This window comes from Leuciscus leuciscus, assembly GCF_965113295.1.
Source record: "Leuciscus leuciscus genome assembly, chromosome: 20".
NCBI classification, from domain to species: Eukaryota; Metazoa; Chordata; class Actinopteri; order Cypriniformes; family Leuciscidae; genus Leuciscus; species Leuciscus leuciscus.
In genome coordinates, this window is record NC_138744.1 from 35,745,394 (window position 1) to 35,885,220 (window position 139,827).

Sequence of the window (139,827 nt, forward strand, 5' to 3'; positions counted from 1 at the left end):
GAACCAAAGACACACAGATTACACCAGCTCTACTGTATGATGGTGAAAGCATGTTTTCACAATTACATTCCCAAACCTCATGCAGTCACACCCAAGATGACTCAGTTCTGACATACCTTTATTTTAACCAGTAAGTATAGCCTACCTTCACAACTGTTCTAATGAACAACACTGGCCTGACTGGCAGATATATGCCTGTAGGATATATGAATAAGAACATATATGAATATTGCCACATTTTATGTCTCAATGTAATGGGAAAATATTTCATAGAAAACATGTCACTAGGGCTTGTATGAAAATGACATCATTCGCAGAAATTATTACAGCAAGTAAAAAAAAAAATTAAAAAAGTATATCATACAACAATTTTAGGAACAATAATAATCAGATTCAGTTACAAATGCAGTCCAACTTGCTCTCCCCCATGGGAAATGGCATGATGAGGACACAGATTAACCCTCCTTGGCTTATATCAAATTCTATTAAGTAAGATTGTAGAATATTACTGTCAAGTCAAGTCACCTTCATTTATATAGCGCTTTTAACAATATAGATTGATCTATAGAAATATATAAAATCATTAAATATTCTAAAAATGTTTAATTTATTTTATTTATTTTTTGACTGAGAAGTAAGAACCCCCAATGCATTTCAGCATTATTCCATCCAGCTAACAAAAATATTCTCTTAGAATGTTTTGCTAACGTTCCCATTAAAGGAACACTCCACCGTTTTTTTAAATAGGGCTTATTCACCTTCTTTCCTACATTTAGATAGGTGGCCAAATGCATTTTTGTCTCAGTGCATGCATTGTTTTAGTTTGACAGGGTTGGCGCTAGCTTAGCTTAGCATAATGAATGGAATCCTTTGTTGCCAGCTAGCATGTCATGAGTAAAAGTGATATAAAAAAAAAAAAAAAACCCTACCTAATTACTTCTTGTGGCCTGCGTATTCACAACGAGTACAAATAGTGATGCAGATTAACACTAGGCGATTTCCTATGCAGATATTGATTTGGGACTATATTAGGGGGAAGCACAGGTGAAGCACTGCTACTTGGGCGCAGAGATATCACGCCCAAGTAGCAGTGCTTCGCTTGTGCTTCCCCCTAATATAGTCCTTAATATATAAGTCAATATCTGCCTAGGAAATCGCCTAGTGTTAATCTGCATCGCTATTTGTACTTGTTGTGAATACGCAGGCCACAAGAAGTAATTAGGTAAGGTTTTTTTTTATTTTTTATATCACTTTTATTCAGGACATGCTAGCTGGCAACGAAGGATTCCATTCATTATGCTAAGCTAAGCTCACGCCGACCCTGTCAAACTAAAACAATGCATGCACTGAGACAAAAATGCATTTGCCCACCTATCTAAATGTAGGAAAGAAGGTGAATAAGCCCTATTTCAAAAAACGGTGGAGTGTTCCTTTAAGATATTAACATGTTATTTTTGAATGATCTCTGGGAGCTCAAAACGTCCAGTATTTAAATGTTTAAAAAAATAAAATAAAATTTCGTTTTTTTCTTGTTCAAGCAAACATTTAAGAAACGTTTTATTTTATAATTTTGTAAACATTCCCGGAACATTACTTTGGAATGTTCACTGAACTTTCTGAAACACGTAAAAATAATAATAATAATAAAAATAATAATAATAATAATAATAATAATAATAATGTCCAAAACGTTCCATGAATGATGTTTTAAGTAATGTTTTTGTGGAACTTTTTGGGAATATTATTAACTTTGTACAATTCGATTAACCTTACCTAAAGAATATTTTTGTTTATAACTTTAAGAGAAATTTGGTCAAAGAACATTCTCTAGTAGCCTACACTCTGAAAGGCTTGATATCTGTATAAAATATGACTATTACAGAACAAAAATTTAAAGGAAATTAGGCCTACAGATGTTGCATCCATGTCAATAGCAACAATTAGGGAACGCCAGTATTTGCTTTTGTTTCTGTGGATCGCGGATCTACTGCAGATGAAACATCTGTCCTGACAGCAGTTTCCACTCCTCTCCTTGAGTAAAGACGCCTACATTCCTTTCGACATTCAAAGCAACGAGTTTCACCTTTCAAACAAGCCTTTAGTTTTTCAGAAGGGCTGGATTAGTTTAGAGGATGGGCTCTTCAGGGCGAGGCAACGTTTATAAGAATGACACTCAGCAGATCATTCATTCATTCAACTCCGACACACGGGGAAAATTCATCGTTCCTGCTGAATACTCTAGGTAATGCTTTTTATTTAACTTTCTCTGTTTGTTTGAAGAATGATGCAAACTGTTAAACTACTGTTCTGATTTTAAGAAAACTGATGTCATTTGAGAGATAAAGCATTGATTGACTGTTTCTTACTTTGCATATAATGACAACTGAACTGAGCAATGCTGTGTTTGGGATTTAATTATTTTCACTTTGTTATGCTGATCATATCTCTCTCTCTCTTACTTTCTAGCTTGTGAAAATGGAGCCTTTGACTGCAGCAAACACACAGTTCTCCCTCAACCTGTTCAAGAAGATCAGCGAAGGAAACGCATCAGGAAATGTGTTCTACTCTCCTGTCAGCATCTCCTCGGCTCTGGCCATGGTGTCGCTCGGTGCAAGAGGAAACACAGCAGATCAGATGATTAAGGTGATCTCACACAATATACTTTTAAAAGAGGGTGACGAAAAATTAAAAGTAGACTGACAGAGGGACCAGGAAGTGATGCAAGCCTTTGCACAACGAGCGCAAGCTTTCCAACCGATTCCAACTCTATTTTAAAGCAACAGCACACTCAAAAATTAACATCTTTAAAATATTTACTCGTCCTCAACGCGCTGTGAAAGAATCCCATACAGCTTGTGTACTTCACTCTTAGAAAAAATGGTTCGTTCGGTGGGGTTCAGTATCTAGAATTCTGGCTCAATTTTAAAGAAGCCCTTTAATGGCAAAAAGTTTCTATATAAAGAGAAATGCCTTAAAAATGATTGCATAACACTTTCATGTTTAAAGAGTTATGTTTTTTTCCCCTAGTAATAAACATTTTGCAAGCTGTTTAATTCATAGATTTTAATCAAATTTTAAAAAACTAGATCCATAAAATGATCTCATGATGGGAAAGTTCTATTTGAAGCACATGATAGAACCCTTTAAGATTCTATAGAACCTTTTCTTCTAGGAGTGATTATAATCTATATTTCCAAGAACTGAACATTCAGAGAAATGCAACATTAAACTGTAAGCAACAGTACAAGTAAAAGTTCATTCACAAATGCGAAATTGTGTTTCTAGAATGAGACCCAATATGTGTAATTTGAGTTCCAACATTGTATAAACAGTAAAGTGCCAGTTATTAATCACTCTTTCCACTTTTTTCTTGTGCATTTTTTTATTCTAATGGGTATTTGAGTAGTGATTTCACAATATTGAAGTTATCAAAATAGTGAGGTTATCTTCATTAATTCTACCACAATAATGCTTTATAGGTCCTGGGCTTTAACAATCCTCCACCTGCACAAGCAATGATGCAACAAGCTCAGAAGCCCCAGATTCCATGTGGCGTCAAGGTTCAGCATGGACCATCAATGATGCAGCAAACCCAGAAACCTCAGTTACCTGCTGAAGTTTTGGTATGGACATTTACATCATGGCTTTATGATTATTCTAACAGATGGGTTTTTTTTTTTTTTTTGAAGTGGTGCATGTATCCTTTAAGTTCGTCTGATTCATCTGATTAAATCTGATATTGTTGATGCAAACAGAAATGTCCTGCTCAGCCGGTACCCGGACAAAAACCTGAGGACCAAATTCATTCCAGCTTCAAAAAGTTCATGAGTGAGCTGAACAAACCAGGAGTCCCGTATGTGTTGAGTCTTGCCAACCGCCTCTATGGAGAGCAATCCTACCAGTTTGTTGAGGTAAGACTCAGTTTATTCACTGGAGGTTCTGGAAATGTTCTCAACTCTAAAATCACTTCCACCTCAATCGGTTTGCTGTATTACAGAAATTCCTCAATGACGCAAAAAGCTACTATGAAGCCGGACTGGAGAAGGTGGACTTCAAGAACCAATCAGAGGCTGCTCGTCTCAACATCAACAAATGGGTGGAGAAAAAAACACAAGGTGAAATCCAGCATAAACTTATTCTCAGTTTTAAACTTACTCTAAACTCTTACAAATAAAAGTTATTTCATGTTTTTTGCAGCACTTTAGTTTCAGCGAAAATGTCTTTTCAAGGGCCATGTTTGGCTTCATGGGATCTTGAGTTGAGCTTTATAGTAAAATTATCAAACCAGACAGTTCAAATCACTGCTCAAAGTGAACCATGTCCATTTGTATTTTAGAGAAGATCAAGGACTTGGTGCCAAAGGGAGCCATCGATGGGATGACGAAACTGGTTTTGGTGAACGCCATCTACTTCAAGGGAAACTGGGAGAAGAAATTCCCAAAGGAAGCCACCAGAGATGGGCAGTTTAAGCTGAACAAGGTGAGATTTCATGCTATTTTTAAAAATATTTTTAGCAGTCATGATGAAATCTGAGGGGTTATAATGTGTTTCTATTGATGCTTGGCAGAATCAAAATAAACCAGTGAAGATGATGCATCAAAAGACGCACTTTCCTCTGGGCTTCATCCCAGAGTTGGACAGTCAGGTTCTGGAGCTGCCGTATGTCGGGAAGAATCTCAGTATGTTGATCATCCTTCCTAACGAGATTGAAGACGACACCACTGGCCTTCAGAAGGTGATTTGAAAGCTTAACAGGGTCATGAACTGGATTATTTTATTCTTTTATAATGTTTCCTGGGGTGCCCTTATAATGCAAGTATGATTTTTACTTTTTTTTTTCATAATTTAGAAATAAAAGGCATTTTTCCAAGCCTGATTTTAGCCTCTGGTTTGAACATTCTGTTTGAAGGGGCGTGTCTGTTGTGAGACTTCAGTGTAAACGCCCACTGTTGTGATTGGCTGACATGTTTGCATATGAAATAGCTAGTATTACATGTGGAACTCTCTCAAAATCTTTTACTATGTTTTTACTATTACAGCTATCGAGATTAAAGAAAGTTTGTGAAAAGGATTGATAATATATTTAGATCTATTCCCATCACATGAAAGATTGCAGTGATGAAGTGATTCTCATCATTGCAACTCTCACGAATGCTTTCACCAAATAACAATGCAAACACAATGTAAATACAGTAAAAGCTTCGTTATGCAGTGTAACAGCGTCATTGATTTCATAATGAGTTTTGGCAAGTGTCCAGATAAACTTGTGCTGTGTAATGACAGCTTGGGTGATTGGAAAGGGAGCGTTCTTTGATCGCTTTCTGTATACAATTTAATCATAGTTTAAATAAGATTATTTTCATCCTACCAAGAGAAACGATGTGAAGTTGATAGTTTAGTCACTGGCTTGATTTACTGATGCATAAACAGTTTTAAATGATTTTGAGAGATAATCTGTCTGAACTTGAATAATTGTACATCAGAAATCACTGATCACAGATCAGACATTAAAATAAACATGATTACTTACATGTTTGTGGCGTTGCTGGCAGATCCATATGGTAAAAGTCTGTTTGCACAGCCTGTGCCGAAATTGACCAAATAATCCACAGTGAAATGCACCGAATACAAACAAATAATGCACTGCTGAGACATTCGCATTGTTGAAAAAAGAAACCCCATATCCTAGCATTAGGATTGTTTGGAAGGTAATGGCATTGATCCTGTGTTGATCTTTTCTAGTTCTCATCATACCTGTCAACATTTGGGTACCAAAACCTGGGGGGGTTTCAGTTCAACCACATGCGATTTCATGTCATCTATACATTACACACCCCATCGCCAAATCATAGAAAAATTCATTTAAGACAGTTAATTGTATTCATCTTAACAATACACAAACAAATCAATATACAGAAAAACTGATTTCTAAAATAAGGTATAGACCACAAATCTGTGAGTAGGCTACAGTTTGCAAAACTGAACAGGTGATGTTGTGTGATATTTAGTTACTGTAAGAAACTGTTCCAGCGGGTGGAGTTTACTGGTACTGAATATTACACATCACCTGTAGGCCTACTCCCATTAACTGAAACAGATTTTCACAGGAACTGAATATTACAAACAACTATTGCGAAAGAACGATTTAAAAAACAACGACTGCGAAAGCGTGCACGGATGTTCACTGCTACCTTGTACGTAGTTTTTTTTGTTAATACATTTTCCATTCTATTTTGGCTTTCTTGTGTGTCCCTATTTTTGTTGTGTCCCTTTTGAGCCACGGGGCGAAACGGGTACGGATTGAAAAACCAAAGCAACTGTACGGTTTACAAATCTGAGCACAGCTGAGACTTTTTCTCAGGTACTTTTGGCGTAGGATATTTATTTCCGTCAAGGTCAGGCTGCGATGTCAAATGTATTCCCAGGAATGAGTGAAGCGCTTTTCTGCTTTTAAAGTTTTATAAAACAAGTAAGATATGGCTTGAATGGTTTAAAAGCATTAGCAAGAATAAAAGCACATCATATAATGTAACGCTATGCAGCCAAAGGATGACAGAAAAAAACGGATGCTGCGTTAATTGCGTTAAATATTTACTTACCACTGAGACTTTTCCTATGTCTACCAGTAACTTATTCAACTTCCGGCGTCTACTACCAGCGCAGATATCGACGGCACAACTGGGTTGTAGGTTGCCAGGTTGAGCTCACAAATGGGTTGAAATTTGTATGATGTGTTGACTGCGCAAGTAGGATAGGTTTCATACAAGATCTGGCAACTGGACAACCTTGGAATAATATATTGATGTGATTATTCATATAACGACGTTTGGGCCATACAAATTACTGGAGTTTTACGGGAGAAATAACAAAATGGGAGGGGGAAAACTGGTGTGTTGACAGGTATGGTTCTCATGTCACTATTCACTAACGCTCCTGTAGGCGGCACCAAAGACACGGTGATGTAGACATGGGCGTTGATATTCTTCTGCAAAGTCAGTCTTTCGCTGCCCTGTGACGTCATACGTCTCCACTTTTTAGATCCTGTCGTTTTCTAGCCTTGGTTTCAATAAAAGCATTTTTTGGAATAACAAGGAAGTTTTGAGTTTTGAAACTTACAGTACAGGGTATTTTTATAGTATAACGAACTCTTGACTGTCAAAAGATCAAGAAAAATTGTAATTCTCAGTTCATGACCCCTTTAATTAGCCAGCCGTGACCAGTCAGATGTTTACTGTACTTGTGGAGCAGTTTTCATTTTGACTGAACTATTCATCTGACATGTCTCTCTTATTATCCAGCTTGAAAAGGCACTGACCTACGAGAAGCTCATGGAATGGACCAAACCAGAAGTCATGCGTCAACAAGAGGTTCAAATATCTCTGCCCAGATTCAAGATGGAGGAAAAATACGACATGAAGAGTCTTCTGATCAGCATGGGAATGGAGGATGTTTTCGACATGCAGAAGGTGAATCTTTCAGGCATGTCCTCCAACAACGACCTGGTGGTGTCGAAGGTGATCCATAAAGCCTTTGTTGAAGTCAACGAGGAAGGAACCGAAGCGGCTGCAGCCACCGGTGCCGTCGTAATGACACGGTGTTTGATCATCCCGCAGGTCTTCAATGCAGACCATCCTTTCCTTTTCTTCATCCGACACAATCCAACCAAGACCATTTTGTTTTACGGACGCTTCTGCTCTCCATGAGTGAGTCCTGCTGCATGAGACGCTTCCAGCTAGTTTAGGTGGTGATTTGGTTAAAATGAGTAGGAGAGACTCGGGACAACTATTGCAATTTACAGGATACAGTTTTGGACGGGTCTCTTTATGCTACTGTATATCCAATCAAATCTATCAGTTTACATAAACATTTGTGTTGTTTATTGCACTACATGAGGCTCTGTTATACTAGTCAAATAATGTGTGCATTAACTATAACTGTATATTAAACAGAAATTAAACAAATCTTCAATAAAACCTGCTTTGTTTGAGTTTTTATTGTAATTTAATAGAAACCGCTGTCACAAATAACCTGTAGTCAAACTGGTGCCAATGAAACTTAAAGTAAACTGGTTTCTGAAAAGGTGTTGAGGGGGAAACACAGAAAGGTGTAGGGTGTATACAGGGTGTATACTGTATGTTGTTATATATATATATATATATATATATATATATTAGGGATGTTTATCGATCATCGATTAAGCAGGTTCATGCGCATGCGTGCTACTCAACCGCAAAACATGTATAGCGAGCAAGCCGGAGATGTTGGGAATTGGGACCATTTTACACCATCATGACTTTGCGTGTGCATTCGCAGCTTTTTGTTTTGTGCAAATGTAAGTTGTAATGTTGTGTTTATTTTGTGTAGGCCTATCTATATCTGATTTATCTCATCAGGGCTCTCAAGTTTTACCAAAAGCTTGGAGTGAGATCACATGCGGTTAGGGGAGGAGCCCTAATGGAGCCCCGCCCCCATATGTCCCCGCCCCCCAATTTTACCCATTGTTCATAATTAACCAGCCCAAATTGAAATTATAACAATTGGTAAATCTGATAAATGACAGAGCAATTCATCACATCAAATATACTCTTTAATGTTATATTTCAAAATTACAAATAAGTTATACAAAAATTACAAAAATATAACAAATTGCTCCAAACAGTTTGGAAAAACAAATCTTTTTGCATTTTGAATGTGTCTAGTCAAAATGATATAATTATTTATTGTGTGGTGCATGGGACATTGTGAACAAATGACATATTAGAGTATTATTAAGGTGTGTGTGTGTGTGTGTGTGTGTGTGTGTGTGTGTGTGTGTGTGTGTGTGTGTGTGTGTGTGTGTGTGTGTGTGTGTGTGTGTGTGTGTGTGTGTACACAAGAGTACACACTCCAGCTTATGAAATGTGTTTTGTGTTTGAAAAATACAAATGCAATGGCAATGATTAATGTATGTTTTGACAGGATATAAAATATTACCCAGAGCACTCTGCTTTAATACATGTAGCCTTAATGTAACTAGAAAGACTATTAATACAGTATAATATATAATTTAAAATAAAATAAACAAATTTAAATGTATTTAAAATAAAATGAAGAAATACATCTTCATTCCTTCCCATACCCACTAACATTCCCTTAGTTTAAGAAAACGTAAGCTAGCCAAACTGAGCCAAAGCTTCTGGCCTGGTTGCAGAGTAGTTGTAGAGTTTTTGACTGCATCAATAATAATGTAAACGATGGGCTATATATTAAATGTTCTAGCCTAAAAATGTTAGACGAGCTTTCTTCCAACTTACCTTCTCCATCACGACGTGTGTTCGCGCGATGTTGTTGGTTACCTAGTAACGAACGTACGGTGACCGAGAATGTTCCGTCAACTTCCGTGTGTTCGCGCATCTGTGTTGCCTTGTAATGAACGCAATCTGGCCGAGATACGTGCTGGCGGCAGGAAACTTCACTTGTGTGCCTGCGCCTCGTATACAACGTTATATATAAAGCTCGCAGGACAACTTGGTTGGCATTGCCTTTTCAGCGTGAGAAATACACGGTGTGGCGTGTGAGCGTGTGAACTGGTTGAATTGCGTGTGTATCACGGCCAATGCGTGAGACTTGAGAACCCTGTCTCATATAGGATGCATTTGGTTAAGAATTAATGTAGTAAAGCTTACGGTGATCCTCTTCAGTTTCAGCGCGCGCAGCTCAAACAGCAATGCACGACTAATAATGACTATTGTCGACTGTCATATTACATAACATTATAAAGAGAACAATATTGTAATAAAATATTGTGAATTATTTGGGTTTAGTTGCCATAGTCGCGTTGCTCCAGAAATAGCGCGTCCACAACATGAGTCATTCTGAATGGCACGTAACTTAGTTCAAGTTCACTTTTGCATTCGCTTCATTTTGTGCAGATATCATTTGTAATATTATGTTTATTTTGTATATATCTGATTAATCTCATATAGGATGCGTTTCTTTGAGTTAAATAACGTGCTAGCAAAGTGCTCCATTTTACCGGTATTCATTCAGCGCGCCGCTCAAACAGCAATGCACGGTTAATAACTATGATTAGGACTGTCATATCACTTAACATGAGAACACTGTTTTATTAAATCGTTGTGAATTCATTGGGTTTAGTTGCCATTTTCAGCGCGTTGTTCCAGGAAGAGCACGTCCACAACAGTCACATATTCCAAGCACGCATCTAAGGCGTTGGTGACACTTTTCATTAGTCGTTATATTTGATTATTAAATAATTAATTTAATTAAATGATCAATCACATTGAAACATTTTACAATCCTACTAGCCCTTTATTTAGATTAAAAACCATTCTCATTCATTTGGTGAGGAACATAGCCTTTTGTGCAGTATTTTCCACACCCTGTCATGCTGTTGGCCATATGCCATGCACTGCATCAGACTCATAATGCAGTGTAACAGCTAACGATTAATCGATTAATTGATCTAATTATCTATTAATTGATTTTAACGACGATTGATCATGGGAATTTGTTAAAATTGACATCCCTAATATATATATATGTATATATAAATCATTCAATTAAATTGGCTAAAATGTTGTCTTTTATATTTTTAACATTTGCGATTTCTGTTATATTACTGTATAAAAGTTGCAAAAAAAACAACCATAGGCAGTTTAATGATGGTAGGGTATCAGTCAGTGAAAAACCCTCAGTCAGTCACATTCGACGTTACATCAGACTGAACTAACATAGGTGTAATTTACGGGTAGGACATGCCCCCACCACTTTTTGCCAGGGTCGATATTGTCCCCACCACTTTTTAAAACATCTCGCGGCACGAATGTACCAATTCTACAAATAAATAAAACATCTCCAGTTAACTGGCAGAGCATTCATTTCTTTTGTTTTTTAAATAAGAGACGATCTAGCGCTGAAATGTGTTTTTTGAATCAAGTGATCAAAGTGTTAGGCTACATCTCATTAAATGACTAATTAAATCCCATGTAGCCTACTATTTAAATCGATTGCTGGACATCGTAATGTGATTGTACATATATCTGATTTAGCATTGTATTAGCAACCCCCACCCCACCTGTCCCACCCACTTTTTAAAACAAAGTTACGCCATTGCATATTGGGATCTCACCTGAGAGCCCAGTTACCTTCGAGTGGTACAAAACAAGCCAATGCACATTGGCGAGTGAGATTTTGGAGCCGAGTGGACAAGTTTGACTCTGCTACAATCATTCGTTCAAGTATCTGCAGAACAAGAGGGAAGCTGTTTTTTTTAAGACACCTCTCCGTCCGTGCATTTCTGGATGCGGTCGCTTTCACCAACGGGATACCACGTAGCAGCAACGTCTAGACCTCTGGAACCTCCATGTGTGGTCTCTGGACGGGACGCGGAGGACTTAAGTAGCCAACCTCCAGTGCTTGACACTATCACTGAGCTAAAGCCCCCTCTACAAATTGCTTACGCTTTGACGTGGCACCTCTTCATTGATTGGTGTTCTTCCTGTCAATGTCATGCTTTCTTTCTTGCAAGGCGTGTTGGAGCGAAGGTTGTCTCCCTCCACCCCGAAAGTGTGTGTTGCAACTATCCATGATGCAGTACACGGTAAGTATCTGGGGAAACTTGACTTGATCATCAGGTTCCTGAGAAGTGCCAGGAGATTGAATCCTCCTCGGCCACGCCTCATCCCCTCTTGGGACCCTTCTCTGGTCTTAACGGCCCTACTGAGAGCACACTTTGAGCCCTTGCAGTCAGTAGAGATTAAGATCGTGTCTCTTAAGACAGCGCTCCTGACTGCGCTCACATCCATTAAGAGGGTGCGGGACCTGCAGGCATTTTTGGTCAACGAAGCATTCCTGGAATTCAGGCCGGCCAACTCTCACGTCATCCTGAGACCCTGGCCTGAATACGTGCCCAAAGTTCCAACCACTCCTTTCAGGGACCAGGTGGTGAACCTGCATGCACTGCCCGCGGAGGAGGCAGACCCAGCCCTTGCATTGCAGTGTCCTGTTCGAGGGCGCGAGGTGCTAGCGCATTGCCATATTGAAATAGATTTCTTATCCATTAATGCAGGCAAAAGCACACAACAATGAATGGGTTAAAATCTAAACCATCAAGAGTGTAACAGACACAAATACACTGAGGCAGAGTGAGATCAGAGGATAAGTTGGAGACAGATTACCAGTTAGTTGAGCCAGAACATTCAACAACGATTACAAACAATTTTAAGTCAAAACTGTGACAGAACATAGTCTTCAGGGTTCCCGCGGGGTCTTAAAAAGTCTACAATTCTGAACTTTAAATTTAAGGCCTTAAAATGTCTTAAAAACGGCCAGATTTTCATCCGTGGTCTTAAATTTCATTTAGTCAGGTCTAAAAAAGGTCTCGCCAACCTTTGCGCGCATTCACATATCGCATCTTTTGCGCGCTCAAGTTCGTTCAAATGTAGGCGCGCGCTCATAATTGAAGCGACGTACTCGTTTTTTTCCAGGCGCAGCGCGATAAAAAAAAATCGCAACTCTTCAGAATGCCGCAAGCGCACCACAGGTCATGTGACAAGAACCAACCAATCAGCTTCGCCCCTTTCCGTAACAACGTTGAAAGCTCACTCAACTGGAAGGATGCGGGTGCACCCAAACACTACGGTGTTTTTCTCTTCTCCGTAAATAAATCTTGAAGCAGAGCTACAGCAAGCGTTTCTCGACGGTGGAAATCCATTAGCCACTAAAACTTCTTTGTCATTGTGGAGAGCGCAGTGCATGGTTGCATAGCAACGACAGACGCCACGGGAAAATCCGACCGAATTTTACTATTAATAATAAAAGATAAGCTAAAGTGCATTGTAAATGTCAGTAATTGATTTTTCAGTAAAATCAACTAATTATGTGTTTTTTACAGTATAATATGCATAGTACAATTTTCTATAAAAAATATATATATATCTGATTCTGATTCTGACACACGTTGTTGGGTGTGGAAGGTTACTAATGTGATTGTTTTATCTGTAAATTAAATTAATGTTTTTTCAATTACTTAATTCATTGAAATAAAATTAGTTCTTTGATTTGAATTTTTATTTTTTTTGGCAATGCGTCGTGTAGGTCTTACATTTCAACCTTTATGGTCTTAAAATGTCTTAAAAAGGTCTTAAATTTGACTTGCTGAAACCTGCAAGAACCCTGGTCTTTGATTATGTCTATATAAATATACAAATGAAATAGCTAATAAAAGTAATACATTATGTCTGAAAACACTGTTATCAGTATTAGTATTATTTCTTTTGTATATGAAGATGTAATGCCCCTCCCACCCTCTGCTGGCGCTGCGCTGTATGTTCGGCTCCTCCAACTTCCACTCTTTCCCCTCCTCCTCCAGGATGGGCAGAAGCATCACGATTCCCATACATTATATCCTATGCTCTAATCCTGTATTCTTTAAAAAGGTTAAAACAGCCCTATATGACTGAAAAGTGCACACATCCTTCACTCAAGCAAAAGTACAGATACTCATGTTTAAAAAAACTGGTAAAAGTTGAAGTACACTACACTTTTTCACTCAAGGTAAAGTAAAAAAAATATGGGCTCTACTTAAGTAAAAAGTAGCCATTGCTACTACCTGTTTTAGTGTCGCGTTGGTAACTGGACCTCACATCCTATTCATGGATTTCATCTGGTCCCTTTCCACAGGTGTATTAATCAAGCACAATGCAGTCTGCATTCATAATCTAGGTGCTTGATTTTATACACCTGTGGAAAGGGACCGGATGAAACCCATGAATTAAAGCCACACTAAGTAGAAATTGTGTTTTTGCCCCTAGAGTCGCTGTGGAATACTTGCACTGTCGTAAATTATATTATAACATTTTTACATGATTGCAGCTAAATCACAAGTAAATAGTCTATAGTCTAGGCCTACTGTATAATTTAATTTGTGTTGTTTTTATTGGAATTTAAACATTACAAAATGCCAGATAACATCAATTAAGTTAAATGTACGTCGCATTATTTCATAACATTGGCCGTTATGGTGTCATTAGACATGATTATTGCAATTTATCATAATAGTTTGCAAATTGTGCTCGTTTACACTATTTACAACCTCTACGTTAGGCTTATTTATGATAATTATGTGAGATATTGAAAGCTGTTCTCATGATAATCGCAGGAATCAACGTCAACAATGTCGTCTGATATCCCTCAGGGCGTGATAAATACACCTCACAACACCTGAGTTCAGCTGGCAAACTAATTCGTGAGGCATAGCTATCTGATTTATCAAAACGATTCCATTTACACCTGGTCACATAAATGTATTTTTGCGAAACGGATTTAAATTCGATCTTCAATTCTTGCGCTTTATGCAGATTTAATGGAGTGCACGTCACCGAGATATGAGCTGCATTTTATAGATCATCAGCTAAAATTTCAAAAACAAAGACCGCAATAAGAGAGAGCAGTAACAGCCCTGGTAAGATCATTTCGTTTCTTTACTTTTAATGATGAAGATTGTGTGTTAAGCGTCTGCGACTTACTTTCACTTTGATTTGCGATAGTTTGCACGTTGGCTTGATGCAGTTGCTCATCTGCGGTGATGCGTGTTCCAGCGCGTCGTCATATCTGGATATAACATATAGACTATAACACGCTCTCACACGTTTTTTTATTTATTTATTTATTTTTAGCATTTTTGGGAGGAGTACAATTTACATATGTGGTTTCAAAAACTATATGCATTTACACTTGTCCAGTTTCGTCTGGAATGCGTCTCAGATCTCCTCCTGAAGTGGTTTGAGGGATCGGATTCAAATCCGTCTCAAATGCGTTTCGGAGGGCATTTAAACCTGGACTTTTCACGATCGGATAGCTATCCGATCTGAGAAAATGCATGAAGTGGCCAGGTGTAAACAGCCCCCATGACAAAAACGTACGCACGAAAGCCGAAAACAAACGCTGGTTGGCCTCTCACGTCCAAATTTGACGAAGTGACGTATGCCGTAAAGCAGTCGAATTTTGTAGTTCTTTTTGTGTTCTTGTTACTACCCGAACACTGAAGTTACATTGTGCCGGTAAAAGCGATACAGACCCTGTCAGGCTATGGCAGACGTGTCATTCAACCTATTGTAAGTCGATGTACCATCACAAGGATCTTGGAAATATATTATGAAGGTTGAAAAGTTACATAGTGTTGCTTTAATGCTTTAATACAAAAGAACTTACAAATCTAATTTTGTTAGCTAATGAATGTATCCAGGCTGAGCAACTACCATATAATACACAAGCAGAGAAAAGACTAAGCTGATGGAGTTATACTGTAAATTCTATTTAAGTACAAACAGAAAGAAAATTATAATCCAAGCATAATTTACACTTCACCTGATTTACCGGTTCTACAGCATATGGAAACTATCTGACTAAACCTGTCAGGTTTCAGATGACCGCTTAATACTGGAGAAATTAACAGCAGAGTACACATTTCCATAATAAAAAAGAAAAAGTATTTCTTTAAATCAGTAGAATAGAATAGAATAGAATGAGGCATTTATATAGCGCTTTCATATGTACTACTGTACACCCAAAGCGCTTTACAATCATATCAGGGGATCTCTCCTCAACCACCACCAGTGTTGTAGCATCCACTTGGATGATGTGCAGTACATGCTCAAATTGGCGACATTACTGGCAACATCCCTTATACAAACACAGAAATAAAATTGTTGGGAAAAATCCTTAGCCGCTCCTAAATCTGAACCCCTGCGAATCACTTCAAAAACTGGGCATTATCTGTCATACACAACCTTTAAGTGCTTTCTTAAATTCAACAGCGAATTCTTGAAAGCCAGCATTTTGTGCTTTTTAGGTTTGCACAATTAGCAATGCATTCGCCAGGAATCCCTTTTAACACAGACAATTACATAATCTCTTTCATATATGCGTGCGTGATCAGGAATGTCTCTCTTCTCAGTCATGTCGACATCTTTAACTCCCTCTGTCTCATCCATAACGTTTTTCTTCTTGTTGTCTTCTGCCCGTGGGAGCTTATAGCCTACACCTGTGGTGCGTGATAGTCAAGAAAATTATACACCAATGGGGGAGTCATGTTTTCTGTTGAAAAAGGCTCGCAATGACAAGAAATAGTATTGATCATGCCAGCAAATACAGATTAGAATTAAAGAAATGAGCCAGGTTTGAAAATATAAGTAGAAAGTACAGATACAGTATTTGTGTAAAAAATAAGAGTGAAAGTAAAAAGTTGTGAAGTACTGAAAAATCGACTTATGTACAGTAACAGAGTATTTGTACTTCGTTACTTCCCACCTCTGTCTATAGCATTTACATATTATACATTCAAAATTGCTTTCACAAACAGAAAAATTGTGTTTCCTGAATGAGATCTAATCTGTAGCTGCGTCTGAAATCACATACTGTCTGAGTATGGACTACATTTGAATTTGAATTTGCTTCGTGGGCATTAAAAAGCGTGTTATATGAAGTATGAATGTGCAGTATCATATGAATGAAATGCAGACGTACTACATCCGCCGTGTTGATACTGTCATGTGACTAATCAGCATCAGTTGGCCATTCATAAATCCTCTCCCGTGGCCTCATGGGATAGTAAAGTGTCCATCGAATGCGCACTTCAGAACCTTGGAAGTAGTAGTAGGTCATCCGGGGACTTTTCGCTTACTGTGTTTCAAATACAGTGCATACTAATCCAGACTCAAAACACATCTGTTTAGCTGAGCATTTACTGAATGAGCACTGTGCCACTGTTCGTCCGACTATTTGTACTGTATTTTATTTTATTTTTTATAAAAAACTGTTTCAATTATTCATTTCTTTTGATTATTTTATTTTCTTCTATGTAAAGCACTTTGAATTACCATTGTGTATGAAATGTGCTATATAAATAAACTTGCCTTGCCTTGCCTTACTCTTTTGGCGTAGGGAAGTATTCGATTCTGGACGCACCACATGTAAATTGAGTTCCAGGCATGGCATAAACAGTAAAGTGCCAGCAATTAATCACTCTTTCCACTCATTTAATTATCAAAGGCCTGAGGGCCAAAATCAACAAAGAATGTGTTTGACATCATCAGTTCTTCATTGTCTTTTCAAGCACATTTGAAACTATTCTAATGAGCATTTGAGAAGTGCATCCACAATATATATATTGAAGTTATCTTTATTAACTCTACCATAACAATGTTGTGTAGGTCCTGGGCTTTAACAATGAACCACCAATGATGCAGCAAACCCAGAATCCTCAGACACCTGCTGAACTCAAGGTTTCGTATGAATATTTACATCAAACACTAACCCAGTTAACAGGGAACGTTCTCAGAACTTTAGCTAACATTCTGTCAAGGTTCTGTTGCATGAACAGCTGTATTTACTGTAGAGATTTACTGTTTTTAAAGTGTTTTTTTCTTTCTTTCTTTTTTCTTGGTAGAGCAAACATTTAAGAAACGTTCTATCTTATAATTTTGTAAACATTACCGGAACATTAGGCTACTTTGGAATGTTCACCGAACTTTCTGAAACACGTAGAAACATAATAATAATAATAATGTCCAAAACCGTTTCAGAAAAAAACGTTCTATGAATGATGTTTTAAGTAATGTTTTTGTGACTTTGGTCTTTTGGGAATATTATTAAAGACCATATAGCCTTGAACAATTCGATTAACCCCACTTAAAGAATGTTTTTGTTAATAACTTTAAGAGAAACCTGGTCAAAGAACGTTCTCTGTTGGTATAGCTTACACTCTGACAGCTTGATATATGTATAAGACATGACTATTACAAAACTAAAAATGAAAGGAAATTACAGATGTTGCATCCATGTTATTGGCAACAATTAGCCTGGAACGCCAATATTTGCTTTTGTTTCTGTGAATCGCGGATCTAAATTCCTTTCGACATTCAAAGCGACGAGTTTCACCTGTCAAACAAGCCTTTAGTTTTTCAGAAGGGCTGGATTAGTTTAGAGGATGGGCTCTTCAGGGCGAGGCAACGTTTATAAGAATGACACTCAGCAGATCATTCATTCATTCAACTCCGACACACGGGGAAACTTCATCGTTCCTGCTGAATACTCTAGGTAATGCTTTTTATTTAACTTTCTCTGTTTGTTAGAAGAATGATGCAAACTGTTAAACTACTGTTCTGATTTTAAGAAAACTGATGTCATTTGAGAGATAGAGCATTGATTGACTGTTTCTTACTTTGCATATAATGACAACTGAACTGAGCAATGCTGTGTTTAGGATTTAATTATTTTCACATTGTTATGCTGATCATATCTCTCTCTCTCTTACTTTCTAGCTTGTGAAAATGGAGCCTTTGACTGCAGCAAACACACAGTTCTCCCTCAACCTGTTCAAGGAGATCAGCAGAGGAAACGCATCAGGAAATGTGTTCTACTCTCCTGTCAGCATCTCCTCGGCTCTGGCCATGGTGTCGCTCGGTGCAAGAGGAAACACAGCAGATCAGATGATTAAGGTGATCTCACACAATATACTTTTAAAAGAGGGCGACGAGAGAGTAGACTGAGACAGAGGGAGCAGAGCATTATAATTTAATGTTTAACAAGTTATTTTTTTCCCTAGAAATAAAATGTTTGTAAGCTGTTTAATTGAAATTTTTTTATCAGATTTTAAAAGTGATCCATAAAACGATCCCATGATAGGAAGGTTCTGTATATGAAGCACTTGATGGAACCCTTTAAGATTCTATATAGAACCTTTTCTTCTAAGAGTGATTACGTTTCTATATTTCCAAGAACTTAAATTCAGAGAAATGTAATATTAAACAGTTAGCAACAGTACATTTAAAAGTTCATTCACAAACAAGAAATTGAGTTTCCAAACTGAGACCCAATATGTGTCATTTGAGTTCCAACATTGTATAAACAGTAAAGTGCCAACTATTATAATCACTCTTTTCTAGTGCATTTTTATTTATTTATTTATTCTAATGGGTATTTAAGTAGTGCATTCACACTATTGAAGTTATCAAAATAGTGAGGTTATCTTTATTAATTCTACCATAATAATGCTGTGTAGGTCCTGGGCTTTAACAATCCTCCAGTAACCGGACAAAAACCTGAGGACCAAATTCATTCCAGCTTCAAAAAGTTCATGAGTGATCTGAACAAACCAGGAGTCCCGTATGTGTTGAGTCTTGCCAACCGCCTCTACGGAGAGCAATCCTACCAGTTTGTTGAGGTAAGACTCGGTTTATTCACTGGAGGTTCTGGAAATGTTCTCAACTCTAATATCACTTCCACCTCAATCGATTTGCTGTATTACAGAAATTCCTCGATGACGCAAAAAGCTACTATGAAGCCGGACTGGAGAAGGTGGACTTCATGAACCAATCAGAGGCTGCTCGTGTCAACATCAACCAATGGGTGGAGACAAAAACACAAGGTGAAATCCAGCATAAACTTATTCTCAATTTGAAACTTATTCTAAATAAAAAGTTATATGTTTTTTGCAGCACTTTAGTGTCAGCGAAAATGTCTTTCTAAGGGCCTTGTTTGGCTTCATGGGTTCTTGAGTTGAGCTTTATAGTAGCAATATCAAACCAACCAGTTCAAATCACTGCTCAAAGTGAACAATGTCCATTTGTATTTTAGAGAAGATCAAGGACTTGGTGCCACAGGGAGCCATCGATGGGATGACGAAACTGGTTTTGGTGAACGCCATCTATTTCAAAGGAAACTGGGAGAAGAAATTCCCAAAGGAAGCCACCAGAGATGGGCAGTTTAAGCTGAGCAAGGTGAGATTTAATGCTCTTTTTAAAAATATTTTTAGCAGTCATGATGAAATATGAGAGGTTATAATGTGTTTACATTGATGCTTGGCAGAATCAAACTAAACCAGTGAAGATGATGCATCAAAAGGAGGACTTTCCTCTGGCCTTCATCCCAGAGATCAACAGTCAGGTTCTGGAGCTGCCGTATGACGGGAAGAATCTCAGTATGTTGATCATCCTTCCTAACGAGATGGAAGACGACACCACTGGCCTTCAGAAGGTGATTTGAATGCTTAATTAGCCAGCCGTGACCAGTCAGATGTTTACTTGTGGAGTAGTTTTTATTTTAACTATTTGAACTATTTCTTTGACATGTCTCTCTCATTATCCAGCTTGAAAAGGCACTGACCTACGAGAAGCTCATGGAATGGACCAAACCAGAAATCATGAGTCAAGAAGAGGTTGAAGTGTCGCTGCCCAGGTTCAAGATGGAGGAAACCTACAACATGAAGAGTCTTCTGATCAGCATGGGAATGGAGGATGTTTTTGATAAGAAAAAGATTAATGTTTCAGGCATGTCCTCCAACAACGACCTGGTGGTGTCGAAGGTGATCCATAAAGCCTTTGTTGAAGTCAACGAGGAAGGAACTGAAGCGGCTGCAGCCACCGGCGTCGTCATGAGGGTAGAGTGTTTTATCATCCCGCAGGTCTTCAATGCAGACCATCCTTTCCTATTCTTCATCCGACACAATCCAACCAAGACCATTTTGTTTTACGGACGCTTCTGCTCTCCATGAGTGAGTCCTGCTGCATGAGACGCTTCCAGCTAGTTTAGGTGGTGATTTGGTTAAAATGAGTAGGAGAGACTCGGGACGACTATTGCAATTTACAGGATACAGTTTTGGACGGGTCTCTTCGTTCTACTGTATATCCAATCAAATCTATCAGTTTACATAAACATTTGTGTTTCTTGCACTACATGAGGCTCTGTTATACAAGTCAAATAATGTGTGTGCATCAACTGTAACTGTATATTAAACATAAATTAAACAAATCTTCAATAAAACCTGCTTTGTTTGAGTTTTTATTGTAATTTAATAGAAGCCTCTGTCTCAAATAACCTGTTGTCAAACTGGTGCCTTAAAATAAACTGGTTACTTAAAGTAAACTGGTTTCTGAAAAGGTGTTGAGGGGGAAACATGGAAAGAGGAAAGTAAACTAACACTTTAATTAGTCAAATAAGTTATTTTTATGAATGTCACATCAGGATGTATACTGTATGTTGTTATATATATATATATATATATATATATATATATATATATATATATATATATATATATAATCATTCAATTAAATCTTTTATTGGCTAAAATGTTGTCTTTTATATTTTTACCATTTGAGATTCCTGTTTCATAATATTACTGTATAAAAGTTGCTAAAAAAAAACAACCATAGGCAGTTTAATGATGGTAGGGTATCAGTCAGTGAAAAACCCTCAGTCAGTCACGTTCGACGTTACGTCAGACTGAACTAACATATTGGGATCTCATCTGAGAGCCCAGTTACCTTCGAGTGGTACAAAACAAGCCAATGCACAATGGCAAATGAGATTTCGGAGCCGAGTGGACAACTTTGACTCTGCTACAATCATTCGTTCGAATATCTGCAAAACAAGAGGGAAGCTGTTTCAGTGTTGGATTGACGGCGCGTTCCAGTGGAGGTTGCACATCTGAAAGAGTATTCCTTTGCACAGATAAGTGCAGCAACTGTCCCCCTAGATGGTTTGACAGTGAAAGTGCACTTTTCCCTAAAAGAGCAAGCGTACGGCGAGCATCTTTTTTTAGGACGCCTCGCCGTCCGTGCATTTCTGGATGCGGTCGCTTCTCAGGAACGGGATACCACGTGGCACGGCTGGCACCAATGTCCAGACCTCTGGAACCTCCACGTGTGGTCTCTGGACGGGACACGGAGGACTTAAGTGGCCAACCTCCAGTGGTTGACACTATCACTGAGCTAAAGCCCCCTCTACAAAGCGGCTACACTTTGACGTTGCACCTCTTCATTGATTGGTGTTCTTCCTGTCAATGTCATGCTTTCTTTCTTGCAAGGCGGGTTAGAGCGCTCCCTCCACCCTGAAAGTGTATGTTGCAACTATCCATGATGCAGTGCACTGTAAGTCTCTGGCGAACTTGACTTGATCATCAGGTTCCTGAGAAGTGCCAATATTATGAAGCCTCGGAGCCTGCAGCTAAAGTCCCGCACCCAGAGTCCCGCATTCTCAGACCCCTCGTTTTTCTTGCATTAAAAAAAACTCCTCATTTATAAGTCACTTTGGATAAAAGCTTCTGTTAAATGAATAAATGTAAAATGTAATGTAAATGCATAAGGTAAAATAATTACTTTCTGGTAGGCGAATGTTCCTTCTTTTTTCATTCTTTTTGCAATCGCTCTGTCAAATTCCTCGACTTCACTAAAATAAAAGATGAATGCCATTGTCAAAAATATTGTGTAATAATAAATAATATTTTTTTTTGCAAATGCAAATTACAAGCATACCTAGGGTGATAAGTAGGGCCACGGAGGAACAGGTAAAAAAAAAAAAAGGTAAAACGGTAAATCTGATTAAATAATTAATGATGACATTCTTTGATATTAACACACTTAATGTGTTTAATTGGTCTACTTTAATGGCAACTAATTTTAATCAATTTTTTTACAATGGCTTGTCTACAAAAAGTCCAAGGTTAAAGGCTAACGTTAGCTATCAAAATATTTTCGGGGAAAAAAGGCAAATTTTGTTACAAACTATCTTTACAAATATTAAATGGACTATTCATATGTTGGCGTATCGATGAGCTATAAAGTAGTTTGATTAAAAAAAAATCGGTTGAGTATGATTCGCTAAATAAAATTGATGATACTCACATTTCGGCTTAAGTTCTTCACATGTTTATCCAATCCAATTTGATAGGAGGCGCTGTCTCGAAAAACGAAGGGTCTGAGAATGCGGAACTCTGGGTGCGGGACTGTAGCTGCAGACTCATACTACTCGAGAGCACACTTTGAGCCCTTGCTGTCAGTAGAGATTAAGATCGTGTCTTTTAAGACAGCGCTCCTGACTGCGGGGGCGGGGCACTCGCGCATTGCCGTATTGATAGATTAATAGATTTCTTATCCATTAATGCAGGCTAAAGCACACAACAATGAATGGGTTAAAGCAGGACTCACATTTATACTTTGCGTTACTTTTTATTTTATTTATTTATTATGACTAGAAAGCATGAAATCTGCATATTCTTAACTCACACATAATGCATTAAAGGGTTAGTTAGCTACCCCAGATAGTCGCGCAGTGCGAAAAGAACATTGATCTGATGACTTCGAAAATCGTGCAATGTGAACTTGGCATAACTGTGACCTGACTGTAATTCTGGCTTTCTTACAGGAGCGGCTGCACACTGGCAGCTCGTCCTCTACACTGAAGGTTTATGTGGCCGCTATTGCTGCTTCTCATAACACTTTGGGTTAAACTTTAACCCAAGTTAGGGTGCTGCTGACAATCGAATAACCCGCCCCAACCACTAACCCTACTATTCACAACAACTATAATGAGTGCGAACCCCACCCAACCATTAAAACAACTCTGAATGACGCTATTAGCTCCACCCCAACACCGGACTGATACTGCTGGCCTTGCACTGTTGTCCTCAGACTGCTATTACGTATGGCTCTGCAGTTCATGATTATTGACTGCATATGCAAAACGAATTTATTCATATCGCAACCATCTGTGTTCTGTGTTATTACAGTGGTATTTATGTGCTCCAGCTGTAGCTGTCTGCTATTGTGCTTGTGAACTTGGCCTCAGAATCAGATCGTCAAGGATCAACTCTAAAACTATGTGCCATATTACTAAAGAGAAGACGGCACCATCCCAGGAGAGATGAATACCATTTCAGCAGGTCAGGTCTGCCTCAAAAACGTTTCCAATTGTCTATGAACCCTATGTTATCTTGCGGACACCACTTAGACAACCAGCCTTTGAATGAGGACAGTCTACTTAGTATCTCATTACTCCTTCGAACGGGAAGGGGTCCAGAGCATATTACAGTGCCTGCCATCGTACTTGCTAGTTCACACATTTTTTCAATGTTAATTTTAGTGATCATCGACTGGCGAAGTCGAACATCATTAGTGCCGCCGACGTGAATAATAATCTTAAAGAATTTACGATTAACATTAGTCAGCACTTTTAAATTTGCTTTGATTTCAGGCGCTCTGGCTCCCGGCAAACATGTGACTACACTGTAAAAAGTTTAACTATTATTTACAAAAAAAATTTTGGTGAAACATTTTTACACTAAAAAAAAATTGTGTACATTTTAAAGCTGTGAAATCAATGAAATATACTGTATGAATTGAGTAAATGCAAGTAAAAAAAAAAAGTAAATCTGAATAACTGCATCTGGTACATTAACAAATAAAACGGAGTAGAAATAATTTAACATTTAAACATTTAAAAAACAATATTTATGAGTAATATTAACTGTTTTTATTTATGAGTAATATTAACTTTTTTTATTTCCTCTAAACCTCTGTAAAATAGTAGCCTATTCCATACAACCACCAGTATACGTTGCATGACATTGGCCTTTATTGTCGATATGTACAGCAATACAGCACATTTTACACTGTTTTTAACACGTATACAATATTGCCTACATTTAAACTCATTTAACAAACAGTTTAGAAGTAAAAATGAAACATTTAAACATTCAAACATTCAGGTAGCCTAATTCAAGTGTAATCAACCAGTCTGTTATCCAATTTCCACCGGATCAGCGCAGGTTCTCGTGCCGGAGACGGACTTCGAACTTCATACCGCCGTCCTGCATTTCACTCATAGCTGAAAGATACTGCGAACGACTGACTCCATAACCTGCCAATAAACAAACAGTGACAGTTCTGAGGACATTTTATCATCCAAATTAATTATATTCATTATCATTAGGAATAAAGTCGTGTGTTTATGCAAAGCGTTTCAATCACGCGAAAAGACAGGCGCGACTCTCGTTTAGGTGTCGAATTACGCCTCTGTATGTTGTTTTGCATTAAATAAAATGATTTAAAGCACAGTAATGATTTTATAGATGAAATAAAATATACACAAACCTGAATTTCACAGAGGAAATGCACCAAATCTGCGACGCTGAGAAGAGAACTGTTGTTTGGAGACTGGAGAGAGTACAAACAGCCCGCGCTCACTCAACCAACCGTCGAGTTGTCGTCACGTCAGAGGGTGGAGGAGGGGTGCATTGTTTTAATTGAGTAAACTTACTCAATATCTTAAGATTGTGTTAAATATATTAATAATATTGATTTGAATTAAGTAATATTTTTGTTTCTTGAAACAGATCAGTTTAATTCAACATTCTCAAATATTTTGATAGAAATTTCACAAATACACTCACCTAAAGGATTATTAGGAACACCATACTAATACTGTGTTTGACCCCCTTTCGCCTTCAGAACTGCCTTAATTTTACGTGGCATTGATTCAACAAGGTGCTGAAACCCTTCTTTAGAAATGTTGGCCCATATTGATAGGATAGCATCTTGCAGTTGATGGAGATTTGTGGAATGCACATCCAGGGCACGAAGCTCCCGTTCCACCACATCCCAAAGATGCTCTATTGGGTTGAGATCTGGTGACTGTGGGGGCCATTTTAGTACAGTGAACTCATTGTCATGTTCAAGAAACCAATTTGAAATGATTCGAGCTTTGTGACATGGTGCATTATCCTGCTGGAAGTAGCCATCAGAGGATGGGTACATGGTGGTCATAAAGGGATGGACATGGTCAGAAACAATGCTCAGGTAGGCCGTGGCATTTAAACAATGCCCAATTGGCATTAAGGGGCCTAAAGTGTGCCAAGAAAACATCCCCCACACCATTACACCACCAGCCTGCACAGTGGTAACAAGGCATGATGGATCCATGTTCTCATTCTGTTTACGCCAAATTCTGACTCTACCATCTGAATGTCTCAACAGAAATCGAGACTCATCAGACCAGGCAACATTTTTCCAGTCTTCGACAGTCCAATTTTGGTGAGCTCGTGCAAATTGTAGCCTCTTTTTCCTATTTGTAGTGGAGATGAGTGGTACCCGGTGGGGTCTTCTGCTGTTGTAGCCCATCCGCCTCAAGGTTGTGCGTGTTGTGGCTTCACAAATGCTTTGCTGCATACCTCGGTTGTAACGAGTGGTTATTTCAGTCAAAGTTGCTCTTCTATCAGCTTGAATCAGTCGGCCCATTCTCCTCTGACCTCTAGCATCAACAAGGCATTTTCACCCACAGGACTGCCGCATACTGGATGTTTTTCCCTTTTCACACCATTCTTTGTGAACCCTAGAAATGGTTGTGCGTGAAAATCCCAGTAACTGAGCAGATTGTGAAATACTCAGACCGGCCCGTCTGGCACCAACAACCATGCCACGCTCAAAATTGCTTAAATCACCTTTCTTTCCCATTCTGACATTCAGTTTGGAGTTCAGGAGATTGTCTTGACCAGGACCACACCCCTAAATGCATTGAAGCAACTGCCATGTGATTGGTTGATTAGATAATTGAAATTGAACAGGTGTTCCTAATAATCCTTTAGGTGAGTGTATATTATGTGTAATATAGAGAAATAATTGGTTAGTCAAATACTAAATAATAATATTGAAAAAAAACGTAAATATATCTGTACATTTTTGATAAAATTAACTGTTGGATTTTTACTCAATTATTTTGGTATGTTTAACTCAAACAATCAAGTAAACGATATTCAGAGATTTTATTAAGTTAATAAAGTTAAATATTTCTGTAATATTTACTAAGCCACAGAATGATTTTTTAGAGTGTATGGTGGCTGGTGTCTCTATTTTCACGTTCCGTGTAATAAAATCACCAATAACTAGGGCACTTTTCAGTAGGATTCTCAGTGGGTCACTGAGTGGGGAGAACATGTTTGATGTTCTAATCTAAAGTTTGGATGCGTGTCTCTAGTTCTGAAATCTTCTCCGTCAGCCTGACTATCTCCCTGCATTTATTACATGTGTAGGCCTCTGTGCTGACAGAGAAGGCTATACTATACATGTGACACGCAGTGCGAGTGGCAATATCAGGAGTATTAGCTGAGGTGACGGCTAACAGACAGCAGACAAACGGCTAGTAGTGACAGTAGCGGCAATCCACCTGTCACTCAAGTGGCCACGCCCTTAAATATGCAGAACTTTAAGGCCTAATATAATTTAAATGGATGAGAGTTATAAAAAATAAAAATAAAAAAAATCACCCCCCTCACAGTTGTCATGAAGGGGAAAATTAGCTATATAGACCAAAACCACTTTTTGTTACAGGCTGTAAAAAAATTAATATATATGGGGGGGTATATGGGATTGACTCTCTTTTGCAGCCTGTCTCTAGCGGCAGTTATAAGTCAATGAATTGCAGTTTAAGTCACTTCCGTGTTGGTTTCAAGAGAGAGACAGGAAGGTTGCTGTTTCCTCCAACACACAGAGAAACTTCATCGTTCCTGCTGAATACTCTAGGTAATGCTTTTTATTTAACTTCTCTGTTTATTAGAAGTACTTTAATACAATGTACTGAGTAAACAGGTCTAATAGAACAGATTTGTACACTTCAGTTATGTATGTGTAATGGAGAAAATGATGCAAACAGTTAAACTTCTCTTCTGACTTTGACAAAACTGATGTCATTTGAGAGATAAAGCACTAATTGACTGTTTCTTTCTTTATATGAAATGACAACTGAACTGAGCAATGCTGTGTTTAGGATTTAATTATTTTCACATTGTTATGCTGATCATATCTCTCTCTCTCTTACTTTCTAGCTTGTGAAAATGGAGCCTTTGACTGCAGCAAACACACAGTTCTCCCTCAACCTGTTCAAGGAGATCAGCGAAGGAAACGCATCAGGAAATGTGTTCTACTCTCCTGTCAGCATCTCCTCGGCTCTGGCCATGGTGTCGCTCGGTGCAAGAGGAAACACAGCAGATCAGATGATTAAGGTGATCTCAAACACTCACACAAAAGTAAAAGTAGACTGAGACAGAGGAACCAGGAAGCAAGTTGACACAACAAGTGCATGCGTTTCAGATTTTAAAGGGGTCATGAACTGCATTGTTTTATTATTTTTTTATGTTTCCTGGGGTGTACTTATAATGTTAGTATGATTTTTACACCAAGAATTGTCAAAATGTATAAATAAAAAGCATTTTGCCGCTCACTCCTTAGGAGTATTACCACCACCTACTGGATAGCTTACATGCATGCATCTGTATTTATTTATTTGTTTTGTATATGAAGATGTAATGCCCCACCCACCCTCTGCTGGCGCTGTATGTTCAGCTCCTCCAGCTTCCACTCTTTCCCCTCCTCTTCCAGGATGGGCAGAAGCATCATGATTCCCATACATTATATCCTATGCTCTAATCCTGTATTCTTTAAAAAGGTTAAAACAGCCCTATATGACTGAGAATCTCTCAAACCGTGAGATTTACTGGTCGTTGATCATCATATTTGTTACATTTAAAAAATACATGCTCTACTGTTTCTAAAACATCACATTCATCACACAGACCATTTTCATGCTTCCCCATTATTGCAAGTGTTGAGTTCAATCCTGTGTGCTTTTTTCTACCCTGATTTTAGCCTCTGATTTGAACGCTGTGTTTGAAGGGCGTGTGTGAGACTTCAGTGTAAACGCCCACAGCTGAGTATTACATGTGGGACTCTATCGTAAACGTTTAGCACGTTTTTACTATTACAGCTCTCAAGGTTAATTAATCGTGTTGATTGTTGGTTATTGGTTATAGCATTATATTTAGATAGCCTATATAGCCAGAGATAGCAAAAGTACACACATCCTTCACTCAAGCAAAAGTACAGATGCATGTTTAAAAAGACTAGTTCAAAAAGTTTAGTAAAAGGTAAAAGTTGAAGAACACTACACTTTTTCACTCAAGGTAAAGTAAAAAAATATGGGCTCTACTTGAGTAAAAAGTAGCCATTACTACTACCTGTTTTAGTGTCGCGCTGGTAACTGGACCTCACCTCCTATTAATGCTTTAATACAAAAGAACTTACAAATCTAATTTTGTTAGCTAATGAATGTATCCAGGCTGAACAACCACCATGTAATACACAAGCAGAGAAAAGACTAAGCTGATGGAGTGATACTGTTAATTCTATTTAAGTACAAACAGAAAGAAAATTATAATGCAAGCATAATTTACACTTCACCTGGTTTACCGGTTTTACAGCATATGGAAACTATCTGACTAAACCTGTCAGGTTTCAGATGACCGCTTAATACTGGAGAAATTAACAGCAGAGTAGGCCTACACATTTCCATAATAAAAAAGAAAAAGTATTTCTTTAAATCAGTACATGCTCAAATTGGCGACATTACTGGCAACATCCCTTATACAAACACTGAGAAATAAAATTGTTGGGAAAAATCCTTAGCCGCTCCTAAATCTGAACCCCTGCGAATCACTTCAAAAACTGGGCATTATCTGTCATACACAACCTTTAAGTGCTTTCTTAAATTCAACAGCGAATTCTTGAAAGCCAGCATTTTGTGCTTTTTAGGTTTGCACAATTAGCAATGCATTCGCCAGGAATCCTTTTTAACGCAGACAATTACATAATCTCTTTCATATATGCGTGCGTGATCAGGAATGTCTCTATTCTCAGTCATGTCGACATCTTTAACTCCCTCTGTCTCATCCATAACGTTATTCTTCTTGTTGTCTTCTGCCCGTGGGAGCTTATAGCCTACACCTGTGGTGCGTGATAGTCAAGAAAATTATACACCAATGGGGGAGTCATGTTTTCTGTTGAAAAAGGCGCGCAATGACAAGAAATAGTATTGATCATGCCAGCAAATACAGATTAGAATTAAAGTAATGAGCCAGGTTTGAAACTTTAAGTAGAAATACAGTATTTGTGTCAAAAATAATAATGAAAATAAAAAATGTTGTGAAGTACTGAAAAATCGACTTATGTACATTGACGGAGTATTTGTACTTTGTTACTTCCTACCTCTGTCTATAGCATTTACATATTATACATTCAAAATTGCTTTCACAAACAGAAAAATTGTGTTTCCTGAATGAGATCTAATCTGTAGCTGCGTCTGAAATCACATACTGTCTGAGTATGTACTACATTTGAATTTGAATTTACTTCGTGAGCATTAAAAAGCGTGTTATATGAAGTATGAATGTGTATTATGAATGTAATCCGGACATACTACATCCGCCGTGGCCTCATGGGATAGTAAAGTGTCCATCGAATGTGCACTTCAGAATCTTGGAAGTAGTAGTAGGTCATCCAGGGACTTTTCGCCAACCCCGGTGTACTGACTAAGTCCTAAACGAAGTCTAGTACTGGTTGCTAATACAGCGGATTAAGTTTAGACGTGTGCCCGTGCGACCTCACACAAAACAAACGGAAAGTTCAGTAATGTTACTATTATCTAGCAAGTTTATTTTCCTCCATATATCATACAGCGGCAATATCTTAACTCATAATACATGTAACCAAAACAACAAACCGAATTGCTCACCACAAAGGCAAGGCACTGGGCTCGAAAACTGTTTGCTTCCCAAATCAGCAACACCTGCTGAGTTAAATGACCTACCCGGGCTGATCCGAGATCAGCTGAGCAACAAAGCACATACAGCCCCCTAGTGGCACAGGACAAAATTACATAAAATAATACAAAATTAATAGGGCTCATACACCCGGAGTATTCGATTCTGGACGCACCACATGTAAATTGAGTTCCAGGCATGGCATAAAAGTGCCAGCAATTAATCACTCTTTCCACTGATTTAATTATCAAAGGCCTGAGGGCCAAAATCAACAAAGAATGTGTTTGACATCATCAGTTCTTCATTGTCTTTTCTAGTACATTTGAGAAGTGCACTCACAATATATGTTTAAGTTATCTTTATTAACTCTACCATAACAATGCTGTGTAGGTCCTGGGCTTTAACAATGAACCACCAATGATGGAGCAAACCCAGAATCCTCAGACACCTGCTGAACTCAAGGTTTCGTATGAATATTTACATCAAACACTAACCCAGTTAACAGGGAACGTTCTCAGAACTTTAGCTAACATTCTGTCAAGGTTATGTTGTATGAACAGCTGTATTTACTGTAGAGATGCATGTATCCTTTGGGTTCGTTTGATTTAACTGATTAAATCTGATATTGTTGATGCAAACAGAAATGTCCAGAGGAAAAACCTGAGGACCAAATTCATTCCAGCTTCAGCAAGTTCATGAGTGATCTGAACAAACCAGGAGTCCCGTATGTGTTGAGTCTTGCCAACCGCCTCTACGGAGAGCAATCCTACCAGTTTGTTGAGGTAAGACTCGGTTTATTCACTGGAGGTTCTGGAAATGTTCTCATCTCGTTTACACCTCAATCGGTTTGCTATGTAACAGAAATTCCTCAATGACGCAAAAAGCTACTATGAAGCCGGACTGGAGAAGGTGGAATTCAAGAACCAATCAGAGGCTGCTCGTGTCAACATCAACCAATGGGTGGAGAAAAAAACACAAGGTGAAATCCAGCATAAACTTATTCTCAATTTGAAAAAGTTATTTCATGTTTTTTGCAGCACTTTAGGTTAAGCAAAAATGTATTTTCAAGGGCCATGTTTGGCTTCATGGGTTATTGAGTTGAGCTTTATAGTAACAATATCAAACCAACCAGTTCAAATCACTGCTCAAAGTGAACAATGTCCATTTGTATTTTAGAGAAGATCAAGGACTTGGTGCCACAGGGAGCCATCGATGGGATGACGAAACTGGTCTTGGTGAACGCCATCTACTTCAAGGGAAACTGGGAGAAGAAATTCCCAAAGGAAGCCACCAGAGATGAGCAGTTTAAACTGAACAAGGTGAGATTTCATGCTTTTTTATATATATTATTTTAATAATATTTGTAACAGTCATGATGAAATATGAGGGGTTATAATGTGTTTCCATTAATGTTTGGCAGAATCAAACTGAACCAGTGAAGATGATGTATCAAAAGGAGGACTTTCCTCTGGCCTTCATCCCAGAGATCAACAGTCAGGTTCTGGAGCTGCCGTATGTCGGGAAGAATCTCAGTATGTTGATCATCCTTCCTAACGAGATGGAAGACGACACCACTGGCCTTCAGAAGGTGATTTGAATGCTTAATTAGCCAGCCGTGACCAGTCAGATGTTTACTTGTGGAGCAGTTTTTATTTTGACTATTTCAACTATTCATCTGACATGTCTCTTTCATTATCCAGCTTGAAAAGGCACTGACCTACGAGAAGCTCATGGAATGGACCAAACCAGAAGTCATGCGTCAACAAGAGGTTGAAGTATCTCTGCCCAGATTCAAGATGGAGGAAACCTACGACATGAAGAGTCTTCTGATCAGCATGGGAATGGAGGATGTTTTCGACCCGCAGAAGGTGAATCTTTCAGGCATGTCCTCCAACAACGACCTGGTGGTGTCGAAGGTGATCCATAAAGCCTTTGTTGAAGTCAATGAGGAAGGAACCGAAGCGGCTGCAGCCACCGGTGCTGTCATGATGTTTTTGAGTTATATCAAACCACAGTTCTTCAACGCAGACCATCCTTTCCTTTTCTTCATCCGACACAATCCATCGAAGAGCATTTTGTTTTACGGACGCTTCTGCTCTCCATGAGTGAGTCCTGCTGCATGAGACGCTTCCAGCTAGTTTAGGTGATGATCTGGGAGTAGAGGAGACTCGGGACAACTTCTACAAATCAAAACAGTTTAAAGCTACACTGTGTAGGATTTTCTCCCATCTAGCGGTGAAATTGTTTATGACTACCAACTGAATATTACTTTCTAGCGCCTCCCATTCCGAGGGCGTTTTAACTCCTACGGTGCCCGTATTATTTCAAATCTGCTGGCAGTCGCGAGTAATCTCCCCCTCATATTTGTCACGGTGCCACTGAGTGTAAAAAGGCGAAAGGCGAAGCTTGAATTTCCAGGTATGTCCCTCTTTGGCACATGTATTTTCAAGATGGAGGCGCAACATGGCTGCCGCCATTCGAGCGACTCGCTCGTATATATTCTAAATGGCAGATTCTACGCTTACTTTTGAAAGAACAAAGTGTTTTTTTGCTAAGAATCAACTTAAAAAATTATTTGACAGCATCAGGGATAATGAGTCCGGGAGAGTTCTAGGAAACATGTGTTTATGATTGAAGAAATTAAACGCATTGCAGTTGTCCTGAGTCTCATTCAGGTTGTGGTTTTGGACGGGTCTCTTCATGCTACTATACATGTAATCAAATCTATCAGTTTACAGAATCATTTATGAGGCTACATTTTATGTGTATGCATTCACTGTAACAGTATATTCAACATAAATGAAATAAATCTTTACAATTCTTCAATTAAACCTGATTTTGAGTCATTTTTAACTGTAAACCGCTGTGACAAATAAACTGTGGTCAAACTCTGGTACCAATGAAACTCAAAGAAAACTGGTTTCTGAAAAGAGTGTTGAGGGTGAAAACATGGAAAGAGAGGAAATTAATCTACCATTTTAATTAGTAAAATAAGTTTATTTTTATGAATGGGTCAACATCAGGGTGTATATGTTGTAATATCCATATGTAAGGGATATGAGCGAGGCAGTTGTTATAGCGACAGGCTGATCAGGACCCTGACGTGAAGCGGAGAATGAGCCTGAAGGGGTTGTATTCGCTATAACAACCGCCTCGCTCTACATTATCCCGCTTATTACATGGCTACCCACCAAATAAATCAATAATTTGACTCAAAATATTGATTTAAAAAGGAGTTTATTGATTTAAAAACGATTGTATTGCTTCCGCTAAAGAAAATAGTCCGTTCCGTCTCTACGGTTAAAATCCTGCGTCCATAGCAACGCTCTGTTTTTCATGGCAACAGTGTGTTATACTCATAGACTGTAAAAATATGGACGTAGTGTCCGTGACGTCACCCGTTTCTGAAGACCGGTTTTGAAGCCTAAAGTGGACGTGGCTGACCGTCGCCATCTTGGCAGCGCGTCACTCCTGAATTTATTTATTTTTACAGTCAGACAATTAGCTGAGGTAACGTGACAGCTAACAGACAGCAGACAAACGGCTAATGATGACTAATGACCACAGCAGCGGGAATCTACCTGTCACTCAAAAGTGGACACACCCTTAACTATGCAGAAATTTAAAGCTTAATATAATTTAAAAAGATGAGTTATAAAAAAATGCACCCCCCTCACAGTTGTCATCAAGGGCAAAATTAGCTATATAGACCAAAGCCACTTTTTGCTCCAGGCTGTAAACATGTTTTTTTCTGCTGTAAAGTTGGGTATTTTAAACATGGGGGAGATACAGATTTGACTCACTTCTGCAGCCAGCCTCAAGCGGCCAGTCGATGAATTGCCGTTTAATTCACTTCCGTGTTGGTTTCAAAAGAGAGAGACAGGGAGGTTGCCGCTTGGTTATACTTAGCAGCGGTCTGTTATTACATATGTAATATCTGTTATTACAGACCGCATTCTACATTAGAATTCAACCAAGCCATGTAATAAAATATATATATATATATATATATATATATATATATATATATATATCACAAACTGATCTGTGGTTACAAAAAGATCAGTAAATATGGCAATTAAATATAAACCAAATTCAAAGATCAAGACTTCAGACGACCTTAACAAAAGCCTATATAGTCCATATAATGTGACAATATGGGTAATAATGTTCAAGACTAGTGTTGTTTTATAATTAATATTATCATTATTAATATATTTCAAATTATAGTCTATTATATAATTAAAATAAAGCTTAATTTTAGTTTAAGTTTAGTTATTTTGTTTTGAGCTTTTATCGATTTTATTCGGGTGGGTTTTTCCATATATATATATCACTGATTCTTGAGAGTCGGGACAAAACATGTCCCACATAGAAAAGTCTAATTTATAGCAAAAATTAAGAAATTCATCATGATTGACATACTTACAAAGTTAAATCTAAAGGAATTCTATATACCTATCTAATTTTTAGAATAACCCTTTTTATCTTTTTGGGGAAAATGTCTGTGGTTAGAAGGTCCATGTTATTGCACTTGTCCTCAGCAAGAGGTCACAATATTAACCATCCCAAAAAACTTTTAAAAAGCTCTACAATTATGAAAACATATATATCAAATAAAAAATAAGGGGTATAAATATAAAAAACAATGCATGGAGTGAACATCAAACAATATTTTCTATACAAATCTGCCTATTAAAGTTGTGTCCTCAGTTTCTGTCAACTCCGTCAGATTTTTTCATAAAGCTCTTTAAATCAGGAAATAGCACGGTCAGCTATATCCCTGAGGACCCCTTTTCATCTCCCTGCCTGTGGTGAATGCAGCACTACCACACATGCTCTGGTACATTTTACATTTTTTTTATATTTTAGACAAACAATGTCAATATTCCTATGGTCACAGCTGCACCATGTCAATACCATCTTTCTGTTAAGATACTTTTTTTTAAACCATAGTGGATTGAATTTAAGCATTTTAGTGAGGTCATTGGGACATCTAGCAACTGAGGATAAACTACCTAGCTGCAGTGTACAATACATGTTTTGGCAGGAAAATACATGCCCTTACGTCAACTCCGTCAGGTTCTATGTCTGACGGAGTTGACCTGTAAGCTGACGGAGTTGACAAATCCACCAATAACCTCTTAATGTGCGAATATAATATTATTTGTGAATATAGTGAAGGTGAACTGTTATTTCAGGGTTTTATTTACACATAAATGCACATACATAGCATGCATTACATTATTTAACCATACACATCTGACTTGTAGAGAATGGGCAGGCAGTGGTCTGCTTATTATTGTGAAACGTGTAACTTTGCCAGCACTTTAATATATATATTTATATATGTAGAGACAGAGATAGAGAAATGAGAAGCCAGTGTAGGGCTGGGCGATATGACCAAAAAAAATTATCACGATCTTTTTTTTATATCAGTCGATATCGATAATTATCACGATAAATGTCTTTCAAGTTTAAAGGCAGATTTTTGCTCCTAAGTGAAAGTTGTAGAAAACAGAGCGTTAATTGTGGTTTTAAACTACTCTTTATTGTCAGAACATATCATGACAAACAGGTGAACACTTCACAAATCTGAGGTAAAACATTCAAACATTTTCCGTCAACACTGTCAGTTTTTCCGTCAACACCGTCAGATCTTCGTCAACAGCGTCAGTTTTTCCGTCAACACCGTCAGATCTTCGTCAACAGCGTTGGATGTTTGTATGTTTTTGTTAATTTTTTTGGGGAAAAAAATATTCTTCCTTCAGTTTATGTTGTTTTTGTAATAAAGGACCATCTGATCTACATCCTCTTATGTTTTATTTATTTAAGGAATTTGTTTTTACAATATTGAAATTAAAATCAAAGTTTGAAAATGCAAATATTTAGAAATCTGAGTTTTCAGAATAGTGTGAAATCACAACTTAAGTTTATATATTGTATTTTTTTTACATATCAGAGTAATTAAACACTATTACAATATACTTCAGAACTTTAGATTCTTGTTGGATTTGAAGAATTAAATTTGTATACTTTTTAGTGTGTCTGACGGAGTTGACACAAATCCAGTTCTGAAGGGAAACATGTTTATTTGTTAAAAATTTGTTTTTATTTAGAACCTGTTCCTTTACATGGTTAAATAGCTAAGACCTTTCTCTGCAGAAACATATAACTCTAATTGATATAGTGTGTATTTTAAAAAAAAGTTTTTTAAAACGTGTTTTGTCCTGACTCTCAAGAATCAGTGATATATATAATTTCATCTTTATTTTAACGACCCAAAGTAATACAATTTTTAGTTTTAGTTAAGAATAACAACACTTGTCAAGAGTTTAGAGTTTGTGCCTACACACACACAGATTTTTAAACAGAAATGATCACTGGAGAAAAAAACAAAAACAACTGGCACATGCCAGTAATGTCAGTGACACATGCTCCACTGGCACATGCCAGTAATGTCAGTGACACATGCTCCACTGGCACATGCCAGTAATGTCAGTTGCTGTGCATTATCGCGACACACTGACATAAAAGTGGACACAGGCTGGAACGAATGGGTCAATTGTGGGATCCTGAGTGACGCTTATTCAACTAAACAAAACAAAAAATAAAGACGCATTTGTGGTTCTCAGACATTAGTGGGTTTTTTTTATTTTTTTTTACATCTATGCAGTGACTTAAAGCTACATGCTACTTAAAGCTACAAGCTACGAGCTACGAGCTACTTAAAGCTACACTTCCTGCTCAGCTCAGCTACCGTTCGGACGCTCTTGCTTACTGCTCCGCGCTTTGCTCTATCGCTTTTATATTTTATCTTCTATATTTTTATATTTTAGCTCCTTTTATCACCTAATTTTAACTTCAGCAAATCAGCACAGTGCTCAAACGACAAAGTTTGGATTACCACAAAAACGCAAAATTCTTCTACCCGACCAGCTTACATTCCGGGGAAAGGAAAACACAACTGCCTACAAGGATAAGAGAGAAAATGCCTCTTCTGGAATCTACTTGCTGCACTAACTGCCACAGACTTTTACAAAGGATTGCAGTTCTTGAAACAAAGTTATTTACGGGACCACCAAACCAGACGGAACACACAACAGAGCTTCGTCATGGACGCCCTCAGCATATAGCCGGTGAGTCCCATGAAACTAGTGCTCCTCGACAGGTACAGAAACAAGCCGATCGACTTACAAATCGATGGCACAAACAGGGAGCGAGACCCAAAGGCACTCGAGACATCAGATTGTCACGAGCCTCACATATTACCGCAGTAGCATCCTCTACCCCAGATACAGCTCTGACAAGGACTGCAAACACTGGTCTCCTACCAACACCTATACATCTTGAGAACAGATTTGAAGTACTAATGAATGTAAATGAGGAATCCCCAAACATGATGAATATGATCGAACACAGACTGTATCAGCCAGTAGCTAACACTGATGCTAACTGGCGCTCAAGGTCGAGCAGACAGCGGCACTCAGCTCAGAGCACAGCCGAGCCAAGGACTCTGATAGTGGGGGACTCCATAATCAGAAACATTAGCTGCAGGGATACAACTACATGCTGCCTTCCACAAGCTACAACTTCTGATATAAACAGGGAACTTCAAAACATTCTGATGAAACATAAGACTGCAAATCGACTCATAATTCATGTGGGGAAGAATGATATTCATAAAGAGCAGTCAGAACTCCTTAAGAAGGATTTCAATGAACTTCTTGAAACACTTAAAAGACTGAAAGTTCAAACATTCATCAGTGGACCACTCCCAGCAAGAGGAACAAACAGGTTTTCACGGCTGCTTGGGCTAAATACATGGCTGCAAAAAACCTGCAATATAAAAGGAGTAAACTTCATTGACAACTTCAATCTTTTCTGGAGTCAGAGACAACTATTTCATCGGGATGGCCATCACCCAAACAAACTTGGTTCAAGAGTGTTAAAGGACAAAATCGACTTCTCCCTCAATCATCCTTCTGCAGTGTGTGTCAATCTGAACGACACACACACACCTGGAAACAGTATGAATGACCACAGGACTTCACTTCAGAATGGACATGATGTTGACATATCACACAAGGACAATGATAACACCACTGAGCCACAACAACCTCTGCTCACGGACACAATCTCAGCTGAGCCCTGCCCACAGAGCTCACCACAGACAGTCATATCAGAACTGCTCCAAGATTCAGCACCCAAGGACGACTTCCTGGAAAACAGCCAGGGAAGCCAGGACAGCATATCCCAGCCTCCGATAACACCTGAGCAACAGCCCCTTTCACCAGATACTTTCTCACTCTCGCCAGCAACTCCACTTTTGTGCTTCTCACAGAAAATGGAAGAACTCGTGCATGCTGGAACCAGACTATCCCACTCTTTTGCTGCAAGCCCCCAGATACCAACCAAAAAACGTCAGGCACCTCAAACACCGAAGCCTGCGCGCCGAGCTCGCCCGCCCCCTGCCTCTGTGAGAGCTCTTCGGCCTCTGCCACAACGCCAGGGCCCACACCCTCCTCCATCTGCTCGAGGTGAACCAAAAACAACTGATACCAGCTCTCAGTGATGTGTTTTGGGTTCCTGTTATGATAACAGTAACCTTCTCAAATGTTTACAGAACAAGCGGGAACCCAGTGTGCCTGTATCTTTCTCTATTGCTGTTCTATTACAAGATAGAAAGTCTAAGGCCTTCAATAGCCGTACAGCAAACCCAACTAATCTGGTGCCTATTACATGTCAAACTAAGATTGCTGTGGGGACAAAAAGTAAGACTGTTAAGTTAGCACTTTTAAACATTCGCTCACTTAAAAATAAATCACTTCTAGTCAACGACTTAATAACCACAAACAACCTGGACTTTATGTTTCTAAATGAAACCTGGCTAGAAGACAGCTGCAGTGCAACAATCCTCAATGAAACATCCCCTCCTAACTTTACTTTTATGAGTGTCTGCAGAGCTGTTAAGAGAGGTGGGGGTCTAGCTATGGAGGTATTTTTTGTGCAAAACTACTGAACGCCTGTGACAGTGGAATTTGTAGTTGTAGAGAATAGCCACACATGTGTATCAGTAAATTTGAAGTCACAGAGAGAAATGTTTTAAGAGTTGCAAACTTGTAGACTTTTTTTTATCTTCCACAAACACAACACAACAGTTACACCTTCTCAAATTCTTCATTGCAGGTGCACAAATCCTATTCTACAAATCACAAATTAAGAAACTCATACGCTCACATGTTTGCTTCAGTTGCTGCAGTGAATATGGTGCAAAACGCATTTACACACCCGCATCAAGAAATGTGAAGTCACGGAGAGATTTTGCTCATCTGCAAATCAGTATGTGAATTCATCCAATGAGAGTTGCACACTTGTAGAATATTTTCTCATAAATGTCTTGTATATTTTTCTAGCACAAACACAAGTACATAACCACAGCTGCTTGAATCTGCTGCGACGAATCTCAAACACTGTTTTTCGCTTAAGTGACAAGTTTCGCGCGCTCTCCCTTTTGCACCAAGTGCACCGTGAAATGTGGGGCAAAAGTGAGTTGTGCATCTGTAGAGCCAGTGGGCGGAGCCTACATGAATATTCATGAGTTTCCCGGCCGGGCATGCGCGTGGAACTGCTCATTGTAGTTCACGCTCCTCGTTTCTCAGCAGGTTTAATGGATTATTTAAAAAAAGGTAAATATAGTTTCAGCGCGAACTTAAACTACAATTGTGTATCGTTTTGTTAAACTCATAATGTTTTTATTAGTTTGCACGTTTTGTGCATTCGTTAATGACTAAATGATTGCTGGCATTCACTTCGTGTAGGCCTATATAAAGCACAGCAAACTTCAACTCGTTCATTTCGTTGTGCTTTTCCTCTGTACATTGCAATGCTTTAAACTGTCTTTTGTTATCATTTGTTGAATGTCACTGCAATAAAAAAAAAAATAAAAAAAAATAACGTTCCACTTTTACCGTAAAACCAAAAAATTCCAGAACACCTGAATGATTACAGCAACACTTATTTCCAACAGAAGAGCAGAATATTCCTAAATACATGAACCATTACCATTTAATTTATTTATTGCTAAGCTCTTCTGATACCTTACCTTATGAAGCTTTACAACTGTGTCATCTCTGGCAATAATCTCTGGGAAATAACTCCACAACCATATCCATGTCCAAATAAACATTTTGCACCCTACACTGATGTTTCTCTTTGTCATGTTCTTTCTTTGACCTTATGTGTTGCTCTGTGTGCCTGGATGATACACAATGATGACCATTGATACAAATGCATGATCTACTTCCGACTTGAACTCTTGAAAATGAAACCTTTAAACTTTGTTGGATCAATGTTAAAACATGACATTCTGGTATTTAAGATTTGCATGACAAAAGTTTGGAATCACTATGATTTAAGAAATGTTATACATTTATAGCAGGCAAGGTCAATTTCCACACTTCATTAAGCAGCACAACCATTTTCAACTGTGATAATAATCAGAAATGTTTCTTGAGCAGCAAATCAGTATTAGAATGATTTCTGAAGGGTCATGTGACAGAGCTGAATCCTGGAAATGGTGCCATGGACGAGACCCTCCATCTCTCCACCTGCCCTTACGAGACCCTCCATCACTCCACCTGCTCTTATGAGACCCTCCATCACTCCACCTGCTCTTATGAGACCCTCCATCACTCCACCTGCTCTTATGAGACCCTCCATCACTCCACCTGCCCTTACGAGACCCTCCATCACTCCACCTGCTCTTATGAGACCCTCCATCTCTCCACCTGCTCTTATGAGACCCTCCATCTCTCCACCTGCTCTTATGAGACCCTCCATCACTCCACCTGCCCTTACGAGACCCTCCATCACTCCACCTGCTCTTATGAGACCCTCCATCTCTCCACCTGCTCTTATGAGACCCTCCATCTCTCCACCTGCACTTATGAGACCCTCCCATCACTCCACCTGCTCTTATGAGACCCTCCATCTCTCCACCTGCTCTTATGAGACCCTCCATCACTCCACCTGCCCTTACGAGACCCTCCATCACTCCACCTGCTCTTACGAGACCCTCCATCACTCCACCTGCTCTTATGAGACCCTCCATCTCTCCACCTGCTCTTATGAGACCCTCCATCACTCCACCTGCCCTTACGAGACCCTCCATCACTCCACCTGCTCTTATGAGACCCTCCATCACTCCACCTGCTCTTATGAGACCCTCCATCACTCCACCTGCTCTTATGAGACCCTCCATCACTCCACCCGCTCTTATGAGACCCTCCATCACTCCACCTGCCCTTATTGCCTCAGATTGTGAAGCACAACACACCTGCCCTTATTGCCTCAGATTGTGAAGCACAACACATCACGCAACAACCTCAGGCACGAAGGAACGGCTCACCTCTGGCGGTCAGCTGATTAATCAGAATAAAGCTGCAGAATGGGAACCGCTGTGTTGAGATGGCAGAAGGATGTGGGGTTCAGCGCCTGTAGCCTACATACATGAATGTAGTTTGAATAAAGCTTTATTTCATGTGTTGACTTGTATATGCATTTGTTTATTGTGTGATGGTGACTTTCATTCATTCTTTTACTAATTTATTAATATTTCTCATTGTTGTCAGTAAATAAAATAAAATAATTTAATTAATTAATGCTTTAATTAATTGTTTGAATGAAAATGTAGATATGTTCACTATATACACATCTAGAGTGTATTCATGCATAGCTATGTCATATGACATACATTACATTTTGTTTGTTTTATTGAATTATATCATTTTCAGTAAAAAGTAATATAATTAAGTATTGGTCAGCATTTATCGTTGTTATTATTGTATGTTTTGGGGTGGGATAGCAATGCAATTCATTCTGGGGTAATATAAATTTTTTATATTAATGATACTTACATTTTTCGAGTATAAAATCAACAGTTTTCTCCAAAGACGAATCTTCGCACAGCTGCCCTTTGTGCAGACATTACAAACGCTGAGGAAAACCGTTCTAGGTAGGGCTGTAGAGTTACTGATGTTATGAGGTGTATGTATATATATATATATATATATATATATATATATATATATATATATATATATATATATATATATGTCATGGGTTCGCATATATACATAATATGAGATTTTATACACAGGAAAAAAGAACCTACAAGGTTGAATATCTTAATATATATTTTCTTAAATAATTCATTATAATACATTTAAAAAATGATTTTTTTGTTATTTATAGGTCTAGGCCTGAGGGATGAAACGAGTTAAATTCAACAAGAAAAAGAGGAAAACATAAAGAAGATTTAAGCTACTTTTGCTTGTGGATGAAAATGTTTGGATATAAAATAAAGAAATTAACAACATATTCAAGAGATGACCATTTTTGGATTTCGTAATAAAAATAAATAATATCGTTAAGAATAAAACGGTGGGTCACATTAGTAGGGTTAAATATAAGAACATAAATGTATTCACAAAATAAATGGGCAGCAGTTTCTTCAAAAAGACCACAAAATGAGCAAGTTTAATCAATATCAAGATATTTACAGACAGATGAATTAAACGTGTTAACGCTTGTTAACGCTGGTGATAACGCATCGTAGGTCACATGATAACGTCAACATGGCAGATGTCCGGTTCGCATTCATACTTAACGAGATCAGGCTATAAAGTACCTACTCTTTTAGCGCTTTCGAAGTAAGTACTTATTGAAATTAAGTACCTACTCATTGAATATGCGGTTTCGAACGCAGCCCTTGTCTTGCTGTGTCTCAATTCACCTACTTATACTATACCCTAACAGTATGTACTGTTTTTGTGAAGACTCTCTTCTTGACCATCGGTCGCACACATCAGCCATGTTTTGTAGTTTTCTGAACACTTTTTACTTGTGTTTGTAGTTCTGAACTGAATCCTCCTCCAAAGCGCAATGGGTTGTGGGCAATATTAGCCGTTATAGTGAGCACGGATCCACACTTCGAAAATCGACCAGAAATAGTAGACCATCTGGGGACTTCTGGCATACTCTTTTCAACATACTATGTTTTGGGACACACTTATTTTAATCTCACATACTGTTTAGGATGGATAGTATGGACATTGAGACACAGGGTCAGTCTCTCTTATTTGATAAAAGGGCTGTATCCAAAATCGCATAGTTCCCTACTATATAGTTGGCGAAAAACAGTATATGACAAAAGTACGTTCGAATTTACAGAACTCATAAAAGAGTAGGCAAAAAGTACCCAGATGATCTACTACTTCCGGCTAGATTCGAAAGTGTTCATACGATGGACACTTTACTACCCCATGAGGCCTCAGGAGAAGATTTGTGAATGGCAGTGAAGCGACAACTGATGCTGGAAGGTCACATGACAATGATAACATGGTGAATGTAGTATATATGAATTTCATTCATACTACACATAACATACTTTTTAGAGGTTGTGAAATAATTACTTATTCAAAATAAATACCTACTCAAGAGTATGTGATTTCAGATGCAGCCATTGAGCGGACATTTACAAGACACCATTTTCAAATAAAAACAGACAACTTATGCATTTTGGCCATTTATTTTCATCACCACAGAGTTTTGGAGGCCTAAAAACACAAACATTTAAAAAAGGGTTTCAAAGTGCAAGTTTAGCAAACGAGCATTAGCAAACGAGAACAGCCTGGAAAGTCACTAGAAGATTTTACATTATCTACATTCATTCACAATTTTACAAACAAGCTTGTCTATGACAGAAACTTACTGTAATCTAAAAAGAACCTGAGTTCAAATGATAGACTAGAGATTCATAAATACAGATCCCAGAGAGAGAGGGTGTTTTTAGTTTTGTATGACCTCTAGGGCTTAGTGATCAAACGTCAGATGAAGTTTATTATAAACTATTAAGCATCACAATATTCATATACAAACTGTGAGAGCACAGGAATACAATAGGGAGAACAACACCATCACATCAGCAGTGCTTCATGGTACAAGGTGTTCCCGCACAGCAGTTTTGGAATCATTTGCTTGCCAAATTCTTAAGAGAATCATAGATATGTTTTTCGTTAGGAAATTCTGCTGTTAAACGAAAAACATGTAATGTAAACTGATGGCTTCAAAAGCATATACCAATTAACCTTGGAGCTTACAGTAGCTGCATTTAAAATGCTCAATTTAAGATTACCCATTTATAAACTTCTGGAACCCTATGGTTGGATGGTATTTGATGCAAAATGACAAGTCAGAAACAAGCAAGGATTGGTTTGTCAGTTTTATTAAGAACCTCTCTTTTGCCCTTGAACCATTACAGGACCAAGTGAGGCCTTGCCTTCCCACTGAATGCCTAGACAGAAGAGAGCCAAGTTAGAGCACTTGAATAAAAGCAACCTTAGAAAGAGCAAATGCTACCAACCTCCATAGGGAGAAGCAGCAAATTCATCAGGACCACATGTTGAGTCACAGCAACCACAAACTTGGTCGTTTCCATCAGCAGCAATCCACCTGCAAAAAGACAAGACACGGAACCTTCAAAATGAACAAAGTCCATACATTTTTTTTTTTTTATTTAATAAAATAAAGTACCCATTGGCAAAGGAACAGGATTTGCGCTGAGCATCACTGGGTGCAGAAGCAATAGTTGCCTTCAGAATACATGTTATGTAGATCTGCAAGGGATGTCATACAAATCACAAAACCAAAGCAGACCAGAAGAGAAAACAAATTAACGCATGATATTCGTAATACATACAGAAAGACTGTTGCCCTCATGGAACATAAACGCCTCCAGCTGGAAGTGGATCTTGTCAACCTGAGACCGAGGCATGAAGCGGGAGCTGGAAGCTGTAGTTTTGGCATCCACAAAGCACCTGATGACAAAACAATCACAAAAAGTAACTCATGAATGTCAATTGTAGAGCATCAAGCAACTAGACTTTACCCATGACTCTGTGACAGTGATTACAAACAACTTAAAACAGTCCTACCGCATCAAGGGCCATGACCTTACCCATGATTCTCAATGAAGGAATATCTTGGAAGGGAGTTCACATCAGGTACTTGAGTGGCCACACAGCGGTCCACAAACACACGCAGAGGCACATGATTGTACTGATACACAGATGCCTCGATGTTAATAACGTCACCCAGGAAATAGGAGTATGAAGGCCTCTGATAGGACCAATCATCTACACAAATAAAAATGTATAATTATTTTTAAGTACACAGCCACAATAGCAAGGGTAAAGGTGTATTTTATTGAAAGAAACAACCTGTACCAACCCATCATGATCTTCAGGGAGAACAGCAAGACCTCTTCACCAGCCTTGGTTGAGGCATAAGGGAACCATGTTGGCCTCAAGGCATCACTGCTTACATTTTGAAGCCTGCGGTTCATGAAAGTACCCATTAAATGGTCTCCCAGTTGCTCGAGAAAGTACAGAAAGTCACAGAGATCATTTACCTTTGATAATGGCATTGAACACCAACAATTGCACCATCGGCCCGGGTAATCGGAATACCTGCAAGCGCCTCAGGGGTGTAGGTAAGAGAGAAGGTGTAGACAAGCTCATCCTCATTCATCTGGAAAAAGACTGTGGTTACCAAGAGGGTCATCCCAGAGACTTCACGTATACCAAGACAGTGCCCTCATATTACTATGAATGGGAAAGTGCTCGGTGCAATAGTGGAATGACTCCACAATAAGAGCATCAAAATGTTGTTGATTATTTAAAGGCAAGTAGTTTGAAAATTCAGGATTTTCAAACAGCTAAGACCAAGTAAACTGACTTTCCTTGAAAGATTTTGGCTATCTTCTGCCACACCAAAATAACCCATTAAGATTTATGAGTTCTTACCATCAGCAAGCTGATGCAGTTCTGTAACTCATAGTCAAAGATGAGCACTCTTGACTCAGGATCCTGACCAACAACAGGACATCCACCTAGAGACAGACCAGTTGGCTGGATCAACTGACCATTGCTGAAAAAGTCCTGCTGGACCTCTACAAGAACCCGATTCTCGCCGCATTGAACCGCTACGCTGCTGGGAGTCACGGGTTGCCTCAACTGGAAGTCCACCGCCAACTCACGCTGCACCTCGGGAACAACGGGATACCTCCAATCCAAAGGCTTCACTGGACCCTGCAACAGCTGCTTTTCCTGAAGGCCAAAAGGCTCCTGTGCAAGGCTTTTGAAGTCGGGACCCAAAGGACTCTGAAACTGAGAAGCCACTTGCAAAGGGTTCCAGAGCCTTAGAGGAGAAAGGGCAGGACTTCTGGAAGCTGGATCTGATTTTGGCCCTATGCTTCTTGGACTGTGACTGTACCTTAAACTTCCCCAGACATCAGGCAGATCAAATGCAACAATCACAACCATCACTAAGACAACTTTCAGAAACCCCATCCTAACAAACTTTGATTCAAACACCACAACACACACCAGTACTTGGCTTTGCCTGTTTGTATACCTTTGAATTAAGGTGGCTCCACCCCTTTTACCTTAATTGATTACCTTTGATTTTCCTCTGGACCTGTAGAGTTTATGCATTAGCCAATGAGAGCGTGCTATAATGTCACTAGCCGGATATGTCATTATCAAACATCGCAGAGATCAGTGATGCGGGTGCTTTCAAATGTGAGTAAACACGGTTCCTTGTGTTAAAATTGCATGTGTTGAACTAATGTAGAGTAAACTATTGAATTAATATTATTATTATTATTATTATTAATTGTTGAAGGTGTAAAGACGTTACACAGTATAGTATAGTTGTGATGTTGCTGTAAAAAGACGTTTTATTATGTATAGCTAACAGGGGAGCTCCAGTAAGGACACGTAAGTTACGTCTCTAAAGTGGATTTACATAAACCATATACATCTTAAAGACGCTTATTTTAAATGTCTATTTACATCTGGCAGGAAAATCTTCAATAAGTATTGCAGAAGAGCACATCACAACATGAAATAGACATCTGAGTGATGTATGTGTGCTATTATGTAGAACAAATCTATAAAGTAACTAAACATAAGTTATCTATTTTATTTGTCCATTAGTACTGTTGATAAATTGAAGAACATTTATGTTGGATAAAAAGTTAAAACAAACTCAACATGTAAATGTAGTGTTGAGCTCATAAATCACAGAAGTAATGTGAATCTCATCTGGATGTTACAGGGTCAGATGAACAGATGTGTGTTTATCCAGTGGAGAGTGGCTCATGAAGCTGAATGCTGCCATCAAAGGCTTTGAGTGAGTATACTACAGAAGTGAATAACAACAACTATTTAAATATTAAGTTGTAGTTTATTTTAATTATTGTAATTTTAAACAGAGCTATTACAGCACTTTTCTGATTCTTGATTTCTGTGCATTTGCTGCACAGCTTTTGTGGTAGAGCAGGACCTGCAAGGAAAGGTGATGGCGGCGTTTGTGAAAAAAAGCGTTTTTGTCTTCTAAATAATAATGAAATCAAATGACATTGTGCTGTTAAAATGACTGCAGTTATGTATGTGCATTTTTGTAGGATCTGAAATGTCAGCAGACCGGTGTGAGCACTGAGGATGAAGAGCACAGTGACACTGAAATCTAGAGTAAAATGAGCTCTGCCATCACAATATTTTTTTTTTTAACATTAAAATAGAAAACAGTTGATAAAAATATTTCACAATATTACTGTTTTTCAGATAAATGTAGTCTTGGTACCTTAGAGGTGCCTTACCTTAGAACCTTACTAATACCATACTTTTGAACAGTGTATATATTATTATATCAAAACCAGCACAAGCACACCTTGCAATCAAAACATTAAAAATAATATAGTTATATAGAACATCAAATTTGTGGCTTATTATATTCCGTAAAATAATGTTAAGTGTTTTTTGTTTCTCATTTACAGTAACCTAGTTGTATCAAATGTAATTTATCCACTTTTGTCCATACAATTTTGTTTAATCCAAATTGTACGTATATGTATTAAAGCAACACATTCATGCTTGAGTTTGGTCTTAAATGATTTGGCTTATTTAAACGAACAAGAATTTAAGAACAATCACACCAGGATATATTATATATATTTTAAAAAGTGTTAGCCCACAGATACATTTATGAGGGTTTATTTAATTTATTGCAATCAACAAATGATAACAATTAGTAAAAGCCACAGTTTTAAAGCTTCGCAAGGTGCAATTTAAGTTGTATACTGGCCTACACGAAGTGAATGCCAGCAATCATTCAGTCAGTGACGAATTAATAAAAACATTATGAGTTTAACAAAACGATACACAATTGTAGTTTAAGTTCGCGCTGAAACTATATTTACCTTTTTTTAAATAATCCATTAAACCTGCTGAGAAACGAGGAGCGTGAACTACAATGAGCAGTTCCACGCGCATGCCCGGCCGGGAAACTCATGAATATTCATGTAGGCTCCGCCCACTGGCTCTACAGATGCACAACTCACTTTTGCCCCACATTTCACGGTGCACTTGGTGCAAAAGGGAGAGCGCGCGAAACTTGTCACTTAAGCGAAAAACAGTGTTTGAGATTCGTCGCAGCAGATTCAAGCAGCTGTGGTTATGTACTTGTGTTTGTGCTAGAAAAATATACAAGACATTTATGAGAAAATATTCTACAAGTGTGCAACTCTCATTGGATGAATTCACATACTGATTTGCAGATGAGCAAAATTTCTCCGTGACTTCACATTTTTTGATGCAGGTGTGTAAATGCGTTTTGCACCATATTCACTGCAGCAACTGTAGCAAACATGTGAGCGTATGAGTTTCTTAATTTGTGATTTGTAGAATAGGATTTGTGCACCTGCAATGAAGAATTTGAGAAGGTGTAACTGTTGTGTTGTGTTTGTGGAAGATAAAAAAAAGTCTACAAGTTTGCAACTCTTAAAACATTTCTCTCTGTGACTTCAAATTTACTGATACACATGTGTGGCTATTCTCTACAACTACAAATTCCACTGTCACAGGCGTTCAGTAGTTTTGCACCAAAAATACCTCCATATCTAGCTGCTCTTTTTAAAGATATCTATCAATGTAAGCAAATATCATTTGGGAATTACCCGTCTTTCGAACATCTGGGTACTGTGTTAAAAGGTGCTCCTCGCATTTTACTTATCATTATTTACAGGCCTCCAAAATATTCTCCAGCCTTTGCTGAGGACTTTACAGAACTGTTATCAACAATTACCTCAGAGTTTGACTGTTTTGCCATTGCTGGAGATTTTAACATTCACATAGATAATGCAGAAAACAATATGGCAAAAGAAATCAAAACTGTTTTAAAAACTTTTGATCTGACTCAGCATGTACATGGACCCACACACAATCATGGACACACTCTAGATTTACTTATCAGTAAGGGTCTAAACATTTCATCGATTGTTATTAAGGATGTAGCACTGTCTGATCATTTCTGTATTTTCTTTGATATATTGATCTCTCCTGCCACTGAAGCTAGATCTGTGTCTGTCAAGAAGAGATGCTTAAATGAGAACACTAGTGTACTATTTATGAAGGCTATATCTTTAACACCAAGCATATCTGCTGACTCTGTTGATTTTCTCCTTGATTCTTTTAACTCAAAAGTTAAAAATATAATTGATGATATTGCTCCTGTTAAAGTCAGGAAGAAGAGTGGCAGACAAAAAGCACCTTGGAGAAACTCAACAGCAGTGCAACATATGAAAAGACAATGCAGAAAAGCAGAGCGCATGTGGCGGAAGACAAAACTTGTAGTCCATTATAACATCTACAAAGACAGCCTGCATGCTTTCAATATGGAACTAGGCAAAGCTAGACAGACTTTCTTCTCAAATATTATAAACAGCAATTTAAACAACACACGCACTCTTTTTGCTACTGTAGAGAGACTGACAAACCCCCCAAGCCAGATTCCTAGTGAAATGCTCTCAAACAGCAAGTGCAGTGAGTTTGCTTCTTTCTTCTCTGAGAAAATCAATAATATCAGAAAGGTGATCAGCGCATCCTTGAGTTGCACTGAGGTCAGACAGATCAGACCACCTGAGAAAGTAGTTACTATGTCTGACTTCAAAGAAATTGATGGCAAAATTTTGGAAGAAACCGTACAACACCTTAAAACATCAACATGCGCTCTTGACACACTTCCCACATCTTTTTTCAAAAGTGTGCTAAACAGTTTAGAAGCAGATCTTCTAGAAGTGGTAAATGCCTCACTTCTCTCTGGGAGTTTTCCAAACTCCCTGAAAACTGCAGTTGTCAAGCCCCTCCTGAAAAAGAGCAATCTGGATAAGACCATATTAAGCAACTATAGACCGATCTCAAATCTTCCTTTCATAGGCAAGCTCATTGAAAAAGTTATCTTCAATCAGCTGAACAAATTCTTAAGCTCAAATGGTTACTTTGACAATTTTCAATCTGGTTTCCGACCGCATCACAGCACAGAGACAGCGCTCATAAAGATAATAAACGATATTCGCTTAAATACTGATTCAGGAAAATTATCAGTGCTGGTACTACTCGACCTCAGTGCTGCATTTGACACTGTCGATCATAACATACTTCTTGACAGGCTGGAAAACTGGGTGGGGCTTTCTGGGATAGTCCTAAAATGGTTCAGGTCATACTTAGATGGGAGAGGTTATTATGTTAGTATAGGAGACCATAAGTCTGAGTGGACATCCATGACATGCGGAGTCCCTCAAGGCTCAATCCTTGCGCCACTCCTGTTCAACCTGTATATGCTCCCAATGAGCCAAATAATGAGAAATAACCAAATTGCTTACCACAGCTATGCAGACGACACACAGCTGTACTTAGCCCTATCGCCTAACGATTACAGCCCCATTGACTCCTTGTGCCGATGCATTGACGAAGTCAACAGTTGGATGTGTCAAAACTTTCTTCAATTAAACAAAGACAAAACTGAAGTTATTGCGTTTGGAAACAAAGATGAAGTTCTCAAGGTGAACACATACCTTCACTCTAGGGGTCAAACAACTAAACATCAAGTCAGGAATCTTGGTGTGACACTAGAGTCAGACCTTAGTTTCAGTAGTCATGTCAAAGCAATAACTAAATCAGCATACTATCATCTGAAAAATATTGCAAGAATTAGATGCTTTGTTTCCAGGCAAGACTTAGAGAAACTTGTTCATGCTTTCATCACCAGCAGGGTGGATTATTGTAATGGACTCCTCACTGGCCTTCCCAAAAAGACCATAAGACAGTTGCAACTCATACAGAACGCTGCCGCTAGGATTCTGAGCAGAACCAGAAAATATGAACATATCACACCAGTCCTCAGGTCTTTACACTGGCTCCCAGTTAAATTTAGGATTGATTTTAAAGTACTATTACTGGTATATAAATCATTCAATGGCCTAGGACCTCAATACATTGCAGATATGCTCACTGAATATAAACCCAACAGATCACTCAGATCATTAGGATCATATCAGCTAGAAATACCAAGGGTTCACTCTAAACATGGTGAGTCTGCTTTTAGCTATTATGCCAGCCGCAGCTGGAACCAGCTTCCAGAAGAGATCAGATGTGCTCCTACAGTGGTCACATTCAAATCCAGACTCAAAACACTTCTGTTTAGCTATGCATTTACTGAATGAGCACTGTGCCGCTGTTCGTCCGACTGTTTGTACTGTACTGTATTTTATTTTATTTTTCTAAACTGTTTTAATTATCCTTATTTCTTTTAATTATTTTAATTTCTCCTATGTCAGCAGGGCATTTAGCCCGAAACTGTAAATGCCCACTCAGAAGGTAAAATAAAGTGATAATGTGAAAGTGACGTGTATTAATGTGGGTTTGAAAGTAGAACAGTGTTTAAATGACGATATTAAAGTTTTCGTCTGAGAAAGAATGTGAACGCAGTGCTAAAGAAAGTGAAAAGAACGTGTGAGTAAATGAGGGAGAAAAGAAAGTTAAAGGAAAGTTGATAGATGGAAGTCGAGAAAGAATGTGAACGCAGTGCTAAAGAAAGTGAAAAGAACGTGTGAGTAAATGAGGGAGAAAAGAAAGTTAAAGGAAAGTTGATAGATGGAAGTCGTAAGAAGATTGAAGGTTAAAAGAAGGAAAGATTTAAGTCTTAAGGGAATCCTTTGAAGGAAAGATCTATAATAATATTATTTTTTATTTTTAAAAGTACTGTATTTAATTTAATTTTTCTAAACTGTTTTAATTATTCTTATTTCTTTTTATTATTTTAATTTCTTCTATGTAAAGCACTTTGAATTGCCATTGTGTATGAAATGTGCTATATAAATAAACTTGCCTTGCCTTGCCTTGCCTACACTGTGTGATATTTTCCCCCATCTAGCGGTGAAATTGTATATGACTACCCAGTGAATATTAGTTTCTGTTCCTTTCAATTTCGAGGGCGTTTTAACTCCTACGGTGGCCGTATTATTCCAAGATTAACATGGCTTCCAGTTCGACTTCGTCCAATTGCGCCTTTAAAACTATCACCTGTGATCCGTCGCAGCACAGATTTATGTTACAAGGTAAACAATACTTTTTCACCATTGACGTGAGGAAAAGTAACGCAAGTTATACTAGAGGTCGTTCTGGCGTTATGCACAACCATGCTATGGTTAGACAAGCAACTATAAAACTTCGAATTTACACAAATAGGCTGGATTACCTGCCGAGAAGAAAGCAGGCAACTCCGGAGTCCGTTTTAAAATCTTTGCTCCTCATGAGCTCTTTCCATCTGGGAAAAGTTACTCCAGTATTGACTTTGGTCTTGCTGATTTGCCTGTCGCGTTGACGTTTTAATTCTCTCTTTCGCTTCCTTGGCGACTCTGCTACATGTCCTCGAAAATAGATCCTCCATCAGCAATCTTTCAAATCTGCCGGCAGTCGCGAGTAATCTCCCCCTCGCATTCGTCTCTGTGTCACTGAGTGTAAAGCGCGAAAGGCGAAGCTTGAATTTACAGGTATGTCCCTCTTTGGCTAATGTAGTTTCAAGATGGAGGGGCAACATGGCAACCGGCATTCGAACCCCTCACCCGTATGTACTGTACTTTCAATGGCTGATTATAAACTTACGAGAATACTTCATTACTTGAAAGAAGTAAATATACATTAATGAGCACATATATTTTTGAAAGAACTAAGTGTTTTTTGCTAAGAATCAACAAAAATCACACAGTGTAGCTTTAAGTAAGATATTTTAAATGACCTTCTGGAACCACGGTGTAGAGGACACTGGGGCTAGTTGTCACACTTCAATTTTTTTACTCCAGTGTGTGTGTGTGTGTGTGTGTGTGTGTGTGTGTGTGTGTGTGTGTGTGTGTGTGTGTGTGTGTAGACACAAACTCTAAACTCTTGACAAGTGCTGTTATTCTCAACTTAAACTAAAAATTATTACTTTGGGTAGTTAAAATAAAGATGAAATAAAATATAAATATTAGATGGAAAAACTTAAAAATAAGAAATGTTTATTAATACATTTATTTTGAAAAGCAAATCAATGACTAAAAATGAAATAAAAATAAAGGCTAAATTGAATGGAAAAACCCACCTGAATAAAATCGACAAAAGCTCATAACCAAATAACTCAACTTAAACTAAAATTAAGCTTTATTTTACATGAAATGCAGTTCAATTGCAACAACAATCTAAAGTATTCCCTAACTTCATTAAACTTCCTAAGTTTTTCAGCAACTTTTATACAGTAATATTATGAAACAGAATTCTCTTAATGGTAAAAATATATAATTTTAGTCAAACATTTTTTTTTATTAATATATATATATATATAAAACAACGTATACACCCTGATGTTCCATTCATAAAAATAAACGTATTTTAATAATTAAAATGGTAGTTTAATTTCCTCTCTTTCCATGTTTTCACCTCAACACTCTTTTCAGACACCAGTTTTCTTTGAGCTTCATTGGTACCAGAGTTTGACCACAGTTAATTTGTCACAGCGGTTTACAGTAAAAAATGACTCAAAATCAGGTTTTATTGAAGAATTGTAAAGATTTATTGGTAACACTTTATTTTACGGTGCCCTTGATACAGAGTAATTACTTAATTAGGTACTTAGTAATAGACGTTGTAATAACATGTAACAAAATGTACTTAACATGTAACTAAGTTATGGAACAGCCTGTACTTACAGATTGTAATTACACACATGTAATAGGCAGCTACTGTTACACATGTGTAACAAGCCGAGTTGGATGAGGTTTATAGATACACATGAAGTACACTTAAGTACATTCTTGATACACTTTATTTTACGTAGCTTATACCTGTGTAATATTATGTAATTACAATGTAATAAGGAAACTACTGCATGCATTTAAGCTGTGAACTAGTGAGTTAAATCAAACTAAGGCAGAGATGGATAAGGTATGTATACACAAAGTACACTTAAGTACATTCTTGATACACTTTATTTTACGTAGCTCATCCCTGTGTAACATTATGTAATTACAATGTAATTAGGAAACGACTGCATGCATTTAAGCTGTGAACTAGTGAGTTAAATCCAAGTAAGGCAGAGATGGATAAGGTATGTATACACAAAGTACACTTAAGTACATTCTTGATACACTTTATTTTACGTAGCTTATACCTGTGTAATATTATGTAATTACAATGTAATTAGGAAACTACTGCATGCTAGAGTTCTCAACGGGCCTGAAAATTACAACCCGACCCGACCCGGCCCGTGGTTTTTAAAGCCCGGACCCGATGTAACCCGACACATCAACTTGAATTATCTGCCCGAACCCGCGTTTTTTTTTTTTTTTTTTTTTTCATACACCTATTATCATGACCAGCAGACGGGAATTCAAATCAACCTTTAATGTTCACGCCTTTTAACAATACAAACAATAAACACTTTCCAGACCTCTGATTTTCCCACTCCTGTAGTAGCGACGGTGAATTCACCTGCGGCAAGTTTACTTTTCACCAACTCCATCTTCTCCAGGCTAAAGGCTTGCACGCAGCGGCGTCAGGTCTGCCCCCACCCCTCTCCATGATGCACGTTGCACGCAGCAGCCAGACTTTCTTTACGGTGAACAGCAGCGATGATTAATAAAAAATTGTTTGTTGTTGTTGTTTTTTTCACTGAGCGGAAAAGATTAAGCCCGAGGTCCGACCCGACCCGAGTCATTTGCTTATATTTCCGACCCGAACCCGGACCGAACCCGCGGGTCCCGTCGGGTTTGTCGGGCCGACCCGACCCGTTGAGAACTCTACTGCATGCATTTAAGTTGTGAACTAGTGAGTAAAATCAAACTAAGGCAGAGATGGATAAGGTATGTATACACAAAGTACACTTAAGTACATTCTTGATACACTTTATTTTACGTAGCTCATCCCTGTGTAATATTATGTAATTACAATGTAATTAGGAAACTACTGCATGCATTTAAGCTGTGAACTAGTGAGTTAAATCAAACTAAGGCAGATAAAGATAGGGTATGTATACACAAAGTACACTTAAGTACATTCTTGATACACTTTATTTTACGTAGCTTATCCCTGTGTAATATTATGTAATTACAATGTAATTAGGAAACTACTGCATGCATTTAAGCTGTGAACTAGTGAGTTAAATCAAAGTAAGGCAGAGATGGATAAGGTATGTATACACAAAGTACACTTAAGTACATTCTTGATACACTTTATTTTACGTAGCTTATACCTGTGTAATATTTTGTAATTGCAATGTAATTAGGAAGCTAATGCATGTATTTAAGCTATGATCTAGTGGGTTAATTCAGATGGATACCATTTGTAGATACACAGGAAGTGCACTTTAGTACAATCTTGATACACTTTACTTTATGTTACATACAAGTAATGTGTATGTAATATGTAACAGACTCGGCTTGTTACACATGTGTAACAGTAGCTGCCTATTACATGTGCGTAATTACAATCTGTAAGTATAGGCTGTTCCATAACTTAGTTACATGTTAAGTACATTTTGTTACATGTTATTACAAAGTCTATTACTAAGTAATTAATTAAGTAATTACTCTGTATCAAGGGCACCGTAAAATAAAGTGTTACCGATTTGGTTCATTTATGTTGCATATACTGTTACAGTGAATGCATACACATAATATGTAGCCAAATGATACTTTGGATTACCCTTTAATAAACTACTGCCTTTGGATCCTCAGCCTTTGCGTATCCGAGCAGTTTGTAACATTTATCATTGATACTATTATAGTTTTTGGTAATATTTTCAATTAGATTTCCTTTTTATTATAGGCCATTTTGTTTTCATTTGAACGTTTTCGTAATTTTGTTGTGTATATTGTCATTTTTTATTATTTGAGTACTTCAACTTAAACTAAATGTGTTTTTTTTTTTTCAAGTAACATTTATGGTTTTAGTTAATGATAATAACCCTGATCTAAAATGATTAGGAATTAATGTATTTCAAATAATTGTAATGCAGGTCCCACTTACCCTTGTAGGATTAATTTGTGTTTGAAGCAAAATCATTTTTGTAAAATGTTATACTATTAATTAAATAAGTCTTTCTCCTGTAAATTGCAAAAGATCTGTTGGCACATATACATTTTTCTTAAACTGTTTTGATTTGTAGAAGTTGTCCCGAGTCTCCTCTACTCATTTTAACCAGATCATCACCTAAACTAGCTGGAAGCGTCTCATGCAGCAGGACTCACTCATGGAGAGCAGAAGCGTCCGTAAAACAAAATGCTCTTGGTTGGATTGTGTCGGATAAAGAAAAGGAAAGGATGGTCTGTGTTGAAGACCTGCGGTTTGATATAACAATTTGCCATCATGACGGCACCGGTGGCTGCAGCCGCTTCGGTTCCTTCCTCGTTGACTTCAACAAAGGCTTTATTGGATCACCTTCGACATCACCAGGTCGTTGTTGGAGGACATGCCTGAAAGATTCACCTTCTGCACGTCGAAAACATCCTCCATTCCCATGCTGATCAGAAGACTCTTCATGTCGCAGGTTTCCTCCATCTTGAATCTGGACAGAGATACTTCAACCTCTTGTTTACACATGACTTCTGGTTTGGTCCATTCCATGAGCTTCTCGTAGGTCAGTGCCTTTTCACACTGGATAATTAGAGAGACATGTCAGATGAATAGTTGAAATAGTCAAAATGAAAACTGCTCCACAAGTAAACATCTGACTGGTCACGGCTGGCTAATTAACCATTCAAATCACCTTCTGAAGGCCAGTGGTCTTTCATCTCCATCTTCCATCTTCCATCTTGTTAGGAAGGATGATCAACATACTGAGATTATTCCCGACATACGGCAGCTCCAGAACCTGACTGTTGATCTCTGGGATGAATGCCAGAGGAAAGTGTGCCTTTTGATACATCATCTTCACTGGTTTAGTTTTAATCTGCCAAACATAAATGGAAACACATTATAACCCCTCAAATTTCATCATTACTGTTAAAAATATTTTTAAAAAGAGTATGAAATCTCACCTTGTTCAGCTTAAACTTTCCATCTCTGGTGGCTTCCTTTGTGAATATCTTCTCCCAGTTTCCTTTGAAGTAGATGGCGTTCACCAAAACCAGTTTTGTCATCCCATCGATGGCTCCCTTTGGCACCAAGTCCTTGATCTTCTCTAAAATACACAAATGGACATTGTTCACTTTGAGCAGTGATTTCAACTGGTTGGTTTGATATTTTTACTATATAGCTCAACTCTAGAACCCATGAAGCCAAACATGGCCCTTGAAAATACATTTCTGCTGCATCTAAAGTGCTGCAAAAAACATTAAAAAAAAACTTTTGTAAGAGTTTAGAGTAAGTTTCAAAGTTTATGCTGGATTTCACCATGTGTTTTTTTCTCCAACCATTGGTTGATGTTGACACGAGCAGCCTCTGATTGGTTCTTGAAGTCCACCTTCTCCAGTCTGGCTTCATAGTAGCTTTTTGTGTCATTGAGGAATTTCTGTTACATAGCAAACCAATTTAGGTGGAAGTGATATTAGAGTTGAGAACATTTCCAGAACCTCCAGTGAATAAACCGAGTCTTACCTCAACAAACTGGTAGGATTGCTCTCCGTAGAGGCGGTTGGCAAGACTCAACTCATACGGGACTCCTGGTTTGTTCAGATCACTCATGAACTTGCAGAAGCTGGAATGAATTTGGTCCTCAGGTTTTTCCTCTGGACATTTCTGTTTGCATCAACAATATCAGATTTAATCAGTTGAATCAGACGAACCCAAAGGATACATGCATCTCTAGATTCTCTACAGTAAATACAGCTGTTCATGCAACAGAACCATGACAGAATGTTAGCTAAAGTTCTGAGAACGTTCCCTGTTAACTGGGTTAGTGTTTGATGTAAATATTCATACGAAACCTTGAGTTCAGCAGGTGTCTGAGGATTCTGGGTTTGCTGCATCATTGGTGGTTCATTGTTAAAGCCCAGGACCTACACAGCATTGTTATGGTAGAGTTAATAAAGATAAGTTCAATATATATATTGTGAATGCACAACTCAAATGCTCATTAGAATAGTTTCAAATGTGCTAGAAAAGACAATGAAGAACTGATGATGTCAAACACATTCTTTGTTGATTTTGGCCCTCAGGCCTTTGATAATTAAATGAGTGGAAAGAGTGATTAATTGCTGGCACTTTACTGTTTATGCCATGCCTGGAACTCATTTACATGTGGTGCGTCCAGAATCGAATACTTCCCTATGCCAAAAGAGTAAGGCAAGGCAAGTTTATTTATATAGCACATTTCATACACAATGGTAATTCAAAGTGCTTTACATAGAAGAAAATAAAATAATCAAAAGAAATAAGAATAATTAAAACAGTTTTGAATAAAAAATAAAAGTACAAATAGTCGGACGAACAGTGGCACAGTGCTCATTCAGTAAATGCTCAGCTAAACAGATGTGTTTTGAGCAGTGGGGATTTCTTTAAGACTGCAAGGGAAGCTCGGCTTCCCCTATAATGTCAAAAAAATTAATGGTCAAATATGTACTTGTGTTAACATTTTATTGACTTAAAATGCGTTAGAAAACGTTAATCTCAAAGACGAGTTCGTTCAGAATCAGCTACATACAGCAGGTCGGCTGACTCGATTTCCTTCTCATACATTCCCGTAGCGTCACAGACAGTGCATTTCCCTGTTGAAGTCCAGCGTCCATTGACTTCAATGGGGCTGCTCTGAACAGTTTTTTTCAGCGCTTCGAAACTAGACGGTCATTGGATAAATGCTGCGATTATGTCCCGCCCACGGACGCTCAGCGTGGGGGTGAATGAGGAGTGGGCTGGCCCGGACTCCGGGCTTCCGCGTGATGATTGGAGGGGCTGCATCTCCTTTTGATTGACAGCGATTTCATACAATAAAAAGTCGCTGCCGCTGAAGCTATTGGAGCTCAGTCCCATCGCGGATTTTTCAAGTGATAGTCAAAAGACAAACTGCTGCTACCTCTTTCTTGGTATTTGCTTGTCGAAATTGCTAGCCATTTTTCATAATACATTTCACACAATTATACATTTATACCTTTATTATATTATTACTTATCCTATTATATTTTTTATAATATTATTAGTAATAATTAAAACAATAATTATTAAAATAATTTAAAATAGCCTATATATTATTAGTAGTATTATTATTATACTTTATTATATTATTATTTATACCTTTATTATATTATTACATTTATACAATTATACCTAACTCTGCTGGCCATTGAGAGGACACTGGTCAAGTCACTGGAAAAGACGCCTAGTTGGAACGATATAGGGTCACAGAGCATTTTCTTGAAAAGGAACGTTGGGCAGAATTTACGTATAAATAAATGGACAATTTTTATGATGTAGGCCGAAAATGAGCTTCCCCTCTTTGAAAGACCAGCAGCCGCCACTGGTTTTGAGTCTGGATTAGTATGCACTGTATTTGAAACACAGTTGGCGAAAAGTCCCCGGATGACCTACTACTACTTCCAAGATTCTGAAGTGCGCATTCGATGGACACTTTACTATCCCATGAGGCCATGGGAGAGGATTTATGAATGGCAGTGAAGCGACGCAACTGACGCTGGTTGGTCACGTGACAGTAACAACATGGTGGATGTAGTACGTCCGGATTACATTCAATAATACACATTCATACTTCATATAACATGCTTTTTAATGCCCGCAAAGTAAATTCAAATTCAAATGTAGTACATACTCAGACATTATGTGATTTCAGATGCAGCTACAGATTAGATCTCGTTCAGGAAACAATTTCCCGTTAGTGAAAGCCTTTTTACATATATAAAATGCAAATGCTATATACAGAGATGAGAAGTAATGAAGAACAAATACTGTGTTACTTTACTTAAGTAGATTTTTCTGGTATCAGTTTCATACCTGTCAAGTATCCCGTTTTGGCCGGGAAAGTCCCGTATTTTACCCTTCTTTCCCGCCGTCCTCCCGTATTAGTATTTTCCCGTAAATCTCCCGGTTTTTAACCTGCGTTATTAAAAATTAAAAATAGGCTACCCCGGGCCCGGGCAGAGTAAAAAAAAAAAAAACATTCCTAATCTGAGTCTGTTAGTAGCCTCGCGATAACTGCCACCTGCAGTAGCCTACTACAGGTACTGTAGGTGGCAGTTGTCGCGAGGTTAGTGTGTGAGGTCAAATGATGAGTGACAACCCTTACAGTCTATGGTGACAACGCAGAAAAAAAAAAAAAAAACAGAGACGGATGATGGACGCTACTACAGAGACGGAAGGCACGCACAGTATTTGTAATGTTCTCTGTACCTATTGTCCTGTGCATTGTTCATAATAAAGTTCGTAAAAAAAAAAAACGGAATTGGGCACTCCTGCCAAAAAACTAAACCCCTCATGTATATACCGCGAATGCAAAGTCTGCAACCAATTTGTACAATAACTCACTAAAAGAGTAAAGAAAAGTTATGTGAAATGAAAAGAAAAACTGTAAAAGAAAAGCAACATGAAATGAAAAGAACGTGTGGAATGAAAATAAAATGTAAATGTAAAGACAAGCAATGATAAATGAACAGAAAATATGCAAATAAGCCTTTAAATAAATGCTCTTCATATACACCCTTTTGTGTTTTCATTTAGGCTATAATGAATGTTCACAGCATATGGGGGGGGTTTGCTCGCGGAAAAATAAATTTCCCTTATTTTCAAATCCAAAACTTGACAGGTATGATCAGTTTACTTCACTATTTATTTTTCTGACAACTTTTTACTTTCACTCACATTTTTTACACAAATATGTACTTTCTACTTATATTTTCAAACCTGGCTCATTACTTTAATTCTAATCTGTATTTGCTGGCATGATCAATACTATTTCTTGTCATTGCACGCCTTTTTCAACAGAAAACATGACTCCCCCATTGGTGTATAATTTTCTTGACTATCACACACCACAGGCGTAGGCTATAAGATCCCACGGAGCAAGGCAGAAGACAACAAGAAGAATGATTAACGTTATGGATGAGACAGAGGGAGTTAAAGATGTCGACATGACTGAGAATAGAGACATTCCTGATCACGCATGGCCATATATGAGGGAGATGTTCGAAATTGTCTTTGATAAAAAGGATTCCTGGCAAATGCGCTACAAATTGTGCGAACCTAAAAAACCAAAAAATGCTGGCTTTCAAGAATTCGCTGTTGAATTTAAGAAAGCACTTAAAGGTTGTGTTTGACAGATAATGCCCAGTTTTTGAAGCGATTCGCAGGGGTTCAGATTTAGGAGCGGCTAAGGATTTTTCCCTAAAATTGTATTTCTCAGTGTTTGTATAAGGGATGTTGCCACATGTTGCTGGTGCTGATGGCACACACATTAATATTCAGTCTTTAGGACAAATTGTTTAGGCCAGTGAATAGTCCATGTCGCCAATTTGAGCATGTACTGATCTAAAGAAATACTTTTTCTATTATGGAAATGTGTACTCTGCTGTTCATTTCTCCAGTATTAAGCGGTCATCTGAAACCTGACAGGTTTAGTCAGATAGTTTCCATATGCTGTAGAACCGGTAAACCAGGTGAAGTGTAAATTATGCTTGTATTATAATTTTCTTTCTGTTTGTACTTAAATAGAATTTACAGTATAACTCGCCTCAATTTTGTCATTTTTAACGCTTCCAAAGACAAGAGGCAGAATCACCCTACAATCTGTGATGTGGCCTATAGGGGACGGCAAATAGTTTTTTTCATCAGCTTAGTCTTTTCTCTGCTTGTGTATTACATGGTGGTTGTTCAGCCTGGATACATTCATTTGCTAAGAAAATTTGAAATGTAAGTTCTTTTGTATTAAAGCATCAATAGGATGGGAGGTCCAGTTACCAGCGCAACACTAAAACAGGTAGTAGTAATGGCTACTTTTTAGTAGCCATCACTACCCATAATTTTTTACTTTACCTTGAGTGAAAGGTTTGAGTCCTTGAGTCCTTTTAAACATGAGTATCTGTACTTCTGCTTGAGTGAAGGATGTGTGCACTTTTGCCATCTCTGGCTATATAGGCTATCTAAGTATATTGTGTGAGATCACCTTAATCATCTGATCTGCTGTGTTTCCTCTTGCACCGAGCGACACCATGGCCAGAGCCGAGGAGATGCTGAGAGGAGAGTAGAACACATTTCCTGATGCGTTTCCTCCGCTGATCTTCTTGAACAGGTTGAGGGAGAACTGTGTGTTTGCTGCAGTCAAAGGCTCCATTTTCACAAGCTAGAAAGAAAGAGAGAGAGAGAGAGAGAGAGAGAGAGAGAGAGAGAGAGAGAGAGAGAGAGAGAGAGAGAGAGAGAGAGAGAGAGAGAGAGAGATGATCAGCATAACAAAGTGAAAATCCCAAACAGAGCATTGCTCAGTTCAGTGGTCATTTCCTGTGTAAACAACATCACATGCTTGTCTAAGAAAAACATAAATCCATGCATTATCTTTCATATGACAGTACAGTACTAGAACAGCAGTTTTTGCATCATTTTCATCATTACACATACAGAAGTGTACTGTAAAAAAATCTGTTCTATTCAAGCACTACCAAGAGTTTTTTTTAGCAGGAACGATGATGTTTCCCCATGTGTCAGAGGTGAAAGAATGATCAGCTGAGTCACTAAGTTTCATTCTTATAAACATTGTCTCGCCTTGAAGAGCCCATCCTCTACTCCAGACCTTTTGTAAAACGTCTCAGGTTACTCAACCATGGGAGGAGGGAATGAGAGGATATGTGTGTGACGTCACTGTCGGCCGGAGTGACTGCGGTTACGCCCACTGATTGGCAAAAGACTAAGTAGTAGCACTGGTTCTCTTACGATAGGTTCTCTCGTATTGCGTAAGTTAGCTTACGCTACGGGTAAAGTCATCTTTTCTCGAGATATGAAGCCAAAAAATTGGCGCAAACTGCGCCGCTCATAAGGGATGTCAGAAGCGGACGGTCACGGGGCTAGTTTTTCTTTACGTTACAAGAAAGCTACCCCGCCCTCGCGCCCCGTTCGCGCGCGTCACTCACCAGCGAAAGGAGAAAAGAGAGTGCTTTAGTCCCGCCGAGGCCGGACCAACCTCCATTTCTTACATATTTCTCAGTCCCCTCCTGAGTTCAGGCGACTGGAAATATCAATACTGCAGTAAACGAGCCTGTTATAGTACATGCACGCCTGCAAACTAACGCCGACGCAAAACATGATGACGCTCTCTGGCTACTCGCCCCTCTTCCCGCGCTCTCTCCCTTTGCTTGTGCTGCGCAAACTGCGCCGTTCACAAGGGATGTCAGAGGCGCACGGTCACGTGGCTAGCTTTCTTTACGTTACAGGAAATCTACCCCGCCCCTCGCGCCCCCTTTTGCACGTCACTCACCGGCGAAAGGAGAAAAGAGAGTGTTTTTAGTCCCGCCGAGGCCGGACCAACCTCCAATTCTCACACATTTCTCAGTCCCCTCTAAGTTCAGGCGGCTGGAAATATTAATATTGCAGTAAACGAGCCTGTTATAATACACGCACACCTGCAAACAAACGCCGACACAAAACATGACGACGCTCTCGGCATCCAGCAGCGAGGTTGAGAGTAACCTCCTCTGCCTTGTCAGAGCACTGAGAAATTACATCACACGCTCCGCCGCTATCAGGCGCTTGGAGCAGCTTTTCGTTTCGTTTGGAAGGCGCACCAAAGGTCTTGCCGCCTCGAAACACAGCCTGTCCAGATGGATAGTGGATGCTATTGCGGCAGCTTATGCGTCTAAAAACCTGCAGTGCCCTTTGGTCATCAGGGCTCATTCCACCAGAGGCATGGCCTCATCATGGGCTTGGTCCAGCGGGATTTCCATTCATGACATTTGTACGGCGGCAGGCTGGGCCTCCCCCTCTACATTTGTTAGGTTTTAAGTAGTGTGTGTGCCCTGCCCAGATTCATTGTGCGTGGGCCACTTTACTCGATTTAGCTCTCCTGGTTGAGCTGCACTATAAAGGGTTGTGTTAAGTCAGTATAGACCGGCCGAGCCGCTCTACACTCCCTACTGTGTGCTTATGAACTCTGTTGGCCACCTGATTCCCACTTTTCTGTGTTCCCCGGGTTTCCCCTGGGACTCATGTAGTGGATGCTAGGCGCGCACGGGGTTGACAAGGGGTTCCCGTAGCGTAAGCTAACTTACGCAATACGAGAGAACCTCTCGTAAGAGAACGATACTCGGTTACTAACGTAACCTCGGTTCTCTCTAGAAGAGGGAACGAGTATTGCGTAACCCGCCGTGCTCGCGCCACAAGCTCACTTCACTTCAGTCGACAAAAACCAGGTTAGCAGCCCCCGAGCCCTTCCTTATATACGCTAAGCCACTCCCATTTTGGCGGGCTATAACGTGTCGCGCGCGCCCTCATTGGGCGTGACGTCACGCCAGGCTCAGTGGTAGGCTGCTGCAGTTGCCGCGGAGCAGCCAATGAGCGCGCTAGATAGCCCGCTCTAGGTCTGCTAGCTGCTGCACTGCGTTGACTATTGATACAAAATTAAGGATCATTTTTTGGCTTCATATCTCGAGAAAAGTTGACTTTACCCGTAGCGTAAGCTAACTTACGCAATACCCGTTCCCTCTTCTAGATAGAACCGAGGTTACGTTAGTAACCGAGTATCGTTTTCAGCGTGAATGCCGCGAAAAACACACACAACACATCTAAAATGGGAAAGAGCTTTGAGATTGACTGTACAAATAGATTTGATAAAGAAATCTGAGATATATTTATACAGACTGTCGAAAGCTACAGCAAAGAGAAGCAAATTAATCGCTGCAATTCACAGAAATAGCGACTCCAGGCAGTGAAACGTGGATTTGCAGATGTCATTTTGTGTCAATATGTTGACTTTTGGGTTAAAATCATAGCCTATATATTGTATTGTTATATATTGTATTGACAAATCATCAATTAAATATTTACCATCTTATATTTTGCATTATTTTATGTTTTTAAATAAACACTGTAAACTCTAAAAAAATTTAGGGCTGGACGATATGATGACAATATATATAATATTGATATAAGTGATCACTATATTGTGATCCTATATTGTCTTTATATAAAGCGTTCACAGGAAAATTTGCTTTTTGTATTTCCCTGGAGTCGAAATCAGCAGTAGCAGTATTAGGCTAACATTAACATGATGCACAGAAGCACATGTCACTATGCGTATTGGCAGATCCGGTGGCACATCCGGTCTTCATTGGCATGAGCCAGTGGATATGTGTCACTGACATTATTGGCATGTGCCAGAATGTCAGTTTGCTGTGCATTATCTCGACACACTGACACTGACATGACACCTGACTGACACCGAGTCGCAGAACATGTCTCCGTATGGACACCTCCAGTAGTGACAATCCAACCGTTTTGACTTTGCATTGCGAGAAGCTGGCTGCATCCTTGTCATTTATGACTTATAACAAAAAACAAAACAATGTCTAAAAGATGCTATGTGACAAGGTGTACAGCAAACAAGCTAAAAAAGTTTTTATAAGCTGTCGAACCCAAAAAACGAGCATTTAAGGACATAAAAGTGGACACAGGCTGGAATGAATGGGTAAATTGTGGGATCCTGAGTGACGCTTATTCAACTTCAAATAAAAGCGTTTATACTTTTCATTTAAACAAAAACAAAAAAATAAAGACGCATTTGTGGTTCTCAGACATTAGTGTTTTTTTTTTGTGTGTTTTTTAATCTATGCAGTGACTTTTTAAGTCCTAAGACATTTTAAATGACTTTCTGTGTAGGGGACACTGGGGCTAGTTGTCACACTTTTTTTTTTTTTACTCCAGTGATCATTTCTGTTTAAAAATCTTTGTGTGTGTGTGTGTGTGTGTGTGTGTGTGTGTGTGTGTGTGTGTGTGTGTGTGTGTGTGTGTGTGTGTGTGTGTGTGTTTGTGTTTGTGTGTGTGTGTGTGTGTGTGTGTGTGTGTGTGTGTGTGTGTGTGTGTGTGTGTGTGTTACGCCTCTGTAAAAGAGGAAATGGACAATAAAACACGGACACGATGCAGCTTCTGTCCAGTCCAATGTTATAATGGACGAACGTCAGCCGCGCGCTCCGTACACAGGCTGAACGAGGCATTATTAATCATTAACAGATCCTCACTGAACAAGGCATTAGCGATCAATCACAAACTGGTACTTAAACTTAAAGTGAAACTTATGTAAACAAGCAAACATATTGTAATTTAAATGTTATACAATAAAACAGCATTTTAAACACAGATTGTCTAGTCTTTTTATCGTATTAATCTCTTTAGCCTCTTTTACCCAAAGAGCAATGGATTACTGATCAATGGATTACTGATCTACAACTTATAAGTGTATTTTAACTTTCTCCTTTTTATGGACCATTTTAAGTATATTTTAACTTGTATCAACTCATTCAATGACATGCAATGTATGAGTATGACATCATTTTTATCATCCTTACATACTCCCCTTCAACACAGATGTCGTCCTCGACATCCCAACCAACAGATGAGTAATGATGAATGCAGTTAAACAGTACATATGTCACCAGATCACCTTTGCAACAGTTCGTATACAAACACTCAGCTTATTCAAAAGTCCAGGAGTGTGTGTAGTGTATATGTTAGCACTCGGCTTGTCTATCTGTCCATCATTGAGTGAAGTATGTATGTGTGTGTATTGATAACACTCAAATTGTTCAACAGTCCATCAATGAGTGTGTGATGTATGTTCAAATGGTTAAGTGTGTTAACACTCAAATTGTTCAACAGTCCATCAATGAGTGTATGATGTATGTTCAAATGGGTAAGTGTGTTAACACTCAGATTGTTCCACAGTCCATCCATGAGTGTGTGATGTATGGGCAAATGTGTAAGTATTAACACTCAGATTGTTCCACAGTCCATCCATGAGTGTGTGATGTATGGGCAAATGGGTAAGTGTGTTTCACATTCAGTACCCTGGTACCACAACAGACGGGTAGCCAAAGTGCTGTACTGGAGTCATCCATGCATTTGCTGCTTGCATGGCTCTATAAGGTGCTGGTGAGTACCACTGCATGATGTTACTTGTAGGTTCGGTGCTGTAACAACCAGGATTGCCCAACTGGTCATATGTGAAGACTCTTGGAGGCCGTCTCTCCCTGACTGGTCGCTGATATCGCTGTTCATGTCCACAGTGAGTTCCACTTTGAACAGGTGACTGCACTACGGACGTTCCCTCCTCCAGGGCAGTGTCCTTTTGAGCAATAATCTCCTGTTGTCCTGATGTGTCTCTCTCTGTCAGTGTATCTCCACTATCTTGCTCCAGCTGGCAAAGGTCCTGTTGCTGAGGCTCAGCATCTTGCGAAAGTTGTTCAACTTCCTTGTCAGCATCCTGACTGTCTGTGTCTACTTCGGGCTGTATCACAGGGAGAGGCTGATCCATGGGCGGATAGTATCCATAGTCATCTTCATCACTATCCTCAACGTCTACTCCTTGGTGTTGTTGCTCCCTTCCTTTGCGGGTCCATGCTGTGATTTGTCTTTTTGCTTTAGCTGGTTTCAATTGTATTTCCAGTGGCAAATGGTCACACGGCAACAGCAGGTTACGATGCAGTATCCTACGTCCTCTCGCTTTGCCTTGTTCTGATATTATTTCATATATGGGCATGTCTTTTCCCACCTGACGGATAACTTTGTGAATGCAATCCTCCCAGTGATTTCGGAGCTTCCCTGTTCCGCCCCTGGGTGTCAAATTCCTGACGAGAACCCGGTCACCCTCGTGCAATACAGAACTCCTCACTTTGCTGTCATAATTTCTCTTACTCTTTTCAGCACATTTTTTTGCATTTGCCGTTGTGATCTCATAAGCCTCTTGCATCTGTTCTTTCCACCTTCTCATATACTCCTGATGATCAGCAGTCCCAGCCTCTGGTGTCAAGCCAAATAATAAGTCCACAGGTAATCTCGGTGATCTTCCAAACAGGAGGTAGAAGGGGGAGAAACCTGTGACTTCACATCGAGTGCTGTTGTATGCGTAGATAAGCTTGGGCAATGACTCTCTCCAATCTGACTTCTGCCTCTCTGTGAGCGTTCTCAGCATTTGCAGTAGTGTTCTGTTCAGGCGCTCCACCTGCCCATTACCTTGTGGGTGGTACGGTGTTGTTCTTGAGCCCATCACACCACAGTTCCTCTTCAGCCGTGCAAACAACTGATTTTCGAATTCCCCTCCCTGATCATGATGGATCCTCAGGGGGAACCCAAACTTCAGCGCATAATCATTAAATATCTTGTCAGCTACAGTTTTGGCAGATTTCGATGTGGTGGGGTAGGCTTGTGCAAAGCGTGTGTAATGATCTACGATTACCAATATGTATTCATATCCACCTTTACACTTGTCTAGATGCAGAAAGTCAATAGATACAACTTCGAATGGCTGAGTGGTGACAATCGGTGTGAGTGGAGCTCTTGTTTCTCGACAGGGTTTTTTCTGTTTAAGGCAGGTACAGTTTTGAGTGACATAGTGTTCAATTTCTCTCTGCATGTGTGGCCAGAAGAAGCGATCCCGAACAAGTGATGTTGTGCGTTCCACACCTTGGTGTCCCATATCATTGTGGAGCTGTCTCATAACTGTTGACTTGTATATTTCAGGGAGAACAAGTTGTGTCCTGGTTGCAGTCTTTCTATGAAGTATCCCATCTCCATCAAAGCTGAGCTTCTCCCAGTCTCGGAGGAGACACCTGCTCCCTGCACCGAATGACTTTAACTGCTTTCCTACAGGTCTTTCATTTGACTGTTTACAGGCGATAATGGGGCCAATATCTTTATCATCTTTTTGAGCTTGACAGAGAGCTGCTCTTGAAAGGGGCGTAGTCATGTCTTCATCCGTTTCCGCACACCCAGTAGCCGTAATGGACCAAACAGTGTGTGAAACACTCATTTCCACAGCTTGTACTGTAGTTTGCACAGAAGGGGAGGACATTTCCTCTGAACATTCTTCAATCATTGTCTCTATGTCACAGGGCATTCTTGAAAGGCCATCAGCATCACAGTTCTCTCTGCCCGGGCGATATTTTATTGTTATGTCGAAGTCTGCTAATTCAGCAACCCACCTCTGTCCTGTTGCGTTCAGCTTGGCCGTCGATAACACGTAGGTTAGTGGGTTGTTGTCCGTATACACAGTGCAAGATGAGCTGATTAGGTAGTCTCGGAAACGCTCTGTAACGGCCCACTTCAAAGCCAGAAATTCAAGTTTCCCTGAATGCAGATGGTAGTTTTTTTCTGCTTTGGTCAGTGTGCGAGATGCATAGGCTATTACACAAAGCTTCCCCTCCTGCTCTTGATATAGCACTGCACCCAGGCCTTGCTGTGAAGCGTCTGTGTGCAGGATGAACGATTTGTTGAAGTCTGGAAACCCAAGTATTGGCGGCTCAACCAGACAGTCAATCAATCCCTCCAATATGTGTTGATGTTTTTCAGTCCATGTGATTGGCTTGTGTGATGGTGTCCCTTTAAACTTTCCTTTCACTCTTTTTGTCCTGGTGTTCCGGTCTTTCTGCTTATCTGGGCCAGGGTCTAATTCCATTAGGGCGTAAAGAGGGTTGGCGATCCGGGAGAAGTCCCTAATATACTGTCTGTAATAGCTCAGTAGCCCCATGACTGCTCTCAATTCTCCGATAGTCCGTGGCCTCTTTTCCTTTAAAGCCCTAACAGCCGCAGTATCAGCTGGATCCATCTTACTGCCCTCAGCAGACACAATGCGCCCCAAGTAGCGGACCTCACGCTTGAACACTTCACACTTACTTGGTTTTAACTTTATCCCGTGCTGCCGTAGCCGCTGTAGCACTGTCCTCACATTCTCAACGTGATCCTCGAAGGTTCTACTGAAGACCAGAGTGTCGTCTAAATATGGGATACAGATCTCATCCCTCAGCCCCTCCAAGCATTCTTCCATACAGCGCTGAAACGCGGCTGGAGCATTCATCAGGCCAAAGGGGATTCTGATCCATTCATAGAGACCCCATGGTGTGACGAAAGCGGTTATGGGTCTGCTCTCCTTCGCCATAAAGCCCTGATGGTACGCTTTCCCTTGATCCAAAAGAGAGAACCACGAGTTTCCTCCTAAGCCATCCATTATGTCTTGCACTCTGGGGATAGGCTGGCGGTCAGGGAGGGTCTTTCTGTTCACTTCACGAAAATCTATACACAGTCGGAGACTCCCATCCTTTTTTCGAACGCACACGACTGGTGATGCGTACGGTGAGTTAGACTTCTCCACCCAACCCTGAGCGATGAGGTCACTCAAGTAGTCCTTCATTTCCCGGTAAAGTGGCTTAGGCACAGAGAGGTATGCTTTTGCGACAGGCTCGGTGTCTTTCAGGGAGATGCTGAGTTGAAGTTTTTCTATACAACCGATATCATCCTCTGTTCTTGAAAAGGAGGCACACTCCTCTCGTAACAATTTTTTAACTACCTCACGTTCTGGCTCACTGAGGTGGCCCAGATCCACAGGTGGATCCCAAACATTGCCTGTAGTCTGATCCTTTTCAGCTCTGATGTGATTTGTTGTAGCTGAAGGTGGAAGGTGGGACCCCTCTAGTATGGAGGCGGGGTAGACTGCTTGGACCTGCTGGACAACCCCTATTACCGTTTTCCCTGCTAACATCATGTCATGATCTGTAGTATTCTGCACACTTAAAGTAATAGAGGGTTTTTTGCTGCCCTTATTCACCTTCACGAGCATGTCACATAGTTCGAGTCCCTCTGTCCAGCGGGGGTTCACATCCGGCTCGAAGAGAAAAACGTTGTCTTCATGTGGGGAATTCATGTTTACATGACACTCAACTCTGACTGTTGTGCGTTTGGGTATGTTAATCCTCTCCCTTTTTGTCTTAACTATATACTCATCCCCTGGTGTGGTGCTAACTTGCTCTACAACTGCAGTTACCTGCTCTACAAAAGCCGCTGCTCGACCTGGAAAGGCTGCCCTTACTGTTCTACTTAACCCTTCCCTGTCAGTGGTGTTTGACTGTTTCAGTTCACTGTCTATAATAATCCTAATCACATTAGACCCAATGATAGGTTGAACAAGCTTACCACCCTTCATTACAAGTGTGGGGACAATAACTTCTGTGTTGGATGCAGCCCCTGAAGCTAATCTAAAAGTTACCTCGACCCAACCTGTGTATGGCATGCTCTCCCCATTTGCTGCCTGTATGTCAAAAGTCTGTGTTATATCCAGAATTTCTGTTATGTCTCTTAATCTTGTGTCTGGCAGGTGCGTTTCTTTCCATCGCTCATCAATTATGGTCACTTGGGAGCCTGAGTCCCACAAAGCCTGAACACTTTGGCCTTGGATGAAGCAATCAACCATGTGCTTTCCCCCTACCAATGGCGCCCTTTTAGCCCTTTTGTCCTTCTTCGAAGTGGTGTTTGTAGTCATACATGCGAGTGCTTGACATTCTCTTTTGTGTGCTGTCCAATTATCAACTTGACATGGCGTAGAACAGTAAAGCATTTTCTTACAGGATGCACCTTGCTTCAGAATTAGTCCTTTACCCCCCTGTCCCGAATTCGCACATTGCTGGGACATTGCTGCGTTACTGGTCACTCCCTGTCCCGTGCGAGTGACCTTCCCCCATTTAAAGACTCATCTCCAAACTGTCTCTGTCCCCTTGCTCGACAACCAGCCAGAAAGTGCTCGCTACTGCCACACCTGTAACAGTGCATGCAATAATCTTCGGCTCCACTCTGTTGACAACCAAAACATTTTCTCCTTTGACCACGATTTGATTGGGGGAAGCTGGGCTGTGGGGCAAACCTTTGCTGATACTGAGCAGTTGCTCCTCGGTGTCTTGGGCCCACATTAAACCAGTATCCCTGTCCCGGGTCCTGCACCTGCTGACCTGAGAATGGTAGTCCTGATGCGCCATCGCCCCCCCCCTGCTGGCGGTGGTTGTCTAGGCATGTGCTGGGGCTGTTGCATGGACTCTCTAATGTGAGACACTTCAGCTTTAAGGTCTTTCAACAGAGCCATTTCAGATTGAATTTCCGCAAGCTGGGAGAGAAAAGCTGGAGGAACTTTAGACTTTTGTTGAGTTGGTGGGTTTTCATTCTTTTCAGCAGGAGCATCGCTGGACTGAACTGAATGGATGGTAACAGGTCTTTGTTGTCCTGACAGTTTTTTCTTGTTCTGCCTCTCGGTTTCATAAGCACATGCTGTATTCACTCGTTCAAGCAACAGTTCATCAGAGATGTCAGCTTGCTCCAAATAAGGCTGAAGATCCCGCCTGATGTTGTCATTCTGCAGGCCAGTCAACACAGTGTGAAGAAACATCTTCTGCACTAACCCAGGGTCATATTGGAGACCTGACTCAGATTCCTGCGAAGCGAACAAAATTTTTTGTCTCAGGTCGAAAGTGCGAATGAAGAAGTTCTGTGGGGTTTCTTTGATGCCCTGCACTTCTGAGGTCAACTGCTTATAAAGGTCGGTTGCGCTTTTCTCTTGATAATGACATCACAGTATTCGCCTCAGTGTGGGTAAGGTCAGGTTGGTTTTGCCTTCTAAATAGCTGCGGAGTTGCATGCCTGGAGATATCGCTCTTATCACTGCATGGCTCACCCATGGCACAAGGACTTTAAGATAGCTGGCCAAATCGGTGAGCCCGGTCAGAAAGACAAGCTGACTTTTTCAAGCTTAGCACGTCAAATTGAACATGGCTTAAGCAAGGGGTTTCCCGAACTTGCAGGACTGTGGACTACACTCTGTGGTGACTGTCTGGGAGGGGTAACGCTTTTAATTCCTTTTGTCTCTGGCTTATTGTTCTCATTTTGTTTCTGTGCGCTTGCTAACTGAAGCTGCAAGGCCTTAATTCCTTCCAATATTTTTTCTTGCTCCCCGTCCTGTTGCTCGCCTACTTGTTTTGATGTGCCAGCTTTACCAGCTATCTGGAGCTCAGAAATTTTGTCTTGAAGATGGAGTAAGTCAGCCATACCTTTATCCTCAAGCTCTTCTAGCTCTTCCCTCTGTATATGGTTTGAAATTAGTGTGATGAGAGCAGTTCGGCCCTTGTTGGTAACGTATTCAAACTCTGCTCCGGCAATGATTAGATAGTCACACAGCTCCACCAAACTTTCTCGGGGCAACAGACACAATGCCCTTATTACTTCAAGCTGTAACTCCTCTAACCCTGTCGACTCCATCTTCCCAGCTGAGTGTGTGTGCTAGCAGTGAAGTGGTACCTTTCAATCTTTGGGTAGTAATAGCAGCTCTCCTGGTATGCAGAAATACCTCAGATTACATGCAAGCTGCCCCAGACAATCGGAATCCCACTGTCGCTGATTCGCCACCTGCTTTCTGATGTTCTGGGTTGTTTAAAAGGGATGTGTGACGGCGGGGGGACATCTGTTGTAGACGCTGAACCACACTGCACACTATCCCAGCGGTGCCTCCAAATGTTACGCCTCTGTAAAAGAGGAAATGGACAATAAAACACGGACACGATGCAGCTTCTGTCCAGTCCAATGTTATAATGGACGAACGTCAGCCGCGCGCTCCGTACACAGGCTGAACGAGGCATTATTAATCGTTAACAGATCCTCACTGAACAAGGCATTAGAGATCAATCACAAACTGGTACTTAAACTTAAAGTGAAACTTATGTAAACAAGCAAACATATTGTAATTTAAATGTTATACAATAAAACAGCATTTTAAACACAGATTGTCTAGTCTTTTTATCGTATTAATCTCTTTAGCCTCTTTTACCCAAAGAGCAATGGATTACTGATCAATGGATTACTGATCTACAACTTATAAGTGTATTTTAACTTTCTCCTTTTTATGGACCATTTTAAGTATATTTTAACTTGTATCAACTCATTCAATGACATGCAATGTATGAGTATGACATCATTTTTATCATCCTTACATGTGTGTGTGTGTGTGTGTGTGGACACAAACTCTAAACTCTTGACAAGTGTTGTTATTCTCAACTAAAACAAAACATTGAATTACTTTGGTTAGTTAAAATATAGATGAAATAATAAATATATATTAGATGGAAAAACTTAAAAATAAGAAATGTTTATTGATACATTTATTTTGATAAGCTAATCAATTACTAAAAATGAAATAAAAAAAGGCTAAATTGAATGGAAAAACCCACCCGAATAAAATCAACAAAAGCTCATAACAAAATAACTAAACAAACGAATACGCTATATCTACTCAATAAAATTGTGGCAACAGATTACAAGCAATATTATTAATTAAATTTAACAAATTAGAATTGAGTAATAATTAATCAAATTAATTCCATTAATTAACCATTTAAAATTAGTAAAATTTACAATTTTTTAAAAACAAAAATATCTGAATAACAGACAGACGTCAAAGATGAATTAAGAACTCTTTATTTTTTATTGACCAACATTGAAGACACCTGATGTTAACAAGCAGAATCACTGAAGGAGAAAAACGTAATTTTAAAGGGATACTTCAGCATTTAGCATTAAGCTTTGTATCAGTAGAAAACCTGTAGTATTTTCGAATTACCGTGCTTCCCACCCTCATGTCCCCCTGAGATGAGAGATTTATGTATTTTTTGTCTGGAAAAAATCCTCCGATGACGCAAAAATCGTCATTTTGCCTCATCGGAGGATTTTTTGGCCAGAGACTAGAAACTACAGCCAGTAGTAGGAGCTCGTTCCGCATGTGTTCAACCCGCCCATAGAGGATGGGATCTCAATCACAGAATGTACAAATAGTGTCAGCCATCTTTTTTTGGAAGGTAAGCCAACAGGCTCTTGCTCTGTGGAGAAAGCTGAGTAGTAGGGTTTACCATCCTCTTTTTCCCGGACATGTCCGGCCGTCGAGATCATCCAAAATGTCCGGGATTCGGCTTTTGCTTTCTACAGTCGCCATTCATTGTTTAAATGCACACCTTTTGTTTCAATCTAACTGAATTCATTCCGATTGGTGAATCTGAATGTAGTGTTTACATGAACGCTAAACAAGTGACCGGTTGATGTGCGTTATAGCATTGCTAAGAAAATTCCCGCTCCTCCGTGAGAGATAGCCCACGAGACCGGTGCGTCTCACAGGTGTCGCTCCTCTGTAATCACGCCACCGGCCTCGCGCCGTTCTCCCGCGGCCCTCAGCCTCGTCCTGCTCGCCACAGTAAACATGATGAATGGCGAGTGTAGAACGCAAAAGCCGAATCCCGGACATTTTGGGTGATCTCGAAATCCCAGGCAGACTCGTCAGTCGTCACGGAGACTCACGATAAAACGGCGTCTTTTCAGTTTTGAGTCAACTAGTAGCTGCCCTCTGTAACCGGTAGGCGTGGTTTGGGAGTGGCCTCGTAGGGCAGCGAAGTAAGTGCATTCTGGGAGTTGTTGTCTACACATTCATCTTTCCAGAGGTGAAGTATCCCTTTAAGTCACCATTATGGTGATCGGTGTTTGTTTTAGTTGGGCTCATGACCCTTAAATCATTAACTTTAGATTTTGTTTGGCTGCTGTACCTGAGTTATAACAGCCAGATGAACAAATAGAAAAGGTGATCTGATGGTGTTGATTGTGTTTTAACATAAGCATTATTTCACAATCATTTGACCTGAATCACTTAACTCATATAGAGCCCAATTTCTGAGTTAGGTTTACTTAATTATAGCAGCACTGTCCTTGTACAGCATTATATTTCTAACTTTTACAATGTAATCCAAAGAATTTCTTAAAAGTTTCTCATATACAAAAAAACTATTTTTTTGTTTTGTTTAGTTTTTAGACACACAGACATCAAGAATCAGCCTGTGAATCTCAACAATGGTGACAATTATAAAGCATGTTGCAGTGCATTCTGGGTCCATCAATCAAAACTCATTCATGGCTCCCATCATGCATTGCTGCATGAATAAATAATGAGCTTATGATCAGAGGTGATCTGTTTGTCACCATTGCTGAGATTCATACGCTAATTCTTGATGTCTGTGTGTGCCTACATAAAAAATATTTAAAAAAAATTTAATTGATTTGATCATTTGGATTTCAATGAAATGGCTAAAAATATTATGCTGTACAAGGACAGTGCTGCTATAATTAATAAAGTAAACCTATCTCAGAAATTGTGCTCTATATGAGTTCAGTGATGCAGGTCAAATGATTGTGAAATAATGATTATGTTAAAACACAACCTTCAGATCACCTTTTCTGGCTGTTATAACTCAGGTACAGCAGCCAAACAAAATCTAAAGTTAATAATTTAAGGGTCAAGAGCCCAACTAAAACACACAATAATCACCATAATGGTGACTTAAAATTACGTTTTTCTCCTTCAGTGATTCTGCTTGTTAACATCAGGGGCCCTATCTTGCACCCAGCGCAATTGACTTTGTACACCGACGCATGTATCATTCCTATTTTGCACCCACGCACAGCGGACTTTTCCCTCCACAGACGCACGTCGGTAAACTCCCGGGGGCGGTTCAGCGCAAAGAGGAGGCGTGTTTCGGTGCAAACGTATTTTGCAGGTTTAGAAAACAATTCTACGGAAGCCCTGAACCGCAACGTAAAAAAAAAAAATATTATCTGTAAAAAAAAAAAAAATTACAAAAAAAAAAAAATAATTATGTAAAAAAAAAAAAAATGCTATCATTTCGAGATTAAAGTCGAAATGTTTCGAGATTAAAGTCGAAATGTTTCGAGATTAAAGTCGAAATGTTTCGAGATTAAAGTCGAAATGTTTCGAGATTAAAGTCGAAATGTTTCGAGATTAAAGTCGAAATGTTTCGAGATTAAAGTCGAAATGTTTCGAGATTAAAGTCGAAATCTTTCGAGAATAAAGTCTTCCGTAGAAGTTGTGTGTGTGCTTGCCGTTATTTCACATTGCCGCACAGGCATTCATGCGTGTGCGTGTGTGTAAATACATGCGCTTGTGAAGTCGAACTGCCGTCTATAATAGTACTGTCATGAACTGCTCCGAGACACGAAGGTTAAGATCCAAGTGCAGCTTTTATTGAAGGGGTAATCCAAAGGCGTAATCCAAAGTACAGGCAAAAGGTCAAAACACAGGTAGGCAGTCCAAACAAACAAATAAAGAAACAAACTAACAAAACAGGCAGGGACCAGAGGCAAGAGAGTAATCCAGGGACCAGGGCGAGATATTCAAAAACCAGACAAGAAACCAGGGAAAATGCTCGGAAATGCAGACTAACAGTACAACAAGACTTCGCAGTGAGTGAATGAATGAACATGGTATAAATAGACAGACTAACAGGATGAGACAGGTGAATGCAATCAGTGAATGAGGTACAGGTGAATGTGATCAGTGATAAGTGATGAGTCCAGGCAGTGAGTTATGGGAACTGTAGTTTGTGAGTGAATAGGAGAGTCTTATGTGGAGTGCCCTCTGGTGGCTCTCAAGGGCACTCCAGCTGGTGATCGTTACAAGTACGTTCTGGATACATTTTAAGTGCATCATTCTGTATCCAATCATTTGGCCGGATCCCGTGATTTCCTCAAATATAATAACCACTGGTGGTTGAGGAAAGATTCCCTGAAATGATTGTAAAGCGCTTTTAAGTGTAGGCCTACAGTAGACATATGAAAGCGCTATATAAATGCCTCATTCATGCATTCATTCATTCATTCATAAAGCTGGATATCTTGATCCAGTCTGACAGTATATTTTATAAAGTCCTATAGCCTAATGTCATGTTGGTAGACCTGTAGAATATCCCTTTGTTGAAAGCCCAGATAAAAGTAAAAAGCTATTATTTTGTGTAGATCCAGTTTACACACACACACACACACACACACACACACGCACACGCACACGCATGAATGCCTGTGCGGCAATGTGAAATAACGGCAAGCACACACACAACTTCTACGGAAGACTTTATTCTCGAAAGATTTCGACTTTAATCTCGAAAGATTTCGACTTTAATCTCGAAACATTTCGACTTTAATCTCGAAACATTTCGACTTTAATCTCGAAACATTTCGACTTTAATCTCGAAACATTTCGACTTTAATCTCGAAATGATAGCATTTTTTTTTACATAATTTTTTTTTTTTTTTTTTTACGTTGCGGTTCAGGGCTTCCGTACAATTCCGCCACTGACCAGGAAAAACCTAGTAGTCAGTGGCGCGTTGCGCATGTTATTCAGATGCTATTTTAAGGGCGCATGCTTGGCCATAACCAATGTAGCGTGTGCACAACACACATACACTTTGCTTATCTCATCTACACACAGATGCAGCTGTTCTCATTTTTAGAAAACCATACATTATTACAAGGAAAAATATTAACACATGAGGCAAATCATTGTTGTCTCCATGAAGATGTGAAAAAATAGGCATAAATCTAGCTTACACATTTACCCAAATTATTGTATTAATTTACACCTACCTGTTTAACCGAAGCTAATTTGGTGGGTTTCTCCATCCCCAATGTCACTTCTCTGTGTTTTACGGCCCTGACGAGAACGTCGGTCTCCTCGGCTGTGAACCGCTCCTGGCGTGCGTCTGGCAAATCCGCCGTTATAATAGCAATCCGAATGTTAATTGCACAATCCGAATCAGAATCAAAGATGGCCGAACTGCCGGTGCCAGGGTGTAACGCTTGACAAACAAAAGCTTAAACTTGAAGACTGACTACTGCTTGTGGACTCAGATAAAGTGTATTAAGTTCTGAATTTTCAAGTTATCATTTAAAGAAGAAAAAAAAAAGAGTGCCTAAATATGCCAAGACCAAATCAAAGACGAGGCGAGTTGTTGGATATTGTGCCAGGAAACCAAACCTGCCGGGAGGGAACGGGCGATGGTAACGCCGATAATACTTCAGAAATACTGAAGGAACTCAAATTATTTCGAACTGAAACGGCTGAAAATTTTGGTTTGCTGAGGAAGGAGGTGAGCGAAATTAAACTGAACTTTGAAGAATTGAAAACAAGGGTGAATGACGCCGAACAGAGGATTGCGGACAATGAGGATCGTAACATGGATCTGACTAAGGTGCTGTTTCATTTGATGTGTAAACAAAAGTACCTTGAGGAGAAGTGTGAGGGCCTGGAAGGCCGTTCACGGAGAAATAATTTAAGAATTTACTCTGTACCGGAGAAAACAGAAGGAAGTAATATGATTGAGTTTATAGAAAAGCTTATTCGTGAGCAGCTTAATATCCGGGAAGAGATTTACATTGAAAGGGCGCATCGCGCCGCAGCAACAGGTGTCTCCACGGGACGTGCCGCAGACTTCACCAGATCAATCATCGTATGTTTCCGTAGTTTTAAGGAGAAACAACGAGTGCTATATGCTGCATGGTCTCTAAAGGACATTCGGATCAAGGATCAACGGATATATTTTGATGAGGATTACACCACCGATGTTTTTAAGGAGCGTGCAAAATACAGGAGTGCAAGGAAACAACTCCAGGAGAGGAAAATCAAGTCTCGCATTCTCTACCCCGCAAAACTCATGCTGTTTCTGCAGGATGGAAAGACTAAAATTTTTGAAAACCCTCGAAAAGCAGCTGAGGGATTAAAGGACTTTGGCGTAACGATGGAAGTTCCAAGAAAAGAGCCGGATTGGGACTCAGCGCTGCGGGCTGTAGGATGGCAGTCCCCCCACAGTAGGAGCAAACATGCTCCTGCTGGGGAAATAACAACCAGCGTTGAATCACTTCGACTTTCATTGGTCAGTTATGAAAACGAAAAGACAAATACTGAATAAGGTATGTGGAGATTACATTGTGGCAAGCGCTAATTTGTATAAATGAGTGCAATGTCCGCAGTGTGTGAACATATCCCTACACAAGCTGAAAATTCAGAAGGATGTGTCTATGACTATGATGAACTGGACTCGGAGTCTAATTTATTTCCAAACATAAATGATACATGTAAATATTACACAGACGCAGAATTTATTAGTAATATAGAAACGGCTGGTTCATTTTCTCTTATTCATTTGAATTGTAGAAGCCTGTATTCAAATTTTGGTAAAATACATGATTATTTGAACACATTACAAAATAAATTTACTGTTATAGCTTTGTCTGAGACTTGGTTAACGGATGAGAAAGGTGTGGAATTTCATTTTGAGGGTTATGAATTATTTTATGTTAATCGGATTAATAAGAGAGGAGGGGGGGTTGCTCTATATGTTAGTAGTGATCTGAAATGCAAAACAATTGAGTGTATGACTACTGCAACAGAAGATTTAATGGAATGTTTAACTGTTGAGATCGAAATGAAGAAACAGAGGAATATTGTTGTCACATGCATATATAGAACTCCAGGATCTAGTATTACAGCATTTAATAACAAGCTGGAGCAATTATTATTTGGGTTGAATGAAAATAAAGTGTCTATCATTTGTGGGGATTTCAATATAAATCTTTTGAATGTGTCAAATCATACTAGTAGTTTAGATTTTCTAGATTTAATGTACAGTAGAGGCCTTTATCCTACTATTACTAAGCCTAGCCGAATAACTTCCAGTTGTGCTACGTTAATTGATAATATTTTTGTAAATATATTTGAAAAAACGGTCAAAAGTGGTCTTTTGATAAATGATACAACGGATCATTTACCGATATTTGTAACTCACTTCTGTGAAGTAAAAACAAATAAAGAAAAGTATAGTAAAGTTATTAGGTTAAGAACTGAGGAAAGATTAAATAGATTTAGGGATGATCTAATGAAAGAACACTGGGACAATGTTTATAGTACAAATAATGTAAATAAGGCATATGAATTATTTTTGAAAAAGTATTTATGGTTATATAATAATAATTGCCCAATAAAAATATTGAATGATAAAGCAAGAAATAATAATAAACCTTGGTTAACGAAAGGTATATTGAAATCGTGTAAAAAGAAGAATAAGCTTTATCGGGATTTTGTAAAATATCGGACGGTAAATGTAGAAAATAAATATAAAGCTTACAAAAATAAGTTGACTACTATAATGAGACGTGCAAAGAAAGATTATTATATAAACTTGTTGATGGAAAACAAAAGTAATATCAAAAATATGTGGAAAGTTTTAAGGGAGGTTATAGGCAGTAAAATGAATTATAGTCAGCCATTATATTTAATGAATGAACAGAATGTCGAGATATGTGGTGAAAAAATGGCTGATGAATTTAATTCATTTTTTGTTAATGTTGGTCCAAATCTTGCCAAAACTATACCATTACATAATAAAAGCTGGATAGGTGAAAGCAGAGTCATGCAATCCATTTTTTTTGACGAAGTTAGTGAGAGTGAAATTATTTCCACTGTCTCTAAATTAAAAAGTAAAAATTCATGTGATAGTGATGGCTTAGATATGTATATTGTCAAAGAAACTCTACGTTGCATTATTAGACCATTAAAATATATAATTAATTTGTCTTTTAATACAGGTTTTTTTCCAGATAAAATGAAGGTGGCTAAAATTATTCCTTGTTTTAAAACTGGTGATAGGCATAGTCTTACAAATTATAGGCCTATATCTTTGCTTTCCCAATTTTCAAAAATTCTGGAGAAGCTTTTTGTTAAAAAATTGGATTATTTTCTTGAAAAACATTCTTTGATAAACGATAATCAGTTTGGGTTTCGTAGCACCCGCTCAACAGCTATGGCTTTGATGAAAATCACAGAGGACATTACTACAGAATTGGAGAATAAAAATCACACAGTTGGAGTTTTTATTGACCTTAAAAAGGCCTTTGACACTCTCGATCATGGAATATTGATATCTAAATTACAGACATATGGAATTAGAGGTGTAGTATTAAATTGGATTATTAGTTATTTAGAAAATAGACAACAATATGTAGAGTATTTAGGCCATGAATCTAAGTTGGAAACAATACAGTGTGGAGTCCCTCAAGGCTCTGTGTTGGGGCCTAAATTATTTATTTTATACATTAATGATCTCTGTGATGAATCAAAGATTTTATGTTTTGTTCTTTTTGCGGACGATACAAATTTTTTTGTATCGGGGAAGAACTTAAAAATCTTAATCAAAACTATTGAACAAGAATTGGTCCTACTTCAGAAATGGTTTAACAAAAATAAACTGTCGTTAAATTTAAGTAAAACTAAATTTATGTTGTTTACGAATCAAAAATGTTCTGATAATGTTTGTTTGAATCTAAATGGAATAACTATTGAGAGAGTGTCAGAATTTAGGTTTTTAGGAGTACTCATTGATGAAAAATTTAAATGGAAATCACATATAGCCTACGTAAGAAATAAAATGTGTAAAAATATTGCTGTTTTGAGTAAAGTAAAGTTTATGTTAAATTATAAAGCAATGAGAATCCTTTATTGTTCCTTTATTTTGCCCTATTTGATGTATTGTTTGGAGGTATGGGGTAATTCATATTTTACTAATTTAATGCCCTTATTCATTTTGCAAAAAAGGGCAATAAGGATAATTAATGGAGTTGCTCCAAGAGAACATACTACACTGTTAACCCTTGCTGTAAAAAAAGGCGTAATTCTGACAGTATCATACTATTTTCCATTAAAACAGTAATATACCGTAGAAAACAAAAATAGCCTACAGGAATATACTGTAAATGAACAGTGCTCAAAATCGACACTCAGAGGCTGTTTTCCCAATCACACCCTATACCCTCATTCACTATTCCCTACATTAGTTCACTAATATAGTCCCGTTGACAGAGTGAATGAAAAGAAGTGAGTGAACTGAGACACTGATGAACACCTGATAAGCAGAATCACTGAAGGACAGAGAAAAAAGAACAGAAAAAAGAGAAACACAAGAACTACAACTGACTTCCAGTAACACTGAGTGTGAAACCAGTTTACAAACCAGTTTACGATTATTTATTTCATACATGTACAAAAGTTCTTGTTGAGAATTAACAGAGATTTAGTTAATAATAAAGTTTGTTGTCACCATGATGGAGATCAGTATTTGCTTTAGTTGGTCTCTTGTCCCTTGACTTCTTACCTTTTATCTCTCTCTGGCTGCTGTAACAGTGAGTTTATAAAACACATTTGTTATGGCAAGACAGAGCCAAGAGTAAAATGATCAGGTGTTTTTATTCTTTTGTGATGATGTCACAATCATCTTGGACTATCTGATTTTCAGATTTTTCCTGTATATATTCATTGAAATTATGGGTATGTCATATTTAGCATAAATCTGTGTATCTACAAAATGAAATCAATATTTCTGTAATCAGGTCTTCTGAAAAATAACAATCATATAGTGTATTCAATTTTATTTTACTCCTGCTTTGTTCAGACACACAGATATCCACAATCAGCACATGAATCTCAACAATGGTGAAAAGTTTCATGTCGCAATGTATGCTGGGTTCCAGGATAATATAAAGCTCCCAGCATGCACTGCTGCATGAATAATAATAAAAATATAAAAAAAATATTGCCACCATTGTTGAGATTAATGTGCTAAATTGTGATATCTCTGTGTTTCTAGAACATAGTGTAGCGCTGTTTTTTTTTTTGGTTTATGCATGATGTGTTAAAAAAAAATAGTCATAGTAATTTATTGCTGTAGTTTCACAGTGGTGCTAATGTAACACTTTTGATCGAGGATAAAACACTGAATGAATAAGAATTAATTCCTTAGTGAATGAACAGGCAATATGATGATTTTGTCATCATAAGCATTACAACCGCAATCATTCATAAACTGTGTGTGCGCACAAGTGTGACTTGCAAAAACACAGCTCAAGTAGCAGAAGAAAAACAAATGTTTTAGCATCAGCATCCCAACTAAAGCAAGCACTGATCTCTATAATGGTAACTTCAAGCAAACATTTTCAATAACAACTTCTGTATGACAGAAATAAAGTCATACTGGTTAATAATAAGTGTAATAATGTGTAATGGCTGGAAGTCAGTCGTAGTTATTGTGTTTCTCTATTTTCTGTTCTTGTGTTTCTCTTTTCTTCAATGATTCTGCTGATTAACAGCAGGTGTTCATCACTAATGCTCAACAATCACTTACATATTCTCTTAATTATCTCACTGCAACACTGTCTCAATGTTACTTTTTACTCTTTGTAGTGTGGATTTCCCTGTGGGGTTGAAAGGGTTAACAGTGTAAGATAAAAAGACACACCCACAAAATGTATTTTAACAGTAATAAACTGTAAGTTATAAAACAGGTTTATACTGGCAACACTGTTGCCAGTAGTTTACTGTAAAATTTAGTTTTTTGGGTCACCATTGTGCAGAAGAGTAGAGCCTGTGCTTCAGTCCAGGAGAAGATCTACAAATATTGATGAAATGCTGCATGTTGCTTTATTTAACAGGCGGTGACTGTGTAGTTGCTGGTCCAGTGGAAATCTCTTTATTTACAAAAGTTTTGTTGTGGTTTCAAATGAAATAAGTTCACAGTAATACTTTGCTCACGTTATTAATGCATTATACATTTTAGTTTAATACATTTAAATGACAGTTGGTCAATTTAAGGTTTCTGCAAGTGAAATTAGTTAACTCGAGTTTTAGTGCATTTCACAGTAACATACTGTAGATTACAGTAAAGAACTGCACAATTAACAGTAAATTACTGGCAACAGTGTTGCCAGTATTTTACTGTAAAAAAACCCGGTAAGGTCTAACAGTGTACAGGACTGTTTCTGAGGTCAGGACTACTTAAATTGAAGGACTTGGTTTCTTTACAAACTTTATTAGTTGTTCATAAAGCAAAACATTGCTTGTTACCACATGGACTGCAAACCCTTTTTACTATAAATAGTGAGACAAGTAGAAGAAATAATGATTTTAAACAACCTTTTGCTGGAAATACCCTCAAACAAATGTGTGTTTCAATTTCTGGTGTGAAAAGATGGAATTGTCTAGAGAATGATTTAAAATGTTGTTCAAATATAGTTCGATTTAAATATAAGTATAAAGAGAAGATACTTAATTTGTATAAAGATGATGGTGAAAATTCTTAAAACTATAATATGAATGATCATGGTCTCGTCATTGTCTTTGATGCCAGAGTTGTCATTATTGCATTAATGTTGTTTTTGTTCGTTTAGTGTTGTGTAAGCAGAATTAATAGTAAAACAAACAAAAAAAAATTAAGGAAAATTGTTAAAAATGAAAGTAGATTACATCTGGTCTGCGTTATTTTTCATTTATTTTTTTTGTCGTTGTTATTTATTTAGTTATTTTTTTTCATGTCGGTTAGGCCATCTAATTTGTAACTTTCTTATTATAAGAATGGGGTAGGAGTTTATAAGATTTTTTTTTCTTCATCCTACTCCTGTTCTTCTTGTCATGGAATGTATTTTTGTTGTGTTTGTGTGGATTGTTGTTGTGGCATTTCGTGTTGCATTACCATGAAAAGAGAATAAATAAATGAAATGAAATGAATGTGAGATGTCGCTCTGATTGGTTTATTTCACGTTACGCCCAAACCACACCTATGAGTAATGAAGCTACTTCAGACCAACCCATTTTAGATTTGCGTCGGGCGCAAGAGTCATTTATCCCGCCGGTATAATAGCAACAGTGCCCAAGACCCGCCCACAAAGATACTTGTGTTTCGCGCTTGATACTTGCGGTTCAGATAGTTAAAATAGGGCCCCAGGTGTCTTCAATGTTGGCAATAAAAAAATAAAGAGTTCTTAATTCATCTTTGACTAAGATGTTTTTGTTTAAAAAATTTTTTTGTAAATTTTACTCATTTTAAATGCTTAACTTTTAAGGAATTAATTTGATTAATTATTACTCAATTCTTATTTGTTAAATTTAATTAATAATATTGCTTGTAATCTGTTACCAGTAGACCAGTAGATATAGCGTATTAATTTTTACAGTGTAGGCTATAATATGAAATATATTAATAATGATAATATTAATTATAAAACACCACTAGTCTTGTGATTGAATGATAGAATGTGATTGAACATTATTACCCATATTGTCACATTATATGGACTATATAGGCTTTTGTTACAAGGTCAGAAACCAGTTTTCTTTGAGTTTCATTGGCACCAGTTTGACCACAGTTAATTTGTAACAGTAGTTTACAATAAAAAAATTACAATAAAAACTCAAACGAAGCAGGTTTTATTGAAAAACTGTAAAGATTTCATTTATGTTGAAAATACTGTTACAGTGAATGCATACACGTAAAATGTAACCTCATAAATGTTTATTTTAAACTGAGATTTAATTACATATACAGTAGTAGGGCTGGGCAAATTTCACAATTCGATTCAATTCAATATTGATTATTTTGGATATCAGGTACAGTAACATGGCAAATTTTCTCAAGGAAAACATCTCTTAACTAATGCTGTAAACTATGGGAGTCAGTTGTAGCCTATAGGCTTCATTACCCTACTATAATATTGAAGGTAAAAATTAACTGATTTGTATACATACTCTTAAATTACACTTTTATTTCTTTTTTATAATAATAAAGTTATATGAAACATAAACATTTAAATGGTGGCTGTCATAAAAACTTGCCAGATTTATTCAAACATGTATTTAATATTGAAGAATATAAAAAATTATAATGAATACGTAATATGGTGTATATATTTAGCAAAGTAAATTTTTCAAGCTGACTAACGAGTTTATGGTCACTGAATATGGTTTTTCTGAGGTAAATGTGACGTTACATGACATTGTTTACAAGCTGTTTTACTGACGTCTTTCCACGGTTGAAACACTGAGCGATTCCATGTCACATGATACGGATTTCGATAAGTTGTACTCTTTCTTTTAACACACTTTCAGATGCTCATTTATGTTTATTTCACGCTTTAACTGGTATTAAGGCGGAAGAGATCTTCGCTGCTTCCCTTGAGCTGCGCCAGAGCGATCTCACGCCACAGTGCCAAAACTGTATTTATGCTTTTGAAATTCGTAAGAAAATGGACGTAATTTGAAATCTGAGACGGTTTCATATCAATAGTAACAAAGCACAAAGATTATTGCGATTTATTACATGGCTTGGTTGAATTCTAATGTAGAATGCGGTTGTTATTTCTTGATAACAGACGCTGCTAAGTATAACACACCGTTGCCATGAAAAACAGAGCGTTGCTATGGACGCAGGATTCTAACTGTAGAGACGGAATGGACTATTTTCTTTAGCGGAAGCAATACAATCGTCTTTAAATCAATAAACTCCTTTTTAAATCAATATTTTGTGTCAAATTATTGATTTATTTGGTGGGTAGCCATGTAATAAGCGGGATAATGTAGAGCGAGGTTCAATGCTTTGCGTCGGGGTCCTGATCAGCCTGTCGGGGTTGTATTCGCTATAACAACCACCTCGCGCTACATTATCCCTTACTTATTGGATGGGATGCGCGCTACGATGTTCCATTCATTCATCAACTGAAAACAGGATGACTAGCCTAATAGATTCTTGGGATTTAAAAATCGATATCGGTTCGTAAAAATGAGAATCGATTAAAATAGAGAAATCAAAAATAATTTACCCAGCCCTGTACAGTAGTATGAAGAGACCCGTCCAAAACCTCAACCTGAATGAGACAACTGCAATGATTTTCATTTCTTCAATCATAAACACATAAACATATGTTTCCCAGAACTCTCTGCCTGGACTCATCATCCATGATTGCTGTCAGCTGTGTATTATTAACCTCGTAAACTCCGTCTATATAAGTCCGGTTAATTCAGTCATTCATTTCTAAGTCTTGTATGTGTCACAACTCCATTTCTGAGCGCATCTTTGATTATCTGTCCCTGCCCTGGTTTCTATTTGGATAGTTTGCCCGTGTTTTGACCTTTTGCCTGTTTTGGATTAAGTCTTTTGATTAGTGATGGGAGAAATTAAGCTTTTCAAAGCTTTGAATCAATTGACCCTTTGCAGAGAGTTTGATTGACAGGCGATCTGACCAATCATAATCTGCCATCCGCCGAATCCGCCATTTTTGTCCGACAAAGCAGTCAGGAGAGTTAGTAGATTAATGTCGGTGGATTAGAACTTGAAAAACGGTGTGTACTGATGTCTTTCCATGGTTAAAACAACATTCCTTCTTATATTCATTCATGTTTATTTGATGCTTTAAACGACATGAATCGGACATGGGTCACAACGTGTAAACGGACGGATATAGGCAACCAATCAGAATTGGGCATCAAGACCTGCAGTGTAAACGAGGCCTAAGTGAATGATGGGTTTCGAAACATTTATGATGTAACGAAGCCTTGTTTACTGAAAGCATGTGACTTTGGCAGTTTTAAACACGCTTCGAACCACTGATTCGAAACAAAAGATTCGTAAAGGTTTCGAAGCTTCATGAAGGAGTGTTTCGAAAGCTCCCATCACTACTTTGGATTACCCTTTAATAAACTACTGCGTTTGGATCCTCAGCCTTTCTGAGCAGTTTGTAACATTTATTATTATGACCGCCGCTAGCGTAGCTCATATAGGGATTGTCAAAGTTTTTTTTTTTTTTTTTTTTTTTTTTTGTCACCTTACTGAATTTTTCGTCAACGATACCAGGGACACCGAAACACCGGGGAACATGAAATTTGGTGGGCATGTAGCCCCACTAGACTTCTAAGGAAAAATTTCGTTTGGTCCCCGGGGGCCACTCCCCCCCTGCGCTGGGCCCCCCCAAACCCCCAAAAATGCAGTTTTTCCTAAATAACTACCTGAACCGTGGCACCGAGGATGAAGAAATTTTTATGGTATGTTGGTCTACTAGACTTTTACGGAAAAATTTCGTTTGGTCCCCGGGGGCCACTTCCCCCCCCCGCGCTGGGGCCCCCGTAAATTTTTCGTCAACGATACCAGGGACACCGAAGCACCGGGGAACATGAAATTTGGTGGGCATGTAGCCCCACTAGACTTCTACGGAAAAATTTCGTTTGGTCCCCGGGGGCCACTCCCCCCCCGCGCTGGGCCCCCCCAAACCCCCAAAAATGCAGTTTTTCCTAAATAACTACCTGAACCGTGGCACCGAGGATGAAGAAATTTTTATGGTATGTTGGTCTACTAGACTTTTACGGAAAAATTTCGTTTGGTCCCCGGGGGCCACTTCCCCCCCCCGCGCTGGGGCCCCCGTAAATTTTTCGTCAACGATACCAGGGACACCGAAGCACCGGGGAACATGAAATTTGGTGGGCATGTAGCCCCACTAGACTTCTACGGAAAAATTTCGTTTGGTCCCCGGGGGGGACCGTTTCGTTTGGCCCCCCAAACCCAAAAAAATGCAGTTTTTCCTAAATAACTACCTGAACCGTGGCACCGAGGATGAAGAAATTTTTATGGTATGTTGCTCTTAAGGGCCCACATCAACCTAGCCCATAATCACTCATTTGTGATTTGCGCCCCTCCCATAAAAAATGAAAATGCAATATTATTCTGCTTTAATCGCCCCTATCTTCAGTGGAGATGTTCAGAACTGCACCATATTTCATGTGTATGATTAATTTGACAACCTCTGGGGGTATCCTCTGCTAAGTTTTGTAGAATTTCATCCATGGGGGGGTATAAAATAAATTCATTTATGTGCACATTTAGTGACTGTACACTCATCGGCCTGTAGATGGTGCTGTTGAGCGAAGGGTTGCTGGTTTAGGATGATACTGTCACACACACACATGCAGGAATACAAACAAACGCAAGCATGCACACACACTGACATCCACACGCACAGACACACACCCATACACACACATACAAATCCACATGCACAGACACACACAACACAAACACACACGCGCACACATGTACGCACACATACATACACGCACAGACACACACACACACACACACACACACACACACACACACAGACACACACATACACAAACACACACACATACACACACACACACAGACAGACATGCACATACTATTACTTTTTTTAGGTATATACATAAACACGCAATACAGCCAAATTACTCCACGTCATTTATTTTTGTGGAAAGCCAGTGCAGGCCTGAGCGGCGGTCATATTTTGTACCGCGATGCGGTACATCTAGTTATTGATATACTATTATAGCCTGGTTCTACCAGACTCTCGTACATTTCATTTGTACAGAGACTCTGGCCTCTCTCCATTGACAAGCGTTAACTTCCTTGTAGGCGGGTATTCTGTTGAAGTTTAAAACTACTGGATCTGCCCAGAGTCACTCTGGATCTGCCATAACCAATCGCTAACCTTTGGTCATGACGTAACCCTACAACTCAAACTAACGCACGACATCAACGTCATCGTTCTCAGCCACTCCCTCTGTTCACTGATTGGACCGCCAAAAATTTGGCCGGAGAAAACCAAAGAATACACCACAATCCCAGACGTAGTACTGAAGGGAAATAAAATTGAGCGGAAGTACGCAGGAGGGCGGAGCCAGGCTAATACTATTATAGTTTTTGGTCATATTTTCTATTTTTTATTTATGTCAGTTAATGTTTATATTATTTCAAGTAACATTTATGGTTTAGTTTTTGTACAATTTTATACTATTAATTATGACCGCCGCTAGCATAGCTAGCGAAAGCGGTCATATAGGGATTGTCAAAGTTTTTTTTTTTTTTTTTTTCGTCACCTTACTGAATTTTTCGTCAACGATACCAGGGACACCGAAACACCGGGGAACATGAAATTTGGTGGGCATGTAGCCCCACTAGACTTCTAAGGAAAAATTTCGTTTGGTCCCCGGGGGCCACTCCCCCCCCCGCGCTGGGCCCCCCCAAACCCCAAAAAATGCAGTTTTTCCTAAATAACTACCTGAACCGTGGCACCGAGGATGAAGAAATTTTTATGGTATGTTGGTCTACTAGACTTTTACGGAAAAATTTCGTTTGGTCCCCGGGGGCCACTTCCCCCCCCGCGCTGGGGCCCCCGTACATATTTCGTCAACCATACCAGGGACACCGAAACACCGGGGAACATGAAATTTGGTGGGCATGTAGCCCCACTAGACTTCTAAGGAAAAATTTCGTTTGGTCCCCGGGGGCCACTCCCCCCCCGCGCTGGGCCCCCCCAAACCCAAAAAAATGCAGTTTTTCCTAAATAACTACCTGAACCGTGGCACCGAGGATGAAGACATTTTTATGGTATGTTGGTCTACTAGACTTTTACGGAAAAATTTCGTTTGGTCCCCGGAGGCCACTTCCCCCCCCGCGCTGGGGCCCCCGTACATTTTTCGTCAACGATACCAGGGACACCGAAACACCGGGGAACATGAAATTTGGTGGGCATGTAGCCCCACTAGACTTCTACGGAAAAATTTCGTTTGGTCCCCGGGGGCCACTCCCCCCCCCCGCGCTGGGCCCCCCTTAACCCAAAAAAATGCAGTTTTTCCTAAATAACTACCTGAACCGTGGCACCGAGGATGAAGAAATTTTTATGGTATGTTCGTCTACTAGACTTTTACGGAAAAATTTCGTTTGGTCCCCGGGGGCCACTCCCCCCCCCCGCGCTGGGGCCCCCGTAAATTTTTCGTCAACGATACCAGGGACACCGAAGCACCGGGGAACATGAAATTTGGTGGGCATGTAGCCCCACTAGACTTCTACGGAAAAATTTCGTTTGGTCCCCGGGGGCCACTCCCCCCCCGCGCTGGGCCCCCCCAAAACCAAAAAAATTCAGTTTTTCCTAAATAACTACCTGAACCGTGGCACCGAGGATGAAGAAATTTTTATGGTATGTTGGTCTACTAGACTTTTACGGAAAAATTTCGTTTGGTCCCCGGGGGCCACTTCCCCCCCCGCGCTGGGGCCCCCGTAAATTTTTCGTCAACGATACCAGGGACACCGAAGCACCGGGGAACATGAAATTTGGTGGGCATGTAGCCCCACTAGACTTCTACGGAAAAATTTCGTTTGGTCCCCGGGGGCCACTCCCCCCCCGCGCTGGGCCCCCCCAAAACCAAAAAAATGCAGTTTTTCCTAAATAACTACCTTAACCGTGGCACCGAGGATGAAGAAATTTTTATGGTATGTTGGTCTACTAGACTTTTACGGAAAAATTTCGTTTGGTCCCCGGGGGCCACTTCCCCCCCCCCCCCCCGCGCTGGGGCCCCCGTAAATTTTTCGTCAACGATACCAGGGACACCGAAGCACCGGGGAACATGAAATTTGGTGGGCATGTAGCCCCACTACACTTCTACGGAAAAATTTCGTTTGGTCCCCGGGGGCCACTCCCCCCCCGCGCTGGGCCCCCCCAAACCCAAAAAAATGCAGTTTTTCCTAAATAACTACCTGAACCGTGGCACAGAGGATGAAGAAATGTTTATGGTATGTTGGTCTACTAGACTTTTACGGAAAAATTTAGTTTGGTCCCCGGGGGCCACTTCCCCCCCCTGCGCTGGGGCCCCCGTAAATTTTTCGTCAACGATACCAGGGACACCGAAACACCGGGGAACATGAAATTTGGTGGGCATGTAGCCCCACTAGACTTCTACGGAAAAATTTCGTTTGGTCCCCGGGGGCCACTCCCCCCCCGCGCTGGGCCCCCCCAAACCCAAAAAAATTCAGTTTTTCCTAAATAACTACCTGAACCGTGGCACCGAGGATGAAGAAATGTTTATGGTATGTTGGTCTACTAGACTTTTACGGAAAAATGTAGTTTGGTCCCCGGGGGCCACTTCCCCCCCCTGCGCTGGGGCCCCCGTAAATTTTTCGTCAACGATACCAGGGACACCGAAGCACCGGGGAACATGAAATTTGGTGGGCATGTAGCCCCACTAGACTTCTACGGAAAAATTTCGTTTGGTCCCCGGGGGCCACTCCCCCCCCGCGCTGGGCCCCCCCAAACCCAAAAAAATGCAGTTTTTCCTAAATAACTACCTGAACCGTGGCACCGAGGATGAAGAAATTTTTATGGTATGTTGGTCTACTAGACTTTTACGGAAAAATTTCGTTTGGTCCCCGGGGGCCACTCCCCCCCCTCCGCGCTGGGGCCCCCGTAAATTTTTCGTCAACGATACCAGGGACACCGAAGCACCGGGGAACATGAAATTTGGTGGGCATGTAGCCCCACTACACTTCTACGGAAAAATTTCGTTTGGTCCCCGGGGGCCACTCCCCCCCCGCGCTGGGCCCCCCCAAACCCAAAAAAATTCAGTTTTTCCTAAATAACTACCTGAACCGTGGCACCGAGGATGAAGAAATTTTTATGGTATGTTGGTCTACTAGACTTTTACGGAAAAATTTCGTTTGGTCCCCGGGGGCCACTTCCCCCCCCCTGCGCTGGGGCCCCCGTAAATTTTTCGTCAACGATACCAGGGACACCGAAGCACCGGGGAACATGAAATTTGGTGGGCATGTAGCCCCACTAGACTTCTACGGAAAAATTTCGTTTGGTCCCCGGGGGCCACTCCCCCCCCGCGCTGGGCCCCCCCAAACCCAAAAAAATGCAGTTTTTCCTAAATAACTACCTGAACCGTGGCACCGAGGATGAAGAAATTTTTATGGTATGTTGGTCTACTAGACTTTTACGGAAAAATTTCGTTTGGTCCCCGGGGGCCACTTCCCCCCCCCCGCGCTGGGGCCCCCGTAAATTTTTCGTCAACGATACCAGGGACACCGAAGCACCGGGGAACATGAAATTTGGTGGGCATGTACCCCCACTACACTTCTACGGAAAAATTTCGTTTGGTCCCCGGGGGCCACTCCCCCCCCGCGCTGGGCCCCCCCAAACCCAAAAAAATTCAGTTTTTCCTAAATAACTACCTGAACCGTGGCACCGAGGAAGAAGAAATTTTTATGGTATGTTGGTCTACTAGACTTTTACGGAAAAATTTCGTTTGGTCCCCGGGGGCCACTTCCCCCCCCCTGCGCTGGGGCCCCCGTACATTTTTCGTCAACGATACCAGGGACACCGAAACACCGGGGAACATGAAATTTGGTGGGCATATAGCCCCACTAGACTTCTACGGAAAAATTTCGTTTGGTCCCCGGGGGCCACTCCCCCCCCGCGCTGGGCCCCCCCAAACCCCAAAAAATTCAGTTTTTCCTAAATAACTACCTGAACCGTGGCACCGAGGATGAAGAAATTTTGATGGTATGTTGCTCTTAAGGGCCCACATCTAGCCCATAATCACTCATTTGTGATTTGCGCCCCTCCCATAAAAAATGAAAATGCAATATTATTCTGCTTTAATCGCCCCTATCTTCAGTGGAGATGTTCAGAACTGCACCATATTTCATGTGTATGATTAACTTGACATCCTCTAGGGGTATCCTCTGCTAAGTTTTGTAGAATTTCATCCATGGGGGGGTATAAAATAAATTCATTTATGTGCACATTTAGTGACTGTACACTCATCGGCCTGTAGATGGTGCTGTTGAGCGAAGGGTTGCTGGTTTAGGATGATACTGTCACACACACACATGCAGGAATACAAACAAACGCAAGCATGCACACACACTGACATCCACACGCACAGACACACACCCATACACACACATACAAATCCACATGCACAGACACACACACACAAACACACACGCGCACACATGTACGCACACATACATACATACACGCACAGACACACACACACACACACACACAGACACACACATACACAAACACACACACATACACACACACACACACACACACACACACACACACACACACAGACAGACATGCACATACTATTACTTTTTTTAGGTATATACATAAACACGCAATACAGCCAAATTACTCCACGTCATTTATTTTTGTGGAAAGCCAGTGCAGGCCTGAGCGGCGGTCATATTTTGTACCGCGATGCGGTACATCTAGTTTAATAAGTCTTTCACCTGTAAATTGCAATAGGTACTGATCTGTTGGTACATACAAATGTTTCTTACACCAAAATATGACAGGTTGATTTGAAGTTGTCGTCCCGAGTCTCCTCTACTCATTTTAACCAGATCATCACCTAAACTAGCTGGAAGCGTCTCATGCAGCAGGACTCACTCATGGAGAGCAGAAGCGTCCGTAAAACAAAATGCTCTTCGATGGATTGTGTCGGATGAAGAAAAGGAAAGGATGGTCTGCACTGAAGACCCGCGGATAGGTACAACAATCTACTATTATGACGACACCGGTGGCTGCAGCCGCTTCGGTTCCTTCCTCGTTGACTTCAACAAAGGCTTTATGGATCACCTTCGACACCACCAGGTCGTTGTTGGAGGACATGCCTGAAAGATTCACCTTCTGCACGTCGAAAACATCCTCCATTCCCATGCTGATCAGAAGACTCTTCATGTCGTATTTTTCCTCCATCTTGAATCTGGGCAGAGATACTTCAGCCTCTTGTTTACGCATGACTTCTGGTTTGGTCCATTCCATGAGCTTCTCGTAGGTCAGTGCCTTTTCAAGCTGGATAATGAGAGAGACATGTCAGATGAATAGCTGAAATAGTCAAAATAAAAACTGCTCCACAAGTAAACATCTGACTGGTCACGGCTGGCTAATTAAGCATTCAAATCACCTTCTGAAGGCCAGTGGTGTCGTCTTCCATCTTGTTAGGAAGGATGATCAACATACTGAGATTATTCCCGTCATACGGCAGCTCCAGAACCTGACTGTTGATCTCTGGGATGAAGGCCAGAGGAAAGTCCTCCTTTTGATACATCATCTTCACTGGTTTAGTTTGATTCTGCCAAACATTAATGGAAACACATTATAACCCCTCATATTTCATCATGACTGTTACAAATATTATTAAAATAATATTTTAAAAAAGCATGAAATCTCACCTTGTTCAGCTTAAACTGCCCATCTCTGGTGGATTCCTTTGGGAATTTCATCTCCCAGTTTCCCTTGAAGTAGATGGCATTCACCAAAACCAGTTTCGTCATCCCATCGATGGCTCCCTGTGGCACCAAGTCCTTGATCTTCTCTAAAATACAAATGGACATTGTTCACTTTGAGCAGTGATTTGAACTGGTTGGTTTGATATTGTTACTATAAAGCTCAACTCAAGAACCCATGAAGCCAAACATGGCCCATGAACAGACAATTTTGCTGAATCTAAAGTGGTGCAAAAAACATTAAAAAAACTTTTGTAAGAGTGTAGAATAAGTTTCAAATTGAGAATAAGTTTATGCTGGATTCCACCTTGTGTTTTTGTCTCCACCCATTGGTTGATGTTGACACGAGCAGCCTCTGATTGGTTCTTGAAGTCCACCTTCTCCAGTCCGGCTTCATAGTAGCTTTTTGCGTCATCAAGGAATTTCTGTTACATAGCAAACCGATTGAGGTGGAAGTGATATTAGAGTTGAGAACATTTCCAGAACCTGCAGTGAATAAACCGAGTCTTACCTCAACAAACTGGTAGGATTGCTCTCCGTAGAGGCGGTTGGCAAGACTCAACACATATGGGACTCCTGGTTTGTTCAGATCACTCATGAACTTGCTGAAGCTGGAATGAATTTGGTCCTCAGGTTTTTCCTCTGGACATTTCTGTTTGCATCAACAATATCAGATTTAATCAGTTGAATCAGACGAACCCAAAGGATAAATGCATCTCTACAGTAAATACAGCTGTTCATGCAACAGAACCTTGACAGAATGTTAGCTAAAGTTCTGAGAACGTTCCCTGTTAACTGGGTTAGTGTTTGATGTAAATATTCATACGAAACCTTGAGTTCAGCAGGTGTCTGAGGATTCTGGGTTTGCTGCATCATTGGTGGTTCATTGTTAAAGCCCAGGACCTACACAGCATTGATATGGTAGAGTTAATAAAGATAACTTAAACATATATTGTGAATGCACAACTCAAATGCTCATTAGAATAGTTTCAAATGTACTAGAAAAGACAATGAAGAACTGATGATGTCAAACACATTCTTTGTTGATTTTGGCCCTCAGGCCTTTGATAATTAAATGAGTGGAAAGAGTGATTAATTGCTGGCACTTTACTGTTTATGCCATGCCTGGAACTCAATTTACATGTGGTGCGTCCAGAATCGAATACTTCCCTACGCCAAAAGAGTAAGGCAAGGCAAGTTTATTTATATAGCACATTTCATACACAATGGTAATTAAAAGTGCTTTACATAGAAGAAAATAAAATAATCAAAAGAAATAAGAATAATTAAAATAGTTTTTAATAAAATAAAAATACAGTACAAATAGTCGGACGAACAGTGGCACAGTGCTCATTCAGTAAATGCTCAGCTAAACAGATGTGTTTTGAGTCTGGATTAGTATGCACTGTATTTGAAACACAGTTGGCGAAAAGTCCCCGGATGACCTACTACTACTTCCAAGGTTCGGAAGTGCGCATTCGATGGACACTTTACTATCCCATGAGGCCACGGGAGAGGATTTATGAATGGCAGTGAAGCGACGCAACTGGCGCTGGTTGGTCACGTGACAGTAACAACATGGTGGATGTAGTACGTCCAGATTACATTCATAATACACATTCATACTTCATATAACATGCTTTTTAATGCCCGCAAAGTAAATTCAAATTCAAATGTATACATACTCAGACATTATGTGATTTCAGACGCAGCTACAGATTAGATCTCGTTCAGGAAACAATTTCCCGTTAGTGAAAGCATTTTTACATATATAAAATGTAAATGCTATATACAGAGATGGGAAGTAATGAAGAACAAATACTGTGTTACTTTACAAATTGTGCGAACCTAAAAAGCAAAAAATGCTGGCTTTCAAGAATTCGCCGTTGAATTTAAGAAAGCACTTAAAGGTTGTGTATGACAGATAATGCCCAGTTTTTGAAGCGATTTGCAGGGGTTCAGATTTAGGAGCGGCTAAGGATTTTTCCCTAAAATTTTATTTCTCAGTGTTGTATAAGGGATGTTGCCACATGTTGCTGGTGCTGATGGCACACACATTAATATTCAGTCTTTAGGACAAATTGTTTAGGCCAGTGAATAGTCCATGTCGCCAATTTGAGCATGTACTGATTTAAAGAAATACTTTTTCTTTTTTTATTATGGAAATGTGTACTCTGCTGTTAATTTCTCCAGTATTAAGCGGTCATCTGAAACCTGACAGGTTTAGTCAGATAGTTTCCATATGCTGTAGAACCGGTAAACCAGGTGAAGTGTAAATTATGCTTGCATTATAATTTTCTTTCTGTTTGTACTTAAATAGAATTTACAGTATAACTCGCCTCAATTTTGTAATTTTTAAAGCAACCAAAGACAAGAGGCAGAATCACCTTACAATCTATGATGTGGCCTAGGGGATGGCAAATATACTTTTCTCTGCTTGTGTATTACATAGTAGTTGCTCAGCCTGGATACATTCATTAGCTAACAAAATTTGAAATGTAGGCTAAGTTCTTTTGTATTAAAGCATCAATAGGATGTGAGGTCCAGTTACTTTTTAGTAGCCATTACTACCCATACTTTTTTACTTTACCTTGAGTGAAAGGTTTGAGTCCTTGAGTCTTTTTAAACATGAGTATCTGTACTTCTGCTTTAGTGAAGGATGTGTGCACTTTTGCCATCTCTGGCTATTGTAGGATTACAAATTTAAGAATATTAAATTAAAATATGTTTAAGATCTGCTGATCCTGCTTCCTTACATAACATCACATGAAAAACTAAGGTGAACTACACTGTATTGGGCATTCAAGGTGAACATGATGGCATCAATTTACTGATTAGATTCAAAATAGTTTCCACTGAAGGGGTTTTGTTAGTCTTTGATCTTCCTACTGAGAGTCAAACTATGTGTGAATGTTTACATAGTCTTAGTTCTTGTGACCATGTGATGTTTATACAATTTGGGGGGTACCGTTATCTTCAGTCGGGGGTAATTACCTCAATTGTCTTTAGATGATTAGATTTAGTGGTCATCTCTAAGGCTGTGTGTAAGGTCACCACTTTCAAAGAATGTCAGCACCTTTAAGGACAGCCCACTGAATGCCTATAAGATACCATGTAAAGTTCCCTTAGTTAGCCTTGATGACTGCAGCTACCGACAGCTTGTGTTATCAATAAAGAATCCTGCTGAAGAAACAACCAAGTCTCCTGGTCTTCGCTTCTGAGTTTCCAACACTATATAGGCTATCTAAATATAATATCAACAAACAACACGATTAATTAACTTTGAGAGCTGTAACAGTAAAAAAAAAAAACGTGCTAAACGTTTACAATAGAGTCCCACATGTAAAACTCAGCTGTGGGCGTTTACACTGAAGTCTCACAGCAGACACGCCCCTTCAAACAGAGCGTTCAAATCACAGCTTTCAAATCAGAGGCTAAAATCAGGGTAGGAAAAAGCACAGGATTGAACTCAACACTTGCAATAATGGGGAAGCATGAAAATGGTCTGTGTGATGAATGTGATGTTTTAGAAACAGCAGAGCATGTATTTTTTAAATGTAACAAATATGATGATCAATGACCAGTAAATCTTATGGTTTGAGAGATTCTCAGTCATATCGGTCTGTTTTAACCTTTTTAAAGAATACAGGATTAGAGCATATAGGATATAATGTATGGGAATCGTGATGCTTCTGCCCATCCTGGAAGAGGAGGGGAAAGAGTGGAAGCTGGAGGAGCTGAACATACAGCGCCAGCAGAGGGTGAGCGTGGCATTAAACAAACAAAAAAAAGAAACAGATTACAGATACCCATGATATACAGTATGTGGCGATAATACTCCTATTGAGTGAGCGGCCATTAACAAGAGGAAGGAGAAGAAAAAGAAGGGTAGAAAAAATGCCTTTTATATATAAATGATGACAATTTTTGTATGTAAAAATCTTATTAACATCATAAGTGCACCCCAGCAAACATTATACAATAAAACAAAAGAGTTCATGACCCCTTTAAAATCTGGAATGCATGCAAAGGCTTGTATCACTTCCTGGTCCCTCGGTCTCAGTCTACTCTCTCGCCACCCTCTTTTAAAAGTATATTGTGTGAGATCACCTTAATCATCTGATCTGCTGTGTTTCCTCTTGCACCGAGCGACACCATGGCCAGAGCCGAGGAGATGCTGACAGGAGAGAAGAACACATTTCCTGATGCGTTTCCTCCGCTGATCTTCTTGAACAGGTTGAGGGAGAACTGTGTGTTTGCTGCAGTCAAAGACTCCATTTGCACAAGCTAGAAAGTAAGAGAGAGAGAGATATGATCAGCATAACAAAAGTGAAAATCCCAAACAGAGCATTGTTCAGTTCAGTTGTCATTTCCTATGTAAACAACATCACGTGCTTGTCTCAGAAAAAATAAATCCATGCATTATCTATCATATGACAGTACAGCACTAGAACAGCAGTTTTTACATTTTCATCATTACACATACAGAAGTTCAATGTAAAAAATCTGTTCTATTCAAGCACTACCTAGAGTTTTTTTTATCAGGAACGATGATGTTTCCCCATGTATCAGAGGTGAAAGAATGATCTGCTGAGTCACTAAGTTTCATTCTTATAAACGTTGTCTCGCCCTGAAGAGCCCATCCTCTAAACTAATCCAGCCCTTCTGTAAAACGTCTCGGGTTACTCAACCATGAGAGGAGGGAATGAGAGGATATGTGTGTGTGTGTGTGTGTGACGTCACTGTTGGCCGGAGTGACTGCGGTTACGCCCACTGAGTGGCAAAAGACTAAGTAGTAGCATTGGTTTTCAGCGTGAATGCCGCGAAAAACACACAACACATCTAAAATGGGAAAGAGCTTTGAGATTGACTTTACAAATAGATTTGACAAAGAAATCTGAGATATATTTATACAGACTGTCGAAAGCTACAGCAAAGAGAAGCAAATGAATCGCTGCAATTCACAGAAATAGCGACTCCAGGCAGCGAAACGTGGATTTACAGTTGTCATTTTGTGTCAATATGTTGACTTTTGGGGTAAAATCATACCCTATATATTGTATTGACAAATCATCAATTAAATATTTACCATCTTATTGTAACGGTCATCAGCTGGAGTGCCCTCGAGAACCACCAGAGCGCACTCCATTTCAGATTGTCATTTTCCCGCACAACTACATTTCCCATAACTCACTGCTCGGACTCATCTTCACTGATCACATTCACCTGTTTGTCATTACCTTGTTTAGCTCACCCCTTATAAGCCTGGTTTTCACATTCAATCACTGTGTAGTTTTGTATGTGTTGCACTGCATCTCTGAGCATTTCTTTGGTTCCCTGTATTTCAGTTTCTTGGACTCTCTGCCTGCCTCTGGATTACCCGTTTGCCTTGTCCCAGCCTTGTGTGTTTGTTTGTTTGGACTGCCTACCTGGGGCTCGTTCTTCGTACGTTGCTTATTACATCCGAGATCAAATGACACATCCAAGATGATATCATCGTGCTAATCATGATCTGGCTAACTCGGTTCTTCGAACACACTTGCTGGATATGATTAGTATAGCTGGATTGAGTTATCTGAGATAATTGCGCGTTCATGCGCTGGGTTAAAAGGGGACATGTATCGATAGTAGAAACATTGATCAGCAACGCTGCTATTGGCTGGTCAGCGTGGCCAAAGAGCGCGCTCAGTTTTTCTCCTCAGCAGAGCAAGAACTAATAGTCGAAGTTAATTCGGAATTTTAATGTTTAATCAAAACGCCAGGGAACACCTCAAAGTCTGCAAAAGCCAGGAGAGAGGGCTGGCAAAAAGTAGCAGACAATTGAAATCCGTTAGAAGTGGCCATGTTAGATGTTTTTATCACTTATTAGCCTATATTTTTGTATTTTAATAATTGCATAATTACTTTGTTCATTGTACAAAAAGTACAAAAATATTCTATATAATGGTAATTTTTAGTTATATTACAGTCTCTTTTATAAAAGGCACTGTTAAATAAATGGTTGGCTGTTTATAAAAGCAACCAAGAAAAAGGCTGAGAAAAAAAAATAAAGATCTTAGTAGCCTACACTGTAAAATAATTTTTGCTGCATTAAATTAAGGCCGTATAGTCATTTCAACTGTTAAATCTTGAGTAATGATGAATTGCTTTGACTTGTGAAAGTGAAAACTGATAAACTTATTGTAGCAGTATGAGTTAACTTGTAACAAGCTGGCGTTCTTTTGGCCAATCACCGCCACAGGCTCCCTCCATAAATACGGGTAGTAGTCCCCTTTGACTGCCCTCTTGCTCGCTGGTGACGGAAGTGTCATACTTCCGGTTCACTCACTCCGTGCGTTGCTCTGCGTGTCTACAGGTAAAGTAGCGACTCTGCTGTCTCTGAACTTATTCCATTGTTATCAGCTGCCAAGGCCGCCTTAATGCACGGGCTTACCTGGGCTGAAGCCCAGGGGCCTCCCAAGTTCAGGGGCCTCCCATGTTCAGGTTCATGATGAGCTGAAAAGGTCATTTTGTTTTAACTTGTCAGATTTTGTCGCTGTATGTCGCTAGTCGCTTGTGGGCGTTGGTAGTGCTGTCACTCTAATGTTATTGTTAAGGTGCGTTCACACCAAACGCGAATAGAGCGTCTGGCGCGAGTGATTTCAGTGTTGTAAAGACGCGTTTACGTGCGTCTAGAGGTCCCGCGGCGCGAATGAGACTGCTCGTCTGGCCACATCTATACAAAACACCACCACAAGTGATATTATACAACTATATCATTTTAATTTGACTAGGAATTAGGCTCAAAAGAAACAGTATGCTGTTGGGAGAGTGTTTTTATATTACACACAGCAGTGTTCAGGGATTAAATCATTTACTAGATTAACGATCGATCAATCTACAAATTAAACTCACTCATACTGTCATCAATTACTAAAACGTCATCCGAATTTGACAAATAGGCTAATACATTTTCTTGTCCCTAATAGTCAACATAATGCAGGGGAAACTGTAAAATGAACTGCAGCAGTGCTAAACTTGCATCATAAAACTACAACACTCGAACTATAAATGTATGAATTAAACTCACTGAGACTGTCGACAGTTTCTTTTCCATGCATCATTTTATTATATCCATGTTTGTGGTTAGTTACAGTCAAATCATATAAAACAGTGAAATCGCCCTTGAACTCTTCTGTCTTGCCTGCACTGCACTCGAGACGGTGACGGGAGCTGAGCTCCACTGAAAGGCTTCTTTCCTATTGGTCGTCGCTCGCGAAAATCGCTTCTCATTTGCATAAAGTTGAAATTTAGTTGCTGTGTGTGGTTGTTAAATAAAGTGTCTTGTGTTTATGTGCTCAGTGATATGTTAATAACAATATTAAAATGAAAAACAATATTTAAAAAAATCACTGTTGTTGTAGGTCTCAAAAGAAACTAATGCATTTTGTGATGTAGATTACCTAGATAGGCTATTACACTTTTTTAAAATGAGACTCTTTAAATTGAGGGGATGGGGGGCCTACAAAACCTCTCAGCCCCGGGGCCTAACATTAGGTTAAGGCGGCTCTGTCAGCTGCCGTCATGTTTACTATGCATTGAACGCTCATAGATCTCCGGTTGGCGGGTCAGTCCTTCACTCCGTCGTCCAACGCATTCAAAAGCGGATGTTACTGAAAGCTGCCTGTACTGTTTGTACCCTTTGAGCTGCCTCCTCTTGGGTGATACAAAAAAACGCTGCTTGATCGGTATGTAGGATACATGGTGTAGGATTTATCTGTTTGATTTGGGGTTAATTCATTTTTTTAAAATAACTAACAGGAACCGGGCTGGTTCAACTGGAGATTGACGTCGACCGCAGAGCATTTATTCACTAGCTGCTGTTTTGCCTGGATTGCTGTTTGTTTAATGTGCATTTTGAACAGTGTACCATCAACCTTTAACGTTATCTGATTGCTGCACGTCCGTCCTTGAGTGTTGCTTGCCTAACGTGTCCATTTTGAACAGTGTATCAGCAACTTCACTCGATCGCGCTGCCTGCCCGTCCTGGACAAGCTGTTTCCTCATGTGTGTTTTGAACATTACGTACCAGCAACCCCAACGTTACTCGATCACTGCATAGCTGTCTGCCTAACGCAGATTTTGAACATTGCATTACCAACTCCACTTGATCGCTGCCCGCCCGTTCTGCCTGACGGCCACTGTGCAATCCCGGGCCGGCCATACGGTCGAATGTGTGAGCCTCCAGTTTAACGTGGGCCAGTATTTTAACTGTTTGAATGCCGCTGAAGGGGTTGGCTCTTTACAGTTATAATTTGGGTTGTGTTTATATTTCCTTTCTATTATTTTGTTTTCAATTTAGTTAATTTGTATTTCTAGTTGTTTCTTTATCAGTGATTTTAGTTTATCTCGTTAGATAACCTAATCCAGTTAATACATTTGTTTATATTTTATTCTGTCTTATTACTGAATTTGTTTTCCTTGGCCAAGGTTTCATTGTACTTTAATTCATGTTTATTTTGTTTTTCTTTGTTTATTGAGAAGTGTCTTAGAATTGATATTTTGTTTTGTTTTTTTAGTGTACTAGCTGCCTTCTGGAACCATTGCTGGTTCTGGCAGTTTGGTTATTTTGTGTTTAAGATTATTTCAATTTGTTTTCTTCATTTAAATATTACATTGATTTTTCTTTCTGTTGAGTGAATCCCCTTTGATCGTGTGTGTTGTGTCCGTTTCAGTTGCTGAGAGCCAAAGGTGGTGGTGTTGGTGTCCGGGTGGTGGTATCCCCTTCCTGCGTGCTGTGTTGTCTACTCCGTTTTCTTTGCTGTGTTCACTGTTGTTTTTGCGTTTGTGTGTGTTCACATGGTGACCTTTCTTGGGATTCCTTTGTGCCTTTGTGACTCCTTTCTCCCCCACCGGTAAGCCTCAGCAGCAAGTATGAATGTGTTTTGAATTGTTTTAAATTATTGAATAAAACTTGTTGCCCATTTTCAAAAATTGAACTTCGTCTCTGGCTGAATTGTTCACTTACCTGTGTGTCCTTAAAGGGATAGTTCGCCCAAAAATGATATTTAAGCCATGATTTACTCACCCTCAAGCCGTTCGAGATGCATATGTCAATCTTTTTTCAGACGAACACATTTTCAGTTATTTTAGAAAATGTCTTAAATCTTTCAGTGGTTATAATGTGAGGCAATGGGGTCCAGCTGCTTCAAGTCCGAGAATGTGCATGCATCCTTCACAAAAATAATCCACCCGGCTCCAGGGGGATAAACGAAGGCCTTCCGAGGGTAATCCGTGCGGTTTTGTCGTAAAAATGTACATATTTAAAACTTTATAAACGAAGATAACTGGCTTCCGGTGGCGGTCGGTGCGCGTTCATGGAGATGGATGCTGGCGTAGGACGTAGCGTAGGAAGCGTCGTGACGTAGAACGAACGTGACAGCGCAGCCAGAGAGCAGAGCAAAACAAAACTCTACGTTCGTTCTACGTCACAACGCTTCCTACGCTACGTCCTACGTCACACGCCAGCATCCATCTCCATGAACGCGCACCGACCGCCACCGGAAGCCAGTTATCTTCGTTTATAAAGTTTTAAATATGTACATTTTTACGACAAAACCGCACGGATTACCCTCGGAAGGCCTTCGTTTATCCCCCTGGAGCCGGGTGGATTATTTTTGTGAAGGATGCATGCACATTCTCGGACTTGAAGCAGCTGGACCCCATTGCCTCACATTATAACCACTGAAAGATCTAAGACATTTTCTAAAATAACTGAAAATGTGTTCGTCTGAAAAAAGATTGACATATGCATCTCGAACGGCTTGAGGGTGAGTAAATCATGGCTTAAATATCATTTTTGGGCGAACTATCCCTTTAAGTGAATCAATAGTATTGCAATTAGGAAATAAAGAAAATCATTCTCTGGGTGAAATTCCCAGGGTGGCGTAGTCGGTGTTTTTGGGGCAGGTTCCACCTAGACTATAACCTCCTCAGTACTGTTTGCCTCTCTGCATCGCCACATTATGTTAATGTAAAATATTTTGCCATGAGTTATTGATCACATTTTTCCAGAGTGTAGTTCATTGTAATGACATTGTGTTTTCCTCTTTTGTGCACTTTTACATAATACACCAACACTTGTATCTGTACCCAAGAAAGTGGTGCTGAAATATGTGCAGTAAGTGGACATTTTCTAGCTTTCCAAAGGAAAGAAAGTATAAGACTTTGTAATGTCCATTTGTTTCCATTGCACTGGACAGTGAATAAACCCTCTCAGACAACTGTCATATGGAGGAACTAGCCTACCTGCAAGTGCATAAATAACTTTACTTAATTTATACTTGTATGCTTTATGGCTGCAATATAAGTTGCAGGATTCCACATCTACAGAAAGGCCTACAGAAGAGTCTGCACAGACAGAGGAGACATAGGCCTACAGGTGGGCAGTGGATAGCCAACTTTTCCTTTTTATTTGTTGCATGAGGCATGTGTCTAATATCTCTTGTTGCAGGCAATTGACCACTGGCTTTTCTTTACAAAGAACAATTGAAATAAAACTCAAGGAACTAAGCATATTTGTCTTTTAATTTAATGAAAAGTGGGTTTTTTTTGGCAATGTTGTGTAATATGGCACATGCAACAATGTCACAGGCCCTGTCAGGTGTGCAACCCTCAGACTTTTCAGACACTGAAATCTTCCCTTTAGCCTAAGTTCATTTCATTGTGTGCCCTTGTCCTGGCTAGAGCTGCATTGTAACTGGTTTGGGTCAGGGAATGGGGTCATAAAACACCTGTCTGCAGGCAGGAACATGTCATAATCACCTATGAAAAAATGCAGTTCTGTTAGGATCAGCATAAGTGTATGTAATACAGTGAGCTTGATATTTAATTGTGGAACCTTTCTTACCACTTTCAAATAATGTGCATAAATGTGAATTTCTGAAAATTCTTAAGTCATGCACAGATCCTGGCCATTTTGCTTTCACATTTGTGATATGGAAGATTTTAGTCAACTGCCTTTTTTAAATTTGATATAATATTACTAATCTGGAATATTAAGAATCCCAATAGTAACTGGGCTGCACATTTACATTGTGAACCCCCTTTCTGTTCACATAATCCCCTTCATTGAGGCCTTGATGGCAGTCTATGGAAGCCTATAGTCTATGGTACCAATCACGTTAGTGAAGCCTGAGTGACATACTGTAATCGGCATGGTCATGATTGCATGATCTTCATAAAAAATTATGATAGCCAAAAAAAAAAAAAACTGCTTTACAACATTGGGTCTTAAGTGGCTTGGAAATGCCACAAAAAAAACTAAAACTGTTTTTTAAACCTAAAAGCGCCAGGTAAACTCCGAATGACACGACAGACAGCACTTTCCATCAAGTTCTCCGCATCTCCAATAGTGTAAAGGAAAGAGCCACTCGCAAATAATCTTAGGGCAAAGCAAACAGTTTGTCCTGTTGTTAAAGCCCGACTCCGACAAGTCGAAAATAAATGTGCGTTTCCAACAATTTAATAATGTAAACGACAATCTCACGAGTCACGAGAAAAAATATACATCTTAGAAAGTGCACTATCGCGCTGCGCTGGACTTCCCGTATCAGCTCCGCTTATGAAGCCACAGTCTAATCCTGTTTACATGAAATAAGCCTGCTCCCGAGCAGGTTTAAGCTTACGGACCTGTTGCTATGACAGCAAGTCCAGGATGAGCGTCGAAGAGCCAAACAATCCAAGATCATGCCAAATCGTCAACAAATCAAATCCAGCTAACTGAGTTAGCGACGTACGAAGAACGGGCCCCTGTTGCCTGTTCCTTTGTTTACGTGTCTGGATTGTTCCCTTCTGATTAAAGCTGCATTTGGATCTAAACTTTCTGGTCTCCGAGCAGTTCATGACACTTATATTTTGCATAATTTGATGTTTTTAAATAAACACTGCAAACTATAAAAGTTTTAGGGCTGGACGATATATATAATATTGATATAAGTGATCACCCGGCCGGATTTAGACCTGCCTATATTGTCTTTATATAAAGCGTTCACAGGCAAATTTGCTTTTTGTATTTGTATGGCATACTATCCACTGGCACATGCTAATAATGTCAGGTGCTGTGCATTATCTCGACACACTGACACTGACATGAGTCATGACACCTGACTGACACCGAGTCGCTGAACATGTCTCCGTATGTTGTGACACCTCCAGTAGTGACAATCCAACCGTCTTGATTTGCATTGCGAGAAGCTGGCTGCATCCTTGTCATTTATGACTTATAACAAAAACAAAACAATGTCTAAAAGATGCTATGTGATAAGGTGTACAGCAAACAAGCTAAAAAACCCAGAAATAAGTTTTTATATGTCGACATCAAAAAACGAGCGTTTAAGGACATAAATGTGGACACAGGCTGGAATGAATGGGTAAATTGTGGGATCCTGAGTGACGCTTATTCAACTTCAAATAAAAGCGTTTATACTTTTCATTTAAACAAAAAATAAAAATAAAGACACATTTGTGGTTCTCAGACATTAGTGGGTTTTTTTTTTTCTTTTTCTTTTTTCTCTATGCAGTGACTTTTTAAGTAAGACATTTTAAATGACCTTCTGTGTAGGGGACACTGGGGCTAGTTGTCACACTTTTTTTTTTTTACTCCAGTGATCATTTCTGTTTAAAAATATTTGTGTGTGTGTGTGTGTGTAGACACAAACTCTAAACTCTTGACAAGTGTTGTTATTCTCAACTAAAACTAAAAATGTAATTACTTTGGGTAGTTAAAAAATAGATGAAATAATAAATAAATATATATTAAAAATAAGAAATGTTTATTAATACATTAATTAAGAAATTAAATTAAAAAAAGGCTAAATTGAATGGAAAAACCCACCCGAATAAAATCGACAAAAGCTCATAACAAAACTAAACAAACTAAAATTAAGCTTTATTTTAATTATAAAATCACTGTAAAAATGAATACGCTATATCTACTCAACAAAATTGTGGCAACAGATTACAAGCAATATTATTAATTAAATGTAACAAATTAGAATTGAGTAATAATTAATCAAATTAATTCCTTAAAAGTTAACCATTTAAAATTAGTAACATTTTCCCAAAACATTTTTTAAACAAAAATATCTGAATAACAGACAGACTTTATTTTTTATTGGCAACATTGAAGACACCTGATGTTAACAAGCAGAATCACTGAAGGAGAAAACCACAATCACAACCCATTATGGTGATCAGTGTTTGTTTTAGTTGGGCTCATGACCCTTATATCATTAATTTTAGATTTTGTTTGGCTGTTGTACTTGAGTTATAACAGCCAGATGAACAAATAGAAAAGGTGATCTGATGGTGTTGATTGTGTTTTAACATAATCATTATTTCACAATCATTTGACCTGAATCACTTAACTCATATAGAGCCCAATTTCTGAGTTAGGTTTACTTAATTATAGCAGCACTGTCCTTGTACAGCATAATAAAGCTTAATTTTTGTTTGTTTAGGTCATATCTAAGTCATGCCTGAATCTCCTTCTATTGCGTTCCGGAAAGCACCTACAATTAAAGACAAATTGGTGAGACGAACACCACCCCCCCCGCGCGCCGCCGCATACTCACCCATCCCAGAGCGTCACCCCATAAGCACCATGCACCACACTCACTAATGCATACAGTAGGCCTATGCATCAACATGTAATTGAGAGCATTATGAAATAAGTGTTATCAACATGTCAATTTATTATAAGCAACACAAGACTTTAACAGCCAATGACATTTACAGCTGAGGAGACTGGACAGATTTTCTACTGTTTAGTGTTAATCACCATCTAACTCAGTCAGTTGAGCTACATTTAGCCTTAGATGTTATATGAATATGGTCCCTGAAGCACAGGTTTTATCAGCTGACAATTTTCAAAAAAAAAAATAATTTTCACAAATAGAAATTTACTTTTAGAAATGGTGTTTTTGAAAAAAAAAAAAAATGTTATTTTAAAATACATTTTACTGTGCAATTTCTTTCTAATTAATTTGAGTTAGACCAAACTTTTATTTTGGTGGGTTGTAGACATTTGAGTTTCTGTGTGTTTAAATAAACTATTATTATTATTATTATTAGGCCTGAAGTATACTCTACTGTGCAATAGTAATATATTTCTGTTATAATTTCTTCAAGTTATACCTAACTTTTATTTTGACAGGTTGTCGTAAAGATATAACAGTTTCTGTGTGTATATGAAACGAATGAATGACGATAGTTTTATCAAATTCTCGTCAAGTGACTCTCATAGCAGCTCTGCGATGAAATGCACATGTGTAGCTGTAGCCTACATCATGTCTCAATACAGTGAAATGCTGAAAACACCACGAGCGTGAGTCACCCGTGCTTCTCTCTATGTGTGTGTGTGTGTGTGTAGTGGAGCACACATTGAGCCGCTCATTCCCAGAGACGCGTATCTCTTTTAGCTTTAATATAGACACTAGTCCATATCGAGATTTGATTCATTGTACAGCAGGTACTTTTGATTTATTCATTCAAAAATAGCCAAAATCCGTGACGTTCTGCTTTATATAGCAAGTTCCATTTGTGACTGGATTCCGCGATTCGATCCGTCGCTTCGCAAACACAGACGGGGTGAATTTATGAATGAAAGTGTGAAAGTTCTGACACAAAACGAAGTTGATGCGTGTCCTCACGCTTTTTTAAGTGGGTATACGCAAATCCTTGGCCTTTTCTAGTGGGTATACGGCATACCTGCGTATCACGTAGACTACACCACTGGCTAGGAGTTTTAACACATGTGAGCAATTCCGAGCCTGGAAATATGTGCATGAATATGAATATACACGGCATGAAAATAAACAAAACTCGCGTGCAAATTAATTAATGTAACGGTTAATGCGGAACTACTTTATACGCGGGTTCTTTAGGGACATAATCTGAGATTGCAAGGCTGGAATGTGTGTGTGTGCGTGTGGCAGAGTGAGAGAGAGAGTCGCGGGCGCGATCGAACTGTGGAAACAATGTTGTTTTTGTATGTTTTTAATACCTCGTCATTTTGTATACAGGACATCATTCAAACTGCAAAGTGTTAACTTATATTTGTGTACACTCGCAATAAAACACAACAAATTCTTGCGTGTTTTGAGGGAGTTTCTTTCCTGTTTATCCTCGCCAGCCATAACCTCCATCGTTGTTCTGACGCTTAACGTCACATTCATGAAGTCTAATGACGGGTATACTGTAAAATCCAAATTTAACTGAACCTCCGGCACTATTTGAACATCGATTGACCCAGCAGGAGATGACCATTTTCACTTTTTATCACTGTTCTGCCCACAGCATGCCCACAGAAATGGCGCCGGGTCGGCAAATGCCCGTATGTTGTGACGTCATGTGGGAACTATGTATTGGTAGTAGAGGAGGTTGTCGCACTATTTTAGAATGACTGGAAAACACTGCTGTGTAAAAAACTTCTCCAGTGTCTCACACGATTGTCGTGGAAACCGTAGGAACCATGTGTTACAGTTTTTTCATATTTTAAAATGTAAAAAAAAAAAAAAAAAAATTTGTTTGGCATTGGTAGTAAGTTTCTCCCTGTAAGGACCCTTTTCTTTTGCCTCATTCTTCTCCATTTCTTCTTAATTTTCTCGTAATTTCTATTATAATTCCTCGAGCCGTCTTTCCTGCTCCGTCTCTGTATTGCTCTTGCACTGTTGCCCCTGGCAACCGATAGCGTATCCTCCCAAAATGGTGGACGGGCTCAATTCGTCACGTGACCGCAAGCTACCTATGAGTATGTCCTCATTCTCAATAGAAGTATTTGAGTTTTCATCCAGTACAGTGTAATTATGTATAATTAATATACATGTAAGCTGTGTATTATGTTTCATGTTCTGCTGTATTCAACGGCAATATTGTGTTGATGTTTTTGGGGAAGCCAGTAGTTTTAATGCCATTTATGTTGTTATGAGTGTGATTGTGATAAGAAAGAAGCATTGTTTGTTAGAGCATATCTTTTATTTGTTTGTTGCAGACCACACACTCATATGCTTACATTTCTAAGGACATAAAGCAAAGCCCATTAGGATCTGGCTCTCCACCTAAACTAGCTGGAAGTGTCTCATGCAGCAGGACTCACTCATGGAGAGCAGAAGCGTCCGTAAAACAAAATGCTCTTGGTTGGATTGTGTCGGATGAAGAAAAGGAAAGGATGGTCTGCGTTGAAGACCTGCGGTTTGATATAACACATAGTCTTCGCGACGACGCCGGTGGCTGCAGCCGCTTCGGTTCCTTCCTCGTTGACTTCAACAAAGGCTTTATGGATCACCTTCGACACCACCAGGTCGTTGTTGGAGGACATGCCTGAAAGATTCACCTTCTGCGGGTCAAAAACATCCTCCATTCCCATGCTGATCAGAAGACTCTTCATGTCGTAGGTTTCCTCCATCTTGAATCTGGGCAGCGACACTTCAACCTCTTCTTGACTCATGATTTCTGGTTTGGTCCATTCCATGAGCTTCTCGTAGGTCAGTGCCTTTTCAAGCTGGATAATGAGAGAGACATGTCAGATGAATAGTTGAAATAGTTAAAATGAAAACTGCTCCACAAGTAAACATCTGACTGGTCACGGATGGCTAATTAAGCATTCAAATCACCTTCTGAAGGCCAGTGGTCTTCCATCTCCATCTTCCATCTTCCATCTTGTTAGGGAGGATGATCAACATACTGAGATTCTTCCCGACATACGGCAGCTCCAGAACCTGACTGTTGATCTCTGGGATGAAGGCCAGAGGAAACTTCGCCTTTTGATACATCATCTTCACTGGTTTAGTTTGATTCTGCCAAGCATCAATGGAAATACATTATAACCCCTCTTATTTCATCATGACTGTTACAAATATTAGTAAAATAATAGCATGAATTCCTACCTTGTTCAGCTTAAACTGCCCATCTCTGGTGGCTTCCTTTGGGAATTTCTTCTCCCAGTTTCCTTTGAAGTAGATGGCGTTCACCAAAACCAGTTTCGTCATCCCATCGATGGCTCCCTGTGGCACCAAGTCCTTGATCTTCTCTAAAATACAAATGGATATTGTTTAGTTTGAGGAGTGATTTTAACTGGTTGGGTTTGATATTTTTATTATTTATCTCAACTCAAGAACCCATGAAGCCAAACATGGCCCTTGAAAAGACATTTTCGCTGAAACTAAAGTGCTGCAAAAAACATGAAATAACTGTTATTTGTAAGAGTTTAGAGTAAGTTTCAAATTGAGAAAAAGTTTATGCTGGATTTCACCTTGTGTTTTTGTCTCCACCCATTGGTTGATGTTGACACAAGCAGCCTCTGATTGGTTCATGAAGTCCACCTTCTCCAGTCCGGCTTCATAGTAGCTTTTTGCGTCATTGAGGAATTTCTGTAATACAGCAAACCGATTGAGGTGGAAGTGATATTAGAGTTGAGAACATTTCCAGAACCTCCAGTGAATAAACCGTGTCTTACCTCAACAAACTGGTAGGATTGCTCTCCGTAGAGGCGGTTGGCAAGACTCAACACATACGGGACTCCTGGTTTGTTCAGATCACTCATGAACTTGCAGAAGCTGGAATGAATTTGGTCCTCAGGTTTTTCCTCTGGACATTTCTGTTTGCATCAACAATATCAGATTTAATCAGTTAAATCAGACGAACCCAAAGGATACAGTAAATCTCTACAGTAAATACAGCTGTTCATGCAACAGAACCTTGACAGAATGTTAGCTAAAGTTCTGAGAACGTTCCCTGTTAACTGGGTTAGTGTTTGATGTAAATATTCATACGGAACCTTGAGTTCAGCAGGTGTCTGAGGATTCTGGGTTTGCTCCATCATTGGTGGTTCATTGTTAAAGCCCAGAACCTACACAGAATTGATATGGTAGAGTTAATAAAGATAACTTCAATATATATATTGTGGATGCACTTCTCAAATGCTCATTAGAATAGTTTCAAATGTGCTAGAAAAGACAATGAAGAACTGATGATGTCAAACACATTCTTTGTTGATTTTGGCCCTCAGGCCTTTGATAATTAAATGAGTGGAAAGAGTGATTAATTGCTGGCACTTTACTGTTTATGCCATGCCTGGAACTCAATTTACATGTGGTGCGTCCAGAATCGAATACTTCCCTACGGCAAAAGAGTAAGGCAAGGCAAGTTTATTTATATAGCACATTTCATACACAATGGTAATTCAAAGTGCTTTACATAGAAGAAAATAAAATAATCAAAAGAAATAAGAATAATTAAAACAGTTTTTAATAAAAATAAAATAAAATACAGTACAAATAGTCGGACAAACAGTGGCCCAGTGCTCATTCAGTAAATGCTCAGCTAAACAGATGTGTTTTGAGTCTGGATTAGTATGCACTGTATTTGAAACACAGTTGGCGAAAAGTCCCCGGATGACCTACTACTACTTCCAAGGTTCAGAAGTGCGCATTCGATGGACACTTTACTATCCCATGAGGCCACAGGAGAGGATTTATGAATGGCAGTGAAGCGACGCAACTGACGCTGGTTGGTCACGTGACATAAACAACATGGTGGATGTAGTACGTCCAGATTACATTCATAAAACACATTCATACTTCATATAACATGCTTTTTAATGCCCGCAAAGTAAATTCAAATTCAAATGTAGTACATACTCAGACAATATGTGATTTCAGATGCAGCTACAGATTAGATCTCGTTCAGGAAACAATTTCCCGTTAGTGAAAGCATTTTTACATATATAAAATGCAAATGCTATATATAGAGATGGGAAGTAATGAAGAACAAATACTGTGTTACTTTACTTAAGTAGATTATTCTGGTATCAGTTTACTTCACTATTTATTTTTCTGACAACTTTTTACTTTCACTCACATTTTTTACACAAACATGTACTTTCTACTTACAGTTCCAAACCTGGATCATTACTTTAATTCTAAACTGTATTTGCTGGCATGATCAATACTATTTATTGTCATTGTGCGCCTTTTTCAACAGAAAACATGACTCCCCCATTGGTGTATAATTTTCTTGACTATCACGCACCACAGACGTAGGCTATAAGATCCCACGGAGCAAGGCAGAAGACAACAAGAAGAATGATTAACGTTATGGATGAGACAGAGGGAGTTAAAGATGTCGACATGACTGAGAATAGAGACATTCCTGATCACGCACGCATATATGAGGGAGATTATGTTATTGTCTTCATTAAAAAGGATTCCTGGCGAATGCGCTACAAATTGTGCGAACCTAAAAAAAATGACAGTTAATGTGTATGACAGATAATGCCCAGTTTTTGAAGCGATTCGCAGGGGTTCAGATTTAGGAGCGACTAAGGATTTTTCACAAAAAAAATATTTCTCAGTGTTTGTATAAGGGATGTTGCTGGTGCTGATGGCACACACATTAATATTCAGTCTTTAGGACAAATTGTTTAGGCCAGTGAATAGTCCATGTCGCCAATTTGAGCATGTACTGATTTAAAGAAATACTTTTTCTTTTTCTATTATGGAAATGTGTACTCTGCTGTTAATTTATCCAGTATTAAGCGGTCATCTGAAACCTGACAGGTTTAGTCAGATAGTTTCCATATGCTGTAGAACCGGTAAACCAGGTGAAGTGTAAATTATGCTAGTATTATAATTTTCTTTCTGTTTGTACTTAAATAGAATTTACAGTATAACTCGCCCCAATTTTGTCATTTTTAAAGCATCCAAAGACAAGAGGCAGAATCACCCTACAATCTATGATGTGGCCTATAGTATAGGGGATGGCAAATAGTTTTTTTCATCAGCTTAGTCTTTTCTCTGCTTGTGTATTACATGGTGGTTGTTCAGCCTGGATACATTCATTTGCTAAGAAAATTTGAAATGTAAGTTCTTTTGTATTAAAGCATCAATAGGATGTGAGGTCCAGTTACTTTTTAGTAGCCATTACTACCCATACTTTTTTACTTTACCTTGAGTGAAAGGTTTGAGTCCTTGAGTCTTTTTAAACATGAGTATCTGTACTTCTGCTTTAGTGAAGGATGTGTGCACTTTTGCCATCTCTGGCTATAGGCTATCTAAATATAATATCAACAAACAACAAGATTAATTAACCTTGAGAGCTGTAATAGTAAAAAACGTGCTAAACGTTTACGATAGAGTCCCACATGTAATACTCAGCTGTGGGCGTTTACACTGAAGTCTCACACACGCCCCTTCAAACACAGCGTTCAAATCAGAGGCTAAAATCAGGGTAGGAAAAAGCACAGGATTGAACTCAACACTTGCAATAAATAATGGGGAAGCATGAACATGGTATGTGTGATGAATGTGATGTTTTAGAAACAGCAGAGCATGTATTTTTTAAATGTAACAAATATGATGATCAACAACCAGTAAATATCACAGTTTGAGAGATTCTCAGTCATATAGGGCTGTTTTAACCTTTTTAAAGAATACAGGATTAGAGCATAGGATATAATGTATGGGAATCGTGATGCTTCTGCCCATCCTGGAAGAGGAGGGGAAAGAGTGGAAGCTGGAGGAGCTGAACATACAGCGCCAGCAGAGGGTGGGTGAGTGGGTGGGGCATTAAACAAACAAAAAATACAGATTACAGATACCCATGTAAGATATACATTATGTGGCGATAATACTCCTATTGAGTGAGCGGCCATTAACAAAAGGAAGGAGAAGAAAAAGAAGGGTAGAAAAATGTCTTTTATATATAAATGATGACAATTTTTTTTATGTAAAAATCCTACTAACATCATAAGTGCACCCCAGCAAACATTATAAAACAATAAAACAAAACCCCTTTAAAATCTGGAATGCATGCAAAGGCTTGCGTCCCTTCCTGGTCCCTCTGTCTCAGTCTACTTTCTCGTCACCCTCTTTTAAAAGTATATTGTGTGAGATCACCTTAATCATCTGAGCCGCTGTGTTTCCTCTTGCACCAAGCAACACCATGGCCAGAGCCGAGGAGATGCTGACAGGAGAGAAGAACACATTTCCTGATGCGTTTCCTTCGCTGATCTTCTTGAACAGGTTGAGGGAGAACTGTGTGTTTGCTGCAGTCAAAGACTCCATTTTCACAAGCTAGAAAGTAAGAGAGAGAGAGATGATCAGCATAACAAAGTGAAAATCCCAAACAGAGCATTGCTCAGTTCAGTTCTCATTTCCTATGTAAACAGCATCACGTGCTTGTCTAAGAAAAAATAAATCCATGCATTATCTTTCATATGACAGTACAGTACTAGAACAGCATTGCATCATTTTCATCATTACACCTGTTCTATTCAAGTTCTATTCTATTTTTTAGCAGGAACGATGATGTTTCCCCATGTGTCAGAGGTGAAAGAATGATCTGCTGAGTCACTAAAGTTTCATTCTTATAAACGTTGTCTCGCCCTGAAGAGCCCATCCTCTAAACTAATCCAGCCCTTCTGTACAACGTCTCGGGTTACTCAATGAGAGGAGGGAATGAGAGGATATGTATGTGACATCACTGTCGGCCGGAGTGACTGCGGTTACGCCCACTGATTGGCAAAAGACTAAGTAGTAGCATTGGTTTTCAGCGTGAATGCCGCGAAAAACACACACAACACATCTAAAATGGGAAAGAGATTTGAGATTGACTGTACAAATAGATTTGACAAAGAAATCTGGGATATATTTATACAGACTGTCGAAAGCTACAGCAAAGTGAAGCAAATTAATCGCTGCAATTCACAGAAATAGCGACTCCAGGCAGTGAAACATGGATTTGCAGATGTCATTTTCTGTCAGTATGTTGACTTTTGGGGTAAAATCATACCCTATATGTTGTATTGTTATATATTGTATTGACAAATCAGCAATTAAATATTTACCATCTTATATTTTGCATTATTTTATGTTTTTAAATAAACACTGCAAACTATAAAAGTTTTAGGGCTGGACGATATGACGATATATATAATATTGATATAACTAAGTGATCACCCGGATTTAGACATACCTATATTGTCTTTATATAAAGCGTTCACAGGCAAATTTGCTTTTTGTATTTTCCTGGCGTCGAAATCAGCAGTAGCAGTATTAACATTATATGATGCACAGAAGCCAATGGCACATGTCACTATGCGTATTGGCACATCCGGTGGCACATCCGGTCTTCATTGGCATGTGCCAGTGGATAGTGGCATGCGCGTTTCCATTACAGATTTGGGCAAAACTTTTGCGATTTTCCCCCAAAATATTGATAAAAAAAAACGATTGCGAAATGACGGCGTTTCCATTAACCGATGTTATGCGACTAAAATGTCATTTTTTCTTCTCGCGATAAGTCATTCCAAAAATCATGGCAACGGACGTTGGTAGGTTTAAATCAGAGAAGGGGAGAAGTGCCACTCAATAAACTTCCGGTTGCAGTTCCACTCTTGTTCCATATGAGGGCGCTCACAGGACGAGTGCAGAATGAATGGAGGTCTATGGCGCTATACCCCTCAAAATCCACTTTTCTCAGGATATAATTTTTTGCCTAGTAATTTGAATGTTGTTTTCGAAAGGGGATGCAAAGAAATTACACATTGCTTGGTGTTAGATTTTTTAGAGTCACTTATTTGCTTTAAAAAGTTTTTTAAAATGTCAATGACGTCATACACATCGTACGACCAGAGATACTGCTTTACGGCAATCCTTCAGTCACTTTGGTGCTTTCGCGCTCTGCACTTTCTTTTCTCTCGAGGCATCAACAACACAGCTGACACAGGTAAATACACGTGCTAGATGAGTTTTTGTTTTGTTTGTTTCTGGTCCCGCTTCGGATGCCACGATACCATCAAGCGGCATCTCTGGTCGTAATCAGTCCTTCACTGACCAATCAGCGTTCATTAGCAGAATGCTAGCGTGTTATGGGCAACAACAACTCAAGCTGTAAGAAATCGAAAGGACATAAGTACTCGTTCATTCAACTTTCGACCTATAACCCATGTTGAACTTGCAAAACCTACAATAAAATCTGAGATTTCTCAACGGCAATCGGGTGAAAAAGACCAATTTAGCCGTCTAGCCCCATTGACTCCCATTCATTTTGCACTCATGGTGAGCACCCCCAGTGGAACTCTGATTGGAACTACAACCAATAGGACTTAATAGGGCGTTGGAGTGAACAGGCTTTCCGTAGACGGGCTTTGTTTATATATCACAGCCACCGCACTAGACATTATTATTATTAATGGAAGGAAACGTAGACGTGTTAATCCAAGCATTAATGGCAAGGAAAGACCCTTACTGTGAGCGGCACATATGAGGTGTTTCTGGGTGTTTCTCACTCATTTCTGCTCCGAGGTCTTGATTGTGGCACCTCTAGGGTTTAGAATCCAGTTGAATTTAATAGAACTCTGTTGTATTCTGTACAAACACACCACGCCTTCTAAGTCAGGGGACTGTAAATGCGCAAAAACTGTTTCCATTGCAGTTTTGCAAAATATTCCTTTTTCGAATTGCCTTCTCAACCACCCCATGCGAGCGTAAAACTTTTTTGCGATAAACGGGAGTGATGTGTTTCCATTGGGCGTATTTCCAATTCGCAATTTCAATTTACGTAATTTGAAGGGTAATAGAAACACGTCAATTTCGCAAAAACTCGCATTTATCGCAAAAAAGTTTTCCCGCTCGCATGAGGTGGTTTTTCAGGCAATTCGAAAAAGAAATATTTCGCAAAACTGCAATGGAAACAGTTTTTGCGCATTTACAGGTCACCTGACATAGACGCGGTGTGTTTGGACAGAATACGAGACAGAGTTCTTTATTAAATTCATAAAAGACAAAAGAATTACAGGAATAATGGATTCTAAACCTCAAATAAATGAATGCCACAATCAAGACCTCGAAGCAGAAATGAGGGAGAAACACCCAGAAACACCTCATATGTGCCGCTCTCAAGTATAATAAGGGTCGTTCCTTACCATTAATCCTTTGAAAACACACATACATCTCCTTCGATTAATAATAATGGCCAGTGCAGTGGCTGGGATATAGTACAAAAACCTACCAACGTCCGTTGCCATGGTTTTTGGAATGATTTTACTTATCGCGAGAGGAAAAAATGAAGTTTTAGTGGCATAACATCGGTTAATGGAAACGCCGTCATTTCGAAATTGTTTTTTGTCGACATTTTGGAAAAATCGCAACAGTTTTGCGCAAATCTGTAATGGAAACGTGTCGCGATAATGCACAGCAACTGCATTATTGGCACGTGCCAGTGGATAGTAGGCTATGCCATACAAATACAAAAAGCAAATTTGATTTATATAAAGACTGTATAGGTAGGTCTAAATCCGGGTGATCACTTATATCTATATATCTATATATATATATATGTGTGTGTGTGTCGTCATATCGTCCATATCAGCACAGCAGATCATTCTTTCACCTCTGACACCTCTAGTGCTGTACTGCCATATGAAAGAATGCATGGATTTAATTTTTCTTAGACAAGCATGTGATGTTTACACAGGAAATGAGAACTGAACTGAGCAATGCTCTGTTTGGGATTTTCACTTTTGTTATGCTGATCATCTCTCTCTCTCTCTCTCTCTCTTACTTTTACTTTCTCTTGCTTGTGAAAATGGAGTCTTTGACTGCAGCAAACACACAGTTCTCCCTCAACCTGTTCAAGAAGATCAGCGAAGGAAACGCATCAGGAAATGTGTTCTTCTCTCCTGTCAGCATCTCCTCGGCTCTGGCCATGGTGTCGCTCGGTGCAAGAGGAAACACAGCAGATCAGATGATTAAGGTGATCTCACACAATATACTTTTAAAAGAGGGTGGCGAGAGAGTAGACTGAGACAGAGGGACCAGGAAGGGACGCAAGCCTTTGCATGCATTCCAGATTTTAAAGGGGTCATGAACTGTTTTGTTTTATTGTTTTATAATGTTTGCTGGGGTGCACTTATGATGTTAATAGGATTTTTACATAAAGAAATTCTCATCATTTATATATAAAATAAATTTTTTCTACCCTTCTTTTTCTTCTCCTTCCTCTTGTTAATGGCTGCTCACTCAATAGGAGTATTATCGCCACATACTGTATATCTTACATGGGTATCTGTAATCTGTATTTTTTGTTTGTTTAATGCCCCACCCACTCACCCACCCTCTGCTGGCGCTGTATGTTCAGCTCCTCCAGCTTCCACTCTTTCCCCTCCTCTTCCAGGATGGGCAGAAGCATCACGATTCCCATACATTATATCCTATGCTCTAATCCTGTATTCTTTAAAAAAGGTTAAAACAGCCCTATATGACTGAGAATTCCTCAAACCGTGAGATTTACTGGTCGTTGATCATCATATTTGTTACATTTAAAAAATACACACTCTACTGTTTCTAAAACATCACATTCATCACACAGACCATTTTCATGCTTCCCCATTATTATTGCAAGTGTTGAGTTCAATCCTGTGTGCTTTTTCCTACCCTGATTTTAGCCTCTGATTTGAACGCTCTGTTTGAAGGGGCGTGTGTGAGACTTCAGTGTAAACGCCCACAGCTGAGTATTACATGTGGGACTCTATCGTAAACGTTTAGCACGTTTTTTATTATTACAGCTCTCAAGGTTAATTAATCTGGTTGTTTGTTGATATTATATTTAGATAGCCTATATAGCCAGAGATGGCAAAAGTGCACACATCCTTCACTAAAGCAGAAGTACAGATACTCATGTTTAAAAAGACTCAAGGACTCAAACCTTTCACTCAAGGTAAAGTAAAAAAGTATGGGTAGTAATGGCTACTAAAAAGTAACTGGACCTCACATCCTATTGATGCTTTAATACAAAAGAACTTACATTTCAAATTGTGTTAGCAAATTAATGTATCCAGGCTGAACAACCACCATGTAATACACAAGCAGGACTTAAAAAAAGACTAAGCTGATGAAAAAAAAATATTTGCCATCCCCTATACTATAGGCCACATCATAGATTGTAGGGTGATTTTGCCTCTTGTCTTTGGATGCTTTAAAAATGACAAAATTGGGGCGAGTTATACTGTAAATTCTATTTAAGTACAAACAGAAAGAAAATTATAATACAAGCATAATTTACACTTCACCTGGTTTACCGGTTCTACAGCATATGGAAACTATCTGACTAAACCTGTCATGTTTCAGATGACCGCTTAATACTGGAGAAATGAACAGCAGAGTACACATTTCCATAATAGAAAAAGAAAAAGTATTTCTTTAAATCAGTACATGCTCAAATTGGCGACATTACTGGGAAACAGACACAGGCCTATTCACTGGCCTAAACAATTTGTCCTAAAGACTGAATATTAATGTGTGTGCCATCAGCACCAGCAACATGTGGCAACATCCCTGATACAACACTGAGAAATACAATTTTAGGGAAAAATCCTTAGTCTCTCCTAAATCTGAACCCCTGTGAATCGCTTCAAAAACTGGGCATTAACTGTCATACACATCCTTTAAGTGCTTTCTTAGATTTTTTTAGTTTTTTTTAGGTTCGCACAATTTGTAGCGCATTCGCCAGGAATCCTTTTTAATGCAGACCATAACATAATCTCTCTCATATATGGCCATGCGTGATCAGGAATGTCTCTCTTCTCAGTCATGTCGACATCTTTAACTCCCTCTGTCTCATCCATAACGTTAATCATTCTTCTTGTTGTCTTCTGCCTTGCTCCGTGGGATCTTATAGCCTACGTCTGTGGTGCGTGATAGTCAAGAAAATTATACATCAATGGGGGAGTCATGTTTTCTGTTGAAAAAGGCGCACAATGACAAGAAATAGTATTGCTCATGACAGCCAATACAGATTAGAATTAAAGTAATGAGCCAGGTTTGAAAATATAAGTAGAAAGTACAGACATTTGTGTAAAAAATGTGAGTGAAAGTAAAAAGTTGTCAGAAAAATAAATATTGAAGTAAACTGATACCAGAATAATCTACTTAAGTAAAGTAACACAGTATTTGTACTTCATTACTTCCCATCTTTGTATATAGCATTTGCATTTTATATATGTAAAAATGCTTTCACTAATGGGAAATTGTTTCCTGAATGAGATCTAATCTGTAGCTGCGTCTGAAATCACATATTGTCTGAGTATGTACTACATTTGAATTTGAATTTACTTTGCGGGCATTAAAAAGCATGTTATATGAAGTATGAATGTGTATTATGAATGTAATCTGGACGTACTACATCCACCATGTTGTTTATGTCACGTGACCAACCAGCGTCAGTTGCGTCGCTTCACTGCCATTCATAATCCTCTCCTGTGGCCTCATGGGATAGTAAAGTGTCCATCGAATGCGGACTTCAGAACCTTGGAAGTAGTAGTAGGTCATCCGGGGACTTTTCGCCAACTGTGTTTCAAATACAGTGCATACTAATCCAGACTCAAAACACATCTGTTTAGCTGAGCATTACTGAATGAGCACTGTGCCACTGTTCATCCGACTATTTGTACTGTATTTTATTTTTATTTTTATTAAAAACTGTTCTTATTTCTTTTGATTATTTTATTTTATTATATGTAAAGCACTTTGAATTTCCATTGTGTATGAAATGTGCTTTATAAATAAACTTGCCTTGCCTTACTCTTTTGGCGTAGGGAAGTATTCGATTCTGGACGCACCACATGTAAATTGAGTTCCAGGCATGGCATAAACAGTAAAGTGCCAGCAATTAATCACACTTTCCACTCATTTAATTATCAAAGGCCTGAGGGCCAAAATCAACAAAGAATGTGTTTGACATCATCAGTTCTTCATTGTCTTTTCAAGTACATTTGAAACTATTCTAATGAGCATTTGAGAAGTGCACTCACAATATATGTTTAAGTTATCTTTATTGACTCTACCATAACAATGCTGTGTAGGTTCTGGGCTTTAACAATGAACCACCAATGATGGAGCAAACCCAGAATCCTCAGACACCTGCTGAACTCAAGGTTTCGTATGAATATTTACATCAAACACTAACCCAGTTAACAGGGAACGTTCTCAGAACTTTAGCTAACATTCTGTCAAGGTTCTGTTGCATGAACAGCTGTATTTACTGTAGAGATTTACTGTATCCTTTGGGTTCGTCTGATTTAACTGATTAAATCTGATATTGTTGATGCAAACAGAAATGTCCAGAGGAAAAACCTGAGGACCAAATTCATTCCAGCTTCAGCAAGTTTATGAGTGATCTGAACAAACCAGGAGTCCCGTATGTGTTGAGTCTTGCCAACCGCCTCTACGGAGAGCAATCCTACCAGTTTGTTGAGGTAAGACTCGGTTTATTCACTGGAGGTTCTGGAAATGTTCTCAACTCTAATATCACTTCCACCTCAATCGGTTTGCTGTATTACAGAAATTCCTCGATGACGCAAAAAGCTACTATGAAGCCGGACTGGAGAAGGTGGACTTCAAGAACCAATCAGAGGCTGCTCGTGTCAACATCAACCAATGGGTGGAGACAAAAACACAAGGTGAAATCCAGCATAAACTTTTTCTCAATTTTAAACTTACTCTAAACTCTTACAAATAACAGTTATTTCATGTTTTTTGCAGCACTTTAGTTTCAGCGAAAATGTCTTTTCAAGGGCCATGTTTGGCTTCATGGGTTCTTGAGTTGAGATAAATGATAAAAATATCAAACCCAACCTGTTCAAATCACTGCTCAAAGTGAACAATGTCCATTTGTATTTTAGAGAAGATCAAGGACTTGATGCCACAGGGAGCCATCGATGGGATGACGAAACTGGTTTTGGTGAACGCCATCTACTTCAAGGGAAACTGGGAGAATAAATTCCCAAAGGAAGCCACCAGAAATGGGCAGTTTAAGCTGAACAAGGTGAGATTTCATGCTCTTTTTTAATATTATTTTAATAATATTTGTCATGATGAAATATAAGGGGTTATAATGTGTTTCCATTAATGTTTGGCAGAATCAAACTAAACCAGTGAAGATGATGTATCAAAAGGAGGACTTTCCTCTGGCCTTCATCCCAGAGATCAACAGTCAGGTTCTGGAGCTGCCGTATGACGGGAAGAATCTCAGTATGTTGATCATCCTTCCTAAAGAGATGGAAGACGACACCACTGGCCTTCAGAAGGTGATTTAAATGGTTAATTAGCCAGCCGTGACCAGTCAGATGTTTACTTGTGGAGCAGTTTTCATTTTGACTATTTCAACTATTCATCTCTCTCATTATCCAGATTGAAAAGGCACTGACCTACGAGAAGCTCATGGAATGGACCAAACCAGAAGTCATGCGTCAACAAGAGGTTGAAGTGTCTCTGCCCAGATTCAAGATGGAGGAAACCTGCGACATGAAGAGTCTTCTGATCAGCATGGGAATGGAGGATGTTTTCGACATGCAGAAGGTGAATCTTTCAGGCATGTCCTCCAACAACGACCTGGTGGTGTCGAAGGTGATCCATAAAGCCTTTGTTGAAGTCAACGAGGAAGGAACCGAAGCGGCTGCAGCCACCGGCGTCGTCATGATGGCATGTTGTTATACCTTCCCGCAGGTCTTCAACGCAGACCATCCTTTCCTTTTCTTCATCCGACACAATCCATCGAAGAGCATTTTGTTTTACGGACGCTTCTGCTCTCCATGAGTGAGTCCTGCTGCATGAGACGCTTCCAGCTAGTTTAGGCGATGATCTGGTTAAAATGAGTAGAGGAGACTCGGGACAACTTCTACAAGTCAACCTGTCATATTTTGGTTTAGAAACATTTATATGTGCCAACAGATCAGTACCTATTGCAATTTACAGGAGAAAGACGTATTAAAGGGATAGTTCACTTTGAAATTCATTTTTGGTATGTTTTAGCTTACCTCAAGGGCATCCAAGATGTAGGTGTCTTTTTTTCCGCAGTAGTTTCAATTTTGATATTTTTAGGTCAAACCGTTCTTGTCTGTCAGTCATATAATGCAGGTCTATGGTCACGGTCTCAAAACACAAGCACAGAGTCCAAATTAAAACAATTCCCCGTCGTCCAAATTAAACAATTCCCCATCGTAAGTACACATTGATGGCCTAAGACACGAAACGAGCGGTTTGTGTGAGAAAACGAACAGTATTTATATCGTTTTTACCTCTTATACACAGCCATGTCCAAGTGATCTGATCTGACGTGTACGCAGACTGGTGCATAGATATATATACACTAGATGTCGCCTTGTCTACGGCAGTTCATTGGAACGAATGTCTTTAAGGCGACATCTAGTGTATATATATCTATGCACCAGTCTGCGTACACGTCAGATCAGATCACTTGGACATGTCTGCGTATAAGAGGTAAAAACGATATAAATACTGTTCGTTTTCTCACACAAACCGCTCGTTTCGTGTCTTAGGCCATCAATGTGTACTTACGATGGGGAATTGTTTAATTTGGACGATGGGGAATTGTTTTAATTTGGACTCTGTGCTTGTGTTTTGAGATAATGACCATAGACCTGCATTATATGACTGACAGACAAGAACGGTTTGACCTAAAAATATCAAAATTGAAACTACTGCGGAAAAAAAGACACCTACATCTTGGATGCCCTTGAGGCAAGCTAAAACATACCAAAAATTAATTTCAAAGTGAACTATCCCTTTAAATTAATAGTATAAAGTTCTACAAAAACTAAACCATAATGTTACTTGAAATAATATAAACATTAACTGACATAAAAAGAAAAATAGAAAAAAGGGAAATCTAATTGAAAATATTACCAAAAACTATAATAGTATATCAATAATAATAAATGTTACAAACTGCTCAGAAAGGCTGAGGATCCAAACGCAGTAGTTTATTAAAGGGTTATCCTATGGAAGTAAAATAATGCCAAATGTTTTTGAAACAAAAATGCTTGTTGAATTGCACTCCTTGAAAAAAATAGGCATTGCATTAACTTACCAAGCTTGCATTTTAATGTATTGTATTTTTAGGGCTTACATATTTATGGGCTGAAATTCAACATGGTTGAATATTTAAGCAGTGAATATTTCAATTCAAAACACATTTTCATTATTAAAAATTCAATAATCCATATTCACCTTTCATATTTCACTTCCAAAATATTCAAACTGTTTAAAAATACAACCTATAATATTCAACGGGCAATTTTCGGTCCATTTTATTTCACTTTGCAAATTCGCTTCCACAAATTCAGTGGTTCAAATGCGACAGTAAATTCGACATTGACATCCAGGAACTGCAGGAAAAGCAGTAGATTGCCGAGCATACTCTCCATCTGCTGTTAGTCGACCTCACCATCAGATGGTGCAAAAGCGCGTGTTGTTGACGAAGACCAGCAACAGTTAGAGCAAGCCATTACGCATGCTTACGAAATTCAAAACCATAAATACAGTTTTGACACTGTGGCGTGAGATCGCTCAAGAGAAGCAGCAGCGCAGAGCGCATATGTCTTCATGACCAGTTACAACGCGAAACAAACATGAATGAGCATCTGAAAGTGTGTTAAAAGATAGAGTACAACTTATCGAAATCCGTATCATGTCACATATCGCTCAGTGTTTCAACCGTAGAAAGACGTCAGTTTACAGCTTGTAAACAATGTCATGTAACGTCACATTTATCTCAGAAAAACCATAGGCTATCCAGTGACCATAAACTCGTTAGTCAGCTAGAAAAATTAACTCTAGAGAGGAGCATTTTGCTAAATATATGCACCATATTATAGGCTACACTATATATATAGCCTATATATATTCATTATAATTTTTAATGTCCTTCAATATTTAATGCTTGTTTGAATAAATCTGGCAAGTTTTTATGACAGCCACCATTTAAATGTTTAAACTTTATTTAATAATTCCTAATTTAGTATTAAAATCAAATCTCAGTTTAAAAGAAACATTTATGAGTATTGTAAACATATTACGTGTATGCATTCACTGTAACAGTATTTTCAAAATAAAATAAAAAATGTATTGTAAACCGCTGTGACAAATTAACTGTGGTCAAACTGGTGCCAATGAAACTCAAAGAAAACTGGTTTCTGAAAAGAGTGTTGAGGGGGAAACACGGAAAGAGAGGAAATGAATCTACCATTTTAATTACTAAAATAAGTTAATTTTTATTTTACATCAGGGTGTATATATGTTGTAATATATATTTAAATAGTTATTTATACTTTTACCATTTGACAATTCTGTTTCGTAATATTACTGTATAAAAGTTACAATTACAGTTTAATGAAGGTATGGTATAGCCTACTTTAAGTTAGATTGGGGCTTGTTACTGCATTTCATGTATAGTTTTGAGTTTAATTGTCATGTTTTGATGAAAAGCCACTAAGAAGTGTCACAAACTGATCTGTGGTTACAAAAAGATGAGTAAAGACTTACAATTAAATATAAACCAAGCTCAAAGTTCAACTCAAACCTATAAAGAATCTATTTGAAGACTTATGCCACTCAGACTGATCTAGAATCAGACGACCTTGTAACAAAAGCCTGTATATAGTTCATATAATGTGACAATATGGGTAATAATGTTCAATCACGTTTATGTAGTCAAGACCAGGGGCTCGTTCTTCGTACGTTGCTTATTACATCCGAGATCAAATGAGACATCCAAGATGATATCATCGTGCTAATCATGATCTGGCTAACTCGGTTCTTCGAACACACCTGCCGGATTAGTATCGCTGGATTGAGTTATCTCAGAGAATGTCTAATAGGAAGAGAATTGGCACTCTCTGGTTACTTCCGGTTTCTGGACTGGCTGCAGTAACACGTCTCTGTCCATGCGGGGGCGCTCACAGGACGAGTGCAGAATGAATGGAGGTCTATGACGCTAAACCATCAAAATCCACTTTTCTCAGGATATAATTTTTTGTCTAGTAATTTGAATGTTGTATTCGAAAGGAGATGCAAAGAAATTACACATTGCTGGGTGTTAGATTTTTTAGAGTCACTTATTTGCTTTAAAAAGTCTTTTAAAATGTCAATGACGTCATACACATCGTACGACCAGAGATACTGCTTGACGGCAATCCTTCAGTCGCGTTGGTGCTTTCGCGCTCTGCACTTTCTTTTCTCTCGAGGCATCGCCAACACAGCTGACACAGGTAAATACACGTGTTAGAAGAGTTTTTGTTTTGTTTGTTTCTGGTCCCGCTTCGGATGCCACGATGCCGTCAAGCGGTATCTCTGGTCGTAATCAGTCCTTCACTGACCAATCAGCGTTCATTAGCAGAATGCTAGCGTGTTATGGGCAACAACAACTCAACCTGTAAGAAATCGAAAGGACATAAGTACTCGTTCATTCAATTTTCGACCTATAACCCATGTTGAACTTGCAAAACCTACAATAAAATCTGAGATTTCTCAACGGCAATCGGGTGAAAGAGACAAATTTAGCCGTCTAGCCCCATAGACTCCCATTCAGTCTGCACTCGCCCGCGATCACCTCCAGTGGAATTCTAATGGAACTGCAACCAAGATCGATACAATGGGGCTAATAGGAAGTGCCAAGGCTCTCCGTAGACGGGCTCTGGTTATCTGAGATAATTGCGCGTTCATGCGCTGGCTTAAAAGGGGATATGTATCGATAGTAGAAACATTGATCAGCAACGCTGCTATTGGCTGTTCAGCGTGGCCAAAGAGCGCGCTCAGTTTTTCCCCTCAGCAGAGCAAGAACTAATAGTCGAAGTTTATTCGGAATTTTAATGTTTTAATGCAAAACGCCAGAGAACACCTCAAAGTCTGCAAAAGCCAGGAGAGAGGGCTGGCAAAAAGTAGCAGACAATTTAAATCCGTAAGGCCATGTTAGATGTTTTTTATCACTTAATAGCCTATATTTTTGTATTTTAATAGTTGCATAATTACTTTGTTCATTGTAATGTCAGAGTCACCACACTAGAACATGGGAACAAATAAAAGTGAAGTACAAAAATATTCTACATAATGGTAATTTTTTGTTATATTATAGTCTATTTTATAAAAGGCACTGTTAAATATATGGTTGTCTGTTTATAAAAGCAATCAAGAAAAAGATCTTAGTAGCCTACACTGTAAAATAATTTTTGCTGCATTAAATTAAGGCCGTATAGTCATTTCAACTGTTAAATCTTGAGTAATGATGAATTGCTCTGAAAGTGAAAGTGAAAACTGATAAACTTATGTTAATGTAAAAATATTTTGCCATGAGTTATTGATCACATTTTTCCCGAGTGTAGTTCATTGTAATGACATTGTGTTTTCCTCTTTTGTGCACTTTTACATAATACACACTTGTATCTGTTCCCAAAGAAAGTGGTGGCTGAAATACTGGACATTTTCTAACTTTCCAAAGGAAAGAAAGTATTAGACTTTGTAATGTCTATTTGTTTCCATTGCACTGGACAGTGAATAAACCCTCTCAGATAACTGTCATATGGAGGAACTAGCCTACCTGCAAGTGCATAAATAACTTTACTTAATTTATACTTGTATGCTTTATGGCTGCAATATAAGTTGCAGGATTCCACATCTACAGAAAGGCCTACAGAAGAGTCTGCACAGACAGAGGAGACATAGGCCTACAGGTGAGCAGTGTATAGCCAACTTTTCCTTTTTATTTGTTGCATGAGGCATGTGTCTAATATCTCTTGTTGCAGGCACTTGACCACTGGCTTTTTTCTTTCTTTTTGTGGCAATGTTGTGTAATATGGCACATGCAACAATGTCACAGGCCCTTTCAGGTGTGCAACCCCTCAGACTTTTCAGACACTGAAATCTTCCCTTTAGTTAGCCAAAGTTCATTTCATTGTGTGCCCTTGTCCTGGCTAGAGCTGCATTGTAACTGGTTTGGGTCAGGGAATGGGGTCATAAAACACCTGTCTGCAGGCAGGAGCATGTCATAATCACCTATGAAGAAATGCAGTTCTGTTAGGATCAGCATAAGTGTATGTAATACAGTGAGCTTGATATTTAATTGTGGAACTTTCCTTACCACTTTCAAATAATGTGCATAAATGTGAATTTCTGAAAATTCTTAAGTCATGCACAGATCCTGGCCATTTTGCTTTCACATTTGTGATATGAAAGATTTTAGTCAACTGCCTTTTTTAAAATTTGATATAATATTACTAATCTGGAATATTAAGAATCCCAATAGTAACTGGGCTGCACATTTACATTGTGAACCCCCTTTCTGTTCACATAATCCCCTTCATTGAGGCCTTGATGGCAGTCTATGGAAGCCTATAGTCTATGGTACCAATCACGTTAGTGAAGCCTGAATATACTGACATATACTGTAATCGGCATGTCATGATTGCATGATCTTCATAAAAAATTATGATAGCCAAAAAAAAAAAAAAAAAAAAAAATACCTGCTTAAAAAAAACCTGCTTTACAACATTGGGTCTTAAGTGGCTTGGAAATGCCACAAAAAAACCTAAAACTGTTTTTTAAACCTAAAAGCGCCAGGTAAACTCCGAATGACACGACAGACAGCACTTTCCATCAAGTTCTCCGCATCTCCAATAGTGTAAAGGGGACATTCTACCAGAAACGTACATTTCCACTTTAAAAAATCTTGGGGAAAAAATATATTTTTCTTAAATCTGAACGTTGAGACATATGGAGGACATGTTAAACTATGAGAAACACATATCATCCCATCTCAGCATGTTTTTATGATTAAATAAAATACATTTTTATACGCATTTCACCCCTAAAATGTCAGGCCCTGTCACAGACAAATTTGTATATGTTAGAATGGTTTCCTAATGAATTTCTTTGATACAGATAGCATTTTCTTATTGATCACATGTCCCTGATTGTATCTAACATGGTTTTATAATTCCTTTAAGAAGTATAAGTAACTTTTCGGTCAACTGTAGTACACAAAATCACAGAATACCCGCAGGCACTCATATAGTTGTAAAATAACTACCTTTACATAGGAGATTTTTATAAAAACATAGTAGTGGATATATACCCCCACCTTCATCTACACAGTTAAAGAGATTAATTAATTAATTAATATTTCCTCAAATAGTACACTTTTATCATAATTTCCTGTGTGACAGGACTGACCATGGCGTGACAGGACTGACGGTACTGTGACAGGACTGACTTTATGGATTTTGATGATGCAGAAAAAGTTATGTTTTTTGTTCTTTTTATGTTTATGTTCTTTATTTAAGTTTTGATTGGCATTTCTTTTTTTAAATTATTATTATAATTTTAATGTTAAAGTAATATTAGACTATGGTAAAATTCAGCCAAGGACATACATAATATTGCCAAAAGTATTGGGACAGCCCTCCAAATAATTGAATTTAGGTGTTTAAATCACTTCCATGGCCACAGTTGTATAAAAATCAAGCACCTTGGCCTTCATTTTACTATTGCATGCGTTAAATACATAACATATGCAATAAATGTAATAAAAAAGAACAATAACATTAATTTGTAAGGCCGTGTCACACAGGAATGTGACAGGGCCTGATGTGACAGGGCCTGACGGTTGGCCATTGTAAACTGCCATTACTCAGCCTGCTAGCATGCTAGCATAAAAACTGTTAACATGCAAGCAAGGAATTTCAATAACCTTTTTAGACATGTTTTGGATTTAAAACATTTTCATTATTTTCTGGAATGTTTAACCGTGACAGGGCCTGACCCTTTAGCTCGTCTTCCTAAAAAAAACATACAAAAACAAGCTTAAAATCATACAATTCAATGAAACAATTCAGCCTTAATCAATGTAAGCTTCACCTGGGTCAAATGATGTCACTTCCTCTGAGTGATACCCTTAAAGGTGTATTTCACACATTTTATGTAGAGTTTTATGTAAACGTGACAGGACTGACCAAAACATGGGGACAGTTGTAAAATAGAATTTATTTGTAGAATTTATATATAATTTTATGTTTTTGATCAGTTGATGTGAATGATAACAGCTTAAACTTTTTTTTTTTTAAATAACAGTTTGTAGCATAACAAAACTATGAAAGCTGTAGCTCCAATTTGGCTGAGGACAAGGGCATGGACATGATTTGTAATTTTCAAAAGTGTTTTTAATAAAGAAAAAAATATCTGAGAACCTAATGAATGACATATTCCTTTACAGAACAACTCACAGAAATCAACTATGAGCCAGTTTTAGAAATTTTTGGATGAAATACTTTTTTATTCACTGTAACAATTCAAGGACAGATAATGTACGTTTCTGGTAGAATGTCCCAAGAGCCACTCGCAAATAATCTTAGGGCAATGCAAACAGTTTGTGCTGTAGTTAAAGCCCGACTCCGACAAGTCGAAAATAAATGTGCGTTTCCAACAAATTAATAATGTAAACGACAATCTCACGAGTCACTAGAAAAAATATATCTCTCAGAAAGTGCACTATCGCGCTGCGCTGGACTTCCCATATCAGCTCCGCTTATGAAGCCGCAGTCTAATCCTGTTTACATGAAATAAGCCCCGAGCAGGTTTAAGCTTATGGACCTGTTGCTATGACAGCAAGTCCAGGATGAGCGTCGAAGAACCAAACAATCCAAGATCATGCCAAATCGTCAACATCAAATCCAGCTAACGTTAACTGAGTTAGCGACGTACGAAGAACGGGCCCCAGTGTTGTTTTATAATAATAATAATTATTAATATATTTAATATTATAGCCTATGTTATAATTAAAATTAAGCTTATTTCAATTTTATTTTAAGTTTAGTAATTTTGTTATCAGCTTTTGATGATTTTATTCTGGGTTTTTTTTTTCCTGTATCCTGTTTTCAATGTATCCTTTATTTTTATTTCAGTTTTTCAGTAATTTAGAAACTTATCAAATTAAATGTATAAATAAACATTTCTTAATTTTAAGTTTTTCATCTACTATTTATATTTTATTTCATCTTTATTTTAACTACCCAAAGTAATTTCATTTCACGTCATCCCCGGCAGATGGCGTCAGAGCTCTTTTTGATCACGTGTGTTCGCGGTCCATGTTTCTCTCTGTCTCTGCTTGACATGTAGAACAAAATGTACAGAACACAGTGTTCCTGTGAAAGACCCACGTGTCACATAATGAGTCTTTGTCTTCATGTATGTGTCTCTCAGTATCTCTCAGTATGACCCAGATCAGCGTTTCCCAGCTGGCCTTTAATATCCAGCAGTGATGCTTGACTGTAGGTCAAGAGATCACTGATGAAGGCTTATTAATTATTAAAGTAAGGCTAATTCACTTGTGTTAATGTATACAGACCCTATATGCAGCGTACAACAACTAGCCTACTTTTGTCTTGTGTAAACACTATAGAGCCAGGGAAGAGTCCATTTCTGTATACGCAAACCTTGTTTTATTACCATTCCTTATGCATTTACCGTTCATAAATGCAAATTCTCAAACAATATACCTTATTTTTTATTTTCAAGAAAGGATTATATTTGTATTCTTGAGCTCTTGTAAATTATGTGTTCTTTGTTGCAAATTTAAAGATTAAAAAAAACATTTTAAAATAGGAACATTTTAAATAGTAAAAATATTCTGTTCTAATAACGTTTTGTTGATGTTCTCATTAAATAATGAAAACATTATTTTTGAATGTTTCAAAATGTCCATTTAAAAAACAAACAAATTTATAAAAGTTTTTCTTGGTTATGCAAATGTTAAGGGAACATTCCTTTTTATCATTTTGCAAAGGTTAGGAATGTTACTTCTGAAAAAAAAAAAAAAAAAAAAAAAAAAAATGAGATGGAAAAAAATTTGATGAAAAAACATTCCATGAGAAAAATATGATATTTGTGTAGACATTGTGAGAACATTATTAAAGACCAGATAACTTTGAACATTCTTTAAGAGAACCTTGCCAGAATGTTAGCGGAAGCTCTGAGAACGTTCCCTGTTAGCTGGGAATGTAACAGAGAAATATCCACCATTGTTTTGACAATTCTTTTTATTTTTATAAATAATAAACTGCAAAAAATTGCATAAAAAAAAAAAAAAACAAAAAAAAAAACAGTGACCATTAAAACAAACCTTTTCTCTTCGGGCTTATAGGTACTCAAATATCCCTGCGTGACAACTAGCCCCGGTTGCACCCATCCATCTATAACCTAAATATTGACAAAGTTTTACCAGACATAAATGTATGATCTTTCTCTTCTGGGAATACAGATTATATCCAACAATATCCAACTTAATGGAGGCAAGGAAACCAGATCTTCTGTATTGCCACCATTTCCAGAAGCAAATTTAATACTGTTGTGCCAAGCGTTTCTATGTGATCTCTCAAGGTTACACGTGGTCATCATCCACACGTGTCAGAGTTTTGAGCATCTTGATCGGCAACACAGATGCTCACCCAGCATGCATCTGGCAGAACCTGCAGCGTTTAGATGCGACAGATTTTCTCAGTATCATTTCTCATCACCTATACTGTAAGTGTTGAGTGCCATGTCATATACTGACCTATTTAACGGACCTATCCTCTCTCTCTATGACACTGACACCACATGCATCCCGCAGCCCTGAGCTGTTCATACAGGTTATATATATATATATGTATATATACACATGTGTGGTACAGCATGTTCCCACTCAAAATAGCTCTTTGCAAAAACAATATTATGACCCTAAGAGAATTCAAACACTCTGACCCTCCCTGAGATTAAATGAACTTCCATACATGCACCAATACAACCATGCATTTCCATCTGAAAGTGATCCAGCAATCAAACTCATATCTGATACTGCATTCAAAACATCTCTATTCTGCTCTTTTATTTACTTTTAATAAAAATGAATGGGTGCTAATAACACTGCTGATGAACTGCATGGTCAATTTTCAGGATAAAGGAAGGATGGATGCTTCCATTGATCTTAATATCACTGAATGTTACTTGACTTTCATATTACTTGATTTCAGAATTATTACAACTTTTTTTTTTTTTTATCTCTAATGTTAAGTTTTATTTTATGTGCAAAGAGTTAAAATCTTCACTGCATGTTGTACTATATATATGGTTGTGTGAAACATTCTCAAAGACAAACAATCCATCATAACTAGTAAAAAAGGCCTTCAAAAATTCTGATATTTTTCACAAAAACAGTTCATAGATAAAATGTAGCTCAAGTCAAACTCAAACAACTTTGAATATAATATCGTATCTTTGAATGCAAGTCGTTTCGCATAAAAGTATCTATAAATGTAAATAAACTCACTGTTTGTCAGTGGCGACTCACTCCATCCATGACCTTTGACCTGAGGAAGAATTTCTCAAGGGTTTGTCATAAAAGTCCCTTTGATATCATGAGTGACCATTTAAATTGGTAAATTATAGTTGCTTTACAGAGATTTTAATGCTCTTTCAAAATTAAAATAATTATAAGTATTAAATAGATCATGCATAAAATGTAATGTTACATTAAAAAAGCATTTGAAAAAAGACCTGAGTGCATTTCAAAGTGACATCCGTCATGTTACTTAGGCCACATCCACACGAAGCCAGAGCTTTCCCTATCCGATATTTTTTTTCCCCGTTCAAAAAAAAAATTCCGTAAACACGGCGTCGTCTCAAGAAATATCTGCGTACACAAGAAACCACAGAAACCGACTCAAAACGATGTAGTATACATGCCAGACCAGTATGTGGCGCTGTAATTCTGCCACAGACATACACTAAAAACCGAGAAGAAGACTTAAAACATGCGCATAAACCTTGCGCGCTGTATACAACAATAATATTAGGCACAGTAGCTTCTTTTTTTCTTTTCTTTTTTAATCAAGAACTTTGTTGAACAATATGATAAACCATAAATGTAGTTGCTGTGACTTAACGGTGTCTGACTAGTTGACACTTGGTGTGATGACATCATCGTTTCACAAAATGTACGGATTGGCCGTACACACGAAAATGCAAGGGCGGCGTTTTCAGATTTATCCACCTTGGGACCTGGTTTCAAAAAACAGCGGTTTCAGTCTCCGAAAACGCTGGATCCGTGTGGACGAAACACCAATACGATAAAAAATGTATACGTATACAGCGAAACGCGTATCCGTGTGGACCAGGGGGGCAGGGTTTCATATTATTTTGAAGTTTCCCCGGGCGCCGCCATTGGCTAGCGGACCATCACCTGCTGTTAGCATCCCATTGACTCCCATTCATTTTGGCGTCACTTTGACAGCGAATAACTTTACATCTGAGGCGTTTAAAGACTCCATTTGTCCATTATTTATTTCTAAAGAAACACGAAAATGTATAAAAGGCTCCATTACCTTGTATCTTACGTTATGGCCCCGTAGAAGCAGTTTTTGTAAAAATAGGCTAACGATTGCGTCATAACACGCGACTCTCTGTCGCACAGTAGAGAGATTACCGTATGGACAGGAGGAGAAGCTCGCGGGCAATCGGGGGGACGTGGAGGCAAAATGACAAGGTAATTAATAAGAATACTTGGCAAAAGTTTCTCTTGCTTCTAGCTCATGGACAGCTCCTACTCACGCTCTCCGTCTCTGCAAGTTTCGGAAGGGAATGATTCAGATTTCTCTTGGCACAGCTACTAGTAGATACACGGGTTGCTCACGTCACATCTACGTCGTCGAGCTCAGTTTGAGTCTGCGCAGTACGCTCGACCATCAGGAAGTTAGTGCTTCTAATTGACTTCACTTGTCTCCGTTGAATCCAATGGGGTCGCTGTGTCCAGTTTATATACTGTCTATGGTGTGGACGGGCCCTTAAAGGGATGATACGGAGTAAAGTCAATCCTTATGCATCGCTTTCTGCCAGGACTTTTACGTGCTTTTCTCAAATCACTGAAGTGACCTCGACGTCCGGGTTAGCGGTAGCATTAGCCATCAGGCAAGTGTTATTTAAATAAACTCCTGAAGTACTTACAAACTTTCCAATGCCTCGTTTTATGAGTACAGAAACTATTTGTACTACTGTATAAGTTTGGTACCATTCTGGGCATTATTAGTGGGGTAATTTACGAGATACAGCCTTGGATCCATTAGTGCCTGCACTAAGACATTCGGCTGATGTCTCTAAATAAGCTCTAACTTTAATAATGTTCGACCGAAGTTTGGCTCGAGGTCATGGTGCAAAGGACCTAGATTGATTTTACTCCGAACCATCCCTTTAAGATTCAAAACGACTTTTGAGGTTTTACTTTGGATGAATATGCTAAGATATCAAATATAAAATCACACATTTAACCAGAATGGCAACTTTCTTGTCATTTCATTTTACTTCCAGTCCATCACGTTAGAATGTGATGTTTTTTCAATTATAGTTATATGTTGTAATTATATGAGTAATGCAGCTCCACCCATCATGAAATCAATTCACCGTCAGGTCGGATTAAACTCGCTCCAGGATTTCATTAACATTGTTACTCAGCAGCTGGAAAGTAAAGATTTCTGTGTGTGTGTGTGTGTGTGTGTGTGTGTGTGTGTGTGTGTGTGTGTGTGTGTGTGTGTGTGTGTGTGTTTGTTTGAGGGAAAGTTGGCGAAACTGCCCTGCGCGGACGACTCTGTATCACACACCATCTACAGCAATGCCACCATCAGTGAGGAGATCCTCACTTTCTGTGTAAAAGCACGTCTGCAATCACTTAATGTTGTTGTTCATCACTATCTACTGCCAGACATGACAGACTTGTGGACCTCATTGCTGCTCAGATTCCCTGCGTGGCTCATGAGCAGATCTTTAAACACACTACTGGACAGTCTGAATGGTTTAAAGGGGTGGTTGATTATGATTTCACTTTTCTAACTTTAGTTAGTGTGTAATGTTGCTGTTTGAGCATAAACAACATCTGCAAAGTTACAACGCTCAAAGTTCAAAGCAAAGGGAGATATTTGCTTTTAAAGAAATCACTTTTTAAGGACGACAACAAACGGCTGGTAGAGACTACACCACATTCCTCCCGGGTTAGTGACATCACCAACCCTAGAATTTACATAAATCCCGCCCCCTGAACACGATTTATAGATTATCGTGACAGAATATGCTAATCAATGACTAGAAGTCAGATACTACACATAAGATACATAAATTCATCAACTAACCATTCAGAAATGTCCTGTTGCTTCTACATGTTGTCACTTCTTCTTGAGTCTCTCCATTATCGTCTGACTCCGGTTTGAACATAAACACTGAAATGTTCAGTGCATGTCTGTGTGAGGTAAAAGGACACAAACTGTTGAAGCTCCGCCCTCTGTGCCGGGAGCAGCAG

The 139,827-nt window shown here is 39.0% G+C and overlaps 6 protein-coding genes, 2 long non-coding RNA genes and 1 pseudogene across 12 annotated transcripts; 5 read left to right on the plus strand and 4 right to left on the minus strand.

Annotated features, from left to right (window-relative positions):
- Positions 1–2,084: 2,084 nt before the first annotated feature.
- On the plus strand, positions 2,085–33,258 carry LOC309483399 (leukocyte elastase inhibitor-like). Of its 3 annotated transcripts, none has more exons than XM_082149230.1 (8): positions 2,085–2,242; positions 2,467–2,643; positions 17,214–17,285; positions 31,069–31,209; positions 31,289–31,406; positions 31,604–31,746; positions 31,848–32,015; positions 32,128–33,258. In XM_082149230.1, exons 2-8 carry the CDS (start codon positions 2,476–2,478, stop codon positions 32,530–32,532), a joined length of 1,215 nt encoding a protein of 404 aa, XP_082005356.1. In that variant the 5' UTR covers positions 2,085–2,242; positions 2,467–2,475; the 3' UTR covers positions 32,533–33,258. The 3 variants fall into 3 exon arrangements, with proteins under 3 accessions (XP_082005356.1, XP_082005354.1, XP_082005355.1); XM_082149228.1 differs by lacking the exons at positions 17,214–17,285; positions 31,069–31,209; positions 31,289–31,406; ... (1 more) ...; positions 31,848–32,015; positions 32,128–33,258 and adding exons at positions 3,480–3,623; positions 3,756–3,911; positions 3,998–4,115; ... (1 more) ...; positions 4,568–4,735; positions 7,299–7,973 and having other exon boundaries at positions 2,086–2,242; XM_082149229.1 differs by lacking the exons at positions 2,085–2,242; positions 2,467–2,643; positions 17,214–17,285 and adding exons at positions 27,214–27,356; positions 27,659–27,835; positions 30,818–30,889.
- On the plus strand, positions 4,742–6,204 carry LOC309483420. Its single transcript, XR_014200554.1, has 2 exons — positions 4,742–5,938; positions 5,971–6,204. It is a non-coding gene; the product is annotated as an uncharacterized lncRNA (long non-coding RNA).
- Positions 17,952–20,811, plus strand: LOC309483412 (leukocyte elastase inhibitor-like). Its single transcript, XM_082149242.1, has 7 exons — positions 17,952–18,099; positions 18,324–18,500; positions 19,064–19,225; positions 19,312–19,429; positions 19,639–19,781; positions 19,870–20,037; positions 20,150–20,811. The coding sequence occupies exons 2-7, from the start codon at positions 18,333–18,335 to the stop codon at positions 20,552–20,554; spliced, it is 1,164 nt and encodes a 387-aa protein (XP_082005368.1). The 5' UTR covers positions 17,952–18,099; positions 18,324–18,332; the 3' UTR covers positions 20,555–20,811.
- Positions 33,259–44,700: 11,442 nt separating the features above from the next.
- On the minus strand, positions 44,701–48,152 carry LOC309483398 (zona pellucida sperm-binding protein 3-like). Its single transcript, XM_082149227.1, has 8 exons — positions 46,294–48,152; positions 45,900–46,018; positions 45,719–45,822; positions 45,447–45,624; positions 45,189–45,306; positions 45,023–45,105; positions 44,853–44,941; positions 44,701–44,783 (listed from the first exon to the last, which is right to left on the minus strand). The coding sequence occupies exons 1-8, from the start codon at positions 46,837–46,839 to the stop codon at positions 44,716–44,718; spliced, it is 1,305 nt and encodes a 434-aa protein (XP_082005353.1). The 5' UTR covers positions 46,840–48,152; the 3' UTR covers positions 44,701–44,715.
- An 8,339-nt stretch (positions 48,153–56,491) lies between these two features.
- LOC309483405 (leukocyte elastase inhibitor-like) lies at positions 56,492–118,046 on the minus strand (annotated as a pseudogene). The gene is made up of 8 exons (XR_014211709.1): positions 117,926–118,046; positions 62,969–63,145; positions 58,788–58,859; positions 58,459–58,599; positions 58,255–58,372; positions 57,900–58,042; positions 57,629–57,811; positions 56,492–57,516 (listed from the first exon to the last, which is right to left on the minus strand). The product of XR_014211709.1 is annotated as a leukocyte elastase inhibitor-like (transcript).
- LOC309483402 (leukocyte elastase inhibitor-like) lies at positions 95,524–104,842 on the minus strand. Its single transcript, XM_082149233.1, has 8 exons — positions 104,762–104,842; positions 100,735–100,911; positions 97,456–97,527; positions 97,136–97,276; positions 96,932–97,049; positions 96,571–96,713; positions 96,303–96,470; positions 95,524–96,190 (listed from the first exon to the last, which is right to left on the minus strand). Exons 1-8 carry the CDS (start codon positions 104,825–104,827, stop codon positions 95,786–95,788), a joined length of 1,290 nt encoding a protein of 429 aa, XP_082005359.1. The 5' UTR covers positions 104,828–104,842; the 3' UTR covers positions 95,524–95,785.
- LOC309483425 lies at positions 102,813–105,602 on the plus strand. The gene is made up of 2 exons (XR_014200559.1): positions 102,813–102,979; positions 105,339–105,602. It is a non-coding gene; the product is annotated as an uncharacterized lncRNA (long non-coding RNA).
- LOC309483404 (leukocyte elastase inhibitor-like) lies at positions 112,481–118,041 on the minus strand. Its single transcript, XM_082149235.1, has 8 exons — positions 117,926–118,041; positions 117,558–117,734; positions 114,440–114,511; positions 114,119–114,259; positions 113,915–114,032; positions 113,550–113,692; positions 113,277–113,459; positions 112,481–113,164 (listed from the first exon to the last, which is right to left on the minus strand). The coding sequence occupies exons 2-8, from the start codon at positions 117,723–117,725 to the stop codon at positions 112,760–112,762; spliced, it is 1,230 nt and encodes a 409-aa protein (XP_082005361.1). The 5' UTR covers positions 117,726–117,734; positions 117,926–118,041; the 3' UTR covers positions 112,481–112,759.
- A 3,100-nt stretch (positions 118,047–121,146) lies between the features above and the next one.
- LOC309483397 (leukocyte elastase inhibitor-like) lies at positions 121,147–128,592 on the plus strand. 2 transcript variants are annotated; one of them, XM_082149225.1, is made up of 7 exons: positions 121,149–121,416; positions 124,523–124,594; positions 124,775–124,915; positions 125,002–125,119; positions 125,342–125,484; positions 125,579–125,746; positions 125,850–128,592. In XM_082149225.1, the coding sequence occupies exons 1-7, from the start codon at positions 121,189–121,191 to the stop codon at positions 126,252–126,254; spliced, it is 1,275 nt and encodes a 424-aa protein (XP_082005351.1). In that variant the 5' UTR covers positions 121,149–121,188; the 3' UTR covers positions 126,255–128,592. The 2 variants fall into 2 exon arrangements, with proteins under 2 accessions (XP_082005352.1, XP_082005351.1); XM_082149226.1 differs by lacking the exon at positions 124,523–124,594 and having other exon boundaries at positions 121,147–121,447; positions 124,785–124,915.
- Positions 128,593–139,827: the final 11,235 nt, after the last annotated feature.

Coding starts and splice junctions, on each gene's coding strand:
- LOC309483399 (XM_082149228.1), top strand. CDS start 2,476: ATGGAGCCTTTGACTGCAGCAAACACACAGTTCTCCCTCAACCTGTTC. Junction 4,116..4,336: donor GGTGGAGAAAAAAACACAAG/GTGAAATCCAGC, acceptor TTTGTATTTTAG/AGAAGATCAAGGACTTGGTG. Junction 4,480..4,567: donor GGCAGTTTAAGCTGAACAAG/GTGAGATTTCAT, acceptor GATGCTTGGCAG/AATCAAAATAAACCAGTGAA.
- LOC309483412 (XM_082149242.1), top strand. CDS start 18,333: ATGGAGCCTTTGACTGCAGCAAACACACAGTTCTCCCTCAACCTGTTC. Junction 19,782..19,869: donor GGCAGTTTAAGCTGAGCAAG/GTGAGATTTAAT, acceptor GATGCTTGGCAG/AATCAAACTAAACCAGTGAA. Junction 20,038..20,149: donor ACACCACTGGCCTTCAGAAG/GTGATTTGAATG, acceptor CTCATTATCCAG/CTTGAAAAGGCACTGACCTA.
- LOC309483398 (XM_082149227.1), bottom strand. CDS start 46,839: ATGGGGTTTCTGAAAGTTGTCTTAGTGATGGTTGTGATTGTTGCATTT. Junction 46,019..46,293: donor ACTGCATCAGCTTGCTGATG/GTAAGAACTCAT, acceptor GTCTTTTTCCAG/ATGAATGAGGATGAGCTTGT. Junction 45,106..45,188: donor ATGAGGGCAACAGTCTTTCT/GTATGTATTACG, acceptor CATCCCTTGCAG/ATCTACATAACATGTATTCT.
- LOC309483402 (XM_082149233.1), bottom strand. CDS start 104,827: ATGGCCGGCCCGGGATTGCACAGTGGCCGTCAGGCAGAACGGGCGGGC. Junction 100,912..104,761: donor GCAGCGATCAAGTGGAGTTG/GTAATGCAATGT, acceptor CTTACTTTCTAG/CTTGTGCAAATGGAGTCTTT. Junction 97,528..100,734: donor CAGCAGATCAGATGATTAAG/GTGATCTCACAC, acceptor AATGCTGTGTAG/GTCCTGGGCTTTAACAATGA.
- LOC309483404 (XM_082149235.1), bottom strand. CDS start 117,725: ATGGAGTCTTTGACTGCAGCAAACACACAGTTCTCCCTCAACCTGTTC. Junction 114,033..114,118: donor AATCCTACCAGTTTGTTGAG/GTAAGACACGGT, acceptor GCTGTATTACAG/AAATTCCTCAATGACGCAAA. Junction 113,165..113,276: donor AGACCACTGGCCTTCAGAAG/GTGATTTGAATG, acceptor CTCATTATCCAG/CTTGAAAAGGCACTGACCTA.
- LOC309483397 (XM_082149225.1), top strand. CDS start 121,189: ATGCTGATCATCTCTCTCTCTCTCTCTCTCTCTTACTTTTACTTTCTC. Junction 124,595..124,774: donor AGACACCTGCTGAACTCAAG/GTTTCGTATGAA, acceptor TGATGCAAACAG/AAATGTCCAGAGGAAAAACC. Junction 124,916..125,001: donor AATCCTACCAGTTTGTTGAG/GTAAGACTCGGT, acceptor GCTGTATTACAG/AAATTCCTCGATGACGCAAA.